Source organism: Schistocerca americana, chromosome 1 (genome assembly GCF_021461395.2).
Source record: "Schistocerca americana isolate TAMUIC-IGC-003095 chromosome 1, iqSchAmer2.1, whole genome shotgun sequence".
NCBI lineage: Eukaryota > Metazoa > Arthropoda > Insecta > Orthoptera > Acrididae > Schistocerca > Schistocerca americana.
Genome location: NC_060119.1, coordinates 171,286,168 through 171,430,346, shown reverse-complemented (window position 1 = coordinate 171,430,346; position 144,179 = coordinate 171,286,168). Strand labels below are relative to the sequence as shown.

General features: G+C 43.3%; 1 protein-coding gene across 1 annotated transcript; it reads left to right on the top strand.

Moving 5' to 3' along the window:
* The first annotated feature begins 24,427 nt into the window (after nucleotides 1-24,427).
* On the top strand, nucleotides 24,428-137,681 carry LOC124613163. Its single transcript, XM_047141832.1, has 12 exons — nucleotides 24,428-24,494; nucleotides 33,373-33,510; nucleotides 66,729-66,853; nucleotides 82,740-82,901; nucleotides 85,266-85,401; nucleotides 102,240-102,434; nucleotides 107,921-108,046; nucleotides 112,387-112,508; nucleotides 119,048-119,191; nucleotides 120,666-120,807; nucleotides 129,252-129,446; nucleotides 137,632-137,681. Exons 1-12 carry the CDS (start codon nucleotides 24,428-24,430, stop codon nucleotides 137,679-137,681), a joined length of 1,602 nt encoding a protein of 533 aa, XP_046997788.1.
* Nucleotides 137,682-144,179: the final 6,498 nt, after the last annotated feature.

Below are 144,179 nucleotides of genomic sequence, written 5' to 3'. Positions count from 1 at the left end.
TGTCACTACGTATGGAGTGAAAGATAGCGGTGACAACGCTATTAAATACGCAGAAACAGAAGTTCGAAAAAAATAACACATCTCAAGAACTTTCTTTTGTACCTTTTTTAAAAGGTGGTGGTTTATTTTATTGTCACTCCTGTCGTTGCGTACGCTTTTAGCTTTGTGTTTATTGGTACTAATTTCATCGTACCTAACAGTTCTGAAACGAATGCCACGATGTAGTTCCTTCATCTTCGGAATCAAATCAAAGTCACAAGGACTTAAGTCCGGGGAGTATGGTGGATGGTACAGTACTTCCCAGTCCAATCGACCGAACAGAGCAGCCACAGCGTAAAGCCAGAGCGTAAAGAGAGCAATGAGAGAAGCATTCAACGAATTCGAACATAAAACATTGGCAAACAATCTAAACAAGAACCCTAAAAAGTTTTGGTCATATGTAAACTCGGTAAGCGGATCTAAATCCCCTATTCAGTCACTCGTTGACCACGATGGCACCGAAACAGAGGACGACCGAAGAAAGGCAGAAATACTGAATTCAGTGTTCCGAAACTGTTTCACTGCGGAAAATCGTAACACGGTCCCTGACTTCAGCTGTCGCACGGACGCCAAAATGGAAAATATTGAAATAAACGATATCGGAATTGAAAAACAACTGCTATCACTTAGTAGCGGAAAAGCATCCGGACCAGACGAGATACCCTTAAGATTCTACAGTGATTATGCTAAAGAACTTGCCCCCTTTCTATCAGCAATTTATCGTAGATCGCTGGAAGAACGTAAAGTACCTAGCGACTGGAAGAAAGCGCAGGTCGTTCCCATTTTCAAGAAGGGTCATAAATCAGATGCGAATAATTATAGGCCTATTTCGCTTACGTCAATCTGTTGTAGAATAATGGAACATGTTTTGTGTTCTCGTATTATGACGTTCTTAGATAATACAAATCTCCTTCATCATAACCAACATGGATTCCGCAAACAGAGATCATGTGAAACTCAGCTCGCCCTATTTGCCCAAGAAATTCACAGTGCCGTAGACACTGGCGAGCAGATTGATGCCGTATTCCTGGACTTCAGGAAGGCATTTGATACGGTTCCGCACTTACGTTTAGTGAAAAAAATACGAGCTTACGGAATATCGGACCAGGTTTGTGATTGGATTCAGGATTTCCTAGAAGAAAGAACACAACATGTTATTCTTAACGGTTCAAAATCTGCAGATGTAGAGGTAATTTCGGGAGTACCGCAGGGAAGCGTGATAGGACCTTTATTGTTTACAATATACATAAATGACTTAGTTGACAACATCGGTAGCTCCGTGAGGCTATTTGCAGATGACACGGTTGTCTACAAGAAAGTAGCAACATTAGAAGACTCGTACGTACTCCAGGAGGACCTGCAGAGGATTAATGCATGGTGCGACAGCTGGCAGCTTTCCCTAAACGTAGATAAATGTAATATAATGCGCATACATAGGGGCAGAAATCCATTCCAGTACGATTATGCCATAGGTGGTAAATCATTGGAAGCGGTAACGACCGTAAAATACTTAGGAGTTACTATCCGGAGCGATCTGAAGTGGAATGATCACATAAAACAAATAGTGGGAAAAGCAGGCGCCAGGTTGAGATTCATAGGAAGAATTCTAAGAAAATGTGACTCATCGACGAAAGAAGTAGCTTACAAAACGCTTGTTCGTCCGATTCTTGAGTATTGCTCATCAGTATGGGACCCTCACCAGGTTGGATTAATAGAAGAGATAGACATGATCCAGCGAAAAGCAGCGCGATTCGTCATGGGGACATTTAGTCAGCGCGAGAGCGTTACGGAGATGCTGAACAAGCTCCAGTGGCGGACACTTCAAGAAAGGCGTTACGCAATACGGAGAGGTTTATTATCGAAATTACGAGAGAGCACATTCCGGGAAGAGATGGGCAACATATTACTACCGCCCACATATATCTCGCGTAATGATCACAACGAAAAGATCCGAGAAATTAGAGCAAATACGGAGACTTACAAGCAGTCGTTCTTCCCACGCACAATTCGTGAATGGAACAGGGAAGGGGGGATCAGATAGTGGTACAATAAGTACCCTCCGCCACACACCGTAAGGTGGCTCGCGGAGTATAGATGTAGATGTAGATGTATGCGCCAGCGCACTGTCGTGCAAAATGATGGGTGGGTTGCACAGAAAGTGTCGCCGCATCTTTCGTAAAGCTGGTCGCAGGTGATGCTCCAAAAACGAACAGTAATACTATGCATTGACGGTTTGCCATGGATGAACGTAATCCGTTAGGATAACACCATCACAGTCGTACACGAGAATCACCATAACTTTCATTATACTGGGGATTTGACGCACTTTCGACTTTCGCGGCCATAATGGCGCTGTTCGTTGGATTGGCGTTTCAGTTTTGGCTCGTACGATGTGACCCATGTCTCAGCCAGTGTTACGATACGGCGTGTGAAAGCCTCTCCTTCGCTCACAGCGCTCGAAGTGCGTCTGAGCAGCGTGGCAACGCAGCCATTTCTGCATTCCCGTCAAGTCATGCGGAACCCATCGTGATGAAATTTTTTGTATGCCCAGGCGTCCTTCAGGATGCGAAGCACAGTCGTATACCCTAATGTGGTTTGATGGGCGAGCTCACGAAACGTATGGCGTCGATCACCGTCCACTAACGCGGCAACAGCATGCACTTCTTCAGAGACGCTAGAACGACCTGGCCGATGCATGTCTGCCACAGTTTGCCGACCTCCGTTGGAGGCTTTTACCCATCGTGCCACTGTTCTGTACAATGCTGATTCCCCACACGCCTCTTGAAGACCTTGATGACACTGCCGTGCTGTACGACCTCCGGCACATTCAGTCTTGATCCAACTCCGTTGTTCCTGTTGCGAAAACATAGTGACACCGTTACGGTAGACCGCTCTCTCACAAGTGATGTGTTTCCTTTGACTGTGCGCACGCCGGTGACGTGGAACGGGCGAATCCATTTGCCCGGAGGTAAGGTAGGTATGTCAACAACGTGTGCTGTCAGCGACAATAGTAGATGCCATTGCGTAGTGTCTCCACAGTAGTGTTGCAACTATTTAAGTTCCAACCTACGTATATTGATTTCCTGTATGCCCTGCACGGAGATGAGCGTTCGCGAAGTGTGGCGGACAAGAACATGTTGCAGGGCCTGTGTTTCTGGTGGGACTCGACTCAACAGACGTTGAGTAATTAGCGACTGAGCTACTGCACCATCGATATCCCTACCGACAACCACGTGAAATAGCAACTTACAACTTGCGACAAGGTAAACTTCAAAGAAGTTCAAATGGCTCTAATCACAGTGGGACTTAACATCTGAGCCGAGCCGGATTAGCCGAGCGGTCTAAGGCGCTGCACTCATGGACTGTACGGCTGGTCGCGGAGGAGGTTCGAGTCCTCCCTCTGGCATGGGTGTGTGTGTTTGTCCTTAGGATAATTTAGGTTAAGTAGTGTGTAAGCTTAGGAACTGATGACCTTAGCAGTTAAGTCCCATAAAGATTTCACACACACTTAACATCTGAGGTCATCAGTCCCCCAGACTTAGAACTTCTTAAAGCTAACCAACCTAAGGACATAACAAACATCCATGCCCGTAGCAGCAGCGCAGTTGGTTAACTTCAGTCTCTATGTATAAGTTAAAATACACCTCAGATTCCTATCTTAACTCATGTAGATAGTATGATATTGTGAAAGAAAAATAATTTTTTTTGAAACACCCAGTAGTACTCCGTGAAAACGTCTCCTTCGAGGAAAATACTTAGTAACAACGGGATAGTAGTACTGTATGTATCGCAGTTTGGCAAAGTTACGTGTGGCGTTAAATAAGTAATGCAACACTTTTTTTTTTCTCTGTCAGTTTCGGTTGAAAAAGTGAAGAAATTATTATGGGACATTGAGAAATATTCCCGCTTCAGTCTCTACAGCGTCAAGAAGTTTCGATAGGTAGCAGCGCTATAAGTATCCTTCAAAATGCCGTCTGTAACGAAGGTGGATTCCAAGCAATCATTACACTTGTTTTGGTGGAAAATCAGAACGTCGCAGGCCGTCGCACACACCTGTGACTCTTGTAGTGCGTTCGTCGCCACAAAAATGCAAACGAACTTCTCCTTCTCTATGGCAACGCGGTGCCCACATAGTCTGCACACTCGAGAGGAGCTCACAGACCTCCAATGGACCGTTCGTCCTCATCCGCCCTACAGTCCCTCCCAGTAAGACAGCGTAAGGCAGCTGCATTCAATCGAGATTATGCTAAAAATAGGGATCTGTAGCCAAAAGAGCGGAATACTGAATGTAACCTCTCTGCTTCCAGAAAAACAGAAAATGTGTTGCATTACTTGATGAACGTCTCTTTGGAGTGTCACATCGTTCAACTATCCTTAGCTAGTGACATGAATAAGTATGAAATGGGACGAATACGTGAAATTAGTAACAGGAAAGGCGAATTAGGAGATTCAGATTTGTTGGAAAGGTTCTGGGAAATTGCGTTACATCTGTAAGTGAAACAGCTTACAAGACGCTAGTGAAAACTGTTTTAAGAGCTCTACTCCGACGATTGAAGACTGTATCAAGTAGGCATGACAACAGGTAATTAACGGACTCAGATACGCGGTTTTAGGATCGTAACTATTTCATAAAACCCATAAAATAGGAAAGCAAGTCACGCGGAGTGGCCGCGCGGTTTGGGGCACCATGTCACGGATTGCGCGGCCCCTCCCGCCGGAGGATCGAGTCCTTCCTCGGGCATGGGTGTTTGTGTTGTTCTTAGCATAAGTTAGTTTAAGCAGTGTGTAAGTCTAGGGACGGATGACTCAACAGTTTGGTCCCTTTGGAATTCACACACATTTGAATTTTAGGGATGCAACTACAATCGGTTAGTAATGGAAATGAACCAGAACCATATGGGACACCTATAAGAGTCTACAAAGATTATACGAAAGAACCTGCTACACTTCTAGCAGCAGTTTATCGTAGCTTGCTGGAGAAAAAAAGAGTACCTAGCGACTGGAAAAAAGCGCAGGTCATTCCCGTTTTCAGGGACAGTAGGACGGACATCAGGGCAGAAGAACACAATCACAGACCCACCGCCAATTTGTTGTAGAATTATGGAACATGTTTTATGCTAAAGAATTATGACGTTTTTAGAGAACGAAAATCTCATCTATGAAAATCAACATTGATTTCGCAAATAGAGATTTTGCGAAACTCAGTTCAGTCTGTTCTTCCATGAGATCCGTAGCACTTTAGACAACTGCACTCAGGTTGATCCGTGTTCCTTGGCTTCAGGAACCATTTGATACTGTCCCACACTGTCGTTTAGTGAAAAAAGAAAAAAAACGTGCATATTGAGTATCGAACCAGATTTGCGACTAGATTCATGCAGAAAGAACTCAATACTTCGCCCTTAACGGAACAAAATCGACAGATGTAAACGTAATTTCGAGAGGACTTCAAGGAAGTTGATAGGAGCGGTACTGTTTACAATGTATATAAATGACCAATTAGAAAGCCCTTTAAGACTGTTTGCAGATGATGCTGTTGTCTATAAGAAAGTAGCAGCGCCAGAAGACAGTATCGACTTGCAGAATAATTTCCAGAGGAGTGATGATTGGTCCGTAACATATTACGCATATATCAGAAAAGAAAACCACTCCTGTAAACTGATGAGAAACTGCTGGAAACAGCATATACCTTAAAATTATCTAGGAGTAACTATCCAGAGAGACCATAAATGGAATGACCATTTAGATAGGACTAATGAATGAGATAGACAAGATCCAACAAAGAGCGACGCGTTTCGTCACGGGATCGTTAGGCCGGCGCGAGAGCGTTACAGAATGATAGAGGAGAGGTACATGGAGAAGAAAAGGAGGGTTATGTTGGGTTAATAGATCTTGGGAAGGCTTTTGACTGTGTCAGATGGGACAAACTGATGGAAATCCTAAGGAAACTTGGAATTGACTGGAGGAATAGACAGCTAATTAGAAATTTGTATTTGAACCAGGGGGCAAGAGTAAGAATAGGAAGTGTGATGAGTAAAGAAATTGAACTGGGAAGAGGTGTACGACAAGGTTGTTGTTTATCACCAACACTGTTCAATATATATTTGGAGGAAATTATTAGTGAAAATTTTGATGGAAGGAGAGGAGTTTATATAGGGGATCGGAGGGTGGAGTGTATAAGATTTGTAGACGACATGGTTGTCATGGCAGAGAGTGCAAGAGAGATGGAACAAATGTTAGATGATCTAAACACAAAATTAGAAGAATATGGAATGAAGATTAACAAGAAGAAAAAGAAAAGTGTGGTAATTGGAGGAAAGGGGAGAAAATGCCATATGAAAATAGGGGGAGAGGAAATAGAGCAAGTGAATAACTTCAATTACTTGGGAAGTGTAATAATGGATGATATGTATTGCTAACCAGAAAGTAGGAAAAGAATTGCAGTGGCAAAAGAAGGATTCAAGAGAAAACAAATTAATTTGTGGACCACTGAACAAAAATGTGAGGAAAAGACTTGCCAAATGTTACATCTGGAGCGTTGCACCGTAAGGTGCGAAGGCCTGGTCATTGAGAAAGGAAGATGAAAGTAGATTGGAGGCACTACAGATGTGGATATGGAGAATAATGGAAAAAGTGAAATGGGAAGACCGAGTAAGGAATGAAGAAGTATTAAGAAGAGTTGGAGAAGAAAGAAACATGCTGAAAGTCATCAGAAAGAGAAAACGGAACTGGTTGGACATTGTTTGAGGGGTGACTGTTTATTGAAGGAAGGAATAGAAGGAATGGTGGAGGGAAAAAGGGGAAGAGGAAAAAGAAGATATCAAATGCTGGACAATATCAAAGGAGGCAAATACTCAGAAATGAAAAGACTGGCTATGGACAGACAAAAGTGGAAGAGGCTTAACCCATGACAAGACCTGCCGTAAGGCAGAATACCATACTACTACTACCACATACTCGTACATCTTGCGAAATGACGACGACGGAAAAATTCTAGAAACTAGAGCTAATGCGGAGGCTTTTTGACAATGATTCGTCCCACCATCATCCACAGTGGAACAGAGTTGGAGGACTCAGTTAGTGGTACAAAAGAGTACCCTCCGCCGCACACCATTAGGTGGATTGCGGACTACTGACGTAGACGTAAATGTAGATACGAAACTGTAAGGGAGATACTTGGGAACTTAAATGGGAATCTTTAGGACAAATCCGACATTGTCCTCGTTGAACCAGGTAAGGAAAATTTGAAAAACGCTGTTTCAGGAATAAACGACATTTAGGGCGAGTGCCCAGAGATATTTTTCTCTTGCTCCATCCGCGAGCGTAGTAGGACAGAAAGCTGCTAACATCGGTACAAAGGATTCTTTGCTCTATACTGTAAAGTGATTAGCAGAGTATACAGGATGATCCAGTTAATCTGTACATCTCAGATACGAGGGGAGTTCAGTAAATAATACAACACATTTTGTTTGTGAAAGCAGGTTGAGTTATTCAGGATTCCAGTACACCACATTATTCCCCACTCTTTTGGCTACAAAATCTATGTTGAGTCCGAAGGCCTTATGGCCACGTTACTGGGAGGGCCTGTTTGCCCACATTGTACCACTCTACTGGTCGATGTCGGAGCCTACATCATGCTGGATCAAAAACCTCCACATCATCCACATACTGATTCCCACTGAGCACATCCTTCATTGGGCCAAACAGATAGAAGTCGGATGTTGCGAGATCCGGGCTGTAGGACGGATGAGGGAAAACAGTCCATTGATGGTTTGTGGGCTTCTCTCGGGTGTGCAGACTTTTATGTGGCCTTGCGTTGCAATGGAGAAAGAGAAGTTAGTTTGCATTTTTGTGGCGACGAATACACTGAAGTCCAATACTGCACGAGTCACAACTGTGTGCGATCGGTCGGCACGCGCGAGAGACGTCCAGCTGTGCAGCGATCACTTCAAATAAGAGCGTCAGCGCGTCCAGCATTGCAGGAGTCACAGCTCTGTACGGCCGGCATGCACGTGGGAGATCGGACGGGTTTGCGCTACCTTGTTGCGATGATGGCAGACCGCTCAGCGACTCACCGTACTTTTGTTCACTGAGAGGTCTCCGTAGACATTCAGCAAGCGCCTGGCATCTGCGATGGTTTTCCACCAAAAGAAATCAATAACAGCCCTCCGCTTACAACGCACCTGTGTTACAGACTCCTCTTTGAAGGCTATTCATAACGCCCGGAATTTCACGAAACTATAGGGGCTGAACTGGGAAAATTACACGATGTCCCACAACAAATGCCGCATCTCTTCAACAGAAATTGGCTGACAAAAATGTGTTGCGTTATTTATTGTGCACCCCTGGTATTTGCGGAACCTTTTAAGATATAGTAATTACATTTGCACCGAGATGAATTGTGAGAAAGTCTCACTAAATGTCGTAGCTATTATTAACTACAGAGATACCGACATCGATCAGCTTTATTCAAAAGCAGCTACAGTACCTTCTGTATCTCCTCTATTAGTCATACGTGACAGGGATCCCAGATAGATGAACAGTACTCATGAATCGGGCAAACAGGCGCCTTATAACCCAATTCTTTCGTGGATGAGTTACATTTCCTTAAGATTCTTCCGATTGATCTGAGTCTGGTGTCTGCTTTTCGCACTGGCTGTTTTATGTGGTCATTCCACTTAAGGTTGCTCTGGATAGTTACGCCTAGATATTTTACGGCAGACGCTGTCTCCAGCTGTTTGTCATCAATAGTGTAGCTGTACAGTAGTGGATTTCTTTTCCTATGTATGCGTAATTTATTATATTTATTTACGTTCAGGGTCAACTGCCAGAGCTTGCACCGTTCATCAATTCTCTGCAGGTAGTTCTGCAAATTCTTACTGTCTTCTGGCGGTGCTCCTTTGGTATAGACAACTGCATCACCTGTGAATAGCCTTAAAGAGCATCCGACGCTATCTGCTAGAGCATTTATATATTTATAAACAGCAACGGTCCTATCACACTTCCCTGTGGTACTCCGGATATCACCTTTACATTTGTCGATTTATTTCCGTTAGGAGCGACGTGTTCTACCTGCAAGGAAGTCTTGAATCCAATTTCAAGTCTGCTCCGATACTACGTTTTCCTTGTTTTGCAAATGCTTTCAAGTTTTGACCTTCACCTTTCTTTCAAGGTTCTGGCGGAACAAGAACGGAACAGTTACCATCGTTAACTGCGAATCACTGTTAGGCACCGCGTCCTTGGCCTTCCAATGTTTCCGCCCAATCCCTTGTAGCCAAGTATTGATTAATATTAGTTTTAAATTAATCTTTTCTCCAGTGTTCCTCTTTTGTAAGTAGACTCTCTAAGCTCCGTGTACCTGGAACGCCGAATCAGCGTACCGAGCGAGGTGGCGCAGTGGTTAGCACACTAGACTCGCATTCGGAAGGACGACGGCTCAATCCCGCGTCCTGCCATCCTGATTTAGGTTTTCCGTGATTTCCCTAAATCGCTCCAGGCAAATGCCGGGATGGTTCCTTTGAAAGGGCACGGCCGACTCCCTTCCCCGTCCTTCCCTAATCCAATGAGACCGATGACCTCGCTGTTTTGTCTCTTCCCCCAAACAATCCAATCCGAATCAGCGTGACGCAGCAATTCCGAGCTTCCAGACAGCAGTCGGTGTATTACTCAAAACAGATAAGGCCTAAGTAATAAATAATGTAATTTCCCCCGAAAGTGATAGTCGGATTTTGGAGAGCGGAACGCCGCTTAATTTATCTCAGTTTAAACTACGATACTTGCAACAGAACTTACTATAGTTCCATTTGAGAAAGCGAAGTTGACACTCATATCTCTGTAATAAATATAGCTGTGAAAAGAGACTATACATCATTTAGTGAGGACTTTTTCAGAATTCATTCGGGTCAAAACAGAATAACGCTGTCTTAAACGGTTCGGCTGCGCGGGGTAGCCGCGCGGTCTCGGGCGCCTTGTCACGGTCCGCGCGGCTCCCCTCGTCGGAGGTTCGAGTCCTCCCTCCGGCTTGGGTGTGTGTGTGTCGTCCTTAGCGTAACTTAGTTTAAGTTAGATTAAGCAGTGCGTAAGCTTAGGGACCGATGACCTCTGCAGTTTGGTCCCATAAGACCTTACCACAAATTTTCAGGTTTTTTTTTCTAAACGGTTCAGGGACAGCTTGCTCAGTCACCCTTTGAGTTGTATGGAGATGCTACTGTAGAAGAACAGCACTTACTGCAAATGTATGAAGCTCCAGCAGATCTGATGGAATTTGAAATGACGTAGGTAAATCGAATGAGCAGGTGGTATCGGTATTGTATTGGTAAACGTAGTGATTGACGGAAATATTAAACTGAATCTGAGCGTATAATCAGTGACATGTCAGATGAATGAACAGGTTTGCGCCCTTGTGAGAAGTTACAGGAAGATGAACCAAGAAAAATTTTCATGAAATACTACGAGTTTCGACGCTTTCGCAGAAAAATCAGGATCAGGGAAGTAACGTCTCAGGGAAATAACTGACGCTATGATCGGTAAATGAATAAAATCCAATTTTGTTTAAGCTGTGCGTACTGGTGTTACTGGAAGTACGTACCGAGTCAAGTAAAGCAAATGTGAAGACCTGAAATATTTGTACCAGATGATAGCTATTAAGCCACAATAGTGAAGCAGTACTAAGTTAGTAATTACAAAGTAATCGGTAACAAGTAATCTGTTATAGATCCGAATATTTCGATGCAGCATAACGTATGAATTATAACAAATGAATTTTTCTATTTCAGTGTTGGTGATTCAGGTTTCTTCCGAGTCCCTCGAATATGAAGGTAATTAAAATACTTTACCTATATTTTCGCTTACAGCTTGCTTTTCCTATGTCAGCATGGATGAATTGTAATGCTGTACTTGCTTTTCCCTCGTTATGACTGTATTTAATGAATATATCTATTGGGCTATGTTATAAAATGGAATCGTATGTTACTTTTATTTAACCTTCCACATATATTTTTAATACTTATTCTTTTCGATACATCCGTCTTACACATTTGTGTAATGCAAATATCAAAACAATTGTTAGGGTATAACACTAGCCTGATGGAAACAGATACCTTAGTGATGTTCATTAACATTGAAGCTATCTGTTATTTGCAATAACAGAAATACAGAAATGCTTCGCACTAACATCACGTATCATCCAATAATGAAACTTCGAAACATTCACTCCATGATTTGGCCCTTGGAACACATTTAACGACGTGTAGCAGAGTACCGAGAAAACAGTAACGCTGAAAACGATTTTGGTGAAAAAACAATTTCGCTTGGAGCATTTGACATTTCCAGTCTTCACTTTTTCGTCTCTTCCTCACATTTTTTATTCGTTTATCATCGATTATAAACTTCCTTAAACTGACGGTAAATTTCTGTATGTTTCAACTTTCGAGCATTCCCAAACGAATAACATCTCCGAGTTCACAGTTGACAAAACTGTGTCACAAGGTCCATCGCCAACAGTTGTAGATTACAGAACAATTGGCGCTAACAGTACTGATCCAAGATGGTGAGAAAACTATTCCATCTTGAATAGAATCCGGATATCAATCTGCATATCTGGAATGCATAATAAATCGTTATTTCCTGGATTATCCTCGTAATATTCACGTTTCAGAACGCGTAACAGGTTCTGCACACCAGCTGAAGCAGATTCTTGCAGTCGTCTTGGCACGCTGTCATCTTACATGTTTGTTAACCAGTTACCTGACCCACCTCCACAGAACAAGTCAGAGACGATACTGCACTACTGGCCATTAAAATTGCTACACTAAGAAGAAATGCAGATGATAAACGGGTACTCATTGGACAAATATATTATACTAGAACTGACATGTGATAACATTTTCACGCACTTTAGGTGCATACATCCTGAGAAATCAGTACCCAGAAAAACCACCTCTGACCGTAATAACGGGCGTGACACGCCTCGGCATTGAGTCAAACGGAGCTTGGATGGCGTGTACAGGTACAGCTATCCATGCAGCTTCAACACGATACCACAGTTCATCAAGAGTAGTGACTGGCGTATTGTGACGAGCCAGTTGCTCGGCCACCATTGACCAGACGTTTTCAATTGGTGAGAGATCTGGAGAATGTGCTGGCCAGGGCAGCACTCGAACATTTTCTATACCCAGAAAGGCCCGTACAGGACATGCAACATGCGGTCGTACATTATCCTGCTGAATGTAGGGTTTCACAGGGATCAAAGGAAGCACGTTGTAGGTGTCGCCGCCGGCGCCAACCTTGTGTGAATGCTGTGAAAAGCTGATCATTTGCATATCACAGCATCTTCTTCCTGTCGGTTAAAATTCGCTTCTGTAGCACGTCGTCTTCGTGGTGTAGCCATTTCAATGGCCAGTAGTGCATATTTGTGCAGTGTCTGTCTGCGCACTGTTAGATCTCTTTTAAATACGTTCTAGACTTGTAATTCGGGTGTTTGTTTCAAAAGTTTGTGCTACAATAATGTTCTAGCATTGTACTCTGATAGATATGGTAGTTTTTGAGAGTTTCAGAGGGAACATTAGGCAACAGCTGACTGAAACCGGGATGAGGAATACAATGGAAGGCCAGTTGGTATCATTGAGATATGAAATAGTGAAGGTAATGGAGGATCAAATAGGTAAAAAGAGAACGCCAAGTAGAAATATTTTGATCATACAGGAGGTATTGAATTTAATTGACGAAAGGAGAAAATGTAAAAAGGCAGGATGTGAAAAGAAGTAGAGACGTGCAAAATGACTACAAAAGAATGGATAGATGACAAATGTAAGGCTGTAAAAACACGGATAAGTAGTATGAAGATAGAGGCCCCCTATAGGAAAATTAAGGAGATGTTTTGAAAAAAGTGAAGCCGCTGTATGAATATTAAGAACACAGATCGCAGGCCAATACTAAACAAAGAAGGGATAGCTGAAAGACAGTGGGAATATAGAGAGGGGCTATAAAAGGATAATTACCTAGCAGAAGGGGAAAACGAAGTAAATGAAGATGAGATGAGATATCTGGTACTGCGAAAAGAATTTGCCAGAACACTGAAAGACCTAACTTGTAACGAGGCCCATGAAGTAGACGACATTCCTCTAGAATTACTGAGATCCTTCAGAGAACCTACACTAAACTAAAACTCCGTCTGACCAGGTCTCAGAAGACTAACGGTTCTGACTGACCGCTGAGTCATCCTCAGCCTATACACGTCAATGGATTTGGATATGGAGGGGCTTGTGGCCAGCACACCACCCTCTCGGCCGTTATCAGTCTTCGTGACTGGAGCCGCTACTTCTCAATCAAATAGTTTCCTCAGTTTGCCTCACAAGGGCTGAGTGCACCCCACTTGCCAACAGCGCTGGCAGACCGGACAGTCACCGGTCCAAGTACGAGTCTAGCCCGACAGCGCTTAACTTCGGTGATCTGACGGGGACCAGTGTTACCACTGCAGCAAGGGTATTGGCCCTTGAGAGAATCAGACATGACAAAACATTTCTACCTGGTGCACAGTGTATACGAGACAGGCGAAATACCCTCAGACTTCAGGAAGAATGTGATAATTTCAATTCCAAAGAAGACAGATGCTGACAGATATGGATCTTGCAGAGCTATCAGTTAATAAGTCTTGAAACGTCCCCTTAGAAAAATTTATACAAGACTGTGCTTAACTGACATACAATATTTTTAGCGCAACGCAATCTGACTTTCAAAAATCCCTACAAAAGAATGGCCCTGACTAACATTAAGCTATAAGTTTCACAAATCACTTACCTCACAAAAATCTTCGCTACTCAAGCTACTGCAATACAGCGAGCGCCACTACTGCCAGCTAAATAAAAGATTCAAACTACTGAAGGCACTAACTACTGATAGGGATAGTTAGCAAAATGAAAGATATTAATAGAGAACAAACAATGTATTTACCTCAATATCATCAAAAGTCATAATATATATAGCAGTTCATCACAAATTACAAAACTCCGCCATCTCTCTCCCCACATCCACCACTGCTGGCGGCTCACCTCCAATTGCGCAACGCTACGCGCTGTTCACATCCAGCTGCCGCTGCCCAACACTACAATGGCGAGTATTACAACAATGCAAAGCAGCCACAGACTGCACACAGCACAGCCAGTGATTTTCATACAGAGGTGGCGTTACCAATAAAAAAACCTAAACAGCCTACTTACAGTCTTTGTTGTAATATAATGACACGAATTATTAAAAAAAAGAACAGAAAAACTGGTTGTAGCTGACCCTGTGCAAAATCAGTTCTTGTAATACTGATCTTACAACTTGGAAGTTACATTGAAGATAGAAAAATCTACATTTTTAGCACTTGTAAAGTTGTACCCATGGTATAGTAATCAAAACGCCCTCGGTTCCGGGTTTGAAACCCGCTACTGCTTACATTTTGCTTAATAATCAGCATTGGCGGCCGACGACTTCCGGCATAAGAAGTCAGCCTCATTCTGCCAACGGCCTTGTCAAAGAGGACGGAGGAGCGGACAGAGGTTCAGGGCGCTCTTTTGTCCTAGGGGTGAGGAACTGCCACTAAAAGCGGAAGGATCAGCAATGACGAACGGCATGAGGATGCAGAAATCAATGGAAAACACCGCATTAAAGACACGGAACGTGTATCCACAGGACGTGTGGCCTGTAACTGAGAAAGTGTCACGATGATCTCTCCATTGGCAAACGATTCCGGAATAGTCCCCCATTCGTATCTCCGGGAGGGGACTGCCAACGGGAAGGTGACCATGAGAAAAAGATTGAGTAATCAACGAAAGGATAACGTTCTACTAGTCGGGGCGTGGAATGTCAGAAGCTTGAACGTGGTAGGGAAACTAGAAAATCTGAAAAGGGATATGCCAGGGGTCAAGCTAGATATAATACGGGTCAGTAAAGTGAAATTGAAATAAGACAAGAATTTCTGGTCAGATGAGTATAGAGTAGTATCAACAGCGGCAGAAAATGGTGTAACAAAAGTAGGATTCGTTATGGATAGGAATTTAGGGCAGAGTGTGTTACTGTGAACAGTTCAGTGATGGGGTTCTTATCAGAATCGACAGCAAACGATTACAGACAACGATAGTTCAGGTATGCATGCCTAAGTCGCAAGCTGAAGATGAACAGCTAGAAAAAGTATATGAGGATATTGAAAGGGTAATACAGTACGTAAAGGGGGATGAAAATCTAATATTCATGGGGGACTGGAATGCAGTTGTAGTGGAAGGAGTAGAAGAAAAGGTTACCGGAGAATATGGGCTTGGAACAGGAAATGGAAGAGCAGAAAGACTAATTGGGTTCTTTAATAAATTTCAGCTAGTAATAGCGAATACTGTGTTCGAGAACCACAAGACGAGGACGTATACTTGGAAAAGGCTTGGTGATACGGAAAAATTTCAGTTAGATTACATCATGGTCAGATAGAGGTTCCGAAAATCAGACACTGAACTGTAAGGTATACCCAGGAGCAGAGATAGGCTCAGATCACAATGTAGTAGTGATAAAGAGTAGGCTGAAGTGTACGAGATTAGTCAGGAAGAATCAACACGCAAAGGAAAGGGACACGGAAGGGTGCTAAGGAATGACGAGATACGCTGGAAGTTCTCTAAGGCTATAGATGCACCAATAAGGAATAACTCAGTAGGCAGTACAGTTGAAGATGAATGGACATCTCTAAAAAGGGCCATTACAGATGTTGGAAAGAAAAATGTAGGTACAAAGAAGGTAACTAAGAAGAAATCATGGGTAACGGTTGAGCCATGAAAGGAGGAAGTACGAAAATGTTCTGGGAAACTCAGGAATACAGAAATACAACCACTGAGGAATGAAATAAATAGGAAGTGAGGGAAGCTAAGACAAAATGGATGCATGAAAAATGTGAAGAAATAGAAAAAGAAATGATTGTCGGAAGGACAGACTCAGCGTATAGGAAAGTCAAAACAACTTTCGGTGACATTAAAAGCAAGTGTGGCAACGTTAAGAGTGCAACGGGAATTCCACTGTTAAATGCAGAGAAGAGAGCGGATAAGTGGAAAGAATGCATTGAAAGCCTCTATGAGGCTCTGATGTGATAGAAGAAGAAACAGGGGTCGGTTTAGAAGAGATAGGGGATCCAGTATAAGAATTTAGGAGAGCTTTGGAGGACTTGAGATCAAATAAGGCAGAAGGAATAGATAGTATTCCATCAGAATTTTTAAAATCATTTGGGGAAATGACACCAAAACGACTATTCATGTTGATGTGTAGTATGTAAGAGTCTGGTGACATACCATCTGACTTTCGGAAAAATGTCATCCATACAATTCCGAAGACTGCAAGAGCTGACAAGTGCGAGAATTACCGCACAATCAGCTTAACAGTTCATGCATCCAAGTTGCTGCCAAGAGGAATATACAGAAGAATGGAAAAGAAACTGGAGGATGTGCTAGGTGACGATCAGTTTTTTGGCTTTAGAAAAGGTAAAGGAACGAGAGAGGCAATTCTGACGTTGTGGTTGATAATAGAAGCAAGACTAAAGAAAACTCAAGACACGTTCATAGTATTTGTGGACATGGAAAAAGCGTTCAACAATGTAAATTGGTGCAAGAAGTTCGAAATTCTGGAAAAAGTAGGGGTAAGCTATAGCGAGGGACGGGTCATATACAATATGTACAACAGCTAAGACGGAATAATAAGAGCGGACGATCAAGAACGAAGTTCTCGTATTAAAAAGGGTATAAGACTATAAGACAAGGATGTAGCCTTTCGCCCCTACTGTTCAATCTGTACATCGAGGAAGCAATGATGGAAATAAAAGAAAGGTTGAGGAATGGAATTAAAATGCAAGGTGAAACGATATCAATGATACGATTCGCTGATGACATTGCCATCCTGAGTGAAAGTGAAGAAGAATTACATGATCTGCTGAAGGGAATGAGCAGTCTAATGAGTACACAGTATGGATTGATAGTAAGTCGAAGAAGGTCGAAGGTAATGAGAAGTAGTAGAAATGAGAACAGTGAGAAACTTAACATCAGGACAGACGGGCACGAAGTAGATGGAGTTAAGGAATTCTGCTACCTGGGCAGTAAAATAACCAGTGATGGACGGAGCAAGGAGGACATCAAAAGTAGACTAGCAATGACAAAAAGGGCATTCCTGGCCAATAGAAGTCTACTATTTGTAATATCAAATATCGGGCTTAATTTGAGGAAGAAATTTCCGAGAATGTACGTCTGGAGTACAGCATTGTATGGTAGTGAAACATGGACTGTGGAAAAACCGGAACAGAAGACAACCGAAGCATTTGAGATGTGGTGCTACAGACGAATGTTGAAAATTAGGTGGACTGATAAGGTAAGGAATGAGGAGGTTCCGCACAGAATCGGAGAGAAAAGGAATATGTGGAAAACACTGATAAGGAGAAGGGACAGGATGACAGGACATCTGTTAAGACATGAGGGAATGATTTCCATGGCACTAGAGGGAGCTGTAGAGGGCAAAAACTGAAGAGGAAGGCAGAAATTGGAATACATGCAGCAAATAATTCAGGACATACGCTGCAAGTGCTACTCTGATATGAAGAGGTTGGCACAGGAGAGGGATTCGTGGCGGGCCGCATCAGACCAGTCGGAAGACTGACGACCCCAAAAAATTTAGAGAAAATTTTTGACAGTGTTGATTGGAATGCATTATATGAAATTCTGAAGGTGTCAGGCATTGAATATAGCAAGCGAAAGATTGTTTGCAACTCACATAGAAGCCAAATCGTAGTAGTAAGTGCTGTACCCAGTGGTAAATGCGTGATCCCACTACCAGATGCGCGGATCAATGGCGTTTACACCGTGAGCAGCACTACAAGCCAGAAACATGTGGCGCAGTGCCGCATATGATCACGTGGCGCTTGGGTGGGCACAGAAAGTGGGCTACCTGTGCAATGGGGCCTAGTGTGAGCCAGCTTGACGGGCGCAGAAAATGTCCCCTTGCCTCATTAAACAATGAGGCAGCGCAGAGCGGCAGCCGGGTGGCGGCGCCGACCAGTATGAATGAAACATTCTTTGTCCACCTTGGGCTGGCCGGTTGGCGACAGGCTGTGCTGACAGAATCTATGCGCACACCCTGCAATTTTTCTCAAACGATTTTACAGAAGCTAATCCGTAAACAAAATTGATTTTCACGTTACTTATAGTTTTATAAGTCAGATTCATGGTGAAGTGCCCAACATTTCGATAATGGTCATACTTAACATAATATTATCATTTAAGTATGACACTGCGCGAAATATGAGAAGTTTGCAACAAGAAATAGAGGTTGCAATGATTTTGTTTGTGGTGCATATTGCACCATGTGTTGCCGCAAATGAAATTTAGCTAAGATACTGAATTTTTCTTTGCTTGGGAGGGAGTCTCCATCTGTCTCCAACCTCAAGAGAATGGAATTTATGTACCATGCTCACTTCCGACTACATGCAGACTAGAGTGAAATAGTCATAACATTCCTCATATATCCTAAACTGTTTGAGATAGTGACACAAGATTTTGGCAAGTGATAGTACACAAAGAGGAGAGTATTTTGCTGTATGGTTAACATACAAAACTTTCTGATCTACAGCGATGTAGCAGAAACTATGCTTTTTTTATTTTGCAGTCCAGTACTGTAATTTTCTAAGAGTCTTCAACAGCTATTAAAAAGAGTATTTGCTAGTATGAAAATGAACATGAAATTTCTTCTCTTATTATATGTGATTGACATTGTGTCAACTGTTGGGGATGACGTAATTTTGTTAATCTTAAAAACCAGGTTCACCAAGATCACTTGTAAATCTGTTTATTGATTACCAGTTTCCACAGATCTGTGCTGTCATCATCATACCTGAAAATTCAATAAAAAAACATTTCAAGTCAAGGTAGCTAATACATATATGACTTCATGTAACTTTACGTTACTGCAAACTAAAACAATGGATTAACCTATTGACCTCTTTGATCTCCTGTTGCTTGTTTAATATGACACTGTTTCAGAAATATGTCGCAATAGATACTGCAAGGCGAGTTTCTCCGAATTATATTGATTTTTGGATAAACGATGTAAAATTAAACGTGTCAAAGAGAAATGTCGTCGTTACTCATAAATGAAGTTGCTTCTTCCAATGAGAATAGGTTAACAATCGAGATAAAAATAACTCGTCAGTTCTATAGCAATTTTGGCGGAATCCCATAACCCATTGTATTTTTAACAGTGACAACTACAATGGAAACTTACCAAAGGATTATCTCTCTGTTCTTCATCTGAGAAACATGGAAATAATTTGCCGCAAATAGTGTGCCAATTTTTTGTTCCTATCCCCATTCAGAGTGAAGTGGTGATCTTCACCTTAATTGTCTTTTGATGTATTAAAAATAGGTTACACACATTTATAACCTATTTTAACTGTAATCAATAGTCGCAAGCAGTTCATAAAGTAATAACTATCATGTTTTTGTAACTCTTTATGCACAGATACACAGGCAATAAATTTGTTATTTCTATTACAACAATGCTGCAGAGTAGAACTAATCTAATAAAACTCTTTCACAACTCTCAAGCTGTGAACACACTGGCAACTTGCAGAACCTTCCTACTATTCGTCAAAGTCAGTATCATTGACGAATTAGAAGCTATATGTAGTAAGAAATTCACTCCCTCACTCTGCACGGGGGTTGAAACAGAAATATGATATGCTAATTGCTGTACTTTTTCGTGTACGAAATATAGCTGGGGTGTAGAAAGAAAATCCTTCGGCAATATGACTGAATACTCTCCTCGTTGTGCGCTAACATTTTCCAAAATCTCTTTTCGTTATCTCGAGTGGTGTGAGAGATATGAGGCATGTTATGAATATTTCACTCTCGCGAGTGTGCTGTCGGATGTGAACTTGCTATAAATTCCGTTTTCTCGAGACCTTCTCCCAAGTCTAAAGAAAAAGTCAATATCTTAGGTAAATTTCATCCGGAACAACGTATGGTCGTGATATCCACCAAACCCAAAATCATAGCGACAAATATTTTTCATTACAATTTTTTTTTTAACTTTCGCCTAGCGTCTTGCTCAACTTCGAATATCACAATAAGTATGACCATTAACGAGATGACGAGCACTTCTCCCTGAAGCTGACATGTTAAGTTGTACGTAAAGTAAAAATCAAATTTTTTTGATGAGTAGTTTCTGTATAACCGTGTGAGAAGGGCTACAGAGACAACGGAGCGCGCATGACCTACCCGTAATAGCGCTGCAGCATTTTTAATAGCAGGCTAATCGGCGTTTCTGTGTCCGCTCGTAGCCGCATCTACACTACTGGCCATTAAAACTGCTACACCATGAAGATGGCGTGCTACAGGCGCGAAATTTAACCGACAGGAAGAAGATGCTGTGATATGCAAATGATTAGCTTTTCAGAGCATTCACACAAGGTTGGCGTCGGTGGCAACACCTACAACGTGCTGACATGAGGAAAGTTTCCAACCGATTTCTCATACACAAACAGCAGTTGACCGCCGTTGCCTGGTGAAACATTGTTGTGAGGCCTCGTGTAAGAAGGAGGAATGCGTACCACCACGCTTCCGACTTTGATAAAGGTCGGATTGTAGCCTATCGAGGTTGCGGTTTATCGTATCGCGACATTTCTGCTCACGTTGGTTGAGATCCAATGACTGTTAGCAGAATATGGATGGAATCGGTGGGTTCAGGAGGGTAGCACGGAACGCCGTGCTGGATCCCAACGGCCTCGTATCACTAGCAGTCGAGATGACAGGCATCTTCTCCGCATGGCTGTAACGGATCGTGCAGCCACGTCTCGATCCCTGAGTCAACAGATGGGGACGTTTGCAAGACAACAACCATCTGCACGAACAGTTCGACGACGTTTGCAGCAGCATGGACTATCAGCTCGGAGACCATGGCTGCGGTTACCCTTGACGCTGCATCACAGACAGGAGCGCCTGCGATGGTGTACTCAACGCCGAACCTGGGTGCACGAATGGCAAGACGTCATTTTTTCGGATGAATCCAGGTTCTGTATACAGCATCATGATGGTCGCATTCGTGTTTGGCGACATCGCGGTGAACGCACATTGGAGGCGTGTATTCGCCATCGCTATACTGGCGCATCACCCGGCGTTATGGTATGGGGTGCCATCGATTACACGTCTCGGTCACTTCTTATTCGCACTGACGGCACTTTGAACAGTGGACGTTACATTTCAGATATGTTACGACCCGTGGCTCTACCTTTCATTCGATCCCTGCGAAACCCTACATTTCAGCAGTATAATGCACGACCGCATGTTGCAGGTCCTGTACGGGCCTTTCTGGATACAGAAAATGTTCGACTGCTGCCCTGGCCAGCACATTCTCCAGATCTCTCACCAATTGAAAACGTCTGGTCAATGGTGGCCGAGCAGCTGGCTCGTCACAATACGCCAGTCACTACTCTTGATTGGTATCGTGTTGAAGCTTCATGGGCAACTGTACCTGTACACGCCATCCAAGCTCTGTTTGACTCAGTGCCCATGCGTATCAAGGCCGTTATTACCGCCAGAGGCGGTTGTTCTGGGTACTGATTTCTCAGGATCTATGCACCAAAATTGCGTGAAAATGTAATCACATGTCAGTTCTAGTATATTCGTCCAATGAATAACCGTTTATCATCTGCATTTCTTCTTGGTGTAGCAATTTTAATGGCCAGTAGTGTAGATGCCCTGGACAGCGCGCCGAGTGCAGGCGCAGATTACAAACTTGTGCCAACGCTCTTAAGCCGCCCTCCCGCGTGACGAGGCAGCTAATTTTGACGTGGACGCGGTAGGGAAAACCGACCTCACCAGAGACAGAGCCGTCGGCACGCGGGAGGAGCTGGTTAATGTGATTCGCGCTCTTCAACGGCCGTCCTCGGTTTTATTTGGCTCGCAAATCACGCAGTTTCCTTACGAAAGTCGACACGCCTAAAGTAGGTGCGTTAACTCTACTAGTGATTGTCGAAGAAAGCGGAGAAAAGCGCGAATGGCTTGAACAGCGAACTGCTGATAGGAACATCAAATATTGCTGTGTAACGATCTGAGATACATGCTAATAGAAGTTATTCGTTAACTGGATTGAATTTTCATCCCATTTTCGGTTTTAAATTGAATGTAATTCAGGTTGGCGACTACCAATACTCTGAAGTAACGTACTTCATCATTATATTTCGCGCCCGAGATTCGTTTGATAATTTCATTCGAATGGGACAGAAGATTTTTTCGGAGCTGCTCGCCATCGCTGAAAAAGATATATAGAAACTACTTCATTTAAATGAGTGTGGAAGTACTTAAATTGCTGAATGACTGAGACCCACAATATCCTAGCGCAACGCAATGAGACTGCTCAAAAAAAAAAAAAAAAAAAAAAAAAAAAAAAAAAAAAAAAAAAAAAAAGATAACCTGACTTAAAATAATTAATTCAAAAGAATGGCCCTGACTAAAGAGAAATCCTAGCAATAACCTATACATTTCATTAAGCACTTACCTCACAAAAATCTTCATTACGCGAAATAATGCAATACAGCGAGCGTCAATATTGCCAGCTAAATAAAAGATTCTAACTACTAAAGCCACTAACTACCAATAGCCATGTGGTTAGCAAGGGAAAGATTTTGTTGCAAACCACATAAGTATTTTTTTTCCTTAATAATGTGACATCCAGTTCAGACAAACATAAATTGTGCTTGACATCTAGTACAAAGGTATCTAATCATGAATAATATTCAATCTCCATGTCGGATACTTCCAGATCGTTAGCCTTCGCTAACAGTTCAGACCTCTACCCTCTATCAATGCTAACTTCTCACATCTAACATCCACCACTGCTGGCTGTTCACCTCCAAGTGCCCAACAATACTTCCATCACTGCTGCCGACTAACTTCCAACTACCCAACACTACTGGCGATTAACTTCCAACAATGAGTCCGACCAGTCACAGAGTCTCTTACAAAGAAAGCGCAGTCAGAGATCCAATGCAAAGCGCTACACAGCGCTGCCAACACAGAAGCAGCCCACTTAACAATATATCGACAACGTAGAAATATGAATCAGTAGATAAAGCCACAGACAGGTATATACATTTTACAGAAAATTTCGCAGTAGCAAGAAGCTGAAGTGTGTGACTTGTGTTTACATTCTGACATAGACCGGCAGTCACTTTAAGATTTCTGGCAACTGGGAAAACGTTCCAGTCGTTGGCCTTCCCAACAAGAATTGCAACAAATACGCTATTTATAATAAATAACAACGACTATTGCAGGTAATACTTGTCTTAAGTTAATAATTAAGACCCAAAATCGTTTACAAAACGAAAGGACAAAAGTTATTTTTGTTGAAATTGATGTGAGCCTGCTACCTTTTGTTTTACAGTTCACAATGCTATCAACTCAGCTACGGCTTCAACATAGCAACTGGGGCTCCGTACATAGCATGGACCGTCAACATTATTATTTGATATTTAATATGCAAATTGTACCAAGAAGACACCCTTTTGACAGATCATCATTGTGCCGCAGCACTGAAACGATATCCTTCCACACGCGCAAGCTGTGACACTAAAATCATCGACAACAGAAAGCCGAGTACCTACAGGTGTATAGTTTTCTGTCATTTTATTGTAACGAATCGTAGATAGAACGATGCGTCTTAGAGATATACTCAATTTGCTGATGCTTTGCAGCAGCTTATGTTCACACCACGTATGGGACGAGAAAGAAAACCCAAAACTCCCGAAATACGTAATTTAGCTCAGTACAATATGGCGGCCCCTATGTTCCGCTTGTGACGTAAAATGGTGTCACAACTCGTTCGCCACGTCCCTCGCCGTGAAGCAAAAATCACACATGCTGCGCTCCGCTCTGCAGTGTGCTGGAATGTGGGGTTCCACCGTGGCCCACGAGAAAGGCAGGCCGTGGCACGTCATGCAGGTCCTACGAGTGCCAGCAGCCATCTCCGCTGGGGAGCGAGTAACTATTTCATGTGAGTTTAATAATTCTAGACTGCATGTTTAAAAGCACGCAAGTTCTCGATAGCACACAGTAAAATTGAGACCTTTAGTAGGTACCTTTCAATTAAATATTGATTTCCCGTGGGCCCTGGAAGGAGCCGAGCGTTCCCAAAGTGTAGCCGACAAGCCCTCTAGTGTGACGTCATAAGTTGATTGCAGGGCCCGTATATCTCGCTGGCCCAGAGTTCCATACTGTGACGTCAGCGGCTCCTCGCCCACATGCGTTTTCACGTGCCGTCAGAGGTCAGCTTTAGCGGAGAACCACTTGCGTGATGTCCTCGATAAATACTGAGACCCTGTCATCCGGCTGCTATTTCAGCAATGGCCAAGGCGACGGACTTGGACCTTGTGAGCTTTATTGTGCCGAACGGATTTTCACATACAATTCGTAATCTACTATTCCTGGACTCAGTTTCTAGACTTGTACTTGTGTTCTGTGTTAAGAGGCTATCGTGTTTAATAAATTAGCGATGTAACACGACTTAGCAATAAGAATAGGGGGATATGAAAGTGAAGCAGTGGTTGAGAAGAGAATGAGGCAGGTTTGTAGTCTCTCTTCGATGTTACTCAGTCTGTACATTGAGTAAGCAGTAAAGGAAACTACAGAGAAATTGTGAAATGGAATAGAAGTTCAGGGAGAAGAAATAAAAACTTTGAGGTTTGCCAAGTATATTATAATTCTGTCAGACGGTAATGGACTTGTTAGAACAACTGAACGGAACGAACAGTGTCTCGAAACAAGGTAGCAACAGATTTAAAGCAGGTGATGCTGGGGAAATTAGATTAGGAAATGAGAGGCTAGAAGTGACAGATGAGTTTTGCTATTTGGACCGCAAAATAACTGATGGCAGCCCCAACAGAGAGGAAATGAGATGCAGGCTGGCTTTAGCAAAAAGAGCACTTCTGAAGAAGAGATGTTTGTAAACATCGAAAATAAACTGAAGTGGTAGGAAGTCTTTTGAAATATTGTGCTGCAGAAGAATGTTGACGATTAGATGCATAGATAGAGAGACTAGTGTGGAGGTACAGAATAGAATTGGGTAGGAAAGAAATATATGACTCAACTTGCCTAAAAGAAGAGGTCGAATGACAGGACGGATCCCCTGGGATGGAGGGAAGCGCAGTAGGTAAAATTTGTATAGGGAGACCAAGGGATGACTACAGTATGCAGTTGCAAATGGATGTATATTGCAGCAGCTGTTCAGAGATGAAGAGACTTGTACAGAATATAGTGGCATGGAGAGCAGCATCGAACCAGTCTCCGGGCTGAAAACCATGGTGCACAACTACAGCACTCGGCAAGAATCGTGCATTAGAAGCTTATGACTAATCATGACTTTACACAAGCGTACTAAGCAGGTGATAAAATGTGAGCTACTTTTTGAAGCGATGATGTGCGAAAAACTGGAGTCTGGCAGCTAGCTGTTTAGCTGCAGAGGTCGGTATTCAGGCACTAAATCAGCTTGAACAAATGTGGGATGGGATATTAAACACAGTCATACTTGGAAGAACAGTCCTAAAATTCATAAAGAGCAGTCAAATTAAAACGAGATAGGTGGAAAAATTAAGTAAACTGTTTATTATTTTAAAAGTTCTCGCCATACATGTTAGTAGATTTATCCCACTGAGAGACAAGACGACCAGTGTCTTCATGGGCAAACGTCGGCGTTTACGTAGGAAACTGTGATCGTACCCAGGAGTGCACCTCTTCGTCCGCCGCAAATTGACGGGCAACAATGACTTTCTTCAGAGCCCTATAAAATGAAAATCGCATGGGGAGAGATCGTGGCTGTATAAAGGATGTCCACGTGAAGTTGAAGCGCCGCATCAAGTTGAAACGCCCAGCAATGTTGACGGACGGCCTCATTCAGCTGAGGGCAATGCCCGCCCACATGTTGGCAAGGTTGTTTCGAGTACACTGCAGAAGTTTCACTGGGAAGCCCTTACACATCCTCCATACAGTCCTGATCTCTCCTCATGGGATGTCCATATTTTTGGAGCTCTGATGAAAGGCATTCGTGTCTTGCGATTTGCTTCGGACGAAGAGGTGCACCTCTGGGCACAATTGTGGCTCCGCAGGCAACCGCAGACACTTTTCCATGTCTCCAACTGAAATAACTGTATTAACAGTTATGCCAACTACTTTTAAAATAATGAACAGTTTACTTACTTTTTTCCATTTATTTCGTTTTCATTTGACTGCCGCTTATAGTTGAAAGACTTTATGGCCGACCTATACCTGACTGGTCGAATAGTAATTTGAGCTTGCTTCTTCAGAATGCGACTATAGTGCCTCAGCTACTGGATCAAGCCTGGACTGGCAGCTCGCTGCAGGAGCGATCGCTTCTGATAAGGAACCAGTGCTGCGAAATTCTGCTGATACGCTGTCTCGAACCAACAACGTTTATGAGGAAAGTGTCTGTAAATTGTTTAAAATTAATACGAGGGCCACTCCAAAAGAAATTCACACTATTTTTTTAAAATTCATATTTTATTCTACATGTTTTAAAGTTTTACAGTGTGTAGATACATCCTTTAGGAACAATTTCTCCACATAATTTCCATGCCTCTCAACTGCCTTACGCCATCTTGGAACCAGCGCCTGTATACCCGCACGGCAAAATTCTGGACCAACCTATTGGAGCCACTGTTTGGCTGCGTGCACAAGGGAGTCATCATCTTCAAACCTTGTCCCACGAAGAGAGTCTTTCAGTTTCCCAAAGAGACAATAGTTACATGGAGCCAGGTCAGGAATGTAAGGCGGGTGTTTCAGTGTTGTCCATCAGGGTTTTGTGATCTCTTCCATGGTTTTTTGACTGACATGTGGCCGTGCATTGTCGTGCTAGAGCAAAACATCCTGTTTTTGCCGATGTGGTCGAACACGACTTAGTCGAGCTTGAAGTTTCTTCAGTGTTGTCACATTTGCATCAGAATTTATGGTGGTTCCACTTGGCATGATGGCCACAAGCAAGAGTCCTTCGGAATCGAAAAACACCATAGCTATAACTTTTCCAGCAGAAGATGTGATTTGAATTTTTTTTCTTGGGTTAATTTGCATGATACCACTCCATTGATTGCCTCTTCGTCTCTGGTGAAAAGTGATGGAGTCATGTTTCATCACCTGTCACAATTCTTCCAAGAAATTCATCTCCACCATTCTCGGTCTGTTCCAAAAGTTGGCTGCATACCGTTTTTCTTGTTTCTTTGTGAGCCCCTGTCAACATCCTGGGAACTCACCTGGTACAAACCTTTTTTAACGCCAACACTTTCAGTATTCTGCAAACACTTCCTTCCCATATCCCAACGTAGCGTGACAATTCGTTCACTGTGACGCGTATGTCAGCAGTCACCAATTCGTTAACTCTCTGCACATTGTCTGGAGTGTGTGCAGTACGAGGCCTGCCGCTACGGGGACAATCCTCAATATTGCCGTGTCCGCTTTCACCACGTAACCTGCTTGCCCACCGAATAACTGTACTGCGATCGACAGCAGCATCTCCATACACCTTTTTCAAACTCTTGTGGATGTTTCCCATTGTCTAGTTTTCACAGCACAGGAATTCTATGACAGCACGTTGCTTCTGACGAACGTCAAGTGTAGCAGCCACCTTGAAGACATGCTGTGACGGCGCCACTCACTGGAACAGGTTGAAGTAAGTTTGAAAACAAGCCGGAAGGATGCATCTACACACTTTAAAACTTTCACACATGCAGAAGGAAAACTGTATTTTTACAAAAATAGTGTGCATTTCTTTTGGAGTGAACCTCGTAGGATATTAACGGCTGTCTCTTGAAAAACAATGCAAAACAACCTGTGACCTGTTCACGGTGGAGCTTAGCACTGTTTACTGTTAACGATTGTAAAACGATGGATCGTTTCGTGTTGTAGGAACTTACGAACATTCATTTAATATATGGGGCAGCAGGATGCACGGCCATGGAAGCCAAATAAATGTACGGGGAAAAATTTTGCAACTAGCGTCATCCTAATTGGAAGATATATGTCGGGGTGGACAGAAACAAAGGAGAGCTATCGATGGATCTCTGCAAAGAATTGTTCGATCAGCAATATTCGAGTGTATTGGATCGTGTGGGTGAACGTTCATTACTAAGCATCAGCCATCCAGCCCGCAAAATGCACATCTCGAACAAACAACGTGTGCAGAAAAGAGGTCCAAATGATTCTGAACCAAGAAGTTTATTGTATCAATTGATATCCAGCGCAGTACGGCAATGCCGAACATCCTACAGTCTATATGGTTTATGGAGGCCGCCTCTTTTCGTGATTGTATTTCAACTCCCTCGTTAACTATAACTGGAATGATGAAACTCCATACGCAATGCTTGTCACGGATGACCAGTAATGGTTTTCTATCTGTTTGTACATTATCAATACGAGCAAAAAAATTAGATTTCAGGTTACTTGAAAGGTGGATATGAAAAACTCATCTCCAGAACGGAAAACGAAAAGCATCAACTAACGAAGTTCAAGAATAATGTACAACAAGCCTTAGGCACGTACAGTATGTGCCAAGCAATGTTGCGAAGGATCTCCATTGAAAATTTAAACCTTGCCAAACCCTCATAAAAAAATAAAAAATAAAAACTGAACGAGGCCAAAATTAGCTAAATGAGAGTTATGCGTGAAGCGTTCAGTGAACCAGAGAGTAAAATTCTATCTATTAAGCTGACGGAAAAGTCTAAGAATTTTTGGCCTTATGTTAAATCAGTAAATGGATCGAAACCATCTGTCCAGACACTCTGTGACCGTAACAGGATCGAAACGGACGATATCCGAGAGAAGGCGGAAATACTAAACGGCCTTTTCCAGAATGGTTTCACTGGAGAATATCGTTATGTGTTTCCATCTCTAAACCGTCGCACGAACGTCAGAAAGATATCGAAACAAGTGGCCACAGGATAGAGAAGCGGCTAAAATCGCTCAAGAAAGGAAAGGCCACTATATCTCACAGGATGCCCATGCGATTCCACCTAGAGGATGCGAAAGAACTTGCTTCTCTTCCAACAGCAGCGTTCCGCAGATTGCTGGAGGAATGAAGCGTTCCTAGCGATTGGAAGAAAAACGTGGATCATATGATTCCAAGAAGAGTAGTCGAACAGACGTATAGGACTGTAGCGCACATCTCTGACGTACGGTCTGCTGTAAAATTTTGAAACATATTCTATACACATTTATTATGACAGATCTGGAGACAGAGAATCTCCCCTATGAGAGTCAACATGGGTTCCGAATATAACGATCGCGTGAAACGCTGCTTGCTGTGAAGGTCCACGAGACCCAGAAAACATGAGACACCGACGCCGAGGTTGATACCGTATGCCTTGACTTCCGGAAGGCGCTTGATACAGCTTCGCACTGCCACCCACTGAACAAAATACGAGCTACGGAATATCAAACCAGCTGTGTGTGTGATACGTGGTATTTACTAGAATTAAGGAAAACATGGAAAGAAGGACCCACCAATATAACTTTCTATTCACACAACATGTTTATTGAACAATATATAAACTGTGTTGTACAGATAATCGAAGCATTTAACCATAAAACTTTCTTTAAGAAAATGAACAAATTTACAGAATTCTCTTGACCTTAAACCTTAAGCTGAATAAGCTTTTAATCTTTGCAAAATAAATCTGAAATGCTGTATTGCAAAACAGCAACAATATGACAGTGATTACAAGACGGCCGGACCTGCAGCCCGCACGTTATCGGGTAAAATAGCGGTGTTTACTACCATGCTGGACACTTATTAAATATCATTCTGCACCACATGAGAACTGTATAAGCACCACTGATGACAAGAGTGATTCAGTTACTCAAAACAAATGACTTAAGTTTTAATTTGAAAGGTGTATGTCGAAAGAAATTAACTGCAACTGAAGGCTGAATTTCTTAATTTCTGAACAATTCACGGTTACTGAAGCGCTGCACTATCTTGAAGATTTATAAAAAAGTATGTCAAGAGGTTCGCACCTGTGCTCAAAGGTTAAACACATTAGCAAACAATATGCCAATGATAAGACTTACTTCAAAGCAACCAACCTCTTAATTTCAGTCGGCAACCAAGGTGCGACTGGACCCCACCCCATCCCTTTTGATAATTGACTAAAGTCCTGGTGGCAGCTGGCTGTTAATATTTTAAAGGTTAAACTGATTGGCTGTTATTAAGACCACTCTGAAGACACGTCTTAAAACATTACTTACGAACACTTATTACCAATTAACTCACTCGGCGGCACCACAAGATCCAGCTAACGTACACCAATAATGACCCGGTCTTTCAAACACAGAATCGAACAGTTTAGTGCAACAGATTGTTCAGTTTATAACTAATGACTGAAAAATGCAATTATAATCAAAGGACACAACCGGTTAATGGCTAAATCTAACCACAAGGTCCTTCTTTTGTTTAACGGCAACCTGTGCGTTAGTACAACTGTTCCGGCTGTATTTGCGACCAAAAGCTGATTAATTAGAACATTAATGATCGGGTACAAACCAGAAAGGAAAGCCAATATAATAGCGGGACAAATTTTCAAACGACGACTAGTGTCTTAGTACAGTACTCCCGCCTATATTTACGACCAAAGACACGACCGATAAAAACTCAGAGGGTCGGGTACAAACCAGTAAATAATAAGGAGGACAGGTAGACAAAACACCACGAGGATTACAGAGAGTTACTCCCCTTTATCAGCAAGCAGTTCCAGGGATCCACGGTGCGTCGCAGCGGTCACTGAGAGGTACCGATGAAAGCCAAATAGAAGAGGGCAGCCAGGCCACGAGCGGTCATCCGACACGAATATTGCCAACCAACCGATGGAATGTCGGCCTGCTGCTTGTAGTCGACGCTGACCCCGGTGAAGTATTCTGGTATGTTCGCTGTGCGCAGGCACTTCTTGCACAGCTCGTGGCTTCGGCTGCTCGGATCTCGTGACCACCTCTTAGCGCGACGGTACCGCCAATCCCCAAACTTCGTACCTCCCTCTCGGGCCAGCGAATCCCGTATACATATCGGCAAGCAAAGACCTTCTAAGGACAGAACTTACAGACACCAACTTTTCCTCACAGATATAGGCAATGGGGTCGCAAGAGGGATAGCCGATACTACACCTGAGACAGTGGCGCCAGACAGTCTACTAACTCAATGGCGCCACCCAATGTGCTTCGATTGGAGAGTTTCGAGCAAACAGAACACAGCTTGTCACTCTCAATGGAGACGAAGCGTCAGACATGAAAGTAAATTCGGGCTTACACCAAGGGACTGACTGCTGAGCAGGAGACCTGAGTTCGAATCCTGGACTTGGTACACTTTTCACAAGGTACACTGCAGTCAGAAACAGTATGAAAAGCTTGTGAAGGTGTTGCAGGGTAAATTGTGCTAAGAAAGAACTCTTAAGAAAAAAAAAAAACGATACGGTGCGACGTTTCCGAGTTAATTAACATTGGAGTTACCCAGTTACGGCTTAGCGCGCGCAAATTCAAGTGGCCCGGCAGATACAATAACGCTGTCAGCCTTTAGCTCGTGTTCGATCCTTACTACCGTCCTACAACCAAATTTTGTATCGCTGTGGGAAAGGAGACGAAGAATTCGTTTGGCGACACCGTCTCTGGCGGGCCTCTTGAAATTGCACGCGTAACTGCCTGATTGGTGAACTTCAATGCTAATTAACTTAGAAACTTCGCAACGTACCAATTTTTTTTGCTGACAATTCTCTCAGCTCAACGTACCCTGCAACATCCTTACAAGCTTTTCAGACTGTTTCTGGACACACTGTATGCAAATGACCTTGTGGATGACGTCGTAAGTGCCATGAGGCTTTGCGCGGACGATGCCGTTGTATACAGAGGAGTTGCAACGCTAGAAAATTATAGTGAAATGCAGGCATATCTGCGGAAGATCGACGCTTGGTGCATGGTGTGACAGTTGACTCTCGACATATACAAATGTAACGTACTGCCCATGAACAGGCAGAATGATGCATCATTGCGGAACAATCGCTGGAAGCAGTCACACTCATAAAATATCTAGGAGTATGCGTACGAAGCGTTTTGAAGTGGAATGACAACATAAAAGTAATCGTAGGTAAGACAGACACCAGATTCAGATACATAGGAAGAATCCTCAGGAAGTGTAGTCAACCTACAAATGATCTAGCTTCAATATCGGTCCAAAACAGAGAGAACTGACAGAGGAGACAGAGAAGATCCAAAGAAGAGCAACGCATTTCGTAACAGGTTCATTTAGAAAGAACGACGGCGTCCCGGAGCTGCTCAGACATCGCCACTAGGAGAGACTGCCAGAGTGGAGTTCTGCATCACGGTGTGGTCTATTGTTAAAATCCCGAGAGCCTACGTTGTTAGAGGGGTCAACCAATTTATGCTTCCTCCTACGTATAACGCGAAAAAATACCATGAACCTAAAATTAGAAAGATTCGAGCTCACATTGAATCTTTCCAGCATTCGCGACTGTAACAGGAAAGGGGGGAAGTGACCGTCACGCAAAGTACCCTCCGCCGCACACCGTAAGGTGGGTTACGTAGCACAGATGTAGATGTAATAGATGTAATGGGATCCTTTTGCTGCCACCCCAGTTGTATGGTACACTGCACACGTTGTTCATTGACAATGTTCTGCCACTACTGTTGGACGCTCTACCTCTTGTTCTCTGCAGGAGGATGAACTTTCAACCTGACGGTACAATATCCACTTTGATATTGATGTCGATGAGCACCTTAATAACAGATGCGCTCACCGCTGAATTATGAAACTCCAGAAAAAAACCTAACAGGAAGATGTTGGTAGGATCCTACCTGCTTTTCTTCTTGTACAACAGTCAACGTGGATATTTGAAAGTGTGTGGCAAAATGTTATTTGCCGTTGTAATACTGAGACAGGAGTGTATTGTTGATATGAGCTTAAGCTGTTGTTATAAGGTGTAAGATGTTTATGATAATAAAAAGGTAATTGACATTTCCGACCATTAATTCATTATTTCTAAATTCTCAGTACAGTATAGTCAACCGTAATTATATATTATTTGGAGCCTAAAGGCTTGCCTTTAGACAGTTGTTCAGAATGTTACATGCTCAGCAGTTTAGAGTGTTGAACCGAAAACAGTATCCATAGCACCAACTCACAGCAGTAAGAAAACCGAAGATTCATTAGAACACGCCTTTGAAACAGTGTTCTCCCAGGCAAAAGTGACTGTGTTGATTGCTAGAGAAGTTTTCTCTTATGCAGGGTGCTGGTCTGGGAATGACGTGGCGACCTCAGGGCTGCCATGGCACGCGTCCATCTACCTGCAGCTAGATGAGGTGCCCGGAGCCTTCCAATACCTGTGTGCTGGAGTCCTCGTCACTGACCGACACCTCCTAACAGGTAAGTGCAGCACTGAGGTTCCTGTCGACACTGAGGACGGAGGCGTGCTGTGGTAGTCCACACAGTTGTGCAAAGTTAGTTTCATATCATTTAAGCACCTATGCCCGAATCTCCCATTTTGTTCTATGCTGAGATGCTATTCCAATACAGTTGCAGAGCATTTGCAACTCCATTCGAGTTTAGGGGGAATACCAAGTGGGCTGTGGCTTGATGGGAGTTTGGATTGAGGGTGCAGGCGTACTAGTGTAGTGCGGGCAGTTGTACAAAACCACTGGCGTAGTTGTTACCGCATCTGCCTGCTGAGAAGCAGACCTTGGTTCGAATCTTGGGCTTCGTACACGTATCCATTTGTCGCGTCAGTCTGCACATATATATCATAGATGTTTCAGTGTGACTACGTAGGCTTTCCCAGCGCAATAAATCTTGAAAGTCTCTTCGGGTTTGCTGCCGGATCCTAAAATCAACTTGACTCGATGTTTCGGCGATCCAACTGGTCGACATCTTCAGGAGAATGCTGCTTCTGCTGCAAATCGACGACCTGTACAGGCCACCGTTCAGTACATGGCGTATGCGCCGCCCATCATGGTTGCTGCCCTCCAAGACAGGGAGTTGGCGCCGCCCTTAGTGGAATACTGCTGGCAACGATACATCACACTCAAGGCCGCACCGAAGAACGTTCAATTTTAATGAGAGATAATACAGGATTCCAGGTCGTGCTAAGAGGAAACCCATTGTCTCTGTTGATTGAATTATCCGCCAACCTAATTTCAATCGCCTCTTTATAGACACTGTTCCAAAAACCGGAAATTTTGGCAACTACCACAGTCTCATCAAATTTCATACTGTATCCCTCATTTAAGCAGTGTTCTGCTACTGCCGATTTTTCCGGTTGTTGTAGCCTGGTATGAGGGCGATGTTCCACACACCTGTCATGAACTGTGCGAATCGAACGGCAAATGTAAGCCTTCCCACACTGACACGAAATTTTGTATACACCGGGTTTCCTAAGTCCCAAATCATCTTTCACAGAGCCGAGCAGTGCCCTAATCTTAGAAGATGGGCGAAACACACTCTTAATGTTAAAATTCCTTAAAATTCGTCCAATCTTAAACGATATGCCTCCAGAATAAGTAAGAAAGACCACCGATCTATGTTCATGTACCTCCAGAGATGGTCCAAACTTCATAGCCCGACGAATCTGCTTCTTCGACCAACTGAATCGCCAAAATATCGAGTCAAGTTGATTTTAGGATCCGACAGCAAACCCGAAGAGACTTTAAAGTCATAAATGTTTTAGATTTGAGAAGGTCTCTGGAACCATATGGATTCATTCTCTGCCGGCCGCGGTGGCCGTGCGGTTCTGGCGCTGCAGTCCGGAACCGCGGGACTGCTACGGTCGCAGGTTCGAATCCTGCCTCGGGCATGGATGTGTGTGATGTCCTTAGGTTAGTTAGGTTTAAGTAGTTCTAAGTTCTAGGGGACTGATGACCTAAGATGTTAAGTCCCATATTGCTCAGAGCCATTTGATTCATTCTCTCGACTCGTTTCTGACATCTGCCGCACCCATCACGTGCCAACATTTCTGTTTTAGGTTAGAGCACCAGTCTATCGAGAATATGGTGAAGATTAGATTAGATGACCCTACTTCCTTCGGATCTAAAATCATATTATCAGCTGAATTCGAATCTAAATGAATCTGGCACATTCCCCACGAAGAATGAACGCTGTAATAAAACAGCAGTTCCCAAAACTTTCTGGTCAGGAAACCCATAAGCAGTTTTACTATGTGAGCTCAAAACCACCAGTTTCACTTTCACCAGTGGAATCAACCCATGTTTCTCTTCCACTGCTGTTCTTTGTCAGACCTCAGCTGGCGATTCATCTGACAGGGACCAGCGTTTGGCATTCCATATCAGCCATCATTTAATTAGACAAGAAAATGAGGAAGTGTTCTGAGTTTAAACACTACCACTGGCCACCAAACTACCCAGACATGAACATTATTGAGCATATCTGGAATGCCATACAATGTGGTGTTCAGAAGAGATCTCCAACCCCTCGAACTCTTACGGATTTTGGACAGCCGTGCAGGATTCATGGTGCCAGTTCACTCGAGCACTACTTCAGACATTAGTCGAGTCCATGCCACGTCGTGTTGCGGCGCTTCCGCTTGCTTACGGGGGTCCTACACGATATTAGACAGGTGTACCTGTTTCTCTGGATCTTCAGTGTAGGATGATACCTTTAACAGTAAATACTGCGTGCATTATGACTAACCATACATACAACAAAAATCGTATGTAGGGAAACCTTAAAATAAAGCACCATCACACAGCAGTGAACACATGCATGTATTCCAGCGAATTTTTATTACGGAATTATAATCTTGAAAAATTAGGTATTAGAAAGACGATTTATAGGAAAATGATGGGTTATCTAAAAACTTGAGAATTTTAGAAATTAAGAAGTAACAATGAAATTAAGCAGAAGACAGAAAGTATCAGATACAGTTAGGAAGAGGAGAATGGTCCTGCGTTCTTTAGACGTTGTTTCAGAATTGATAACAACAGACTTACCAAAAAGAGCTTCCAATTCTTTGCGTGTGTTAAGGGGGTGGTGGGTGAGAGTGATATAAAATCAAATACCTCGGTTGAAGAGGCCAAGAAAAACGTAAGAGAAGAAGAAATAGCATAAAGAGGAAAGTTTAGAGGGAAAGTTTTAAAAGTAAAGGGTTTCTATGGAAAGAAGGAATAGGAAACAAGCACTAGACGTCGGATGAAAGATAAAAGAAACACAACAAACACTGAAGGAATGTTGAAAGAGCGGGAAAGAGCAACGAAATATGATGGATGGCAATTGGAACATCCTGAAGCAAAAATAATGAAAAGGATGTAACCCAAAAACAAAAAGTTATTAAGGGATAAGCGAAGCTACTCCTAAATTCCTATAGGCGAAGAAATAGGCTTCTTATGTAGTGAAACATGTGGAAAGTAATAGGGTATATACAACGACGCAACAGTAACAAAACTGGGCCTCTGATCCATACCACCGAGTTCCAAAACACCGTAACACCGTAATTTGAGGTAAAGAACTTGCAGATCATCTGACCAACAAGGCTGTCAAAAAGTATATCATAGAACTAAAGACACTCTCCCGACTCTCTCCCGACAACTTCTATCGTCATGGAATAGCGAGTGGTGTGCTACAGCTACAACTAACTAGCTACGCACCATGAAAGTTTCTGCATGGATCTCTTCATACAAAACATCCCGTCAGTAATCTACAATTCTCTTTCGGCTGCACGCCGACCACACTAGTCTGACCCATGAACGTTTTCTTAAACAAGACGCTCCATCATACTGCGGATGACGTGTCCCTTTATCAGCGGCGCACGTTTTTAGTAGAGTGAGTCACTTTTACCGCGATAAGGCTGACACTGAAGCTATCTGTCACAATAGGCTCAGTTTCTGCCGATGGCGTCCTAGAGGTGAAACTTACTCGTATTTTACACTTTGTCTGGCAGTGCAGTTTGTATAATCTTAACTGAAGGTCAGATAGGACAGAGGTGGCTGCTCGACTTCCGTTGAAAATTCGGCCCTGTAGCCCCTACGGTTACCCCTGACTGCTCGGTTGGCCTGAATCCATCTTTTAATTCGTTTATCCTCCCACACACCTCATCGTTGTTGTCTAACGGTGTTACGTTATTTACTCCTTACATTTTACTGGCCAGTCTTTTGTAATGATGAGGTCCCATGTTCGGACTCAGAAGGTGTGCCTCTCCCTATTTGATATACTTCGGAGAGCCTTAGGCTGTTTTGAGCTGGCATACGTCCTCCCATGGTGCCGCCCTTACCCTTCTCATCTACTTTTTCCAACCTAGACTAATATATTTACACTACTGGCCATTAAAATTGCTACACCACGAAGATGACGTGCTACAGACGCGAAATTTAACCGACAGGAAGAAGATACTGTGATATCCCGTTGATTAGCTTTTCAGAGCATTCACACAATGCTGCGACACCTACAACGTGCTGACATGAGGAAAGATTCCAACCGATTTCTCATACATAAACAGCAGTTGACCGGCGTTGCCTGGTGAAACGTTGTTGTGATGCCTCGTGTAAGGAGGAGGAATGCGTACCACCACGTTTGCGACTTTGATAAAGGTCGGATTGTAGTCTATCGCGATTGCGGTTTATCATATCACGACATTGCTGCTCGCGTTGGTCGAGATCCAATGACTGTTAGCAGAATATGGAATCGGTGGGTTCAGGAGGGTAATACGGAACGCCGTGCTGGATCCCAACGGCGTCGTATCACTAGCAGTCGAGATGACAGGCATCTTATGTGCATGGCTGTAACGGATCGTGCAGCCACGTCTCGATCCTTGAGTCAACATATGGGGACGTTTGCAAGACAACAACCATCTGCACGAACAGTTAGACGACGTTTGCAGCAGCATGGACTATCAGCTCGGAGAGCATGACTGCGGTTACCCCTGACGCTGCATCACAGAGAGGAGCGCCTGCGGTGGTATACTCATCGACGAACCTGGGTGCACAAATGGCAAAACGTCATTTTTTCGGATGAATCCAGGTTCTGTTTACAGCATCATGATGGTCGCATCCGTGTTGGGCGACATCGCGGTGAAATGGAAGCGTGTATTCGTCATCGCCATACTGGCGTATCACCCAGCTTGATGGTATGGGGTGCAATTGGTTATACGGCTCGATCACCTCTTGTTCGCATTGACGGCACTTTGAACAGTGGACGTTACATTTCAGATGTGTTACGACCCGTGGCTCTACCCTTCCTTCGATCCCAGCGAAACCGTACATTTCAGCAGGATAATGGACGACCTCATGTTGCAGGTCCTGTACAGGCCTTTCTGGATACAGAAAATGTTCGGCTGCTGCCCTGGCCAGCACATTATCCAGATCTCTCAGCAACTGAAAATGTCTGGTCAATGGTGGCCCAGCCGGCCGCGGTGGCCGTGCGGTTCTAGGCGCTGTAGTCCGGAACCGCGGGACTGCTACGGTCGCAGGTTCGAATCCTGCCTCGGGCATGAATGTGTGTGATGTCCTTAGGTTAGTTAGGTTTAAGTAGTTCTAAGTTCTAGGGGACTGATGACCTACGATGTTAAGTCCCATAGTGCTCAGAGCCAGCCAATGGTGGCCCAGCAACTGGCTCGTCACAATATGCCAGTCACTACTCTTGATGAACTGTGGTGTCGTGTTGAAGCTGCATGGGCAGCTGTACCTGTACACGTCATCCAAGCTCTGTTTGACTCAATGCCCAGGCGTATCAAGGCCGTTATTACTCCCAGAGGTGGTTGTTCTGGCTACTGATTTCTCAGGATGTATGCACCCCAATTGCGTGACAATGTAATGACATGTCAGTTCTAGTATAATATATTTGTGCAATGAATACCCGTTTATCATCTGCATTTCTTCTTGGTGTAGAAATTTTAATCGCCAGTAGTGTACATGAACATAGAAATTGTTATTGTAACTAGATTCAGGTCTTCCTTACACATTGAAGTCAACAGGTCGCTCTTACAGGAACAGAATCGCCATATGTAAAGGCAATTTCAGGAGTACCCAAAGGAACTGTGACAGTGCCGTTAGAATTGTATATACACTCAAAGACAAAAAGAGACACAAAACGAAGGAATTATCTGAATGAGACGGAAATTGGTAGATGTGATGTACATGTACAGATAAACAAATGATTACAGTTTCAAAAAAGTTGGGTGATTTATTCAAGAGGACGAGATTCTTAAACTGAGCAAGACAACAAGACGTTGGTCTATTCCTGACCTGTGTGCAAGCACTTACTCAGCTTGGCATTGATTGATGGATTTGCTGTATGTCCTCCTGAGTGATATCGTACCAAATTTTTCAAAATTCCGGACTGGTTGGAGGGCTCTGCCCACAATGCTACAAACTTTCTTGATTGGCCAGCGATCCGGCGAGCTTGCTGGCGAAGGTAGGGTTTGACCAACACGAAGACAAGCAATAACTCTCACCGTGTGCGATTGGGCATCATCTTGCTGAAATATAAGCGCAGAATGGCTTGCCATAAAGGGCAACAAAACGAGGTGTAGAATATAGACGACCATCCTGTGCGTTGTAAGGATGTTGCGAATGACAACCATAGAGGTCTTCCTATGAAAAGAAATGGCTCCCCGGACGATCACTTCTGGTTGTGGGATCGTATGGCTGGTGACTGTCACCTTGGCATTATTCTGCTGTTCGGGTCCAGGGCATCTCCAGACACTTCTTTGGCCTAGAATCTCATTGACTGATGATCTTTCTTCGAAATGAGCCCTAATGTCCAGTGAAGGCTTGTCTGGCGACACCACAGACGGCAGTGGGATACCAACATGACTGCCCCTTCTGTTCCCTTCTTGTCTGAACTGCGGGCCGCCAACGAGGTGCGATGGTCTCAGGTGCCATTTCTTTTTATAGCAGGACCCCTTTGGCTGTCATTCATTGCACCCTTACAACACAGCGGTACGTCGAGCATATTCTGCGATACGTTTTGTACCTCTTCATGGCAAACCATCCTGATCCGTGGCTGGCTCGCGCTGATGCAGTTTTCTCTTTTGGCATATTCTCACCATCGAGTGGCGCCTTATTGATCCCCCAGTTACTACCTGAACGAGTTGCTCACTTGCCTCCGTCAGTGGCTGCAGAAGCGTTTATCGATACTAGTACTGCTGTGCCATCGTTCGTGTGACCGCTATATTTTCCGTGTGGTGGTGTGTGTGAGGGGTCCGTCAGCTGCGACAGGGCAGCGAGGAAGCCTCCGCGGCGTGTGGTCAGGCCGAGGCCGCTGGCGGCGTGCACACGCGGTCGGAATTGTGAGGCACTAGCTGCGAGAGCTGCAGAGTTCGTCGCCCACCGAACCTGGATACTGTTCATTGCCGGTTGTTGCTTCCTGGGCCGTTCCCGCAAGCAGCAACAAATGGTGTGCTGGAGTCGGCGAAATTTGGCAGGCGTCTTCCTGTGTGGTGTTCAACCATTGAAATGATTATAACTTACTAGTGAAGTGCACCAGCGGTATCTTCTGCCTTGTGACCGTTAACGTTCCAGTTACCTGCCCTGGTCGTTAGCGTAGTTTTCCAGCAGTGTGTTTTCCTCGCCGTGTTGACGCTGTCCAGCACGGCGTGTAGTTCGACAGCTTGATGTTTTTTTTTTCTTAGAGGGGTTATTGTGCCTTGACTGTGTTTAGATGCCAATTATTAAAACGTAGTGCTGCTGCGATCTTCGTCCTCACTGATATTTTCGGCTGTCGTGTCGTTGGTCGGGTGGAAGGGAATTGATTAGGTTGTTGGTTGGTTCTTCAGCCGTCCCTAGGTCGTGCTGCCACCCGATTATTTAGTGTTACGCTTGGCTGCCTGTTTTACCTAACCGATTTTCTTTTGTCTCAAGTACTGTGCGAGGCCTTCAGCTGTGTATTAATTTAGTTTGTTTTAATGTTCAGTACGTGGCCTTCAGCCGAACCTTATGTGAAATATTTTCAGCTGTCTGAAGAAAAAAAAAATCATCATTTGAAAATTTTCTCTCTACCTTAATTTATTATCCAGGCCTTAACCCTTGAGTTGTTTTATGTTCAGTATGTGGCCCTCAGCCGAACTTTATGTGAAATATTTTAAGATACGGAGTTCAGCCATCAAAGAAAAAATCATCTGAAATTTCAAAACTTTCCTCTACCTTAATTTGTTATCCAGGCCTTAGGCCTTGAGTTGTTCTATGTTCAGTATATGGCCTTCAGACGAACCGTATGTGAAATAAGATTAGGCCTTCAGCCTACTTCAATTGAAATTTGAAAGGCCCTTGTCTAAAACCTTTTAAAATTTCCTTACTGGAGTTCTTGTTATCCAGGCCTTAAGCACTCAGTTCCTCTGTTTTGCAGCTAAGGCCTTCAGCTGTGTGTATTCCTTAATGCAATTTTAATAACTTGTGTTCTGGCCTTCAGGCGTATTGTTGCATCGTTTCTGAATTCTTTTAAGGTCATGTGTGATTATGTGTTTTTACCACATAAAGTTGTATGCTTGTGCACCTAGCAGCAACTGATTTGGGCCTCTTTCCACAACCTGATTCGCTCTGTCCTGCGAAACCAGATTTCACATGCTGAACTTAAATTTCAGCAAGATAATGCATGCCCACATACTGCAAGAGTTTCTACTATTCTACTACTTGTCTTCGTGCTTGCCAAACCGTAACTTGACCAGCAAGAACATCGAATCTCTTTCTAATTGAGAAAGTTTGGAGCATTATGGGCAAGCCCCTCCAACCAGCTAGGAATTTTTACTATCTAATGTTCCAGTTGGGCAGAATTTGGCACGATATACCTCTGGAATACTTCCAACAAATTTGTCAATCAATGCCAAGCCAAGGATGGACGAACTCTTTACTGACTTCTTCAGTTTCTGAAGCTGTTTCCCTTGAATAAATCATCCAGTGTTTCCGAAACTATAATCATTTGTTTGTCTGTACATGTACATCGCATCTACCAATTTCCGTACGAGTTGGATAATTCCTTCGTGACGCGTCGCTTGTCGTCTTAGAGTACATACAAGGTGTCTCTCCTAAGAATCGTCAGGAGCGTTTTCCCCAGTGTTTCGGAAAGTATTTGCAAATTCGTTTTCGCATTGTGTAGTTGGAGTCAGCCCTAATGAATGCTGCTCACCAAGTATTTACGCCACCCCATATGTTACAGGAAAACATCGGCTTGTTTCCAATTAAAAACAAAATGATTTTTAAAGCGAAATTTTACATGCTCATTCGATAGAGCGGTCCCAAATTAATTTAGTGCGTTATTCATTTTATCGGTATATATTAACAGGCACAGTAAAACACGAAGAATAATCCGTACTAGGGCAGCGACAGTGTCGTCCTGGCCCGTGCTGAGTGCTACCGCCAAGCTGCAGCGCTTCTGCTCAGTCGCTCCTAGAGTACTGATTATTATATTATTCCTGTCTTATTGACCCTGTTAATTCAAATCGAAGAAACAAATATTCCACTACACCAATCTGCGAGCACTCTATCGAATGGCACGTAAAATTCCTCTTTAACAGTAATTTTGTTTGAAATTGGAAACAAACCGTCGCTTTCCGTCGACACTGGGCGTTGTATAAAACATGCGACGAGCCGTATTTGTTTGGGCTGGCCCTAGCTACACATTGCAAGAACGAAATTGCATATGTTTGCGGGGACACCAGAAAAAATGCGCCTGACGAATCTTAGGAGAGACACCTGGTATATATACTATACAGGGTGAATCACCTAAAACTTGCACCGCAAATATTGTGGATATGGAAAGTGCTGTTGATGTGGGGTTTTCACAGAATGAATTGATGGTCAGGGGATCGTACTGTCAGCCGATTAACAGACGGTAATAGTACTTAGAAAGTGTTTTGTGCCAACATACACTTTTTTAAATTGGACAATGCCTGTTGATAGTAATAGACTAAAAGTACGGTAAGTCAGAAACTCAGTGCTGTTTTTGCTGGATTCTAGTGCGAGTCGTTTACGAGACATCGCCGGCCGGAGTGGCCGAGCGGTTCTAGGCGCTTCAGTCTGGAACTGCGCGACTGCTACGGTCTAGGGGACTGATGACCTCAGATGTTAAGTCCCATAGTGCTCAGAGCCATTTCAACTATTTTACGAGATATCGTATTTTGAAAAGTTCCCACACAGACGCTTGTAGAATACCTGTGGTAGCACACACTAAAGAACAAGTGCATACACTTGTCATGTGGATTCTGAGCAGTAACGAGACAACTGACCATCACAGGTTGCGTTCAAATTGACCACTAGCAGTGGGAATACACGCTTCCAGTCTGATATGAAACGACTGCTGCACACATACTAGCATTTCAGCGGAGATGTCCAAGCAGGCTATAGTAATGCGTCGTTGGATATCATCGGGAGTAGTTGGCATGTCCTTTTAGACAGCATCTTTCACCTTTCCCTTCAGAAAAAAGCCTACAAGCGTCAAATCCGGGGAACTGGCCGGCGTCCTATTCGTCCAATCCAACAATTTGGAAGCAAGTTGTGAAGACCTGCTGCAGTACTTCGTGTACTATCAGATGGACAGCAGGTTCCTCCCAGTCTGCAATGGAACATCTAGCATCCGAGGAAGATGGTTTTGTTAGGAGGCTACGTTGCTTGTGCGCGTTCACTGTTCCATCTATGAAAAACGGACCTATGCCACACCGCACATTTTCACTCCATGACCGCTGACGATTGCCCTTACGAAGCCAAGCCGCGCGGTATTAGCCGAGCGATCTAAAAGACGCTGCAGTCATGGATTGCACAGCTGGTCCCGGCGGATGTTCGAGTCGTCCCTCGGGCATGGGTGTGTGTGTTTGTCCTTAGGATAATTTAGGTTAAGTAGTGTGTAAGCTTAGGGACTGATAACCTTAGCAGTTAAGTCCCATAAGATTCCACACACATTTGAACATTTTGAACGAAGCCAACGGGGATTGTCAAACGACCAAAAGTGCATGTTTCGGCGGTTTGCCTGGCCGTGATTGATAAATGTGGCTTCATCACTAAACAAGATACATTATACATCGGGAGTAACCTGTCTTAATGCCCATATACAGAAGTTAACACGATTATCGTTATCGTTTCCACGTAGCTCTTGATGGAGAGTGATGTGATAGACACGGAACTTATGTCGATGGAGAACGTATAGGACATTTGCCTGATGCATGCCACTTCCTCGTGCGATTGAGCGGTAGCTAATGTGCTGATCAACTGCAACAGCAGCAAGACATTAATTTCCTCCTCTTCTCTCGTCACTTGTTACCTTCTGTTATGTTGTCTAGGTGTTACCACCATTCAAGTAACTATTTGAAGAGGTTGATAAATAATTGCCGAGATGGTTGTCGTGCACCATACAAGAATGTACTGCATTATTCCTACTCTCCCCCATACACCACGACCATGTCGCCTCTTTCTGCATAGGTAAATACCATTATCCGCTTACGACCTGATACCTGGACTGTCGCAAGAGTCGCAGTGCACTCAAGGAACACACAAGCACACTGTAAGCGAACATAACAATATTGTTCATAGCAACACACAGGTTGAATGGCACAAACAAGTGCCGGTATGGAAACTTTTCTTAATACGATATCTCGTAAACCACTAGCACTAGAATCCTGCAACAGACACCACTGACATTCTCATTTGTCCTATTTTTAGTTTGTTAATGTCTACATCTACACCTAAAAGTTCATGGCTACTCTGCAAATCACACTTTAATGCCTGGCAGGGGATTCATCGAACCACCTTTACAACAACTCTCTTATTACTCTCTCGAACAGCGCGCGTAAAAGAACGAACACCTATATCTTACCGTGCGATCTCTGATTTCCCTTACTATATTTTGATGATCAGTTCTCCCTAAGCAGGTCGGAGGAAAAAGGTGGTGACTGAAATTTCGTGAGATCCCGTCGCAACGAGAAACGCCATTGTTTTAGTGATGTCCAGCCCATATCCTGTATGAATCCCGTGTCACTTTCTCCCCCATTTCTCGATAACACAAAATGTGCTGTTCTACTCTGAACTTCTCGATGTACTCCGTTAAGCCTATCTGGTAAGGATTCCACACGGGGCAGCAGTACTCCAAAAGAGCACGGACAAGCGCAGCGTACGCAGTCTCTTTAGTAGATCTGTTGCATCTTCTAAGTGTCCTGCCAATAAAAGACAGTCTTTGCTTTCCCTTCCGCACAACATTTTCTATGTGCTATTTCCAATTTAAGTTGTTCGTAATTGTAGTTCGTAGGCATTTTGTTGAATTTACGGCCTTTAGAAGTGATTGATTTATCATGTAACCGAAGATTGACGGATTCCTTTTAGCACTCATGTTTATGACCTCAAAAGTTTCATTATTTGGTGTCAATTGCCAATCTTCGCACCGTAGGAATATCTTAATCGTTTTCCAATTGCTTTTTGATCTTCTGATGACTTTATTAGACGATAAACGCCAGTATCATCCGCAAACAACCAAAGATGGCTGCTCAAATTATCCTCTAAGACGTTTATACAGATAGGGAACAAAAGAGAGCCTATAACACTACCAGAAACGACTTCTGTTTTACTCGATTACTTTCGGTAAGTTACTACAAACTGCGACCTCTCTGACAGGAAATAGCAATACCAGTCACACAACTGCGACAATATTCCATAAAAACGCAATTTGATTACAAGCTGTTTGTGACGTACGGTGTCAAAAGCCTTCCGGAAATCTAGAAATACAGAATCCATTTGAAATGCCTTGCCGGCCGAAGTGGCCGTGCGGTTAAAGGCGCTGCAGTCTGGAACCGCAAGGCCGCTACGGTCGCAGGTTCGAATCCTGCCTCGGGCATGGATGTTTGTGTTGTCCTTAGGTTAGTTAGGTTTAACTAGTTGTAAGTTCTAGGGGACTAATGACCTCAGCAGTTGAGTCCCATAGTGCTCAGAGCCATTTGAACCATTTTTTGAAATGCCTTGTCGATATCAATCAACACTTCGTGTGAGTAGAGAACTACTTGATTTTCACAACCATATTTTCTAAATTAGTGTTGACTATGTGTCAATAGACCATTCTCTTCGAGGTAATTCATAGTGTTCGAACACAATATATATTCCACAATCCTGCTGCATATCGACGCTAATGATATGGGCCTTTAATTTAGCGGATTACTCCTATTGCCTTTCTTGGATATTGATATTACCTGTGTGACTTTCCATTCCTTGTGTACTGATCTGCTTCCAGCGAGCGGTTATATATGTTTGTTAAGTATGGAGATTTTGCGTCAGCATATTCTGAAAGGAACCCAACTGGCATACAGTCTGGACTGGAAGACTTGCTTTTATTAAGTGATTTAAGTTGCTTCCCTATTCAAGGATAACTATTTCTAAGTTACTCACGTTGGTAGTTGTTCTTGATTCGAACCCTAAGACATGTACTTCGTCTTCTTTGGTGAAAGAAATTCGGAAAACCATGTTCAGTATCTCTGCTTTCCTGGCGTTGTCAATAGGCATTGTTCCATTTAAAAAGGTGTGCGTTTGCGCAAAAAATATACTTTCTACATATTATTACAATCTTTTTTCTGGCTAACAATACGAGCCCCTGATTACCAATCAGTTCTGTGAAAACCGTACACGAATAGCTCTTCCCATTTACGCAGTACTTACGGTGTAAGTTTAAGGTGATTCACCCTGTATATAAACTGAAGAGCCAAAGAAACTGGTACACCTGCCTAATATCGCGTAGGGCCCCCCGATCAAACAGAAGTGCCGCAACACGACGTGGCATGAACTCGACTAATGTCTGAAGTAGTGCTGGAGGGAAATGACACCATGAATCCTGCAGGGCTGTCCATAAATCCGTAAGAGTACAACGGGGTGGAGATCTCTTCTAAACAGCACGTTGCCATGCATCCGAGATATTGTCAATAATGTTCATGTCTGGGAAGTTTGGTGTCCAGTGGAAGTGTTTAAACTCAGAAGAGTGTTCCTGGAGCCACTCTGTAGCAATCATGCACGTGTGGCGTGTCGCATTGTCCTGCGGGATTTGTCCAAGTCCGTCGGAATGGTTCAAATGGTTCTGAGCACTATGGGAGTCAACTGCTGAAGTCATCAGTCCCCTAGAACTTAGAACTACTTAAACCTAACTAACCTAAGGACATCACACACATCCATGCCCGAGGCAGGATTCGAGCTTGCGACCCGTCGGAATGCACAATGGGCATGAATGGATGCAGGTGATCAGACAGGATGCTTACGTACGTATCAGGCGTCCCTTATCACTCCAACTGCACACGCCCCACACCATTACAGAGCCTCCATCAGCTTGTACAGTCTCCTACTGACATGAAGGCTCCGTGGATTCTTGAGGTTGTCTCCATACGCGTACACGTCCATCCGCTCGATGCAGTTTGGAAGGAGACCTAATGTCGGAGTTGACGGCCCAGGCGAGGCGTAAAGCTTTGTGTCGTGCAGTCATCAAGGGTACACGAGTGGGCCTTAGGCTCCGAAAGTCCATATCGATGATGTTTCGTTGAATGGTTCGCACGCTGACACTTGTGATGTCCAAGCACTGAAATCTGCAGCAATTAACGGAAGGGTTGCACCTCTGTCACGTTGAACGATTGTTTTCAGTCGTCGTTGGTCCCGTTTTGCAGGATATTTTTCCGGTCGCAGTGATGTCAGAGATTTGATGTTTTACTGGATTCCTGATATTCACGATACACTCGTGAAATAGTCGTACCGGATAAAATCCCCACTTCATCGCTACCTCGGAGCTGCTGTGTCCCATCGCTCACGATGCGGCTGTGTGTAAGATGATAGCAACGCAACAAAACTGTAGGGAACTGTCGGAAGACCTGCAGACGATTTATGATTGGTGCAACGACTGGCAGTTGTCTCGCTCGCACTCTTCTGGCTTCTTTGGGACTTGGTGATCCCGCGCCAGTGTCATCATTTGCCTCCGATTCTTCCTGTTCCACACAGCTTCCTTCCATTCAGTGACACCCAACACTTCACTCTCTGAGGTCACCTCACCTTGTCGCCTGCTACTTGGTTGTACAGAGGGCCTTGAGCCTTCCATCTTCTTGCTGTATACCAAACAGATTATTCTGCCAGGGACCATTAAGACGACATGGCACACCCAAAGTAAACGTCTCGGTTTGCCAATGTTCACTACAGAAGGTTGGTCGGCCAGCTTAACTAATTATCCATTGGATCTCCAAACCAATCTTTGTATTGGTTGGTTAAATGATGACTCAAAGATTTTTCCGTGCAGTTCATTTTCTAAGACTGATAGTTGGTGTCCTCCACTTTTGGTCATGTCCTGTGCTTCCTCTGCATGCAGCAGTACTGACCTGCTGATGATGTTGCTGAGTTTCTGCTTAGTTTTCTGGACAAGAGTTTGGAGGATAGAAGTTTTGTGGCGAAGGATAAACTTTGTTTGCTTTCCGTAGTCTAGTTTGGTATTCTATTTGTCTTCTGTAGCAGTTCTATATATTTAAACCAATGTATTTGAAGTCGAAAGTGTTCTGGAAAGAGTAGCTTCTATGGGAAAGTCATCGCGTAGTTTTGTAGTCGTTATTTGGCTTTGTATATTAATTTATTCTGTCTTTTTTCATTAATTTTCTTCATTTATTTTCATGGTAGTTTCATTTAGATTCTTAAAAAGCGTTTCAGTTTCACCATTGTTATTTTCTACTGAATGTATGTCATTTTTTATTTATTTGTTTATTTATTTATTGTTCCGTGGGACCAAATTAAGGAGAAGTCTCCATGGTCATGGAACGAGTCAATACATGAAATTATAACACGATAGTTTTTTTTTTTGGTCATCAGTCTACTGACTGGTATGATGCGGCCCGCCACGAATTCCTTTCCTGTGCTAACCTCTTCATCTCAGAGTAGCACTTGCAACCTACATCCTCAATTATTTGCTTGGCGTATTCCAATCTCTGTCTTCTTCTACAGTTTTTGCCCTCTACAGCTCTCTCTAGTACCATGAAAGTCATTCCCTCATGTCTTAGCAGATGTCCTATCATCCTGTCCCTTCTCCTTATCAGTGTTTTCCACATATTCCTTTCCTCTCCGATTCTGCATCGAACCTCCTCATTCCTTACCTTATCAGTCCACCTAATTTTCAACATTCGTCTATACCACCACATCTCAAATGCTTCGATTCTCTTCTGTTCCGGTTTTCCCACAGTCCATGTTTCACTACCATACAATGCTGTACTCCAGACGTACATCCTCAGAAATTTCTTCCTCAAATTAAGGCCGGTATTTGATATTAGTAGACTTCTCTTGGCCAGAAATGCCTTTTTTGCCATAGCGAGTCTGCTTTTGATGTCCTCCTTGCTCCGTCCGTCATTGGTTATTTTACTGCCCAGGTAGCAGAATTCCTTAACTTCATTGACTTCGTGACCATCAATCCTGATGTTAAGTTTCTCGCTGTTCTCATTTCTACTGCTTCTCATTACCTTCGTCTTTCTCCGATTTACTCTCAAACCATACTGTGTACTCATTAGACTGTTCATTCCGTTCAGCAGATCATTTAATTCTTCTTCTCTTTCACTCAGGATAGCAATGTCATCAGCGAATCGTATCATTGATATCCTTTCACCTTGTATTTTAATTCCACTCCTGAACCTTTCTTTTATTTCCATCATTGCTTCCTCGATGTACAGATTGAAGAGTAGGGGTGAAAGGCTACAGCCTTGTCTTACACCCTTCTTAATACGAGCACTTCGTTCTTGATGGTCCACTCTTATTCTTCCCTCTTGGTTGTTGTACATATCGTATATGACCCGTCTCTCCCTATAGCTTACCCCTACTTTTTTCAGAATCTCGAACAGCTTGCACCATTTTATATTGTCGAACGCTTTTTCCAGGTCGACAAATCCTATGAAAGTGTCTTGATTTTTCTTTAGCCTTGCTTCCATTATTAGCCGTAACGTCAGAATTGCCTCTCTCGTCCCTTTACTTTTCCTAAAGCCAGACTGATTGTCACCTAGCGCATTCTCAATTTTCTTTTCCTTTCTCCTGTATATTATTCTTGTAAGCAGCTTCGATGCATGAGCTGTTAAGCTGATTGTGCGATAATTCTCGCACTTGTCAGCTCTTGCCGTCTTCGGAATTGTGTGGATGATGCTTTTCCGAAAGTCAGATGGTATGTCGCCAGACTCATATATTCTACACACCAACGTGAATAGTCGTTTTGTTGCCACTTCCCCCAATGATTTTAGAAATTCTGGCGGAATGTTATGTATCCCTTCTGCCTTATTTGACCGTAAGTCCTCCAAAGCTCTTTTAAATTCCGATTCTAATACTGGATCCCCTATCTCTTCTAAATCGACTCCTGTTCCTTCTTCTATCACATCAGACAAATCTTCACCCTCATAGAGGCTTTCAATGTATTCTTTCCACCTATCTGCTCTCTCCTCTGCATTTAACAGTGGAATTCCCGTTGCACTCTTAATGTTACCACCGTTGCTTTTAATGTCCTCAAAGATTGTTTTGACTTTCTTGTATGCTGAGTCTGTCCTTCCGACAATCATATCTTTTCCGATGTCTTCACATTTTTCCTGCAGCCATTTCGTCTTAGCTTCCCCGCACTTCCTATTTATTTCATTCCTGAGCGACTTGTATTTCTGTATTCCTGATTTTTCCGGAACATGTTTGTACTTCCTCCTTTCATCAATCAACTGAAGTACACTCCTGGAAATGGAAAAAAGAACACATTGACACCGGTGTGTCAGACCCACCATACTTGCTCCAGACACTGCGAGAGGGCTGTACAAGCAATGATCACACGCACGGCACAGCGGACACACCAGGAACCGCGGTGTTGGCCGTCGAATGGCGCTAGCTGCACAGCATTTGTGCACCGCCGCCGTCAGTGTCAGCCAGTTTGCCGTGGCATACGGAGCTCCATCGCAGTCTTCAACACTGGTAGCATGCCGCGACAGCGTGGACGTGAACCGTATGTGCAGTTGACGGACTTTGAGAGAGGGCGTATAGTGGGCATGCGGGAGGCCGGGTGGACGTACCGCCGAATTGCTCAACACGTGGGGCGTGAGGTCTCCACAGTACATCGATGTTGTCGCCAGTGGTCGGCGGAAGGTGCACGTGCCCGTCGACCTGGGACCGGACCGCAGCGACGCACGGATGCACGCCAAGACCGTAGGATCCTACGCAGTGCCGTAGGGGACCGCACCGCCACTTCCCAGCAAATTAGGGACACTGTTGCTCCTGGGGTATCAGCGTGGACCATTCGCAACCGTCTCCTTGAAGCTGGGCTACGGTCCCGCACACCGTTAGGCCGTCTTCCGCTCACGCCCCAACATCGTGCAGCCCGCCTCCAGTGGTGTCGCGACAGGTGTGAATGGAGGGACGAATGGAGACGTGTCGTCTTCAGCGATGAGAGTCGCTTCTGCCTTGGTGCCAATGATGGTCGTATGCGTGTTTGGCGCCGTGCAGGTGAGCGCCACAATCAGGACTGCATACGACCGAGGCACACAGGGCCAACACCCGGCATCATGGTGTGGGGAGCGATCTCCTACACTGGCCGTACACCACTGGTGATCGTCGAGGGGACACTGAATAGTGCACGGTACATCCAAACCGTCATCGAACCCATCGTTCTACCATTCCTAGACCGGCAAGGGAACTTGCTGTTCCAACAGGACAATGCACGTCCGCATGTATCCCGTGCCACCCAACGTGCTCTAGAAGGTGTAAGTCAACTACCCTGGCCAGCAAGATCTCCGGATCTGTCCCCCATTGAGCATGTTTGGGACTGGATGAAGCGTCGTCTCACGCGGTCTGCACGTCCAGCACGAACGCTGGTCCAACTGAGGCGCCAGGTGGAAATGGCATGGCAAGCCGTTCCACAGGACTACATCCAGCATCTCTACGATCGTCTCCATGGGAGAATAACAACCTGCATTGCTGCGAAAGGTGGATATACACTGTACTAGTGCCGACATTGTGCATGCTCTGTTGCCTGTGTCTATGTGCCTGTGGTTCTGTCAGTGTGATCATGTGATGTATCTGACCCCAGGAATGTGTCAATAAAGTTTCCCCTTCCTGGGACAATGAATTCACGGTGTTCTTATTTCAATTTCCAGGAGTGTATTTCTTCTGTTATCCATGGTTTCTTCGCAGCTCCCTTCTTTGTACCTATGTTTTCCTTCCCAACTTCTGTGATGGCCCTTTTTAGAGATGTCCATTCCTCTTCAACTGTACTGCCTACTGCGCTATTCCTTATTGCTGTATCTTTAGCGTTACAGAACTTCAAACGTATCTCGTCATTGCTTAGTACTTCCGTATCCAACTTCTTTGCGTATTGATTCTTCCTGACTGATGTCTTGAACTTCAGCCTACTCTTCATCACTACTATATTGTGATCTGAGTCTGTATCTGCTCCTGGGTACGCCTTACAGTCCAGTATCTGATATCGGAATCTCTGTCTGACCATGATGTAATCTAATTGAAATCTTCCCGTATCTCCAGGCCTTTTCCAAGTATACCTCCTCCTCTTGTGTTTCTTGAACAGGGTATTCGCTATTACTAGCTGAAACTTGTTACAGAACTCAATTAGTCTTTCTCCTCTTTCATTCCTTGTCCCAAGCCCATATTCTCCTGCAACCTTTTCTTCTACTCCTTCCCCTACAACTGCATTCCAGTCGCCCATGACTATTAGATTTTCATCCCCCTTTACATACTGCATTACCCTTTCAATATCCTCATACTTTTTCTCTATCTGTTCATCTTCAGCTTGCGACGTCGGCATGTATACCTGAACTATCGTTGTCGATTCTGATTAGAACAACCCGGTCACTGAACTGTTCACAGTAACACACCCTCTGCCCTACCTTCCTATTCATAACGAATCCTACACCTGTTATACCATTTTATGCTGCTGTTGATATTACCCGATACTCATCTGACCAGAAATCCTTGTCTTCCTTCCACTTCACTTCACTGACCCCTACTATATCTAGATTGAGCCTTTGCATTTCCCTTTTCAGATTTTCTAGTTTCCCTACCACGTTCAAGCTTCTGACATTCCACGCCCCGACTCGTAGAACGTTATCCTTTCGTTGATTATTCAATATTTTTCTCATGGTAACCTCCCCCTTGGCAGTCCCCTCCTGGAGATCCGAATGGGGGACTATTCCGGAATCTTTTGCCAATGGAGAGATCATCATGACACTTCTTCAATTACAGGCCACATGTCCTGTGGATACACGTTACGTGTCTTTAATGCAGTGGTTTCCATTGCATTCTGCATCTTCATGTCGTTGATCATTGCTGATTCTTCCACCTTTAGGGGCAATTTCCCACCCCTAGGACAAGAGAGTGCCCTGTGAAACGTCCCCTTTGAACAATTATACAAGACTGTCCTTAAACTGACACACAATATTTTGTTAGCGCAACGCAATCTGACTTTCAAAATTCCCTACAAAAGAATGGCCCTGACTAACATTAAACTATACCTTTCACAAATCACTTACCTCACAAAAATCTTCGCTGCTCAAGCTACTGCAATACAGCGAGCGTCACTACTGCCAGCTAAATAAAAGATTCAAACTATGGAAGGCACTAACTACTGATAGGGATAGTTAGCAAATGAAAGATATTAATAGAGAACAAACAATGTATTTACCTTGATATCATCATATATAAATATAGCAGTTCATGACAAATTACAAATCTCCGCCATCTCTCTCCCCACATCCACCACTGCTGGCGGCTCACCTCCAACTGCGCAACGCTACGCGCTGTTCACAGCCAGCTGCCTAGCACTACAATGGCGAGTATTACAACAATGCAAAGCAGCCACAGACTGCACACAGCACAGCCAGTGATTTTCATACAGAGGTGGCGTTGCCAATAAAAAAACCTAAACAGCCTACTTACATAGCCCCCATGCTCCCCACAAAAAATTTTACAAATTGGATTGGGCAGTGGCCAATACAGATTTGAAAAATTTTTTTCATAATTACAATAACAAAGAAATCAAATGCACACACTTATTGATACAATGTTGGTCAAAAGCTAAAATTGTCTCACAGTCCATAAAGACAGTCCTAATCGTACATAACAGGAGAATAGCAGTGTTTTTCTCAAAGTCTGAGCAGTAAAAGAAAATGCACACGGAAGTAGTGGATTTCCATGCAGTCTTGAAGAAGTAGTGTTGTCCTTCCAATGGAAAGACAGTGCTGACTCTCGACATGCAGACAGGTAATGGGCCACAACAGAGCAAACCCACAGCAGAGTCAGTCGAAATTTTGAAGAGTATTGGTAGGTAGGTCATCACAGAGCAGACCCACTGTAGTCCTGGTAGAGATTACGGTATTGGTGGGCCACCAGAGGTGCAGACCCACTGCAGTCCTTGTAGAAATAATGGCATGGTGGGTCATCATAGATGCAGACCCACTGTAGTCCTTGTAGAGATAATGGTACTGGTGGGTCATCAAAGATGCAGACCCACTGTAGTCCTTGGAGAGATAGCCAGCAGCCATCTGTTGTGACTGTGCAGGTGCACAATCACCGTTGAAGAGTCTTGCAGATAATATAGCAAGTCCATAAACCACCACTTGTGCACCCACAAAGTTTTTGAAATTGTCCTTAGAACCAGCAATGCTGTTATCCAGTCCCTTGCTGAATCATTAACACACGTGCAAACACTATCAGTCCCTACTTCTCACATATTGTCCATATACTATGACCAACAGAAACGTGTGCAGTGAAATGTAACTAACAAGTTAATAATATCATGAACTGGTGACAATTACAATTTTATAACATAAGAATACAATAATAAAGGTACAAAACACATCATTAAAAACATAATAATACAGATAACGTTTGTAGTAATAGGGGCTTTACAAAAGAATAGAAATAAACATATACATCAGTGTTACAGGAATTATGACATAAGTAAATACATAAAAGATCAGAATAACTTTTGAAACATCAACTTTACACATGAGCATTAAAACAAAACAGAATTAATAATGTCTAACATCTTTACAAAGTAAATAACATATTATTAACGCAAATTATATTTGAGGATAACAGTATTCCTCATCATAGTTCATGTAGCTGAGTATGAGAAAAATTCTACAACAAAAGTCTGATGAGGTAAACATATAAAGACAGGAAGAACATATATACACAAGGGTACCCAAACACATAGTGGGATAACACAAAAGGAAAGGACAGGGTTTGTTTCATTGCAGTATTTTGCAAACAAAACTTTCTTTGCTTCTTGGAGATCTCCCTTCATTCATCATTATTCCCAAAAGTCCTATCTAAGCCTGCCTTCTGTATTTCGTTCACATCCTCTGTCAAAAATAGTTTTTCTCTCTGCTTTCTGTATTCTGTTCACATCCTCTGTCAATAATAGTTTTTCTCCACTGTACAGTATCCTTTTTATTTTGCCAGACCATTTTCTGATAGCTTCTCAATGCATTTCTTATAAATTTATAATAGTTAGTTTCTTATATAGTCTCCTCTTAAGCTAACTTAAATCTACTGAGCTCAGATACTAAACTAAGGGACGAGGCAATGCAGCAGCACATAACAAATTAACACAAACAGCAATGCAAAAAAATGGAAAATTGCAAAGCAAGCTACAGTAAATATAAATTACCAAGCAATGCAACATTACAACTAACATGAGCCAATGTACAGTAGCAAGAAAAATAAGTCAGTAGTAAAACTAGCTTAACAGAGTAACACAATTTAAAATTCAGTAGCACTATGCCTGGCAAACAGCAGCAGCAAATATAAAAAATATAAAACTTATATCTATACATGACAAAGCTCAAGCAGAAAAAATATTACAGTAAAAACAACAATGCAGATAAGGGAAATGTATATTCACATCTTAATATCTATGTAATTAAAGTGGTGCACCACAACAACTGATTGTAAAAAGAAATATTACCATGTACTTGAAAAGAAAATTATGTGTTACTGTTACTAGTTCCTTCTTATTGTTCTTTCCTTTCCAAGTGCTCCTTTTTTAAAGAATGTGGATCATAAAATAATTATTTAATAGATCTGTTGACAGAAAGTGTTCACATTAGCAAATGCATTTTATTTTATAAAAGCAATGCTGCAACACAGCTGGAAACCAGATATCAAGTGAAATAAGCAACTACGAAAAGCAAAGCATAAAAATATCATTCAATAGTCATGTGGCATTTCGTAAGTCAGTAGCTCTCAACTCTCATAGAAAGACACTTGTCATAATCAGGTGTGCAGATGTACGAATATTTCCCATCATTTCATAAGCATTGCAGTAATTAGCACAAAGTACGAGTAATCATATATTTTCAGGTAATGAGCGTGTAATATTTGCGATGCTTTCTACAAAGGAATGTCAATAGCAAGGTTAATGGAAGTAATGAGGGTGTCGCATTTGCAATATTTTCTCTAAAGGAATGCCAATGGCGAGGATAAAGGCCTGCCTTTTTTCTTTTTTTTTCTACCTGTGCTTCCGGAAAGGCACACCCTAATGGCTTGTTCTCCAGGTGTTTGACACAGCTGCGTGCCCACGACGCATTACGTGCAGGTGGTCACTTAACTTTCTTACGGAAATATTTACGACACCAGTTTCCGCTACAGTGACAGACTCACATAAAAATATTTCACAGGTCAAGAATTAGCGTTGCAAATCTGTAGAAAGAAAATCCTATGAATATAACGTTGTCCAAAAAATTTTCGCCGGCATTGTGATACATTCACGCATTTACACACATTTCATAACTCTTAAAGTACGATTCTTGGTTTCCAACATCCTTTTTCACAAGTCAAGAGTCCCTACCCACTACTCATTACTCCTTACCTTATTACACATATACGTATCCATCGACACTCGTCAATATTTCATCATTATAAATATGAAGCATAATCAAATAACTCATATAGCCTCAGCCTATTAATCGTAAACATACCTCAGCAGCATAATATACATCGTCGTCGTAAAAATAACATCATAACACCTCAGTCAAATCTCAAAATCGTCGTAGCTTCCTCCAATAATTAAAAAAATTCTCTGCTCATGTCAAAAGTGTCATCTGCCTCAAACGTACTTTAAAAATCATGATCCCATACCAAATATATCATTCAAAGCTCTCATAGTATCACAATGGTTCCAAAAAAATATGAACAGTTCACTAAGTACAGACAAAATACAATTTCGTAAGTGTGAAGTTATCCAACGGTATAATTACGTAAACATCTGTCACTGATGTAGTAAAAAAAAGTTTATCTCTCAGTTACATGATCAGAAAGCTGTGTAATTTGTGTGTTAGAGAAATATGGTACCGATGTGTAAAGTTGTATAAGCAAATACCATATTAGCTAGGGTTCCTTGTGGTTGCCAAACACATGGTACACAAAGTAGGCGTATACCCCCCTGAGGATTAATGTAATTATACCCTCAGGTGTTACAGATTACAGCAATAGAATGAAATATATCACGGAAAACTTTCTTTGTAATTCAAAAATCTTGAAAAATAAATGGCTTAAGTACAAAATCTCTCAAATGCGTGTCCTGTAGCGCTAAATGTGCGTCTTGCTGTAAGATAATTCTGTGGAAGTGTCGTACTTATCGTCCTCCGAAAGCCAAGTTCTGCAGAAGTCAATGTACTTACCTCATGATAAACAAAAGTGAAATGCTTTATGTATAGATATCTTAGTTATTACGCTTATTGCCGTGATGAAGAAAGTACTGTGCTGTAACGTATTGTTGTGCTACGGAAAAGACAATCTCATTGTTGCTGTACCACAAAAGTTACTACTAAAATATGTTTTACTTTCCAGAAGAATTCAGAAAACTGTGCAGATATAAAACAGATACACCGCAAAAGCAACATTGTAAATTGTCACTCATTAGTAGCGTCGTGATAAAAATCGTGTAGCTGTCACATAAACTAACCACTGTGCCATCTGGTATCTCTCAGAAAGCACTTTAAATTCAGAATGTATTTTCAAATAAACCAAAATGTTGCATTAAAATCTCATTAGCAGTACTGGTAAATGTTCTAAGTATGTAAGCCTTATAGTCGTTACGTAATCGTGCAACAAACAAGCAAGAATGTACACACACAATAACACTGTGACGTCTGTTCACTATAACAATGCATTCGTCATTTCTGTTTAAGTAAGTTCTCTTGGTTCTTGATTGGATATTTAACTTCAAACATTGTTGTATGTTAACAGATTCTAAGTCTGACAAAGCATATTAGTAATGTGAAGCGAAAAATTTTATGGCAAAGACAAAGTTAAAAAGCAGATTATCTTTCAATAATCGGTTTTACATGTGAAATGTGGTACAATCTTTTACTCTTCAAAGTACTCAGAATTTCAGCTTGAACGCAATTATCATGCAGTATACGTCGGTAAAGAATACTGGAATTTTTCACAGGGTTAGCGTCAATGTTATTTTTCTCTGAGCCAGCCGGCGCACGTGGGTGCCTGCGGCGCGAGTCATTGTCTGTCTCTTTGTTGGCGCGCCTTGTTATTGGGATTAGGAGACCTAACTTCTACAAATTCGCCTTGCCGAGAGGGCCCAGCTCCGTTAGAATCCCGCCAGTTCTGATGAAATTCACGTCTGTCGTTTTGTCGGTAGTTTACATAGTTTCTTGTTTGTCGGTCATGTGGTGGAGAATTTCTCCCTGAACCGTAACTCTGCGCCGAACTGTTGCCTCTGAAGTTATTCTGCCTCCCTTGATAATACTTGTTTTGGTTCCCATATTGTCTGTTTCTCTGATTGTCTCTGTGATAGTCATTACCACGGAGAGGTGATCTTTCCCTGTAGTTATTACTACTCTGCCAACGGTTGTCATACGGGTGGTGTCTGTTTTGGTCACGATTTGTGTTGTGATAATAGCCTTGTCGCGTCCAGTTATCATTTCTGTCGTCACGGAATTGTGACGGATGTGACCTGTAGTGATTGTTTTCCTGTTTTCGCATCCCGCGACGGTATGTGTCAATTTCCAGTGCTTGTAACAGTCCCTGAAATGCTTCAATGTCGTCTTTGCAACGTCCTGCTAAAATAATATGTCGTAAATGTTCAGGCAATTTGAGTAAGCAAATGCGGATGAGTTCTGAGGGGCTGTATGGGTTTGTCAGGTACTGATTCTTGTGCAACATGTCTTCAAAATATTTCATAAGACTGGAAAATTCAGATTGTTCGAAACGTTTCATCATTATGATGCTTTGTTTTACTCGGTCTTGTGTGGCCTGAGACCAATATGCTGAGAGGAAGGCATGGTAAAACTCTCCTTCACTGTGGCAATCGTGAATGACCGACCGCATTCTTACAGCTGGTTCATTCTCTAAGTAGCCACACATAAATTCTAATCTGTGCTCTAATGACCAGTTGGGAGGAAAACAATGAGAGAATTGATGGAGCCATGCTTGTGGATGAATGTCGTTGCCAGAATTCTTAAATGTTTTGAATTTACGTGTAGTAATGAACAGCTTATAGTCAAAGTCATCATGCCGGCGAGTCGCATATCGGTCATTGTTACGTCGTTTCGGCGGTTCCATTTCAAAATTCGGTGCACCTTGCCAATTTCTTTCATAACTTCCGAAGTGTCCTGTGTTATTATTTTGTGGTTGTTCCGCATTTCTAAGTCCCTCTTCCCGTATTGGAGCGCGAGTGGCCTCTGAAATACGTAATTCTTGTATTACCTGAGTCAGCTGATCTTGTACTTCCCGGATTTCTCTTTGGTGTTGCGTATTAATTTGATTCTGATTTTGTTTGAATTTCCTAATTTGTTCGCACTCTTCTGTGTCATTAAAGACTACCGGTTTTGTGTCGTTCAGATTATCATCTACCTTCGTAGATAAGTTAGTGAACTGATCCGAAAGTTCGGCTACTTTCTCAGATAGTGAACACATTTCCTCAATGTGTTTTTCTGAACCAAGTTTCAGAGTGTCCATTTGTGTTGAAATCGAATCTACTGTGTTCTTTAAGTTTTCCTGAGTTTTTGCAAGTTGCGTAACCGAATCGGTAGATGCAACTGAGTCAAATTTAGCTTGCAAGGTCTCATGATTTTCATGAACAATAATTTGCAGTTCTTTTATGGCTGCTTCGTGATTCTGTAATGCCTTTTCATGCCGCGAAAAAATAGGTTGAAAATGCTCACAAATTTGAGTTTTTACGTCATTACAGACTTTTTGACATTTCGATTCAATGTTATGTAACTCAGTAGTTAAATCTTCACGCGTTTGTTCAAGAGTTTGTTCCAATGAGTCTAACTTTTGAAGCTGTTGCTGTGTTTGTCTCTGATTTTGTTCCAGTGTGTCTAACTGTTGCTGTGTTTGTCTCTGATTTTGTTCCATTGTGTCTAACTTTTTAAGATTTTGTTCCACTGTGTCTAACTGTTGCTGTGTTTGTCTCTGGTGTTGTTCCATTGTGTCTAACTTTTCAAGCTTTTGTCCCATTTGTTGCATTAATTGTAATAACAATGCACTGGTGTCTGAAACATGTTCCTCAGTGCTTTTCGGCAGTGAAGTTGCACCGACAACACTCACATTTTGACAAGCGGAAAATGTGTCTTGACTCATTTGAGAAAACGGTGAGAACCCAAAACCTGAGTCTGCAGTATTTGCAATATTGTGTTCTGTCATTCCCGATTCCTGAGGCGAGCTGTTTCCGACCAATCGATCGATAACGCTTCCCTGTTCACTACCTGTTTCACTGTCTACACCATTGTTTGCCGCCCGCTCCATTTCCCTATGCGCAATTACCAAATTACTACTTTGAACATTAGTTAATTCATTACTCTGCGGCGCTAACACACTGCTTTCGTCTTCACTGTCATTTCTCAGTTTACTTTGGAGCCTAGTATTACGTTTTTCACACGCCATAATTGTCACAACATTTCACACGATAACACAGAAAAGCACAATTTGAAGAGCAAAATAAAATAACATAGCAATGGAAATAATGTCTACTTAATTGCCAGCGCAGCTGCGAAATACTTGGTGCAAATCTACATGCATGCCACAACTGTTTTACTGTACAACAATGAAAAACTACAACTACAAAGGAAATTCTCTCTATGATTACGCGCTATCAATAAACAAAATCTACACTAATTACACAAACTACAAGAAAAAAAATCAGAAGATTCCAGTGAGGTATCCTCGGCTAAGGGTCGACATATGAAACGTCCCCTTTGAACAATTATACATGACTGTCCTTAAACTGACACACAATATTTTGTTAGCGCAACGCAATCTGACTTTCAAAATTCCCTACAAAAGAATGGCCCTGACTAACATTAAACTATACCTTTCACAAATCACTTACCTCACAAAAATCTTCGCTGCTCAAGCTACTGCAATACAGCGAGCGCCACTACTGCCAGCTAAATAAAAGATTCAAACTATGGAAGGCACTAACTACTGATAGGGATAGTTAGCAAATGAAAGATATTAATAGAGAACAAACAATGTATTTACCTTGATATCATCATATATAAATATAGCAGTTCATGACAAATTACAAATCTCCGCCATCTCTCTCCCCACATCCACCACTGCTGGCGGCTCACCTCCAACTGCGCAACGCTACGCGCTGTTCACAGCCAGCTGCCTAACACTACAATGGCGAGTATTACAACAATGCAAAGCAGCCACAGACTGCACACAGCACAGCCAGTGATTTTCATACAGAGGTGGCGTTGCCAATAAAAAAACCTAAACAGCCTACTTACACCTGAACCTCTATCCGCTCCTCCGCCCTCTTTGACAAGGCCGTTGGCAGAATGAGGCTGACTTCTTATGCCGGAAGTCTTCGGCCGCCAATGCTGATTATTTATCAAAATTTAGGCAGTGGCGGGGATCGAACCCGGGACCGAAGACGTTTTGATTACGAATCAGACGCTACCCCTAGACCACGGGTACGATAATAGAAACAGATAAAATGAAATATAAGTAACGAATTCAGGCAACAAGTCGTAAGTTTAAATAAAGAAAATCAACAATGTAACACTGGAATTTATTAAAAAAACCAAAAACCCACCTCAATTGCGTAAAAAGCACCTAGTGTTAACCCAGGTTTCGGCGTAGATAACTACACCTTCTTCAGAACAACAATAAAACCCACAAGTGCCTAAGAAGACCTTTGTCAATGATTAAAAGAACACCATAGCTATACATTTATAAACGAAAAAGAAAACGAAACACAAACAGTACATATGTACAAAGTCAAAACCACTACTTAACTTAATAGTGTACGCTCCACCTCACACGCCGGCCGGAGTGGCCGAGCGGTTAAAGGCGCTACAGTCTGGAACCGCACTGCTGCTACGGTCGCAGGTTCGAATCCTGCCTCGGGCATGGATGTGTGTGATGTCCTTAGGTTAGTTAGGTTTAAGTAGTTCTAAGTTCAAGGGGACTGATGACCATAGCAGTTAAGTCCCATAGTGCTCAGAGCCATTTGAACCACCTCACACCGGCCTATGTTCGATGGGCCATGACCCGCCGTAAACTGCAGCTACAGATGGTCGCTCATTTACAAGCCCGACCCGCTACCTATGCACATGCGTAAGACAAGGGCAGTTACATGACTGCGCATACGCATACGAATACGAGAAAGTTTATACATGGGTCGGGGCTAAATAGCATAAGCAACCGCACACGGTTGCTTATGCTAGGAAAGAAACATATATGAAGCTACCTATGACAACAGGAGGAACTCTTAAAAACTATACCTAAAGCCAGTAGTTATCCTGGGGGGAGGGGGGGGGGCTGAGGGGACGTAATCTAAAGACGTCGTGGTAATAAAGATATAGGGATAAAACGTGAGGTGTTCAACGGGCTAAAATCACCTTCGTCGTAAAAGGAAAATGAGGATAAAAAGAAATAAGATGAACGGCTTGACCAACTGCGCTCGCCAATCAGCGCACGCATGTGAAAATCCCCAGATCATCAGATTTACAAGTATGAACAACAAATTAAAGGTGCGAAACCTTCAAAAAAATTTCTGTTTCTTAGTAGGAGTTGGTCGTTAAGGACATTGTCTTTAGCATGTTGCAGATGCTTAAAGATCTGCATTTGTTCCAAAACATCCAGTTTTAAGCCCTTAACCTCGGCATGAAGTATCTCGATATTAACTAAAGGGCTCGGGGCATGAGTCGTTTGCACAAGGTGTTCCGCATAAGTAGAGCCCTTAGTACCGTCACCGCTTCTAGTAGGAATATGCTCTTTATACCTGAGACCCAGAGCTCGTCCCGTTTGCCCGATGTAAAATTTTGGACAATCCCCGCATGTAATTTTATATACTCCTGATTGGGAAAGTTTATCGCTCTTATTCTGCAAGGAGTGGATTAAATTCCTATGTAAACCATTATTAGTAGAATAGGCGACTCTGAAATTATGGGCTCTGAGTAAACGCCCCAATTTGTAACTTATATTTCCTATGTAAGGGACAGATGTAGTTGCCACTTGTTTGTCATCTAACGCATTCCCTAGGGTGGAAGACGTAATATTACTTTTATTTATTTTCTTGTTATACATCTGTCTTACCAACTGAGGCCTATAGCCATTATTTATAGCAAAATTCTCAAGTGTGACCAGTTCAGTTTCTACCGCATCTGGTGCAAGAGGGATAGCTGTAACTCGATGAATATTAGAATGAAAAAAGGCCATCTTATGGGCGTATGGATGGGCCGAGTCTGCAGGTATAATATTGTCGGAAAACGTATTTTTTTAAAGAGTTCCTCCTGTTGTCATAGGTAGCTTCATATATGTTTCTTTCCTAGAATAAGCAACCGTATGTGGTTATTTTTAGGTTTCATCTCCTATTTAGCTCGTCACTTATTCTATCCATTCCATTTTTTGATACACGTTGATCCACGGTTGAGAATATATGGGCTATTTAGCCCCGACCCATGTATAAACTTTCCCGTATTCGTATGCGCATACGCATTCAAGTAACGTCCCTTGTCTTGCGCATGTGCATAGGTAGCGGGTCGGGCTTGTAAGTGAGCGACCATTTGTAGCTGCAGTTTATGGCGGGTCATGGCCCATCGAACATAGGCCGGTGTGAGGTGGAGCGTACACTATTAAGTTAAGTAGTGGTTTTGACTTTGTACATATGTACTGTTTGTGTTTCGTTTTCTTTTTCGTTTATAAATGTATAGCTATGGTGGTCTTTTAATCATTGACAAAGGTCTTCTTAGGCACTTGTGGGTTTTATTGTTGTTCTGAAGAAGGTGTAGTTATCTACGCCGAAACCTGGGTTAACACTAGATGCTTTTTACGTAATCGAGGCGGGTTTTTAGTTTTTCAATATATTAACCAACGATTGCTGACGCGCTGCGATGTTGAAGGTTCTTACACTGGAATTTGCTTAATTTTTCAGCTCTTCCAGGAGCTCCTCGACAGAGTAGAAGGAGTGAGCCATGAGGAAACTCTTTAGTTTGGACTTAAAAGTGTTTGAGCTACTGCTAATATTTTTGAGTTCTTATGGTAGGTTATTGAAAATGGATGCAGCAGAATACTGCACTCCTTTCTGCACAAGAGTCAAGGAAGTGCATTCCACATGCAGATTTGATTTCTGCCTAGTTTTAACTGAGTGAAAGCTGCTAACTCTTGGGAATAAGCTAATATTGCTAACAACAAACGACATTAAAGAAATTATATACTGTGAGGGCAATGTCAGAATTCCCAGACTATTGAATAGGGGTCGACACGAGGTTCTCGAACTTACACCACATATAGCTCGAACAGCCCGTTTTTGAGCCAAAAATATCCTTTTTGAATCAGAAGAATTACCTCAAAAATAATACCATACGACATAAGGGTATGAAAACATGCGAAGTAGACTACTTTTCGTGTTGAACTGTCACTTATTTCATATACAGCTCTAATGGTAAATAAAGCAGCATTTAGTTTCTGAACAAGATCCCAAACATGGGCTTTCCACTACAGCTTACTATCTATCCGAACGCCTAGGAACTTGAACTGTTCAGTCTCGCTTATAATATGCCCATTCTGTCTGATCAAAATATCGGTTCTTGTTGAATTGTGAGTTAGAAACTGTAAAAACTGAGTCTTGCTGTGATTTAGCATCAAATTATTTTCAATAAGCCAAGAACTTATTTCATGAACTACATTATTTGATACTGTTTCAATATTACCCACAAGATCCTTCACTACCAAGCTGATATCATCAACAAACAGAAATATTTTTGAATCACCTGTAATACTAGAAGGCATATCATTTATATAAATAAGAAACAGCAGTGGCTCCAGCACCGACCCTTGGGACTGAACATCACTACCACTCTCAGTATTGCGGAGAATTACCTTCTGCTTTCTGTTCTTAAAGTAAGAGGCGAACCAATTGTAAGCTACTCCCTTTACTCCATAATGGTCCAACTTCTGGAGTAATATTTTGTGGTCAACACAGTCAAAATCCTTCGTTAAATCAAAGAAAACACCTAGCCTTTTTCTTAGGCCAGTATATTTAGTTGTTTATCTGAGATATTTTCTTTCGTTGCCCATGTGTTACCAGATTGGCTTCTCTTACTAATTTTTCCACGTAACGTTAAAGAAAAGTTGGGATAAAACATCAACTAGCAGTTGACACTAAACTGAAATAAAATTGGCGAATAAATCCTCTATTGGTGGCAAATACTTAGGAGTAACCAATTGGAGCGACATAAAGTTTAATGACCTCTTGAAACAAACTGTTGGAAAAGTAGATGCGACACAGCTATTCATAAGAAGAATCTTAAGGAAATATAATTCACCCACGAAAGAAGTGGCATACATAGCACGTGTTCAACGTATTCTTGAGTATTACTCGTAAGTCTGGGACCCTTACCAGGTTGGATTAATACAAGGGACTGACAAGACACAACGAAGAGCGGCGTGTTTCTTCACGGAATCGTTTAGTCGGCGCGAGACCGTTACGGAGATCCTGAATAAAATCTAGCGGCAAACGCTACATGAGAGACTTACTGCATCATGGAGAAGTTCACTATTGAAACTCTGCGTGATTACATTCCAGAAAGAGTCGAGCAATATATTACTTCCTCCCACAACGTTTTCGAGAAAATTCGAGGAGTTAGAGCTAATGCGGAGGTTTACCGACCACCACTCTTCCCAAGCGTCATTCGGGAATGGTACAGGGTGGTGGTGGTGGTTAGTGTTTAACGTCCCGTCGACAGCGAGGTCATTAGAGACGGAGCGCAAGCTCGGGTTAGGGAAGGATTGGGAAGGAAATCGGCCGTGCCCTTTCAAAGGAACCATCCCGGCACTTGCCTGAAACAATGTAGGGAAATCAGGGAATGGTACAGAGGAGGGGAATCAGATGGTGGTAGCATAATTACCTTCCAACACATACTGTAAAGTTGCTTTCGATCTACACGTGTAGATGTTTGGCTGTCCATCTCGTTCCTCTTAGAAATACTGATTTGACACTCTCAGCATGGAGGGAATAACGAACTAGTGGGCTGATCCCTTAAACCCATGGGTTCTTTTCATCTGTACCGCCTTATTTAGCACTTTTCACCTCAAAGAAGTCATGTGCAATTGTTAATAGAACTTGTTTTGGAGAGAGAGTGGAGGAGCTGTGTCCTAGACTGACAGCAGCAGCAACAGTGTGGAGAGTGTGCGTGCCGCAGTATGGGTGTGTTACAGACATGTCCGGACTGGAAGGCGAGGCCCCCGACTACGAGCGCAGGCCGCCGTCCCAGCTGTTCGTCGTGCTGGGCGCTGCCACGGCCAACTGGGATCCCGATGCACCTGGTGCTGTCATAAGCAAGGTAAACCACTTTGCCCTGTTATATGGGTGAAACTTACGTAGGGACTTCCGGTAACACGACCTTGGTTCCCTGCCAGGCCACTGGGAGCGCTGCAAGCTAATCAGTCCTCCATCGCCACGCGGAGTAGCCTTGCGGTTTAGGGTGTCTTGTCACGGTTCGTGCTGCTCCCCCCCCCCCCCCCACCCCCCCGTCGGAGATTCGGAGATTCGAGTCCTCCCTCGCGCATGGGTGTGCGTGTGTTGTCCTTAGTGTAAGTTAGTAAGTTAGTTTAAGTTAGATTAAGTAGTGCATAAATCTAGGGACTGATGACCTCAGCAGTTTGGTCCCATAGTCCTTCCCAAAAATTTCCAAATTTCCAGAAGCTGGTTTCATTCCACTGTGTTCTATCTGCGATCTACTTGTGTGTATTGCACTCTTTGAACTCCATTGCACATACGATACTCATATTATGCTTCCATCTGCAATACTGGGTGGGGTAATTAATTCAATATTGGCTTTTGTTTCACATAAAAAGAAGCTAGTTTTGTCGCATGATCTTCTGTGGACTTATGTATATTTGATACTGCTAACGACACGTGTGTGAACTGCTCGGTTTAAAAGAATTGTAAATATATTGCTTGTATTTTACTTCATTTTTGTTAGCATCTGTGTTGTGAACTTTTCCATATTTAATGGAGAACTCTATGCTAGCAGTTTTTCACAGAATTGGTATTCATCTTTATTACATCTTGTGACGGAAAAACTATGTAATTTTATTTTTAATGGCTTTGCTTCTTGCCACTGAGTGCCATGCATTTCACAACGGCTTGCAGAGAATGGATATAGAGGTAGATAAGTATGTTCGTAGTCTTAGCGACTAGAACATTCTTCCTTGCAAATGATAAAAATGTAACTGTAGTTATGCAAATGTATCCATACATTATTAACAAACACTACAAAGAATACATTTTAGCAGAAATCCGTGTACTAAAATCACCCTCTTCAAGGAAAATTTTGGAGTCCCTCATTAAATCCGAGAAGGTACGAAAAAACAGATGCAAAAAGAAGGGTACGGAGAGTAGGAGCAACATACTATACATTTAAATCGGGCTGTTCACAGACGGATTCACAAGTACTAACAAATAGACATGAGTCCACATGCGACGAGACAGTTTCTGTTTCGTAGGAAACAAAAAAGGATATCATGTATCCCATTCAATATTACGGATCTGAGCAAAAATTAAGCAGAATACGAGCAACATATTTACAATGTAATTCAAAGAGTGCAATACTCACAGGAAAACCGTAATCAGGAACACAATACAATGAAGCCAGGTTCTGTGTCATGTCAGATGATTTTTTAGGTTCTGACATAGTTAAAGCAAAATTATTTCCAGTTGATAATAGCTACATGGCCGATATTCAAAACTGGGTTTTACAAATAAATAATTTACTGTGAAAATGCAAATATGATGTCTTTTTAAAAAAGTTACGTGACTTTTAACCCCAACTAAGAGAAGTTAATCTTAGTTTTTGATCGAGTCTTCTAGAATACGCAGACTAACAAAAACGCGAGCCGGCCGCGGTGGTCTAGCGGTTCTGGCGCTGCAGTCCGGAACCGCGGGACTGCTACGGTCGCAGGTTCGAATCCTGCCTCGGGCATGGGTGTGTGTGTGATGTCCTTAGGTTAGTTAGGTTTAAGTAGTTCTAAGTTCTAGGGGACTTATGACCTAAGATGTTGAGTCCCATAGTGCTCAGAGCCATTTGAACCATTTTTTGAACAAAAACGCCAATTTTCCTGTTTTCGAAGTTCACTGCCAGGCCACTAAGAGCGCTGCAATCTTTCTCTGCTTCCTTATCCTAACAAGGACCTTGCGCTTCTCATAATCTGGTGTTCTGTGCTTACACCAGTAGCATGGATGGGAAATCAACAGCTCGCTGATCGTTAACCGGTTCATAGAGAGCCGATTAATTTGTAAGTGGTTTTTAATGCGATCTCCAGAAAATTATCGTAAACGATGAACTATTAAATTGAATATCGGCGGTTTGTTCTACGTGAAAAAAAAATGTTGTGGAAGGCATCTCTAAAATTGCACTGAACTGTCGCATGGCGATAGATATGTGGCATATCGGAAGTATGCAGTTTAGTAGTTAGCTGTAGACGACAGTTGCTGTCCGTAACGTTGTCATTTGGTCTTATACGCTTTGATTCTCACAGCAATATGTGTGTGTTATTTGCGTGCAGTCTGAATAGTACAAATGTATATCATGTTACTCGTGCCCTTAATGACAGCCACCGACTCTACTACCATCAGGAATGACACAGTCGTAGATGGAAATTGTTATTTTATTTTTAAACTCATCTTATGCTGCATAATAGCACGAAAGCCAAAACCGCAACAACGCATTAAGAACTCTTTGTTATATCCTAGCCAGTAATGCCACCCGAGCCCGCTGCCAAAAAAGGTTGGCAGCATCAAAGTCCGGACGCCGTCCGCATAAGCAGCGCCAGCGAGACAGGAAATCGCCGCAAGTCTGCGCGCGCCACCGCTGGCTTCTGGCTTCTTAAGCGCTGGAGTCGCGAGCGCTAGGACAGTTCTGTATTCGCCGCTCAGTTGTATACTCGCCACCGAATTGTGTACTTGCTAGTCAGTTGTGTGTTCATCGCAGCAGAGTTGTTGTTTGTCGTCAGCCGACGCTGACCTAGCCGCTCCGACTCGAACTAGACAGATCTCTGTAGACACGGAGTTCACTACTGTGTTGCTGTATCTTCGTTAATAAAGCTAAGTACCGACTTTTATTTAATCAGAGTGTTTGGGTTTTCATCTTTCTGTTCACTGTTCCAGCGGACCGGTCGGCCCGCTATTAAAAGTGTGGCTGTGACTTCGTAAGCCGTTTCTACAGCGAATTGCTTGTCGCTACGAACACCGCCACAAAACTCTTACAGCTAGAAGTGAAAATTATGTCATGTGAAGAATTTAAAAAGGCTGTGGACCCGCATTACAAAAACTTAAAATAACTTTTTTTCTGTTTTATCAGCTAATCGTCGTATAAAGCCACAGGCACTGATTTCTTATTTTATTTTAACTTGGGATATTGAAAATTTTGGTGCCAAACTGGCATTCGAACTCGGATCTCTTCTTTCGCAGGATTTGTCCCTCCCACAACGATTTAGGTCCACTGTTTTAGCCAAATTTGCTAACTTCTCTAGGTGTCTCTCAAAAGTACACTGCATACGTATTCTGGTCCGGCACAAAAATTTTCATCATTTCATTTCAAGTTGAAACTTGCATAAATCTCTCTCATGGGCTAGCGATAACTACAGGTGCTAGGTTTGAAACCAGGTCCAGAAACCAACATTTCGTCATGTCGTTTAACGTTCAAACATGTGCACGGCTAATTGTTAGTGGCTACATTAAATATCTCTGCTAGCTAACAAAGGCGATATATGACTTTCGAATTGCACATAGATCCACGTGTCCTCATGACCACAGAGAAATTAGTAATGTTACTTTGTAGCGCCTTATCGATGGAAAAGCTGACATATGCCCGAACAGGAAAAGACGGGACAAAATACCTCTTTCAAAATCGCTCTCACAAGGTGCTGAAAAAAGCCGGTTAATGAAAAATTATTGATGTTGAGGCACATGGCACGGTTACACGTGGTCTTCTACGTTTTTAATTCATTACTTGGTTTGTGTAAAACCGCTCACTAACCGAATGACGATTAACGAGCGGCCGGAAGACTTTTTAAAGGCAGAACTACTTCGAATTAGCACAGAAACTCGGGAGTCCAGATACGTGTACTCATGCGACTATCTTATTCACAAAAAATTGGTTTTGACTGAGAATATTGAACGTTCCACATGATAGTTTATTGTATGTCTCAGATACTTCAGTTGATTCTAATCGATTGGTAACATGTTTCAAATGTCACTTATTCTAATAAATTTCGGTTTACCGGCCTTAAGGACTGTCTTACCTCTAATAATGCATTCCCTGGTATTTGAAATATTGTGGTACTAATTTACAACTGGAACGATCGCAATTCCGAACAGTTCTCCAAGGTGATCTCTTGTGGTATCAATTTTTTATAGACACACGACTGTACGGCCAAGTACTTAGAGGCAACGGCAGAACTTTTCGTTATCATGGGCTGCACAAAAATCTTGCGGTCCGCATTTCAGGTCGTTCGGGTATATCTAAGGTTTGGTAGCGTTCTGCCGTTATCCACCATGCTTTACGAGACTCCAATACGAAGTCAGGCTTTATCATACGGAGTAAGGAGCTCACTCTTTAGTGGGACGGCGGAACTCTGATTTTGAATTCAAAATCTCAGATTTTTGGGTCACTGGTTGTGAATGTTCATCCAGGTAATGTTGATATTCCAGGTTCTATGAACTACAGCAAGACCACACCTTCTTCCTGACTTATGTTAACCTGCAGATTCTGGTTTTTTTAATTTATTTTTTAATATGTTTGCTTTCAGTCGCGTGTATTACACAATTGCAACGATTTTTGTTAATACTCTTTGCATGAAAAAAATTTGCCAAGAATCCCTCTGGTCACGTACTTAAAACGCGGTGGGAGAGTCTTCTCTCAACCATTCTAACTCGCTGTCTCACAACGAGAAATTAGCATACGATCTGTGCGAGATACAGCACATGCGCATTCTGACCACTATGGTCATGTCTGCTAGTTGATCAGCCGTTACGTTTGAGACGCTCCTCTTAGGAATTATTCATGTCTTGACACGGCACCCCCCCCCCCCCCCCCCCACCCGCCAACTTCAACGTCTTGGGCGGCGCGGGTTAGGAGATACGGTATCTGCTGCCCCCGAAATTGACCTAGAGATGTACACGATCTATAGGCAGAACCTTCAATGAAATCCGCAAATATAAGTTAGTGTTTTGGTTAGCAAAAAGTTTTGTTTTTAACTGAATCAAACTGTCGCTCCCTTATATGTCAGACAACTTTAAAACTTCTATAACTCATACTACGTTCTGTCCTGTCATAAGCTTCAGCGAAGGAATGGAAGAGTTTGTAAAGTGGAATGGGTTGTGTCTTATCTTTGGCTACGTTATGAAGAAAAGAGAGACAATGTTCTCTGATATGAATGCATTAGGTCTATCCACATCGTTAGCAATATAAGACCACGGAGAGAAACGGCTTTTCTAAAGGAGATCTCTGTACCTAGAAAGAAGATACAGAAAAGTTCAAAATCGTGAGGAGAGTCGCAGTTATTCCGCAAGATGTCGGAAAACTCGCGCGATATCTGTTGGCCGATAAGGAGAAAGTTAGAATCGCGTTAGTTGCAACAATCGTTTCATTCAGGTTTCTGAATTTGTGAGGTCATGAGACAGTCACTGGAAGCTTCGTAACACTATTTGATGAGAGGCAAAACCGTATACCCCAACTGAAGATCTGGCTAAAGCGCCGAGACACTTGCCAGGTGTACAAAACCAAATACTCGAAATTATGGCTCACATGTGACAAGAACTCGCCAGTTAAAATTTTTTCTATATTGTGGAATTATGGCAGATTCAAAGATGAACGTAGTTAGCCAGGAGCAGTTCACACTTTCAGTGTGTTGCGTCAACCCAGAGACGCACGAGGAAAAAGAATATTTTCTGGGCTTATACTGTCCGCTGGACTCCAGGACACAAACGCTGCCAAGAAATACATCCTTTAAAGGTTATCACTAGGAACTGAGTTTCTACGCGCCCATTGTTTTGGTGGTGCAGCCAGTACGTCTGGGCAGAACAAGTGTGCGAAGTAAATCCTCCTACGACCAGCCGAAGAGTTGGTATATCCACTGCAATAATCATTGTTTGGATCTCCTAATGTGCTACGTCAGGGTAATTGTAAAAGACAGCTCAATAATATATCTGGAATCCACATACACGAAAAACATGTACTTTGTGGAGTGCTAACATCTGGCGTCGACGAGACGAATCCAAATCAGAAAGTTCAACGGCTTATATCAATGTGTCTAACTTGATGAGCTGTAAGGATAAAATCTTTGAAACATTTCAGGGAAAACTGTGACTGGGTCCAGAAAAGAGTTACAGATGTTTTGAATGCACACAGTTCCGTTAGAGACGAAAGACAGTCAGACCCGTGGAGCTAAGCGAATTGGCTCGAGTGGTTTGAGACTTCTTTTTACAAGACTCTAAATGTCTCTCGTCATACCTGAAGTGAACATAATACGCTATGCTAAACGGTGTATGTAAATGTGTGAGTTCAACCAAGTGATCGTCTACCCTTTCTTTGGGTATAATCATTTTTACGGTATCTTCTGTATTTAGAGTATTTTTATTTGTTTTCCCCTTCCTATGTCATCTGCAATATACTATATCGTTTGTCCTTCATAGAAGTAAGCACTAGCAGCCCTTAGCAGCCACCTGGGCACACAAACGAACATCCCAGCACCGACGTAACAATCTCTCTCTCTCTCTGTCTGTCTCTCTCTTTCTCTCCTGCGTTCCAACTTCACTGAATGTCTTTCCTCAAGTTTCTCATATATATATATATATATATATATATATATATATATATATATATATATATATATATATATATAGGGCTATTACAAGTGATTGAAGCGATTTCATAAATTCACTGTAGCTCCATTCATTGACATATGGTCACGACACACTACAGATACGTAGAAAAACTCATAAAGTTTTGTTCGGCTGAAGCTGCACTTCAGGTTTCTGCCGCCAGAGCGCTCGAGAGCGCAGTGAGACAAAATAGCGACAGGAGCCGAGAAAGCGTATGCCGTGCTTGAAATGCACTCACATCAGTCACTCATAACAGTGCAACGACACTTCAGGACGAAGTTCAACAAAGATCCACCAACTGCTAACTCCATTCGGCGATGGTACGCGCAGTTTAAAGCTTCTGGATGCCTCTGTAAGGGAGAAATCAACGGGTCGGCCTGCAGTGAGCGAAGAAACGGTTGAACACGTGCGGGGAAGTTTCACGCGTAGCCCGTGGAAGTCGACGAATAAAGCAAGCAGGGAGCTAAACGTACCACAGCCGACGGTTTGGAAAATCTTACGGAAAAGGCTAAAGCAGAAGCCTTACCGTTTACAATTGCTACAAGCCCTGACACCCGATGACAAAGTCAAACGCTTTGAATTTTCGGCGTGGTTGCAACAGCTCATGTAAGAGGATGCGTTCAGTGCGAAACTTGTTTTCAGTGATGAAGCAACATTTTTTCTTAATGGTGAAGTGAACAGACACAATGTGTGAATCTGGGCGGTAGAGAATCCTCACGCATTCGTGCAGCAAATTCGCAATTCACCAAAAGTTAACGTGTTTTGTGCAATCTCACGGTTTAAATTTTACGGCCCCTTTTTCTTCTGCGAAAAAAACGTTACAGGACACGTGTATCTGGACATGCTGGAAAATTGGCTCATGCCACAACTGGAGACCGACAGCGCCGACTTCATCTTTCAACAGGATGGTGCTCCACCGCACTTCCATCATGATGTTCGGCATTTCTTAAACAGGAGATTGGAAAACCGATGGATCGGTCGTGGTGGAGATCATGATCAGCAATTCATGTCATGGCCTCCACGCTCTCCCGACTTAACCCCATGCGATTTCTTTCTGTGGGGTTATGTGAAAGATTCAGTGTTTAAACCTCCTCTACCAAGAAACCTGCCAGAACGGCGAGCTCGCATCAACGATGCTTTCGAACTCATTGATGGGGACATGCTGCGCCGAGTGTGGGAGGAACTTGATTATCGGCTTGATGTCTGCCGAATCACTAAAGGGGCACATATCGAACATTTGTGAATGCCTAAAAAAACTTTTTGAGTTTTTGTATGTGTGTGCAAAGCATTGTGAAAATATCTCAAATAATAAAGTTATTGTACAGCTGTGAAATCGCGTCAATCATTTGTAATAACCCTGTATATATATATATATATATATATATATATATATATATATATATATATATATATATATATATATATATATGCGTGTCTTTATGATGAATAGCGCAAATTTACACAATGTAATGTCTTTGACCATGGCACCAATCCAAGTGAAGGTTAATTTTTTTCGACATGTAAAATACTGCAGTACCGTACTGACAAATTCCATTGAACATGGCATCACTTTTGCACAATTTAGGTGAAGCTTATGTATTTCTTCGAAATGGAAATGCTGTAGCGTTCGCAAATATCACTGAACGCGATGTCAATTCAGCCGAAGGTTACATTTTTTTCCATATGCAATTATTGCGTATTTTTTGAACGTGGCACCATTTTTCAAGTGAGGATTACATAATTTGCAGGTATACCGTGATTGGCTGTTTCATTTCAATTGTAGTTAAAACAGTACGTTGTGATTGGTTGGAGAGGAAAGGAGTGGGGAGGTGGAGCAAGGAGGGGAAGGAGCATGCTGACATTATTGAAAAGAAGTGTGGCTTGTCATGTGATGATGTCGATGATGGTGATGATATCATAGATAAGGGACGTAGGTCGTGTCATCGTGGGTTTTTCCTGGAATGTAGCTTACCACCACCAATGCTTGCTCTTTTGAAGGATATTTAAGTGTGAAGTGGAACAGATTGCCCATGGATATACTTCTAAGCTGTAAAGTATCCTCTCATGGAAGACAACTGCCGGCCGAAGTGGCCGTGCGGTTAAAGGCGCTACAGTCTGGAACCGCAAGACCGCTACGGTCGCAGGTTCGAATCCTGCCTCGGGCATGGATGTTTGTGATGTCCTTAGGTTAGTTAGGTTTAACTAGTTCTAAGTTCTAGGGGACTAATGACCTCAGCAGTTGAGTCCCATAGTACTCAGAGCCATTTTTGAAGACAACTTGCTTCCGAGTGTGGTGGGGTTAAAGAACTGTCTCGGCAAATTATTCACTTAATTTTTCTGGTTATCACAGTTTCGGTATCGCTGGCATTCTCTGCGAGAATCCACTGTGACGAGTTAAAACTTAGCCCACATCAACAATGACCAAGTCGAGACTAATCCAGTTACACCTTTTACATTGAAACATCCCCTTAGAAAAATTATGAATTACTGTGCTGGTAAACTTCTTACGTTATTTGATTTTGAAACAGCTCAGCAAAACTGAGCGTACTCAGACATTTCTCTCTTTACTTACTCTGATCAACACTAAACTGACACACAATATTCTTAGCGCACCGCAATCTGACTTTCAAAAATCCCTACAAAAGAATGGCCCTGACTAACATTGACCTATACCTTTCACAAATCACTTACCTCACAAAAATCTTCGTTACTCAAGCTACTGCAATACAGCGAGCGCCACTACTGCCAGCTAAATAAAAGATTCAAACTACTGAAGGCACTAACTACTGATAGGCATATAGTTAGCAAATGAAAGATTTTGATAGAGAACGAACAATGTATGTACCTTAATAGTGTTCAAAAGTCATAATATATATGTATAATTTGTGACATCCAGTTTGGCAAATTTCCTTTTTCTGACGGACACACGTCCAGCTCGTCCGATCATCAAAACTCTGCCATCTCTCTCCCCACATCCACCACTGCTGGCGGCTCACCTCCAACCGAACAACGCTAAGCGCTGTTCACATCCAACTGCCCAACACTACAATAGCGAATATTACAACAATGCCAACCAGTCACAGACTGCACACAGCACAGTCAGCGATTTTCATACAGAATGGTACGTGGCATTACCAACATAAAAACCTAAACAGCCTACTTACAACATGTTTATCAAGCCAAGCCAAGGATAGTGGCATGAAAAAATTTGTTTCCCAAATTGTAGAAAGAAAAGCTACGATCGGATAAAGTATGTAAAAGTTTTGGTGTTTAAAAAGAGACAAAACAAATTCCTTCTTTTTTTTCAAAGAAATTTTGATTTTTTTCATAGTGTTTCTAAAATAGTAATAATAACGGTAATAATTATAAGAGGTTTATCAATGGTCAAGCGTTATTGCAAACTATAATAAATATGAAATGTTCTTTGTAAATAGTCTCAGAAGAATGTATATCCAGCTATGAGACGTCTTTAAAAAAATCGAGGGAACGAAATTGTTTCTAAGAAGCAGGAAATAAAAATTTGAATCACATCTAAGACTTTTAATATTAATAAATTGTTTCTTTTCGTGAACAACATACCACTGACTGTCTAAAGCCTTCCTTCACTCTCAATATACGTACATACATTTATGACAAAAATTGGTGAAGCACCCAGCAGAGGAGGAGGAAACTTCACGGACTGGAAGGGTATGTGACTACAAAATCGAGTCAAGAACCTGGCAGTATGGGCCCACTTTTTAATATGAGGCTGCAGCCACTCTTGCCTAGACTCATGGACTGGTTCGATTAGGATGGGTTCATAAAGCCAATGTGTCCTCTCCTGAGGCAAGATGGTCCACAAGTGTTGTAACTGGTCCTTGATATCCTGAAGACTGGCACTGGGATAGAGTTGATGTCCGAGATGGTCCCACACATGTTCTATCAGGGACAGATCTGAGGATCTCACTGACCACGGGAGTTTCTCAATATTTCGCAGACAGTGGGTAGGGACACGTATTGTTGAAAAATGGCACCGTCAATTATGAGGTAACGCATGAGGACGCAGGGTGTCCGTGTCGTACCGTTGTGCCTCCAGAGTTCCCTCAATCTCTACCAGCCCCGAACTGAAGTCATACCGAGTGGCTTCCCACAACGTGACGACAGTAGTAACACTGCAATTTTTGGAAGAATGGGACTTCTGCCCTCGTCGCCATCACACTCGCCGACGACCGTCATCCGATGTAGTGCAGAACCGTAGTCAATCGTTGAACAGAATGCGATGCCATTCGTGATCAGCCTATACTTCACAGTCACAGCACGACTCCCAATACAGCTGTTTCCCTTGTGATGATAACAACAACCCACGCATCGGATGGCAATTCCCCAGTCCGGCTGCTGCTACTCGTCTTCTACCAATGGCGCAGGATGACAGTGTGTTGCAGGTGGGTTACCACTTGTTCTTGGATATCGGCACATATATCAGGATGTTAACATGTGGTTCGTACACAATACGGCAATCCTTTCTTGTGACTGTGATTAGATTAGGTTAGATTCAGTTTTCGTTCCATAGACCAAAAAATGAGGTGATTCTCGTGGGTGTGGAACATGTCATAAAGTATGACATAAAAACGTAAAACATTTGAATATAATACTTACTACCCTGATCATTTCTCAGGAGATAGTCGAAAATAAGTTAATACAATGCAGTAAACTGGGGCAGCTAATATTTACAGAATTAACACACTGTCAGAATGAAACATTGTTATGCGTTATTAATAAACTAGCTGACCCGGCGAACTCTGTTCCGCCTTAATCTCTGGTCTGATCATGACTTTGTAGTCATTATTTGGCATGCGCTCTAAAGCACCCCTGAACTGCCTGACCAACGCATGATGTTCATGAAGTAGTTGCTGCAAATCTTGAAGAGTTGCTCTTTTCATTGCTGCATTGATCTCTTGACGTCGATCAAGTTGTTCTTCCAAGTTGCCCATGAAGTATATGAGTAAAAATTTATGCTGTGCATCTTCGAGAGGTAGCAATGATCGAATTCGATGGTGAATCTCTCCTTGTATCTACAAAGTAAAATATTACTTATTTATAAACACTTTTTTTAGAGTTAGCAAATACGTACGAATAAGTATAGTAAGTTATTCTTCTACTTCATTGTGTGCAAGTACAAAAATAAATAAATAAATACCTTGAATGTCGGATTAAATCCTCGTTCTTCGATACTGTCTGCCCCAAATGAGGTCATTTGGAAACAACCATTGTATTTTTGGGTGTTTGCAAAAAAAAAATGACGTGATTCGGGTGTTTCGCCACAAAGCAATGAACGCAATGGCTCAGGTGGCGGAGTCAATAATGGCAGTTTCACTTTCCCACTAAGGCAGCACAATCCGTGCGTTTCCCCGGAAAACTTCAATGCGCCACAATACTCGCAAATAACGTCCATCGGCCCAATGCAAACGCAAGGATGCAAGCAGTAATCAGTGCTGCAATCTTATCAAAACGCATAACGCAAATCGATTCAAATCATCACGTGATAAATCTCTTCTTGTGCGTCGAAAATTATCTACATGTTGATCTCTGTTGTTGGCTCGACGATTTCGCATTGCCGACCGAGCCGTTTCATGGGCTGCCTCACTTTGCTCTTGTGATTGATAAGCACGATGTCGAGCCATACTAACGCGGCGCTCTTCACGGGCAATTTGTTGTTCTTCTTCAGTCCTTTCATTCGCAATGTTTTGTATCCTTCTTGCATCACGGCTTTGTCGAGAAATATTCGATCGCCTTGGTCGCGGCATTGTTAATGGTGATTCAAAGAAAATACAAATTATTTCTTTAAATTTTTAATTAATGATCTATACTGATACTTAACCACAGACGTTTAGCTGTCATTTCCGTTTTGCTATTCCATGTTAGATGTGTTTTTGTTATACCACGTTTTATGGTGACGTTTAGCCGGCATTTGCTTTTTGTTATTCCATGAAAGATGCGTTTTTGTTATACCACGTTTTATAGCGGTCGAACGGGATAAAAAGTATCCTATGTCCGTCTCCTGGTTCTAAGATACCTCTCCATCAATTGTCAGCCAAATCGGTCCAGACGTTCTTGAGTTATAAATAGTGTAACTAACACGACTTTCTTTTATATATATAGATGATCTATACTGATACTTAACCACAGACGTTTAGCTGTCATTTCCGTTTTGCTATTCCATGTCAGATGTGTTTTTGTTATACCACGTTTTATGGTGACGTTTAGCCGGCATTTGCTTTTTGTTATTCCATGAAAGATGCGTTTTTGTTATACCACGTTTTATAGCGGTCGAACGGGATAAAAAGTATCCTATGTCCGTCTCCTGGTTCTAAGATACCTCTCCATCAATTTTCAGCCAAATCGGTCCAGACGTTCTTGAGTTATAAATAGTGTAACTAACACGACTTTCTTTTATATATATAGATACTGAATATGCACTCGCACAAAACCACATAAAACAATCGAGACATAGACAATAGCTTATCAAGAAAAATCATAGACAACCTATGAAAAGACATTTATACTTTTGTTAACCTGTAGAATAAATCTTTAATTAATTTAGTAAATAATTTACACAAATTAATGTCTAAAACAAACAAATATAACAGTACCTACCTGAACTTTCGAGACATTTTACACAAAATAAATTTCTGAACGCACACATAAATAGTTGTTTATTTGACAGGATTGGACAACAAATGTTGGACATGTAATAAACAAATGAGCATTTATTGAAATGATTAAGTATTCATTACACATTTCTGAACGCACGCGTAATATTTTTCAATCTTTTTTTTAAAAAAATACACATAATAGTTTATTCATCAATTTTAAATAGTTCATGAACGCATGCATAAATGTCAATCATTACTTGCAGATTTTGACAAAAAAATTTGACAGCTCCGAAACTAAAGAACTTTTAGGGAAAATAACGCATTTTTCAAGTATTCGTCAATTTTTCATTATTTTTAAGATGTATTCTGCTATTCGGCGCGGAGACAAATCCAACAAATCAAAAACCATGAAAATTTTTATTCGTCAATTTTTCATTATTTTTAAGATGTATTCTGCTATTCGGGGCGGAGGCAAATCCAACAAATCAAAAACCACGAAAATTGGTCCAGCAGATCTCGAGTTATAAGTGTTGTAACAAACCCGACTTTGTTTTATATATATAATAGATTTATGATACGCAAAATACCAAATATTGAGCGTTGTGACCAAGTGTTGTGAAAACTGAAATCTAACAGATGTTTTTACTTAAGCTGTCTGACAGTCTCTGTTAAGATATTCATCTATGAAGTAGGGAGTTGCCTATCAAAAAGTCTTTCAAACTCTGTTTAAACCGTGCTTTATCTAAAACCAAGTTTTTAATGGTTGCTGGCAATTTATTAAAAATGTGTGTTCCTTAATATTGGATCCATTTTTGGACCAAGGTAAGTCGTTTTAGGCCGTTATGTAGATTCTTCTTATTCCTAGTATTGATACTGTGTACTGAGCTATTGGTTGGAAATGGAGAAGTATTACTTGCAACAAATTTCATTAAGGAATAAATATACTGAGAAGCAGTGGTTGGAATACAAAGTTCCTTGAACAGGTTTCTAAAATATGTTCTCGAATTTACACCACAAATGATTCTTATCGCACGCCTTTGAACCCTAAAAACTTTTGCTCGTTTTGATGAGTTGCCCCAGAATATAGACCCATACGACTTAATAGAATGAAAGTAAGCAAAGTATGCCCACCCGGTTGGCCGTGCGGTCTAACACACGGCTTTCCGGGCGGGAAGGAGCGCCTGGTCCCCGGCACGAATCCGTCCGGCGCATTTGTGTCGAGGTCCGGTGAACCGACCAGTCTGTGGATGGTTTTTAGGCGTTTTTCCATCTGCCTCGGCGAATGCGGGCTGGTTCTCCTTATTCCGCCTCAGTTACACTATGTCGGCGATTGCTGCGCAAACAAGTTCTCCACGTACGCGTACACCACCATTACTCTACCACGCAAACATAGGGGTTACACTCGTCTGGTGTGAGACGTTCCATGGGGGGTCCATCGGGGGCCGAACCGCACAATAACCCTGGGTTCGGTGTGGGGCGGCGGAGGGGTGAAGTGGACTGTCGTAGTCGTCGTGGGGTTGTGGACCACTGCGGCTGCGGCTGGGACAGAGCCTCTCTGTCGTTTCTAGGTCCCCGGTTAATATACAATAAATACAATACAAGCAAAGTATGCAAGTTTTTTTATATTTATATCTCCTACAAATGACATCATTCTCACGGCAAATACAGACTTGCTTAGGCGTTTAAGCAATTCTGTGGTATGCCCTTCCCAACAAAATTTATTATCAAGTTGTAATCCCAGAAATTTAACACTGTCAACCTCTTCGATCTGCATGTCTTCATATGTTATACTCATGTTGGAAAGAAACGTCTTACAGGTTCTGAACTGCATATACGGGGTCTTCTCAAAGTTTAATGACAAAGAATTAGCTTTAAAACACATATTAATGTAAGTGAAAATTTGATTAGCAGCTATTTCTAAATCTGTACTTGACTTGCTACTTATTGCAATGTTTGTATCATCTGCAAACAAAACAAACTTAACATCCGGCAATGTAACAGATGAGAGGTCATTAATGAACACAAGAAAAAGCAATGGACCCAAAAAGGAACCTTGAGGAACACCACATGTAATTAATTCCCAGTCAGATGAAGACTGACTGCTTACTGCACAGGTATTTCTCAACGACACCCTTTGTTTCCTGTTAGATAGATGAGACTCAAACCATTTCGGAGCATTGCCGGTGACACCATAATACTCTAATTTACTTAGGAGAATGTAGTCGACTGGAACCTTGATGATGAGCGTGTCTGCCACCACATTCCCATGCAGTTCATCACCAGGCCACTGTGTCCCATTCCAAGGGTCCACAGATCTGAATATTGAACCAGCTGGATGAATGGAGACATACAGTGAGGCCCGTTTCAAACCCTGTTAGGTGTTCATCCTGTGTTTCAAATGAGTATGTGCCATCTCTGCGTCCTTCATAGTGAATTTTTTTGCTCCTTATAAGTTATACCATATCACCTCTCGTAACTAACAACACTATATACGAACAAGGCTGATGCTCTTGGTGGTCATTCTACCTATCACGGAGAATTGCAACTCTAAAGATTTACATACTCACCAACAGTGAGTATATGCACCAAGTGAATTTACATTGAGATCGGATCATGTCTTCTGGGTTGTTCACTTTTTTTGTCATTCTGTCAACAATTAGATAATAAGTTTGCTTGTCCCACACTACAAAAATTGTCTTATTTGTCTGACAGGTGTCCCGTGTCCTGGTGGACGACGCGTACTCTTCAGTCTACGCCGCCTACGAGCACAGTCTGGCCGTGGTGGAGATGGAGGTGCCGCTGGCCCTTACGGACTCTGTGCGGCCAATCTGCGTCGACAGCGGCGCCCAACCGCAGCACGGGGACATTTCATATGTATGTACGCCACGCCGTGTCATTCTCACCTTCCACTGATTTCTACAGGGTGTCCAAGGAGGAACGGCTAGTATTTACGGATCTTCGTCATACACTGCAAGCTACCTAGGGTCGTGCAGCAGCGCATACTTCTGATACCACTAACTGATCCTCCCTACCTTGTTCCAACCGAGCGAGATGGCGCATTGGCTAGCACACTGGACTCGGGTTCGGGAGAACGACGTTTCAAACTCGCGTCCGGCCATCCAGATTTAGGTTTTCCGTGATTTCCCGAAATCGCTTCAGGCAAATGCCGGGATGGTTCCTTTGAAAGGGCACGGCCGATTTCCTTTCCTAATCGGAGCATGTACTCCGTCTCTAATGACCTCGTTGTCGACGGGACGTTAAACGCTAATCTCCTCCCTTGTTCCACTCGGGAAAGATGCGTGGGAAGAATGAATGTCAGTAAGCATCTCTATTGGAACTTCCTGGCGGATTAAAACTGTGTGTCGGGCCGAGACTCGAACTCGGGATCTTTGCCTTTCGCGGGCAAGAACTCTACCAACTGAGCCACCCAAGTACGACTCACGCCCCGTCCTCACAGCTTTAATTCCGCCAGTACCTCGTCTCCTACCTTCCAAACTTCGCAGAAGCTCTCCTGCATACCTTGCAGAACTAGCACTCGTGGAATAAAGGATATTGCGGAGACATGGCTTAGCCACAGCCTAGGGGATGTTTCCAGAATGAAATTTTCACTCTGCAGCGGAGTGTGCGCTGATATGAAACTTCCTGGCAGATTGTGTGTCGGGCCGAGACTCGAACTCGAGACCTTTGCCTTTCGCGGGCAAGTGCTCTACCAACTGAGTTCTGAAGGTATGCATGAGAGCCTCTGCGAAGTTTGAAAGGTAAGAGAGGAGATACTGGCGGAATTAAAGCTGTGAGGACGGGGCGTGAGTCGTGCTTGGGTAGCTCAGTTGGTAGAGCACTTGCCCGCGAAAGGCAAAGATCCCGAGTTCGAGTCTCGGCCTGGCACACAGTTTTAATCTGCCAGGAAGTTTCATATCAGCGCCCACTCCGCTGCAGAGTGAAAATTTCCTTCTGGAAACACCTGTATTGGCTCTAACTTTTCGAATTTTCTCGTCATGGTCATTTCTCGAGATATGTGTGAGAGGAAATAATATGTAGTAACCCTCTCCATGGTGCACGACTCCTGTCTTGTAACGTCTGCTAATGGAGTTCGTTGATCATCTGTGGAACGCTCTCGCGCCGCCTAAACGATTCCGTGACGAAACGGGTAGCTCTTCGTTCGATCTTCTCTATCTCTTCTATCGGTCCTATCTAGTAAGAATCAATATTGATGAACAGTACTCAAGAATCGTTCGAACAAGCGCCTTACAAACCACTTCCTTCATGGATGAATTATATTTCCTTAAGATTCTTCCTATGAATCTCAGTCCGACATCTGCTTCTCCTACTATTTGTTTTATGTGGTCATCCCACTTAGGGTCGCTCTGTACAGTTACTCCTACATATTTTACTGTACATACTGTTTCCTGCAGTTTATCATCAATGGTATTGCTGGACAGTAGTGGATTCTTTACCTATGTATGCGCAGTATGTTACACTTATTTACATTCAGGTTCAACTGCCAGAGCCTGTCGTTCATCACTCCACTTCAGGTTATCCTGCGAATCAGCACCGTCTTCTGGCGTTGCTACTTTCTTATTAGACAACAAGCACCGACTGCGAATAGATTTAAAGAGCTTCTGACGGTTTTTACTAGATTATTTTTATACACTGTAAACAGTAACGGTTCTATTACATTTCCTTGGTGACTCCGGAATTACATTTACATCTGTCGATTTTATTCCGTTAAGAGCGACGTGTTGACGTCGATCTGCAAGGAAGTCTTGAATCCTGTCGCAGGTCTGCTCCGATACTCCGTAAGCTCGTATTTTTTTGATTAAACGGCAATGCGGGACGGTGTCAAATGCCTACCCGAACTCAAGCAGCACGGCACCAACCTGAGCGCCGTTGCTCATGGAGGAGTTTGCGGAATACACGTCGATTTTTATAGCGGAAATTTTCATTCTCCAAAAACATCATAATTCTTAAGCATAAAAAATGTTACTTATTTCTAGAAAAAATTCACGTAAACGATATAGGCCTAATTATTGTGTGTATATGTCCTACGGCTGTTTTTTCAACAGTCGCTAAGTACTCTCATTGCTCCAGCGACTGTGAAAAAATATGTCAACTACTAAACGTCTACTTTGATATTACGACTTGAACCACAGAATAACTCCTTCATTATTTTAAGTCTTATATCATGTTTTATTTCTAAATTCAAATCGATTTCTGCAGTGAAATACTGTTTTGTTTCAGATGGTCGCTCCAGATTCGAACAAAAATCTCACTCTGAAACTGCAGAGGTTAAAACACATCAGCCGAGAGGACTGCATCGGCGACTCGATATATGCACGGGTACCTGAACACAAATTCTGCGCTGACAGCTCAGATGGTGAGATACTTGTAGCTCCTGTGTGTTCAACATGATCCTCAAAGCTACTCCTTTCATCCTTTTCTTCCCCGCAAGATTCGTTTACTCACTTTTGACTCAATTAGTGAAGAAAGAAGACTTGTGCACTAAGGTGACAAAAGACATGGGATACCTCATAATATCGTGTCGGGCTTCCTTTTTCCCGGCTTAGCGCAGCAGCTCGACGTGGCGTGGACTCAAGTCACTGGAAGTCCCCCGTTGAAATACTGAGCCATTCTGCCCCTATAGTCATCCATAATTGCAAAAGAGTTGCCGGTGCAGGGTTTTGTCCACGAACGGACATCTCGATTATGTCCAATGTCGGGCATATGGGTGACCAAATCATTCGCTCATGCTATCCAGAATGTTCTTTAAACTATGTGTGAAGATGGTATCTGTTCTTTCGGTCATGTATATCAACGCCTGTCGACAGCTTCGGGTCTTGATTTAATTATCATTTCATTCTAAGAGAGCTGCAAGGTCACCGATGGTATCTGTTCTTTCGGACATGTCCGAAAGAACAGATACCATCTTCATATATAGTTAAGGCTAACCGTCCATTGACCTTCTCCTTCTGTGCTGGATGCGCACGCATTGCCCGAACTCTTACGGGACTTGGTAAGATTGTCTGTCGCGAGTAATGAGTGTAATGGACAGGGCCACTAAGAATGCAGTGTGTGAAAGTTGGGAATGTGGGTCTCACGGGTAGTGTGCAAGGGATAAATCCCTGCAGTCGCACTGTCCTCTGTGCCCTCGGTGGCTCAGATCGATGTATCAACGCCCGTCAACAGCTTAGGGTCTTGATTTAATTATAATTTCGTTCTTCAAACTAATTACGAACAATTGTGGCCCGGTAATGTGGTGCATCGTCACCCATAAATATACCATCGTCATTTGGGAACTCGAAGTGTGTGAGTGGATGCAATGGTCTCCAAGTAGCAGAACATAATAATTTCCAGTTAATGATCGATTCAGTTGGACCAGCGGGCCTAGTGCTTTCCATGTGAACACAACCAACACTATTATGGAGCCACCACCAGCTAGCAGTGTCTTGTTGACAACTTGGACCCATGGTTTCGTGGGATCTGCGCCACATTCGAATCCTACCATCAGATCTTACCAGTCGTGTAGCGTTCAAATGGTTCAAATGGCTCTAAGCACTATGGGACTTAGCATCTGAGGTCATCAGTCTCCTAGAATTAGAACTACTTAAACCTAACTGACCTAAGAACACCACACACATCCATGCCCGAGGCAGGGTTCGAACCTGCGACCGTAGCAGCAGCGCGGTTCCGGTCTGAAGCGCCTAGAACTGCTCGGCCACAGCGGGCGGCAGTCGTGTAGGGTCCAACTTACATGGTGAAGAGCCCAGGAGAGGCGCTGCAGACCATGTCGTGCTGTTAGCAAAGGCAATCGCGTCGGTCGTTTGCGGCGTAGCCCACTGACACCAAATTTCGCCGCCCAGTCCTAACGGATACATTTGTCGTACTTCCCACATTGATTTCTACGTTTATTCACACAGTGTTGCTTGTCTGTTAGCACTGACGACTCTACACAAATGCTGCTTCTCCTGGTCGTTAAGCGAAGGCCGTCGGCCACTGCGTAGTCCGTAGTGAGATGTAAGACCTGAAATTTGGTATTCTCGGCACACGCTTGACACTATGGATCTCGGAATACTGAATTCCCTAACGATTGTCAAAACTGATTGTCCCATGCATTTAGCTATAACTACCATTCCGCGATCAAAGTCTGTTAATTACCATCGTGCGTCATAATCACGTCTGAAACCCTTTCATATGAATCACCTAAGTACAAATGACAGCTCTGCTAAGCAATGCCCAATTATACCTCGCGTACAAGATAGTACCTCCATCTGTATATGTGCATATCACTGTCCCATGACCTTTTTTCTTACAGAAAATAGACCCACATGTCGACAGAGCAAGTTCTTCACTTTCATTACACGTGCTCAATATAGGCACCGTTCATGATGCAGCAGACGTCAATATCTGCGTGTAATTTATTAACACTGAGGACATGAGTTGTCTGGGAATGTGTGACAGACGCCCGTTTTGGGAATCTGTTAATTAAGTTACCTATCTGGAGGTACATACTATTTCCGCGCAACAATACAGCGTTGATAATTTGTCTACATGTTCTAAGACGTCTGGCCCGTACTGTAACTACAGCATGCCGCTCATTATGAATCAAAAGAGAGATACGCAGTCCACTGATATGTGTTAATGTCTTTTGTAAGTCTTGTAGTTTTCCTGCAGCCGTCTTCTGAAACACAGGAGGTTCTGAAACGGGATACCTGAATGTTAAGCGCGCCTGGCGCCTTGACAAGCTGTCTGTACTTAGTCTGTTTGTTATTTCATTATGCCTCAGCTACAGGTAGCCTCTGCAAAAGGAGGAGCTGTTTTGTTTGTGTACTCAGCTTTGAAAAGCCTGCATTAGTCCCACTATTCCCTATAAATGTCTGTGTGAGTGAAGTCCAACATTAGAGTTTTTGAAAATACAATCAGTTAGGTAAGAACTCACAGAGATGGGGGTTTGTATTACCAACCTAACTTAGTACATGGAAATCATAGAAACCAGAGAGTTTTTCGGTCAGTGAGAGGGCGATAGTCAGGCCAACACACCACAGAAACGCGGTTGGTGTTCATCTGCTGCTAATGGTAACATCCCCCACCACTGGTCGCAGAGTGGGTGGTCTGATAAAACGGCACTTTATGCCATTCTGCTTTTTCCGCTGGAATCCTTAAGTACTGGCCACTTCTATTAGCGCTTCACTGGTGGTTGGACAAAGGCTTTGCCGCTACTTAAATTTTTAGATGATGATTAATTTCATTTATTTCAGCCGCGATTTTTAGGCAAGAGTTTCGTAATCCATTTATTTGCTTATTTCACATCGCATAATTTCGCGTGTTCTATGTGTGCTGGAAAAGATACATTTGGTTCTGACAGCAGGGCCACTTATAAAGTTCAAATAACCTTAACGTATCGGTTGATAGTGGGATTACATTATTGGGTATTGCTTATGTTGATTTGTGATACGTGATTTTCGAATATCTTGATGTGGTACTGTTTGGCTGTTAACTTCCCCATGGGCTTGAAAGTTAGTTGCTATAGTTAAATGATGATGATCAAACCGTACTTCATAAAGCATAGAGCCAAACTAACATGCATATGTGCAATTATTTTCTATACTTTTCCCATTTCTGAATTTACTGGAGGATGTGTAAGTTTTGTCAAGAACCCACATCGAGCTTCTGAAAATGCTCAAATTGCAGATCGTAAACATAGAAACCAACAAATACCTACATGTGAGTTGAATTTCTTTAAGTTCCCCCATTACTGAATTTAATGGAGATAGTGCAAATCTGGGTCTTTAGCCCACCAAGTGTCTTGAGTCCCACCATTTCAGATCCGTGTGCCCAGTCACTATTTAAGACGTATTATACTAAGTAAGGATGATGTCCCATACTCCAGTAGTGTAGGGGACGATGCGGGAGACCCGCACCGCCGTACTAGGCAAGATCCTAGTGGAGGTGGTATGCCATTGCCTTCCTCCGACCATAGTGGGGATGAATGATGATGATGAAGACGACACAACAACACCCAGTCATCTCGAGGCAGGGAATCGAACCCGGGACCCCATGCACAGGAAGTGAGAACGCTACCACATGACCACGAGCTGCGGACATACTGAGTAAAATGACTATTTATATTTATGCAGGAAAAAATCTTCCAATTGCTAATTGACGTATTTTTGTCCACTTTTTGCGCGTTTATTGTGGAGACACCTTCCAATGATGTGTATCCCTGATGCTCTTATTTGTTCTCTGGTGATTCAAATAAGAATAAATTGTGGAGTAAATGTAGCCGGGATTCTGCGTGTGGTTTTAATGCTCTTCGATCTTCCTATTAAATAGCTTCCCATTTCCTGCAACCAGGGTGTGATAGTTTATCAGTCCTCAATTGTTTTTTCTAATTACTTTGCCCAAGTGCTTATGACGAGACCATTCACAAAAAGTTTGACTACAGAGTTTAAATGTCTATTGAACAACATACCTCTCAATACTGTAAATGTATGAAGGTGATATATAGAAACGTGCTTTTGTCATAAGTATATTGAATAAATTCATATTGTGATTATCTAACCTTTCTCTGTTCAAAATGTACCCCAAGTTGCAGCACCTTCGCTTCCTAATCCGGCCCCTATGATGCCTCCAAAGTGTTTATGTGCGCAGTATGTATTTGAGATTCTGAAACTGAGAAACAGCCAATGATTAAGGACCAGTTCAGTGAATTTAAGTCATGTACCATCCTTAACGTCCCCTTCCTCTTCCTCCACACGCATATTGTAGAATAAGTAACTTTCATGCGAGTTATCCGTCGTGTGTAATAATAGTAAAATAACTTTAACTGTTGAGCCTGTTCTCTAACTTGAACATAATTAATTTGATGGGCATGCAGGGTTATGAATGTGACGTAGACGGATGCAAATGCAATCCAAGACGATCCCACAGGTCTGGATAGTGTCTCCATAAATAACCGCTAACAAAGAGAGCATCTTAATGACAGCAAATATAGACACCACAAACATACCCCTTTTCACTATTTATCAATAATATATATGAAGCTGAACTCTTAGATTCCTCCCTGTCCACATCCTCAAATATTGTGACATATTCGGAAAACAGCTGCCAAATATTTGTGACAAGAAAGAATATAGATATTGTTGCTGGCTACTTCACTGACACCAGTTTCATTTTTCGCCCTGCTTGTGTTTTCATAAGCAAATAAGAAGACTGTCTGAAAAGTAGTAATTTTATTGCTGATAGAACCAACGCTGAGCCTCCAGCTCCGATTTTTCATTCTTCCAGTTGTGCAGTGCATGTGCGGTATGGTACATCCACTCGAGACTGCCAGACTTTAGCGCCGTCTACAGGCACCGAGCCAAAAGTGCAGATAATTCAAATGTCTACAGCTGAGCAGCTGAGGCAGAAAGACAAGCATTGACACAGCTCTTTAGTTTATACTTAATGCTTGTGTCCTATTGTCTATACTGCAAAAGATCCATGACAGTAAGAGTGGACTTGTCGCAGTTATTTTCCACTTTGGGCACGACAAATTCGTAAGGCTACTTAATTTCATGTTTCTGTGGCAACATCTCAGTGTCGCCGCAGTTCTAGGCGATTATGGCTTTTAGAGGTTCGGGAACGATTTGCACGGTTGAAAGCCGGCTACAGCACTACTAGTGGTCAAGCTTCTTTCATCGTAGGGAATATAAGTGAACCAAAGAGAAAGAGTATACATACACTCCTGGAAATGGAAAAAAGAACACATTGACACCGGTGTATCAGACCCACCATACTTGCTCCGGACACTGCGAGAGGGCTGTACAAGCAATGATCACACGCACGGCACAGCGGACACACCAGGAACCGCTGTGTTGGCCGTCGAATGGCGCTAGCTGCGCAGCATTTGTGCACCGCCGCCGTCAGTGTCAGCCAGTTTGCCGTGGCATACGGAGCTCCATCGCAGTCTTTAACACTGGTAGCATGCCGCGACAGCGTGGACGTGAACCGTATGTGCAGTTGACAGACTTTGAGCGAGGGCGTATAGTGGGCATGCGGGAGGCCGGGTGGACGTACCGCCGAATTGCTCAACACGTGGAGCGTGAGGTCTCCACAGTACATCGATGTTGTCGCCAGTGGTCGGTGGAAGGTGCACGTGCCCGTCGACGTGGGACCGGACCGCAGCGACGCACGGATGCACGCCAAGACCGTAGGATCCTACGCAGTGCCGTAGGGGACCGCACTGCCACTTCCCAGCAAATTAGGGACACTGTTGCTCCTGGGGTATCGGCGAGGACCATTCGCAACCGTCTCCATGAAGCTGGGCTACGGTCCCGCACACCGTTAGGCCGTCTTCCGCTCACGCCCCAACATCGTGCAGCCCGCCTCCAGTGGTGTTGCGACAGGCGTGAATGGAGGGACGAATGGAGACGTGTCGTCTTCAGCGATGAGAGTCGCTTCTGCCTTGGTGCCAATGATGGTCGTATGCGTGTTTGGCGCCGTGCAGGTGAGCGCCACAATCAGGACTGCATACGACTGAGGCACACAGGGTCAACACCCGGCATCATGGTGTGGGGAGCGATCTCCTACACTGGCCGTACACCACTGGTGATCGTCGAGGGGACACTGAATAGTGCACGGTACATCCAAACCGTCATCGAACCCATCGTTCTACCATTCCTAGACCGGCAAGGGAACTTGCTGTTCCAACAGGACAATGCACGTCCGCATGTATCCCGTGCCACCCAACGTGCTCTAGAAGGTGTAAGTCAACTACCCTGGCCAGCAAGATCTCCGGATCTGTCCCCCATTGAGCACGTTTGGGACTGGATGAAGCGTCGTCTCACGCGGTCTGCACGTCCAGCACGAACGCTGGTCCAACTGAGGCGCCAGGTGGAAATGGCATGGCAAGCCGTTCCATAGGACTACATCCAGCATCTCTACGATAGTCTCCATGGGAGAATAGCAGCCTGCATTGCTGCGAAAGGTGGATATACACTGTACTAGTGCCGACATTGTGCATGCTCTGTTGCCTGTGTCTATGTGCCTGTGGTTCTGTCAGTGTGATCATGTGATGTATCTGACACCAGGAATGTGTCAATAAAGTTTCCCCTTCCTGGGTCAATGAATTCACGGTGTTCTTATTTCAATTTCCAGGAGTGTAGATAGAGTGTGGCAAGTCATTTAGCGGCCGTGTGGTGCCACGCTGTATTGTTACTCGCCATATTTTCGGAAGTAATTGTGTACGAGTGATTAAAATGAAAAAGTACCATCGGGAGCAACGGGAGTTCAGCTGAAATCGGAAATCGGTCAGGTGACGTACATCTCCCGCTGTGTGGCACGATCCTTGTCGTGACCACCAAATTTTCAATAGCGTTGTTAAGGATTAGATCGTAGCTAAATGTCTGTGACATGCAGGACTATAAATATGATTGCCGCTTGTTTCATTCGCAGCAACTCAAGCTGAACTCTTAGATTCTTCCCTGTCCACACCCGCGGATATTGTGACATATTCGGAAAACAGCTGTCAAATATTTGTGACAAAAAAGAATATAGATGTTGTTGCTGGCTACTTCACTGACACCAGTTTCATTTTTCGCTTTTTGATCACACTGAAAACACAAGATCGAAGAAACTCATGTTCTTCTATGTAAATAACACCTAATTTTACAAAAAATGGTTCAAATGGCTCTGAGCGCTTTTGGACTTAACATATATGGTCATCAGTCCCCTAGAACTTAGAACTACTTAAACCTAACTAACCTAAGGACATCACACACATCCATGCCCGAGGCAGAATTCGAACCTGCGACCGTAGCTGTCGCACGGTTCCGGACTGAGCGCCTTAACCGCGAGACCACTGCGGCCGGCCCTAATTTTACAGCAAATTCTTCTGTTACATGAGAAAGATAGTCAGAATGTATAACAAACGGAAAAATGAAAAAAAAATTACATGTACCAGGAAGCGAAAGTACTTCGACTCCGCAACTGCACGTCTCTAATCACATGAGCACAATGATCGAACGCTTGTTCATCTTCGAATCTTCCGGGAACTTTTGCAGCTAACGTGTCTTTAACTGACATCCCAAAAACTTCACTCTAGGTATGAGTTATAATAATTAACTAAGCATGATGTCGTAACGTGCAAGTTGTAATACATAAGCAACGAAATACGAAGAATCCTCTCAAAAGTAGCGAACATGACCAAGTTCCGATTTCAGACGAACGGCTTTCTCATATCGGTCACTCGTCATTTTGTGGTAGCTTTGAAAGTAGGATAGTACAGTGTACGGACTTATAAGACAGCAAACTGCCGAATTGCTTTCGAAATCATGTCTAACGTTTGCCCAGCGTATAACTGCTCACAAAAGGCAACAAAACTTCATACAAATGGACCTTATTAAAAATATCTGTGAGTGATTTTGTACATTTGTGTTATACACCAGCGTAGAAACTTTAAAGTGTTTAACTTTACGTGAGTATTTGAATTTACTATTTTCCCCGAGGCGTTGTAATGTCCTTACGCACTGACATACACCATGCCTTTTTGTTTTGCCTTCCGAAAACACGGCAGAGAGTTGTCCAGTTTGCTTCATTTTGGTAGCGGTGTTGCCCCTCTATTATATTGTAAATTGAACGGCCAAAGAAACTGGTATAGGCACACGTGTTCAAAAACAGGCAGAATACGGCGTTGCGGTCGGCAACGCCAATATAAGACAGCATGTGTCTGGGGCAGTTGTTAGATCCGTCACTGATGCTACAATGGTAGATTATCAAGATTTAAGTGAGTTTGAACGTGGTGCTATAGCCGGCGCACGAGCGATGGGACACAGCATCTACGAGGTATTGACGAAGTGGGGCTTTTCCCATACGATCATTTCACGAGCATACCGTGAATACCAGGAATCCGGTAAAACATCAAATCTGTGACATCGCTGCGGACGGAAAAAGATCCTGCAAGAATGGGACCAACGACAACTGAAGACAATCGTTCAACGTGACAGAAGTGCAACACTTCTGCAAATTTCTGCAGATTTCAATACTGGACCATCAACAGGTGTCAGCGTGCGAACCATTCAATGAAACATCATTGATATGGGCCTTCGTAGCCGAAGGCCCGCTTATGTACCCTTGTGGCTGCATGATATTAAGCATTACGCCACACATGGGCCCGTCAACACCGACACTGGGTTGTTGATAACTGGAGACATGTTGCCTGGTCGGACAAGTCTCATTTGAAATTATATCGAGCGGATGGACGTGCACAAGTATGGAGACGATCTTATGAATCCATGGACTCTGCATGTCACCAGGGGACTGTTCAAGCTGGTGGAGGCTCTGTAATGGTCTGGGGCGTGTCCAGTTGGAGTGATACGTCTAGATACGACTCTGACAGGTGACACGTATGTAAGCATCCTGTAACTTGCACCCATTCATGTCCACTGTGCATTCCGACGGACTTGGGCAATTCCGGCAGGACTTTGCGATACACCACTCGTCCATAATTACTACAGAGTGGCTCCAGCAACACTCTTCTGAGTTTAAACCCTTCCGCTGGTCACCAAACTCCCCAGACATGAGCATTATTGAGCATATGTGGGAAGCCTTGCAACGCACTGTTCAGAGGAGATCTCTGCCCCCTCGTACTCTTACGGACTGATGGAGAGCCGTGCAGGATTCATGGTGTCATTTCCCTCCAGCACCACTTCAGACAGTAATCGAGCCCATGGCATGTTGTATTTCGGCACTTATGCGTGCTCGCGGGGACCCTGCTCGATATTAGGCAGGTGTACCAGTTTATTTGGCTCTTCAGTGTCGCTCTCTGAGATAGACCTGGGCTCTGCTAGTTCCGAAGAGTATGCAGGAGTGCCTCGGTGAAGTTTGGAAAGTAGACTGCTCAGCTAGGAAACCTGTCCTGCGTGAAAATCAAAGGAATGTGTCCAAGTCACAACCCAGTAATCCAGTTCCATAAGCTTCTAAAACAGTAACTTCATAATTTTGAATGCAATGGTGAAGTAGCAACGTTCTGAGACAGTGTTCAGTCCGTAAATTCGTTAAACAGAATGGAACCACTGCACTAATCGATTTGTGATGTCTTGATTGCAGAGAGATTGAGCACATTTTTGTTACTTGATTTTAACAAAGCTCGTCGTAAAGCGTTGTCGTTCTGAAGAATGCTTGAGAGTCAGCGCTTAAGAGGCATTGCCTCCTTTGCTCTCAAGTGAGGGGGGCGCATATGACTTTTCCAAGAAAAATCAGTGTACCGGCTTCACTGAATATGACATATAATATACGTAGGGCCTTCAGAAAGTAAGTTTAACGTGTCTTCCTACGAAAAGACCATTGTGGAACAATAGTGGCGTATTTTTATATGTGGACTCAGTTCTGCAGCGGTATGGTTGACAGGTGCATCATGGTGTGGGAGTGAAATGGCGCGGCATCTGGTACGCGGGACAGTACGATCCTTGTGGGCAAAACGTTTAAATTTCCACACAGATCCTCCATGAAATTCTGGCGCTATATGGACCAAATGCGATATCGCGTCCAGCCATAGTGAAATGGTGCCGAGAACTTGACAAGGCCACACAGATGTGGATGCTGCTGAAAGTTCAGATCTTGCACCGCACGATTTCCTTCTTTTTGGCAAGCTGGAAGAACGTCTGGGGGGGGGGGGGAGGTGGGAGTGGGGGGGGGGGAGACGTTCCAGCGATGAGGACGTTTATATTCTCGAATGTCTCCGTGATCAAAGAAGAGGGTTTCTGTCATCGAGGATTTGAGCGATCGGTAGAACGTTCCGATCGCTGTATACAGACTCCTGGTAAATGTGTTGAAAAATAGTTTCATGTATCTGTGTCACTTTGAAGTGTGGTGCGGCATTCAATAAAAGTTACTTGGCATGCCTTGACTGTATCTGAGTTTTTGAAGTCTTCCGAATTCGAACACTCAGTGAGAAGGTACTGCTCTCCCTGCGTATCTAGTAGTCAGGCCCACTATATATGTAATGTAGCAAGTGAACTTCGTATTATTAATGGCACAAACGACCAAGGACTGTAGTGTGTTCTTTTAATCATAACGTCACTGACAACCAGTCACATCGGTGGTTATGCTTTAAGAATCTGATCTTATAATTGTAATATGATTTACATTGTTTTAAATTTGCGCAACTGAATTTTCTCTCTGACAAACTTTCAGTATTACACAGTTAATTAACATTACCGCTGCACCGACTCAGAATCTATCCAGATCACAGTGCAATTTACTCACGTACTCTGTCATACTATTATCCTTTGTGTAACTACTGCAAATAATCGGGATTCTGACGGAAAAGAAACAGGTGATAGGCTATCAGAAGGAAAGTGGCTGGCGTCTACTAATTTACGATGGCCACCATACTGTATCGCTGATTCAAATTAATTCTTGGAGTTCCTGTTAAAAAAATCTCTTACAATATACAACTTTACCCAGCAGGCATGATACTTCGTTAACATTACAAATTCCTATGATATCGGAAAAGCCTACTCTATGTGCACTGTTGTGGACAGAATCAGGATGTCCACTACTAGATTGACGCACTTCTGCTCGCCCATAAGATTCAACCACAGAATCACTGAAATACTGATCAACTGTTTAACATGAAATCGTTTTAACTCAATATCTGGTTTGTGAATCCACTGAGAACACTCTTACAAGTAACCGAAAATAAATCTAAAAAAAAAAAAGATCAAACACGGAATCATGGAAATACCAATAACTGCCTAATACGAAATCGCTTTGATTCAGTATCTGGTTTGCAAACCCACTTAAAATTAAAGGGAATAAACCTGGAAAAAATGAATATCTCTTTCACAGAAACGAAACACACCAAAATTATTCATTTAACTATCACTCCCGTTTCCCGCAGTTAAAATTTTAACCCAATGTCACAGATCGCATGCCTATTGTTGTAATGATCATGGCAACATCTTTTGTGCACCATTTTTCCTCTTGTGCTAATATTATTCACCATCATATACCATGAGCAAGTTAGTTTCACAACCTAGTAATACTTTTTCATATTTGAAACATGCAACTCTTCCTATCAAATCTATCTTAAACTCTGGAACATTCAAGCTCATTTACCGGTGCAAAGCAACCCATGTGGAGCCACTGCCAATTAACTAATAACTCACCTTTATTCTCTCTCGGAGTACCAAAACTCAAAAGAACTTCACACGAAACATTACTAAATTAAATTATCATTGCCACACGAAGTATTTCTACAGGCATGGGTGTTAGCCCGTTGTGCCTTCACCACGTGTGTGGTGTAGACAAACCCTTTTTACTTACCATTTCAACAAGATATTTTAACCAACCAAAATTATTTAAGTAGGAAGTGATTACTGACCCAATTTAGTCGAGCACTTCTATTCTCCTTTGCAGAAAGAAATTTAATTAACAAAAATGATTTAATTAAAAAAATTATTACAGAGTAAAATTTAGTGAAGTATTTCTGTTCTCCTTCGAAGCAAGAAATTTTAACTGCTCAAAATGATTTAAGTAAGAAATGATTACTGCTTCAAATTTGGTCAAGGATTTCTTTTCTCCTTTGTCTGTACAGCGTCCTGAGACAAAGCCTGTGCCGCAGTTCGCTCACCAGGTGGAAGTGCTTGATTTAATCGAAAACTGCACACAGAATACTTAAATATTCTCAACATAAAATTAACACAACATTCCATTCACTACTTTCAAATTTCTTTCGTTTTACTACTGGCAGGCAAGGGGCTACTCGAAGATAACTAGCGACTCTACCTGTCTCTTCCATGTGGACGACAGAGTCACACATCATCCATTCAAAACAAAACATAGAACATTACGAATATGGACAAACAGATCTACTGTACTAGAAAGTGCACATACAGAAAAAAAATAAAATTGCCATTCTTTCATACTTCGGCTACCGGCAACTGTGTATTGGATAAATACTCGTACATCGAATAAAATCGTATTCTGAAGGGGCGAAGAACCAAGTAGACATGTGACGGGTGACACTGTATCCTTTCAACAATGTCAACGTCTGTCTGCTTCATTCGTCAGATAACAGCCTCAACTTTTTCCTCATCGTCTCCTATGAGAGAACTGTAGACAACCGGAGGGAGCACACTAGTGAGCAGCTTCGATTTACTTGCTAGTTAACCGAATTCGCTAACTGGCAGTACTCCAGTCTAATGGCTGCCCTTTCCATTTACTCCGATGTTGGAAATGAAGATGGCATGGGTAAAACATAGAAGTTCTGTACATGGTGTCACTATTATCTAACAAGAGCCAGCAGCTTGAAAATGTGCATGGCTGCGAAATTAGTTAACAGCGAAAAATTATGAAATGAAGGATTTATTTCTAAAATAAGAACAGCCCGTGCAGGACAATGACTTCCCTGAAGAATAAGTCTCGACTTGTCTGAGACCTTGCTAATCATATGTATACATCTTCACATAGTGACTAACCCCCTCCCCCCTCCCGGATGATGAACTTCGCCGTGACATATACCCTTCCTTCCAACTATAACCTGGCCTTGTCCCCCCCCCCCAGGGTCCCCTTTTTCCTCTCCCCACCTTCTCCCAGAGCGGATTTTCCTCCTTCCCCCCCCCCTCCCCCCTGAGACCCTGCAACCCATCCTTGCCTCTTTCCCTCCCACGTCCCTCCCTACCTGGCCCTCTTCGGCGCGCCCCCGCCCATCGCCCCCCCTCTCTTCCCCTCCCTCCCTTCTTCCGTTCTCCCTCATCTCCTTGCACCTGGCAGATCCTCCGTTTTGATCATTGTCAGTGTGCCACGTCAGTGCTGTGTTTACTGCTGTTTCTCCTGTGCGTGGAAAGGTGTGATTTTAATCCTGCGCTGGCCTTGTACCTAGTGTTACTGTCAGTGTTTGTTATGTGCTACGCCATCTGTCGATACTTTTATGCTCCAGTCATTCTGCACGTTGTGTTCTTTTAATTGTCCCAGTGTGTGGTTTTTTTGTGTGCGCTATGTTTTACGGTTTTTATCTCCATTTTACAGTCGCTCCTTTTTTGTCTATTGTCTTCCACGATGTTCCCCCTTTTTTACATCTATGTTCACCATGTTTTCTCCTTTGTTGTTTTTAAATGTTTTCTATTGTTTGTTCGATGTCTTCTATTGTTTGTTCTATGTCTTTCGGCTGAAGAGCAGCGCATATCCTGCTGCCAGCCCGCCCTGATGGGAAATTGAAATACAATAAAGAAAAACAAAAAGTGACTAACCATAAGTACACAAATTAACACAGTTTCCCCTTCCACAGCCCTAGCATCACATGCATGTAGCCCCCTTCCCAGCCCTGCTTCCTCCCTCTACGTCACTGTGTCAGACTTTAACGGCAAATTGTTCAGCTGATGTGCAATAACCCGGTAAATTTTGCTGCTTTTTTTAAGTGTTGGGTCCAGGCTTCGACAGGCTGGAAGTGAACTATGTGTGCGCCCCACTTCTCTTCAACATTTATACCAACGACCAGCCATTGACCCCAGGCACAAGGAGATTCTTATATGCAGATGACCTAGCCCTTGCTAAGCAGAGCTCATGCTTTGAAAGAGTGGAAAGAAACCTGACAACAGCACTTAGAACACTGTCAAGCTACTACAATCGGAACCAACTCAGACCAAACCCTTCAAAGAAACAAGTGTGTGCCTTTAAGGAACAGTGAAGAAAATCGTGAGCTACATATTGCATGGTCAGACATCCAACTCCAGCATCATCACGCACCTAAATACTTGGGAGTCACTCTCGACAGAACTCTGACATTCAAAACTCACTGCAAGAACACCAAAATGAAAATCTCAGCTCAAAACAACCTAATTCGCAAACTAGCGGGGACACTGTGGGGATCACATCCACAAACTATTCGCTGTTGTGGAATGGCACTGTGCTTTTCTACTGCTGAATGTGCTTCTCCAGTCTGATACAGGTCGTCTCATGCCAGACAAGTAGACATTGCTCTCAACGAAACCTGCAGGTTGATCACAGGTTGCTTAAGACCTACCTCAACTGATAAGGTCTACTGCCTGGCTGGAATAGCGCCACCATGGGTACGCAGAACAGTGGCTGCCAACAAGGCGAGACTGAAAGTGGAACAGGACAGCGCCCATCCACTGCACGGACATAATCCACCACAGCAACGGCTGAGATCGCGAAAGAGCTTCCTGAGAACATCCGAGAAGCTGACCATTTCACCAGAGAAGGCAAGGCTGGAGTTATGGAAAAAGTCGACGCCTCACCTGCAGACGCCAGAAGCTGAAGAACTACCACCTGGACACAACGAGAGCTGGCTGGTGTGCAAATCTTTAAACAAATTACGATCAGGAGTTGGACGATCCAGAGACAACCTGGAGAGATGGGGCTTCGTAACAGAAGATACGTCCTGTGGTTGTGGACAAGAGCAAGCCACAAGCCACATGCTCCAGTGCCTTTTGTGCCCTACACCCCGCACGAAGATTGATCTTCTGCAAGCCACTCCAAGTGCCTTGGACGTTGCATAGTACTGGGCACAAGTAATATAAATACAATTTGTATATACAGGGTGTTACAAAAAGGTGCGGCCAAACTTTCAGGAAACATTCCTCACACACAAATAAAGAAAATATGTTATGTGGACATGTGTCCGGAAACGCTTAATTTCCATGTTAGAGCTCATTTTAGTTTTGTCAGTATGTACTGTACTTCCTCGATTCACCACCAGTTGGCCCAATTGAAGGAAGGTAATGTTGACTTCGGTGCTTGTGTTGACATGCGATTCATTGCTCTACAGTACTAGCATCAAGCACATCAGTACGTAGGATCAACAGGTTAGTGTTCATCACGAACGTGGTTTTGCAGTCAGTGCAATGTTTACAAATGCGGAGTTGGCAGATGCCCATTTTATGTATGGATTAGCACGGGGCAATAGCCGTGGCGCGGTACGTTTGTATCGAGACAGATTTCCAGAACGAAGGTGTCCCGACAGGAAGACGTTCGAAGCAATTGATCGGCGTCTCAGGGAGCACGGAACATTCCAGCCTATGACTCGCGACTGGGGAAGACCTAGAACGACGAAGACACCTGCAATGGACGAGGCAATTCTTCGTGCAGTTACCGATAACCCTAATGTCAGCGTGAGAGAAGTTGTTGCTGCACAAGGTAACGTTGACCACGTCACTGTATGGAGAGTGCTACGGGAGAACCAGTTGTTTCCGTACCATGTACAGCGTGTGCAGGCACTATCAGCAGCTGATTGGCCTTCACGGGTACACTTCTGCGAATAGTTCATCCAACAATGTGTCAATCCTCATTTCAGTGCAAATGCTGTCTTTACGGATGAGGCTTCATTCCAACGTGATCAAATTGTAAATTTTCACAATCAACATGTGTGGGCTGACGAGAATCCGCACGCAATTGTGCAATCACGCCATCAACACAGATTTCCTGTGAACGTTTGGGCAGGCATTGTTGGTGACGTCTTGATTGGGCCCCATGTTCTTCCACCTACGCTCAATGGAGCACGTTATCACGATTTCATACGGGATACTCTACCTGTACTCTACATGTGCCTTTACAAGTACGACACAACATGTGGTTCATGCACGATGGAGCTCCTGCACATTTCAGTAGAAGTGTTCGTACGCTTCTCAACAACAGATTCGATGACCGATGGATTGGTACAGGCGGACCAATTCCATGGCCTCCACGCTCTCCTGACCTCAACCCTCTTGACTTTCATTTATGAGGGCATTTGAAAGCTCTTGTCTACGCAACCCCGGTACCAAATGTAGAGACTCTTCGTGCTCGTATTGTGGACGGCTGTGATACAATACGCCATTCTCCAGGGCTGCATCAGCGCATCAGGGATTCCGTGCGACGGAGGGTGGATGCATGTATCCTCGCTAACGGAGGACATTTTGAACATTTCCTGTAACAAAGTGCTTGAAGTCACGCTGGTACGTTCTGTTGCTGTGTGCTTCCATTCCATGATTAATGTGATTTGAAGAAAAGTAATAAAATGAGCTGTAACATGGAAAGTAAGCGTTTCCGGACACATGTTCACATAACATATTTTCTTTCTTTGTGTGTGAGGAATGTTTCCTGAAAGTTTGGCCGTACCTTTTTGTAACACCCGGTATATATGTACATATTTATTGATGTGTATGGCTACTGTAAATTTGTATGTTTCTAATTCGAGAATAAAGTGCGAGTGAGTGGGGCGAATACCGCTGGTTGCAGAGCCGGTGTGCCAGCACGCGAGGGGCAGCGGCTTGGTGTGGCGCGCCGCCGACGGCCGCTGGCTGCTGGGGGGCGTGGCCAGCGTGAACACGGCGCACCGCGACTGGGACCAGCCCGGCCGCTGCGTCGCCGGACGGCACGTCTTCAGCGACGTCGGCAGCCAACTGCCGCTGCTGCGCCGCCTGCTGCTCTCCTGTGAGTTGCCTCTAGCGTCAGCGCCGGGCGCCTGCGCTATGCCGCTCTCTTAGCGGTTGTAGAAATCTGTCCTTCGAAGATAAGTTGTGCCTCGCGCGTTCCTACGTTTCTCCGGAAGCTAAAGTGATCTTCCCCAAGATCGTGTGTTAGAAGCGACCCTCGAAGAAGATCACTTTAGCTTCCGGAGAAATGCAGAAACACGAGAGGCAAAACTGATCACACGGCTTATCTCTGGAGGTACACGGATCAAAGGCAGTCTTACATATACACCGAGGCGGCAAAAGTCATGGCATACCTCCTAATATCGTGTCCGATCTTCTTTTGCTCGTCGCAGTGCAGCTACTCGACCTGACGTGGACTCATGTCTCTGGAAGTCCACTGCAGAAATATTGTACCATGCTGAAACTTTCTGGCAGATTACAACTGTGTGCTGGACCGAGATTGGAACTCGAGAAGTCCACTGCAGAAATATTGTACCATGCTGAAACTTTCTGGCAGATTACAACTGTGTGCTGGACCGAGACTGGAACTCGAGAAGTCCACTGCAGAAATATTGTACCGTGCTGAAACTTTCTGGCAGATTACAACTGTGTGCTGGGCCGAGACTGGAACTCGAGAAGTCCACTGCAGAAATATTGTACCATGCTGAAACTTTCTGGCAGGTTACAACTGTGTGCTGGACCGAGACTGGAACTCGAGAAGTCCACTGCAGAAATATTGTACCATGCTGAAACTTTCTGGCAGATTACAACTGTGTGCTGGACCGAGACTGGAACTCGAGAAGTCCACTGCAGAAATATTGTACCATGCTGAAACTTTCTGGCAGGTTACAACTGTGTGCTGGGCCGAGACTGGAACTCGAGAAGTCCACTGCAGAAATATTGTACCGTGCTGAAACTTTCTGGCAGATTACAACTGTGTGCTGGACCGAGACTGGAACTCGAGAAGTCCACTGCAGAAATATTGTACCATGCTGAAACTTTCTGGCAGGTTACAACTGTGTGCTGGACCGAGACTGGAACTCGAGAAGTCCACTGCAGAAATATTGTACCACGCTGAAACTTTCTGGCAGATTACAACTGTGTGCTGGACCGAGACTGGAACTCGAGACCTTTGCCTTTCGCGGGCAAGTGCTCTACCAACTGAGCTACCCAAGCACGACTCACGCCCCGACCTCACAACTTCACTTCTCACAGTACCTCGTCTCCTACCATGCTGCCTCTATAGCCCTCCATAATTACAAAAGTGTTGCTGGTCCAGGATTTTGTACACAAACTGATCTCTCGATTATGTCCCATAAATGTTCGATGGAATTCATGTCGGGCAATCTACTTGTCCAAATCATCCACTCGAATTATCCAGAATGTTCTTCAAACCAACTGCTAACAATTGAGGCCTGGTGATCTGACACATTGTCATCCATCAAAAGTCCATCGTTGCTTGGGAATATGAAGCCCTTGAATGGCTGAAAACAGTCTCCAAGTAGCCGAACTTAAGCATTTCCAGTCAGTGATCGATGCAGTTGGACCAGCGGTCCCAGTGCTTTCCACGTGAATACAGCCCACACCATTATGGAGCCACCACCAGCTTGCACAGTGCCATGTTGACAACTTGGTCCATGGCTTTGTAGGGTCTGCGCCAAACTCGAAACCTACCAACTGAAATCGGGACTCATCTGACCAGGTCACGGTTTACCAGTCGCCTAGAGGGTCCAACCGATGTGGTCACGAGCCCTGGAGTGGCGCTGCAGGCGATGTCGTGCTGTTGGCAAAGGCACTCGCTTGGGTCGTCTGCTGGCATAGCCCATTAATCCGTAATTTTGCAGTACTGTCGTAACGGAATTGTTCGTTGTATGTTCCACATTGATTTATGCGATTATTTCACGCAGTGTTGCTTGTCTGTTAGCACTGACTACTGCTGCACTCAGTCATTAAGTGAAGGCCGTCGGCACTGCTTTGTCCATGGTGAGAGGTAATACCTGAAATTTGGTATTCTCAGCAAACCCTTGACACTGTGGAATATTGTATTCCCTAACGATTTCCGAAATGGAATCGCCAATGCATCTAGCTCCAACTACTATCTGACGTTTAAAAACTGTTAATTCCCACCTTACGGCCATAATCACATCGGCCACCTTTTTATATGAATCACCTGAGTAAAAAATGACAGCTCCGCAAGAAAACATGCCATTTATACATTATGTACGCGATACTTGTGCCGTCTGTATATGTGCAGATCGCCATCCCATGACTTTTGTCGCATTGGATATCATTTGTAAATTTACATTAATTTTATGAAAGTGTTTCCCGGAATACACTCTTTGAAATACCAAACGTCTTTCGTTCTTTCTTTATTTTGCTTGTGCCTGTTTTCCTGCAGAGACGCAGGGTTGGCATGGTTAATCGGATGTGGCAATGTTAGTTGAAGGGGAAGCCGGATCCCCTTCCTGCCCCCACCCCATACCCCTAGGGAAGGAATTAGTGTACCCCAACTGTTTGCGACTAGTATAATCCATGGAATAGTGCGAAAGTGTTCAAATGTCTGCGAACCATGTAACTGAGGCGGAACGTGGGGACCAGCCCGGTATTCACCTAGGGGGATGTGGAAAACCGCCTAAAAACCACATCCAGGCTGGCTGGCATACTGGCCCTTTTCGTTAATCCGCTGGGCGGATTCGATCCGGGGCCGGCGCGCCTACCCAAGTCCAGGAAGCAGTGCGTAGCCATCTCGGCTAACCTGGCGGGTCTTTGAAATACCGAACGTAGCAGGTGTAAATACTTATACGGAAACCAATCTGCAGTTATAAGACTCGAAGGACACGAGAAGCAAGCAATAGTTTCAGAAGGAAGTAAGACAGGATTGTGACCTCTACTAGGTGATATTTAATCTCTACATTGGGCAGGCAGTGAAGGAAACCAAGAAGAAATTTCGAGAGGGAGTCACGTTTCAGTGAGAGAAAATAAAAACTTTGAGGTTTACCAACGACATTATAATTCTGTCAGAAACAGCAAAGGATTTGGAAGAGGCATAGAACTAAACGAATAGTGTATTGAAAAGAAAATGTAAGATTAGAAAGGTAGAACAAGGGTAATGCAATTTTGTTGAATTAAGTCAGATGATGCTGAGGGAATTACATCAGGAAATGAGACACCAAAATAGTAGATGAGATTTGCATTTTGGTCAGTAAAGTAAGTAATGATGGGGGAAGTATAGTAGATATAAAGTGCAGGCTGACAATAGCAGGAAAAGAGGTTTTAAAAAAAGAGAAATTTCTGAATAGATTTGTATGAAGTGTAGCCTTGTACGAAACAGAAAATTAGATGGGCAGATTAAATAACAAATTAGGAGATGTAGAATAGAATTGGGGAAAAAATAAATGTATGGAGCAGCTTTACTAAAATAAGGGGTTGGTTGATGGTAGTTGAGGTATCAAGGAATAGTCAGTTTAGTAATGGAAGGAAAAGTGGATGGAAAAACGTGTAGGAATTTATTTTGCATGTGGAAATGGATGTACGCTGTTGCAATAATTTTTCAGAGATGAAGAGGCTTGCACAGAGCAGATATCAGAGCTGTATCAAACGACACTCCGGACTAAAGACGCGCTATTCGTTACGGTAAAAGCACATTGAGAGGATTAGTCAGATCATTGGGGATCAAATCACGAACAGAATCCAATTATAGTTGCGGCGAACCAGTACGTAACGAAGAGAGTAGACATAAAGACATGGGCCTTCGCGTTCACAAATTGTTCCTGGACATTCACGAGAGGATGAAACAGCAGTATTTGCACCCAGGAAGAAGCATGATGCATTTCATAATGAGACCTGAGCCATATGCTGCCTACTTTCATAAAATAGACAGAAGACAATACGCCAGATGTGAATGACGAGATTTCGCGACTCCACATCATCTTGTGTTTCAGTGTCCCCTAAACAGTGGTATTCTTTGTCTGTCTTTCTTTCGCTTACGCCTTAGTCCCGCAGCGATCGCAGGGTCGGCCTGTTTACAACGGATTTGGCAAAGTTAGTTTCTAGGGGTGGCCGGATGCCCTTCCTGCCGCCACCCCGTACCCCCCGGGACGGAATCAGTGTACCCCAACTGTCTGCGTCCAGTGTAAATCGTGAAATAGTGCGAACGGGTTTCAAATGTCTGCGACTCGTATAACTGAGGTGGAATGTGGGGATCAGCCTGGTATTCACCTAGGGAGATGTGGAAATTCGCCTAAAAACCAAATCCAGGCTGGCCAGCACACCGGCTCTCGTCGTTAATCCACCGGGCGGATTCGATCCGGGGCCGGCGCGCCTACCCGAGTCCAGGAAGCAGCGCGTTAGCGCTCTCGGCTACCCTGGCGGGTTAGTGGTAGTCTTTGTCTATATACACATAAATACTCCGCAAATCAAATACAGTGCATCGCTGAGGAACATTTAGCAATATTATTGATATTCTTTCCGGTTCAATTCGCGTAATAAGCTAGGGAAAAAATTCCGTCTGTATGTCTTTGTACATACCTAGTTGCCCACATCATATCCTTACGACCTCTGCGCTAGACTGGTAGGAAACCAACCACACTGCCACCCGTCATAAACAACAGGGAGTGATGGTGCGGGGGGTGCGATTTCTTTTCATAGCACGACCCCTGAGGTTGTCATCTGCGGCACCCCAACAGTTGAGGCATCAAGGAATAGTCAGTTTAATAATGGAAGGAAAAATCGATGGAAAAACCTGTACAAATTTATTTTGCATGTGGAAATAAATGTAGGCTGTTCAGTAACTTTTCAGAGATGAAGAATCTTGCCCAGAGCAGACTAGCGCGAAGAGAATGTTCTACGCCCCTTTTGTTGCACTTTCTGGCATGCCACCCTGGGCTTACACTACAGCAGTCCTGCCAAACCCTACCTTGGTCAATAGCATCGCCGGATCTGTCACCAGTTGAGAACGTTTGGAGCATTATGGGCAGGGCCCTCCGACCAGCTCTGAATTTGATGATCTAACGCGCCAATTGGACAGAATTTGCTGCGACACCCCTCAGCAATTCTGCCAGCCAGTGCCAAACCGAATAATTCCGTGCCTAAGGCCAGAGGTGGACGCATTATTGACTTGCTCAATTTGTGAAACTCTTTCAGTTGTTCTGAAATTGTAATCATTTGTTTGTCTGTACGTGTACATCACATATACCAATTTCCACCCCTTTCGGATAATTCCTTCGTGGTGCGTAACTGTTTCTATTTCAGATCGTATTTCCATGTACCTAATAAGGTATCAAACTGTTCCTATCATTCCATAGTGCACTGTCTCTCGATGTCACTGATTCGACCGACATACTGAACGATAGTGTATAGTGTACCAGTAACCGCTCCTCCCTTCTTCCCCCCTGCGCCGAATTCTTTAAAACTCGAACTTCCTTATCCCTCGCTTGAAACAGCTTCATACGTCTGACTGCTTGCACGTGTAGACATGAGCACGGTCTGAGCTCGTTTTGTCCACAGCGTGCTTCAGCGGGCGGCCCTCGACGGCGCCGTGGCACGCGCAGCTCTACCTGCGCACCAAGGAGCGCCGCGGGCACGAGTACGCATGCGCAGCTGCCCTGCTCACTCATCGTTACCTTCTCACCGGTAAGATTCATTCATTCATTCATTCATTCATCATTCCCGTAGACCCCATTTAGAAGGACAGTGTTGGAGGATGTGGAACGAGACAAGAAAGAGATTAACAAAAGTTCAGAAAATCAGAGAGGCTTAATCCATACTGTTAAAAAAATACTCTGTCACTATAGTGCTTAATAGTATTCACGGTGATGGCGTCTAAATTTCATCGTACGAAACCTTCTACTTAAAAAAAAATTGCTTCCGTTTTTTTTTTTTTCAGCTGCAGTTTATCTGCCATTTGTACTGGTATCTACTTGATTACAATGGTGTTTTTCAAAGAAAATATTTTCACATCTGTAAATACTGGGTCCTATTTATAGTATCTTATTACTTGCCGTACAGCTTTATAACAACGACTGCTGCTTGCCATGTAGCTAACAGAACTTTTCAATCCCTGAATCTAGACATTCAGATAATTGGCACAAAGAGTTCCTAGTGAGGTATATAATTAAGTATCCTTTGAATTGGTAGAGATCTCAACTTCGTCCTTTATGTTAAATGAGGGCTGACTGATATCTTAACACCAGAATACGTAACCCCATTCTGAACTCTTTACGAGGATGCAAAAATCATACACTACTGGCCATTAAAATTGCTACACCACGAAGATGACGTGCTACAGACGCGAAATTTAACCGACAGGAAGAAGATGCTGTGATATGCAAATGATTAGCTTTTCAGAGTATTCACACAAGGTTGGCGCCGGTGGCGACATCTACAACGCGCTGACATGAGGAACGTTTCCAACCGATTTCTCATACACAAACAGAAGTGAAACGTCGTTGTGATGCCGCGTGTAAGGAGGAGAAATGCGTACCATCACGCTTCTGACTTTGATAAAGATCGGATTGTAGCCTATCGCGATTGCAGTTTACCGTATCGCGACATTGCTGCTCGCGTTGGTCGAGATCCAATGACTCTTAGCAGAATATGGAATCGATGGGTTCAGGAGGGTAATACGGAACGACGTGCTGGATCCCAACGGACTCGTATCACTAGCAGTCGAGATGACACGCATCTTATCCGCATGGCTGTAACGGATCGTGCAGCCACGTCTCGATCCCTGAGTCATCAGATGGGGACGTTTGCAAGACAACAACCATCTGCATGAACCGTTCGACAACGTTTGCAGCAGCATGGACTATCAGCTCGGAGACCATGGCTGCGGTTACCCTTGACGCTGCAGCACAGACAGGAGCGCCTGCGATGGTGTACTCAACGACGAACCTGGGTACACGATTGGCAAAACGTCATTTTTTCGGATGAATCCAGGTTCTGTTTACAGCATCGTGATGGTCGCATCCGTGTTTGGCGACATCACGGTAAACGAACATTCGAAGCGTGTATTCGTCGTCGCCATAAAGGAGTATCACCCGGCGTGATGGTATGGGGTGCCTTTGGTTATACGTCTCGGTCACCTCTTGTTCGCATTGACGGCACTTTGAACAGTAGACGTTACATTTCAGTTGTGTTACGACACGTGGCTCTACCCTTCATTCGATCCCTGCGAAACCTTATATTTGAGCAGGATAATGCACGACCGCATGTTGCAGGTCCTGTACGGCCCTTTCTGGAAACAGAAAATGTTCGACTGCTGCCCTGGCCAGCACATTCTCTATATCTGTCACCAACTGAAAACGTCTGGTCAATGGTGGCCGAGCAACTGGCTCGTCACAATACGCCAGTCACTACCCTTGATGAACTGTGGTATCGTGTTAAAGCTCCATGGTCAGCTGTACCTGTACACGCCATCCAAGCTCTGTTTGGCTCAGTGCCCAGGCGTATCAAGGCCGTTATTACTGCCAGAGGTGGTTGTTCTGGGTACTGATTTCTCAGGATCTATGCACCCAATTTGCGTGAAAATGTAATCACATGTCAGTTCTAGAATAATATATTTGTCCAATGAATACCCGTTTATCATCTGTATTTCTTCATGGTGTAGCAATTTTAATGGCCAGTAGTGTAATTGTGTATATCACACTTCAACAAAAAATGATTCAATTTGACTTAGAACATAAAACTGCCCTAAAACATATCATAACGTAATTTTTAACGTTTCAAACAGTTGCGATTTTGATTTAAACGTAGTTTATTATTCTTTTTATTTTTGTTCTGATTATTAACGTTCAAACAGAGGATACATTAATCGTGCGACAGGTAGTACACTATTTTCTAAAAGTCACATGATCCTTTTTCAGTCGTAGCACTGTAACTGCATTACGGAATCTCTTTCGCATGAGACGTAGAGATAGCATATATTTTTATTCACTTTTATTTTGAAGTTTTCTTCCTCTTCTTCGAGTACGATTCCTAAGTGAATCGTGTATGGGTGTTACGAAATAATTTTTTCACAGTTGTCATTTTTAGTTTCACCTTGACATTGCCTTTCCGGGGTATTTCTTGAAATTTCGTCGAAACGCAGAAATTTCGCAACTCATTAGTGTCTCATTTTACGTTGGCAGATCCTTGTCTTTCGTCGATTTTTTGCCGTTGTTTTCACTTGCTTTCTTTCCCGTTGTTCCCACTTTGTAGGTGCGTCTGCGATGCGCCTTTTATCATTCTGGGCATAAGTTCATTTATTTTTTACCGTGTACCTCATTTGTCTATGAATGACTTAAATGCCTCTTCCCTGCGTTTTGGAAAACACCTGAAAATAAAAAAGTACCAAGTGCAGCGAGTGTATAGTGATAATAATGATGACGATGATGATAATAATAATACACTCCTGGAAATTGAAATAAGAACACCGTGAATTCATTGTCCCAGGAAGGGGAAACTTTATTGACACATTCCTGGGGTCAGATACATCACATGATCACACTGACAGAACCACAGGCACATAGACTCAGGCAACAGAGCATGCACAATGTCGGCACTAGTACAGTGTATATCCACCTTTCGCAGCAATGCAGGCTGCTATTCTCCCATGGAGACGATCGTAGAGATGCTGGATGTAGTCCTGTGGAACGGCTTGCCATGCCATTTCCACCTGGCGCCTCAGTTGGACCAGGGTTCGTGCTGGACGTGCAGACCGCGTGAGACGACGCTTCATCCAGTCCCAAACATGCTCAATGGGGGACAGATCCGGAGATCTTGCTGGCCAGGGTAGTTGACTTACACCTTCTAGAGCACGTTGGGTGGCACGGGATACATGCGGACGTGCATTGTCCTGTTGGAACAGCAAGTTCCCTTGCCGGTCTAGGAATGGTAGAACGATGGGTTCGATGACGGTTTGGATGTACCGTGCACTATTCAGTGTCCCCTCGACGATCACCAGTGGTGTACGGCCAGTGTAGGAGATCGCTCCCCACACCATGATGCCGGGTGTTGGCCCTGTGTGCCTCGGTCGTATGCAGTCCTGATTGTGGCGCTCACCTGCACGGCGCCAAACACGCATACGACCATCATTGGCACCAAGGCAGAAGCGACTCTCATCGCTGAAGACGACACGTCTCCATTCGTCCCTCCATTCACGCCTGTCGCGACACCACTGGAGGCGGGCTGCACGATGTTGGGGCGTGAGCGGAAGACGGCCTAACGGTGTGTGGGACCGTAGCCCAGCTTCATGGAGACGGTTGCGAATGGTCCTCGCCGATACCCCAGGAGCAACAGTGTCCCTAATTTGCTGGGAAGTGGCGGTGCGGTCCCCTACGGCACTGCGTAGGATCCTACGGTCTTGGCGTGCATCCGTGCGTCGCTGCGGTCCGGTCCCAGGTCGACGGGCACGTGCACCTTCTGCCGACCACTGGCGACAACATCGATGTACTGTGGAGACCTCACGCCCCACGTGTTGAGCAATTCGGCGGTACGTCCACCCGGCCTCCCGCATGCCCACTATACGCCCTCGCACAAAGTCCGTCAACTGCACATACGGTTCACGTCCACGTTGTCGCGGCATGCTACCAGTGTTAAAGACTGCGATGGAGCTCCGTATGCCACGGCAAACTGGCTGACACTGACGGCGGCGGTGCACAAATGCTGCGCAGCTAGTGCCATTCGACGGCCAACACCGCGGTTCCTGGTGTGTCCGCTGTGCCGTGCGTGTGATCATTGCTTGTACAGCCCTCTCGCAGTGTCCGGAGCAAGTATGGTGGGTCTGACACACCGGTGTCAATGTGTTCTTTTTTCCATTTCCAGGAGTGTAGTTTCACTATCCACATCGGAAAAATTCTGCAATATCACGTGCACACAGTGGTTGAGAAGGATTTGTCGCTTCCGTAACTTTAAAAATTATCCCGCTTTTTTGAAAATATATTCACATTTTTGGTGATTTCTAAAATCATCGTTTGATACATTCTACGTTTCAGACGGCAGCTGTTTTAAAGGGAGAACTGCCAACAATTCGACTGACGCCTCGGGGTTCGTCGTGGCTCTGGGGAAGAAGGTGAAGAGCCTACAGGCGAGAGAGACAGGCTCTCAGATTCTAAAGGTATGACGCACAACATCGGAAATCGAAAGGTGTCAAGCAATTAATGTAATTTGTAATTTGTAGTTAAACGAATGGCATTTCTCTAAGTATTCTTTAGTCACAATGCAGCCTGATTCACGACCCCTGAATAAAATTAACTAACTTGGATCTTTTACAAGATTCTTTAGCATTCGTGGCCACTTGTTGAAATCTTGCCTTTTGGCTTTCGTCTCGGACTCTTCAGCAGACGTTCGCTTAATCATTTGTCTGTTTCGCCAGCATGAATGGCTGCCATCTAAAGGTGTTGAAATAAAAGAATTCCGTATTTTGACAGGTGGTAGTATGGACAAAGTTTACTGGGAATTTTTATTGTTTTGGTCCATACTATCAAAATACGGAATACTATCTTTTTAACACCCTTGTTTGTTAGTAAACGGCTAAAATCGCCCGGTAGCAGTTGTAGGCTGCCTATATAATGGCCAGGGACAACTAAAAATTAGTTACCAGTATTTCGTTTAATTACTGACCAATTTAAAGAAAATTAAAATGTTGTCATAATCTGCTCATTACGGTGTATAATCTCACCTTAAAGATTTACACAATACGTCAGCTATTAATGTTAGAAACTGAGTATGTCTTCAGCCAGCATAGCTCACGGCGCTGATGCTTCCACAAAATATTGAAATAAAAAAAAGTTTATCGCTTGCTAAATTTTCGCTTTGCAATGCCAGTCGCTCATGCTGGGGCAGCGTCGGAAAAATCATTAAATAGACGTTGGTTGTATCGTTTGTTTTGACAGAGTCTGACGCAAGAAGTTGCAGGTCAGCCTGAAAATTATGCTGTTTTGAAACAGGTAAGGAACACTGCAATAGCGAATATAGTGCTCTGTAGACAGCCGATCGTTGATGAATGGTCATATCATTACGTAAACATTAGCTAAATAAACCCCAGCACCGCAACCATCTTATTACGTTCTGATTTGATTCATGGCTGTAATTTTCAGCAACTATAGTATTATTTTTTCAGGTTAAATTTTAGTCATCAGTTGCAAATAAATTTTAGTACGCTTTACCGGTTTGTACAGTTTAATCTGCCATCCTCAGACGCTTAGTTTAGCAGACAGCTAACGCATTCTGCATAGCACGATAACGCCATGGTATGTACAGAAATTTACATATTGTATGGGATTGTTTTAAACACTGTTTGACAATTTACAGTAACTGAATGACATCTAAGTATCTGTTAAGCTAGCAGCAAGGAACATTCCTCGTTTCTAGCGCAACAGATACCGCGTAGATGTCATTCAGTTATTTTAAATTGTCAAACAGTGTTTAAAATAAATAGTGTTTAAAATAATCATACACAATATGTAAATTTCTGTACATACTATGGCATTATCTTTCTGTGAAGAATATATTGACTGTCAGTTAAATTAAGATGAATTAAATTGTCGAAACCCGTAAAGCATAATAAAATTTATTTGCAACTGATGATTGAAATTTGTCCTGAAAAATTTATTACGGTCTATTATCTGTCATATTTAGTATGGTGGAGGTTCGATGCTTAAGCGAGTAAAAGCACTAAGACACTTCTTACGGGGTTCGGTTGAAGGCTTAAATGATTTACGTTCTCTTACATTTCTCAGGGAGACTTTTCATAAAACTAATATGGCCGTTACAGTCAGTGACGTATTTAGATATACTTGAACATGTAGAGACATCCATCCAACCTGCTGTCTGAAAAGTCAGATTACCTGTTATCATTTGGACTGTACAAAGAGGCGACGGGAGGACGACGGGTTCCACAGAGCGTCTTCTCCGGACACTTCCTCCAGATGACGTCGCTGTTGCAAATCATGATAGCCACACTCCATTCTCTAATCAAAATCGTATTGAATATATCGCCAGAGGTGATGTACTTCTCTTTGCAGAATCAGAGGTCGTTTCAGTCCTCTATTAAGACGATTCCAGGTCGATTGTTAATAACTTTTGTAAAAAAAGACGCAGTTTTCGGTTATCTTGCATTTACATACTAATTGTCATCTCGCTCTGAAACTTTATCATTCTGTGGCCCTGTTCTTCCATACCTATTCTGATTAGTCTTTTCTTTAACCAGAATATTCTTTAAATTTGATCTATAAAATTTTATCGGTTAGTGATTGTCAAGTTATATTAATTTCATTTGTTATTCGCTCGCAGAGTATTTAATTGACAGAAGCCTGTATAATACATCGGACGGCCAGTGTTCCACAGAATACAAACAATCTTAAGCTTAAGATATTTGGGAAAGAACCATATAATATTTGATAACTAGACATGTGGTGACCATCTTTAGCTTGTCATATCATACAGTAATTAGTGGCAATACCAAGAAGCGATATAAAGTGAGACGAAAACGTACAATCAGTATTAGCGAAAGTGAACGGAAGATTTAGATTTGTTGGAAGAGTTTCGTCAATGTGGGTTGTATCTTTAAAGGAACACGCATGCAAGACACTAGCGCGACCAGTTCTACCTTAACAGGTAGGCGTGACATCAGACGTCATTGAATAGAGACACATTCTACTAGAATCTTAACAGATCGGTTCAGTCCATATGAGATTGCAACGGGAACATTCGGGGAACTGAAATCGTAAATTTGATAATAAATATGACGTATTCTCCCGAAATACTGTTAGATAAATTTATAGAACCTGTAAATTAAGAAGACTGCGCGGCCATTCGGCTAAGAACATCGTATGTCTCACGTAGTCATCACGAGATTAAGATAAAATACACACATCAAAAAAAGTTTTGCATCACCTCGGTTCCGAGAGTTCCAGAACCTGTACAGAAAATTGGTATAGAGATCAACATAAACATCATTTTATTGCTCATGAAAACCACACATTGCATGTTGTACCACCATACAGCGAGACCTTCAGAGGTGTTGGTCCACACACCAGTACCTCTAATACCCAGTACCACGTGCTATTGCGCTGATGCATGGCTGTATTCGTCGTGGCATACTATCCACAAGTTCAAGGCACTGCTGGTCCAGATTGTCCGACTCCTCAACGGCGGTTCGGTGTAGATCCCTCAGGATGGTTGGTGGGTCACGTCGTCTATAAGCAGCCCTTTTCAATCTATCCCAGGCATGTTCCATAGGGTTCATGTCTGGGTAACATGCTGGCTACTCTAGTTGAGCGATGTCGTTATCCTGAAAGAAGTCATTCACAAGACGTGCACGATAGGGTCGCGAATTGTCGTCCACGAAGATGACGAATGTTGGATGTATTCCAATCTGTGCGTTCCTCTACAGTTATTGCTCTCTACAGCTCCCTCTAGTATCATGAGTGATTCCTGATGTCTTAACAGATGTCTTATCATCCTGTCCCTTCTACTTGTCGGTGTTTACCACATATTACTCCCTCTCCGATTCTGCACAGAAGCTCCTTATTCCTTACCTTATCAGCGTCCGCCTGTAGCACCACATTTCAAATGTTTCGATTCTCTTCTGTTCCGGTTTTCCCACAGCCCATGTTTCACTACCATACAATGCTGTGCTCCAGACGTATATTCTCAGAAATTTCTTCCTCAAAATAAGGACTATATTTGATAATAGTCTGCATGTATTGTGGAGGAACGGAAGTCCATTCTTCCTCAAGAGCCGAAACCACAGAAGATAGTGGGGTTGGACGCTCGAGCCTTGAGCGAAGTCAACGTTCTAATACATCCCAAATATGTCAGATTCAGGAATGTTATTGTCCACGAATCATTGCCTCAGTGATGCTGCTTTATGACCGGATGTGCTGTCATGCTGATACCCTCATCTCCAAATTTTTCTACGGTACACACAATGCTGTTCACATCGCTCCGCATTTAGCGTTTTCGTAAGCACAATAAGGGGACCTCACCCTAACCACGGAAAACACCCCCATACCGTAATACCACCTCATCAGTACTGCACTGTCGTCACCACGCATGACAGCAGGTAATATTCTCCAGACATTCACCACACCGTAGCCCTTCAATCGGATTTTCACAGATTCATCACTGATTCATCATATCTCTAGTTTCCAGTAAACCACTGTCGAGCGACGTCTCTCTTTACAGCATCTCAAGCGTCGCACAGTACTGACTACAGAAATGTGTAGCTTACCAGGAGCTGCTCTGCCATTGCACCCTGTTGTCAATAACTCCCTACACACAGTCATAGTGCTAGGTGGACTACTGGCAGCACTTTGGAACTCACGAGTTAGTCCTTCTGCTGATTTCATGCACCTTTTTACATGCTCCCTCCGCTGTGCTCGACGGTCCCTGTCCGTCAGTTTATGATAGCTGTGGCTATTCCCTCTTGTTTCCATCCCACAATGACAATAGTGGGCTTGAACAGTTTTAAACGAATTGAAATATCCCTGACGTGTTTGTTACTTTGGTGACGTCCAATGACTCGTTCACGTTGGAAGCCACTGAGCTCGCCTGACAGACTCATCTTCCTGTTACTGCCTCTCTACTGACAACTCAGTACTCTCCGTCTACTTTTATATTGACGGGTCTGCCTCTCGTGACATGTACTGGTCCATTCAGCATTACACACGGGTTTCAGGATACACTTGATCAGACAGTGTGTATGCAAATGCAGGTATTTTCATTTTACAAAAGAACGTCTTCAAGCTTCCAGCACTGTATTCAGTAGTGTGAATCGCATGGTGGCGCCCATTTCCAACGACGTTTATTACTTACCTAGCCATTTTTCCCGTATATTTACAGTGTTACATTTACACTTACACAATTATGCTTTCGGCTTCAATGTGCCATTATCAAGTGTTTTCTGAAAGCAGGTTAGACATAACAGATGATATTACTGTGTAACAATCCATATTTGTAATGCTTACTTACAAGTGTTATAAATTGCCTAAGATGGCGTACTGTCGTATTAGAATATACTATTAGACACATTATCTAAGAGTCGATATTTCTGGCAAAGCCTTCTGCTTTCTTTCATTACTTATTCACATTTTTACTAAAAAAAAGTCATCCACTACACATTTTTATTCTTATTCCTTTGTTAGTTACCCTTTTGTCCCCCGCCAAGGCCCACACCCCACTATAATAGCTTCTTGTTCATTTCATTAGTCATTTTATAACCCCCCCCCCCCCCCCATCCATCCTTCTACACCCCCCCCCCCCCTCTTACGCTTTAATGCCACATGCCTACAATCTTATAGTATTCTAGACCTTCTGTTTCTTCTCAGTTGTTTATTACCTTTCTAAGAAGTAATTACGATCAATAACGTTACATTTGTCTTTGTTGTTAAGAAATAGGAATCAACGCACTTTGGGCTTTCATATGTGGTAGCTGATTGAGTTGTTAACATTACTATGTCATCTTTACGTCATATAAATAAGATGTCACTACTATAACATGTAAATAAGATTTATAGCACCAAGCTTACAGCCATATGTATCAATACCACAGTGCACTCACGTTTGTAATTGTATCTCATCAACCATTAACAAATACTACGATATCTCCACTTTCTATATATCATGTTAAATTTAAAAGTGTTGTTTAACATGAAATTTTTTGATTCTTTTATTTGCTTGAATGCTTTTATGTACATTACATGTTTCACATACCTGTGTTATTTGTACTTATTCCTAAGTAATGTTCCAACACATATAACAGGATTTACATGTCTGATGATACATACAACATAAATATCGCTTCAACCTCACTGGTTAATTAATGAGTCAGTAGAATAAGTAATTGCACTGTACTGTATTAAGTCTGAATTGAGGCAAAATTACACAACTTAGAGTTGACCATGTGTTAATTTCACGTACAAAACTGTTTATTTAACTACTAAAATGTACTCTAAACAACATCAATGACTAGCTGGACTTTTATATTTATGGATGTAGCGAATATTATCGAAAGGTTTGTTACTGTTTATGGTTATGAGCAGGCAACTTCATTGTATACTAAGGTAAACAGGTACTGCAAAGATGTAACAACCACCAAAGAAAATAAATTGTTCCTAGCCTTTCCTGTCCTACCGGACACTGAGTCCAAGGACGAAAAAAATATAAAAAGGTCACCTGCTTGTAACAGGAATTTCTTTCATCAAAACAATTTGAATGGTGTACTCAGTAATGAAACAAAGCAGTAGGCTCTGCCAGAAATATCGACTTTTAGACAATGTTTCTAATAGTGTATTTTAATACTACAGTATGTTACCTTAGGCAATTTATAACACTTGTGAGTAAGCATTACAAATATGGATTGTTATACGGTTATATCACTTGTTATGTATTTCACTGTTATTTTCTAACCTGCTTTCAGAAAACACTTGATAATGGCACTTGGAAGCCGAAATCATGATTGTGTAAGTGTAAATGTAACACTGTAAATAAACAACAGTCTAATGGCGGCACTGACTTTAAAGAAATAATTTATGTCTGTCGCCCCGGATTATGAAAAAATTATTTTCCCTGAAGGTTATGTTATCTTTATAGCACCCTGTACGAAGACTAAACCTGTAATGTTAGAAAATGTAAAGCACCTCGTGCCGACAGGTCTCGCGCGTCGTGTTACAAGAGGGGGGACGCGGCCTGGCGATCGTGGAACTGGAGGTACCGGCGGTTCTGGGAGACAGCGCGGCAGCCGTGTGTCTCAACACGGCGAGCCAGCGGCCGCTAGCTGACGGAGTGCCTGCCGTGGTAAGCTCTCTCTCTTTCTCTCGCACGCACGCACGCACACACACACACACACACACACACACACACACACAGAAACCATCATTCTTCCCTCTAGCCTACAATGAAAATCATCAATACTCTTTGTAGCATGCCATTTCCTCACCAGCCCTTTGTGCTCGTCATCTCATTACTTTGTAAGCTAGGACCTATTTCAGATACCCAGAGGAAGGAAGCCGCTGTTCCGGAAAGAATGGGCCGATTTTCCTTTTTTGGGGAGGGGGGTGGGGGGTGGGGGGGCGGGGGCGGGGGTGCGTCATCACTCCTCTGAGTGGATTACTGCGGCCCGCGACGAAATCCTCTCCTTTGCCAATCTCTTCATCTCAGAGCAGCACCTGTAACCAAAGTTTATTACTTTTTAGATGTACGCCAATCTCTATCTTCCCTCGGAGTCTGTACCTGCACCTCCCTCTTGCATCATAAAAATTATTCTCTTATGTCTTAACACATGTCCTGTCATTCTGTCCCTTTTTCTTGTCAGTGTTCTCCATAGGCTCTTTTCGTCGCTGATTCTTGGGGCACCTACTCATTCCTTGTATTAGTATACCACCTCATCCTCGACATAGTTCTACGCAGCAGATTTGAATCGCTTCGATTCTCCTATTCTCTTCTCCTGTTTTCCTACACGCCGTGATTCATTGCCATGCAATGCTGTGCTCCAAGCGCACATTCCCAGAAATTTCTTTCTCAAACTAAGCTTGATGCTTGATATTAGCATACTTCTTCAGACCGTGAATGTTTTCTTTGCTTGTGCTACTATGCTTTTTATGCCCTCCTAATCAACGTGTAGGTAAGGGGGTAAGCTCGAAAGGAAACTTTTTTATCGTCCCTTACGTATGAGCAGTTCTGTGTCAAATCTTTTCTGTTCCTACTTAATTAACCTAAAATTAAAGATTACACTATGTCAGCGATTGCTGATCAAACACTTTATCCATGTACGCGTACACCACAATTACTCTACCACGCAAACATTGGGGTTACACTCGTCTGCTGCGAGACGTTCCCGGTAGGGGGTGGGGGGTGGGGAGGTAGGGGGGGGGGGCAGGTAGGGGGGGTGTCCACTGGGGGCAGAACCGCACAATAACCCTGGGTTCAGTGTGGGATGGCGGTGGGGTGGGTGGACTGCTGTAGTCTTTTGTGGGATTGTGTACCACTGTGGGCTATGGCAGGGACGAAGCCTCTTCGTCGTTTCTAGGTCCCTGGTTCAATAGAATACGAAATTAAGGGCAAAGAGAAAGACTCCATTTGTTCTGTACTATACACGCGCTGCAGATTTTTGGGCTGCCAAATAATGTTCACCAATATGTTCTACGACGATTAGACTCCTTCAGAAACTTGAAGAAATAAGCAAGGAGAAAGCTTTTCTAGTGAGTAGTAATGCATGTAAGACTGTGCTAATGTGACACCCATGCGAGTTAAACATTTCTGTCACTTATAGGTGGCGACTTTCAGCCCTACAGAAAACTCTGCACTGAAGCTGCTGTACGTGAACGTCGTAGATTCCGACAAGTGTCTAGTCGAAAAGCCAGACTTCAAGACATTCTTATCAGATGCCAAATTTTGCGCCACCGACAAGAAAGGTAAGTCTATACAGTCAATTATGGCAGCGAATTAAAAAAAGCGTGAGAGTAATAATTCTAAATTAACTGCAAAGACGGCGCCTTATCACCAGCTCCACCTCTCTAACCCAAGTCTTGCAATGACCAACGCGACGGCGCTACTGTGTGCAGCCTCGATAACAGCGCTGTCTGTTATGATTATTAGAAACGTAAGTAACAAGGAGTTAGTAGGAGTACCTTTTCATAAATACATTAGCAGCCTTCAAACATCTATCAACGCTAAAAGTGAGCGCGCTTGCGTGAACAGCCGATCGAGGTGGTGCGTTGGTGAGAAGCTGACGTCTTTCGTAATGGATGAGATGTGCGTCAGTCAACAGATCTAGCATATGCTGCTTGGACGACAAAGCAGACGGCTGAATGTTGATTTGGTACAGTAAACTGCTGCAAAAATTGTTATGGAGGGTGATGAAAAAAGTATTCCAATTGGTGAGAGGTGGTAGTATGGACGAAAACAAAACAAAAAGAAATCCAGAAAACTTTGGACTCCGAAGTGCACGGTTTAACAGGTATTAGCGCACGTCCGTCTTCGCTACTGTGAAACACATTTTTTTTTTCTTCTCCCGGCTCGTTGTTATTACGAACGACCTACAGAGTGCAGTAAACAAATGAGGACACATTCCTTTGTTATTCTCCATAGATACAGCATGCAGCGGTGTTACTATAAACCGTATTTACAGTTCTCGGTGAGTGAAACGCAAACATTAGTTCTCATGGAACCAGTTCGTGTTTTGATAAGATTGTTAAACGCTTTTAAAAGTAAAGTAAATCAGTCATCAATCAGAACTTTGGGTTGACCACATCAGTCCTTTACAAGGCATGGTCCTTTTGAAGGTGGTATGCCGCTAGCTTCCTCCGACCTCTGAACTGACTCTCATTTGTTTACAGCTTTCTATAGGTCGTGAGCTATGCCAGACGTGATCCTCTGGAATGGTCTGGCAAATGGAACCAATGTAACAGCAAGCAGATTAACAATCTTATCAAAACACGAACTGGTTCCATTAGAACTAATGTTAGCGCTGCACTCTCCGGGAACTGTAAATACAGTTTATAGTAACACCGCTTTATGTGTGTGTGTGTGTGTGTGTGTGTGTGTGTGTGTGTGTGTGTGTGTGTGTATAGCCGCGCCGGGTAGACACACGGTCTGAGGCGCCTTGTCACGATCCGTGCGGCTCTCCCCGTAGGAGGTTCGAGTCCTTCCTCGGGCATGGGTTTGTGTGTTGTCCATAGTGCAAGTTAGTTTAAGTTGGATTAAGTAGCGAGTAGGCACAGAGGCCGATGGCCTCAGCAGTTTGGCCCGATACGACCTTATCACAGATTTTCAAAATACCAAAAGAAATTTTGCATTCCCTCGGTTCCGAGAGTTCCGGAACCGGTACAGAAAATTGGAATAGAGATCAACATAAACATCATTTCCACCCGTTTTATTGCTCATGAAAACCACACATTGCATCTTCTACCACCATACAGCCAGACCTTCAGTGATGGTGGTCCAGTTTGCTGTAAACACGAGTACCTCAATACCCAGTAGCATGTCCTCTTGCACTGATGCATGCCTGTATTCGTCGTGGCATGCTATCCACAAGTTCATCAAGGCACTGTTGGTCCAGATTGTCCCACTCCCCAACGGCGATTCGGCGTAGATCCCTCAGAGTGCTTGGTGGGTCACGTCGTCCGTAACAGCCCTTTTCAATCCATCCCAAGCGTGTTCGATAGGGTTCATGTCTGGAGAACATGCTGGTCACTCTGAAGGAAATTTACAAGATGTGCACGATGGAGGCGCGAATTGTCGTCCATGAAGAGGAATGCCTCGGCATTATGCTATCGATATGGTTGCACTATTGATCGGAGGATGGCATTCACGTGTCGTACAGCCGTTACGGCACCTTCCATGACCACCAGCGACGTACGACGGCCCCACATAATACCACCCCATAACAGCAGGGAACGTCCACCTTGCTGCACTCGCTGGACAGTGTGTCTAAGGCTTTCAGCCTGACCGAGTTGCCTCCGACGATTGTCTGGTTGAAGGCATAGACAACACTCATCAGTGAAGAGAACGTGATGCAAATCCTGAGCGGTGCATTCCGCAAGTTGTTGCGTCCATCCGTACCGCGCAGCATGGTGTCGTGGCTGCAAAGATGGACCTCGCCATGGACGTCGGGAGTGAAGTTGCGCATCATGCAGCCTATTGCGCACAGTTTGAGTCGTAACACGATGTGCTGTGGTGCCCGAAAAGCACTATTCAATATGGCGGCATTGCTGTCAGGGTTCCTCCGAGCCATAATCCGTAGGTAGCGGTCATCCACTGCAGTAGTAGCCCTTGGGCGGCCTGATCGATACATGTCATCGACAGTTCCTGTCTCTCTGTATCTCCTCCATGTCCCAGCAACATCGCTTTGGTCTACTCCGAGACTTCTGGGCACTTCCCTTGTTGAGAACCCTCCTGGCACAAAGTAACAATGCGGACGCTATCTAACCGCGGTATTGACGGTCTAGGCATGGTTGCACTACAAACAACACGAGCCGTGTACCTCCTTCCTGGTGGAATGACTGGACCTGATCGGCTGTCGGACCCCCTCCATCTAATAGACATTGCTCATGCATCGCTGTTTACATCTTTGGGCAGGTTTAGTGATATCTCTGAACAGTCAAAGGGACTGTGTCTGTGATACAATATCCACAGTCAACGTCTATCTTCAGGAGTTTTGGGAACCGGGGCGATGCAAAACTTTTTTTGATGTGTGAATACATAACCTATTAATGTGTATGTTGTTGAATGTAATGAGAATGTGGGTTTTTATTATTTAATTTTGGTTTCATTGCAAAGATATGCGAAGGCACGAATTGTTCTTATATTTTACTGACACAAAAATGTAGTGTGGGATCCTGTCGAAGTTACTTAGATAAATCCGTGCTCAAAAACAGTTAATCATTATAGGCTATATACACACATACAAAACATATTTCATTATTTTCAATACGTAAGGACCTACGTGTGATTTAATTTCGTCTTAGTGCAGCCCAATTCTGTGTCCTATTGCACGTAACATAAATCGCCCGCATAAATCGTTAAAATAAAATCGTTAAAATAAATCGTTAAAATATCAGTTTCCTATAGATCATAAATGAAATAAACGTTATCGCCGATCTCCAGCGTCGCATGTGGAAAGAACAAGATAATAATTATGATAATTTGAAATTGCCGCTTAATGGCGGCCAATTGTCGCCGTCCAGCAATGTTCAGCTTGCTGTCGGCGCGGCATCTGAAATTCTTTTAAAAATGATGGGACAAGCAAACGGGATATGTGGTGCAGGTTACAGTTAAAATTAACAACAGCAATACTTTGGATAAATATTGGAGCTGATTGCTCAAATAATAAAACATGGCCGGCCGGTGTGGCCAAGCGGTTCTAGGCGCTACAGTCTCGAACCGCGCGACCGCTACGGTCGCAGGTTCGAATCCTGCCTTGGGCATGGGTGTGTGTGATGTCCTTAGGTTATTTAGGTTTAAGTAGTTCTAAGTTCTAGGGGACTGATGATCTGAGAAGTTAAGTCCCATAGTGTTCAGAGCCATTTGAACCATTTTTTTTAATAAACCATGTACACACCATATTATGTAGATGCGCTTTTTGTCTCACGCCGGTACCAAAAAGAACAAAGATAGTAATAATACTTTTGTTACAGATAATAGATTTCTTTAAATCGCATTATTACTTGAATTTCAGTTGAGTTTCTTTTACATATGACAAATATAATTGCTTAATATCGTGGAAAAATGTTTAATAATTAATAGTTCTCCTAATCTGGTTCATGAGACGTCATAGTCGTTCCTCATAGGAAAAAGCTTGCAGTAGCGACTATGAACAAGTATTATAGGTCCTAATGCATTCATTTTAGTCATGTTTATTGCACTTTATTATCTTATTTTGGTCAAAACCTACCATCTCTCAAAATATCGAATACCTTTTTTTGACGTCCCGTATTTCTGCAGCTCATCCATCTGATTGGGTCTGCGGCAGTTCCTGTTACACAGTCTCATACGACATTTGGTTCTTACTGCGTAGCTCGCAAAACTGTTATACATGGTATTTGACATCACTGCTTTCAACTCATCCGGCAGGTGAAATCAGTTTTTACCTTGACCAAGCAGGGTGGCACATCATATTTGCATAAAGAATAAATCGGCTGTTTCAAGTTTCCGCGGTTCCCCTACATCGAAGAAGATGAATGCCGGGATGGTTCCTTTGAAACGGACGCGTTTTATTTCCCTCTCCACTCTTCGCTAAATTCGAGTTTGTACCCCGTCTCTGACTGCCTCCTCACTGACAGAACGTTAAACCGTAAACGGCTGCATCTTCCTTCAAATCACTACAGTAGGAAGAAAGATGAGGGGCTTACTCCTCGTCGACGTCTACGTCGTGCTCATTAGGGACGGAGCACAATCTCAGATTGAGCTAGGTGGTTCCTTAAATCGGCTATGTCCGGGCATTTCTGTTAAAGGTCGTATGGAAATCACTGCAGATCTGAATCTGAATGGGAACGTCCCTCCTCCCGAATGAGAGTCTGGAGCCTTACCATTGCGCCACCTCACTCGGCAAATTACTTCGGATAACATTATTTCTACAACAAAGAGAACTGTTTTTGAGACGAGAAAGAGAAGCATACGTTCAATTCAGAGGGTCACTAAATTTGCTCATCTTTAGGACATTTGTAGTACCAGGTTTTGAAGTAAAAAACGTTAACTCTAGTACTATGCGCCTCTCAAGCATTTTCGAAAAATCGAGGTTCAAAGTTTTTTTTCCGAACTGCTGAATACCACACGAGAACGACAACCGTCGAGCGGCAGCGTTAGCGCAACCTGATACATCTATCCTCACACTGGACGAGGCAAATAAACGCTGATGTGGACACGCACGTGAAATCCAACCTCATGAGACACAGAGCCGTCGGCACACGGGAAGGGCTGGTTAACGCTGTGTGTGCTCTCAGATTTCCACAGCGGTAGATGTCCGCAAACCACACAGAATGTTTACAAAAATGGACGCACGTATAATTCCTACGTAAGCCGTATTAAAAGCCGGCCTCGGTGGCCGTGCGGTTCTAGGCGCTCCAGTCCGGAACCACGCGACTGCTACGGTCGCAGGTTCGAATCCTGCCTCGGGCATGGATGTGTGTGATGTCCTTAGGTTAGTTAGGTTTAGGTAGTTCTAAGTTCTAGGGGACTGATGACCACAGCAGTTGAGTCCCATAGTGCTCAGAGCCATTTGAACCGCATTAAAACATACTTTTCCTTCTTTGTCCTTTGGAGAAAAGATAACCACTTGTATGAATATCAGGAGCTCAGATGGAAGCCCAGTTCTAAGCAAAGAAGGAAAAGCAGAAAGCTGGAAGGAGCATACAGGGTGTTACAAAAAGGTACGGCCAAACTTTCAGGAAACATTCCTCACACACAAATAAAGAAAAGGTGTTATGTGGATATGTGTCCGGAAACGCTTAATTTCCATGTTAGAGCTCATTTTAGTTTCGTCCACCTACGCTCAATGGAGCACGTTATCATGATTTCATAAGGGATACTCTACCTGTGCTGCTAGAATATGTGCCTTTACAAGTACGACACAACATGTGGTTCATGCGCGATGGAGCTCCTGCACATTTCAGTCGAAGTGTTCGTACGCTTCTCAACAACAGATTCGGTGACCGATGGATTGGTAGAGGCGGACCAATTCCATGGCCTCCACGCTCTCCTGACCACAACCCTCTTGACTTTCATTTATGGGAGCATATGAAAGCTCTTGTCTACGCAACCCCGGTACCAAATGTAGAGACTCTTCGTGCTCGTATTGTGGACGGCTGAGATACAATACGCCATTCTCCAGGGCTACATCAGCGCATCAGGGATTCCATGCGACGGAGGGTGGATGCATGTATCCTCGCTAACGGAGGACATTTTGAACATTTCCTGTAACACAGTGTTTGAAGTCACTCTGGTACGTTCTGTTGCTGTATGTTTCAATTCCATGATTAATTTGACTTGAAGAGAAGTAATAAAATTAGCTCTAACATGGAAAGTAAGCGTTTCCGGACACATGTCCTCATAACATATTTTCTTTCTTTGTGTGTGAGGAATGTTTCCTGAAAGTTTGGCCGTACCTTTTTGTAACACCCTGTATAGAGGGTCTATACAAGGGCGATGTACTTGAGGGCAATGTTATGGAAATGGAAGAGGATTAGATGAAGATGAAATGGGAGATATGATATTGCGTGAAGAGTTTGACAGAGCACAGAAAGACCTGAGTCGAAACAAGGACCCCGGAGTAGACAACATTCCATTAGAACTAATGACAGCCTTGGGAGAGCCAGTCCTGACAAAACTCTACCATCTGGTGAGCAAGATGTATGAGACAGGCGAAATACCCTCAGACTTCAAGAAGAATATAATAATCCCAATCCCAAAGAAAGCAGGTGTTGACAGATGTGAAAATTACCGAACTGTCAGTTTAATAAGTCACAGCTGCAAAGTACTAACGTGAATTCTTTACAGACGAGTGTAAAAACTGATAGTAGCCGACCTCGGGGAAGATCAGTTTGGATTTCGTAGAAATGTTGGATCACGTGAGGCACCACCGACCCCGCGACTTACCTTAGAAGATAGGTTAAGGAAAGGCAGACCTACGTGTCTTGCAATAGTAGACTTAGAGAAAGCTTTTGACAAGGTTGAGTGGTTGACTCTCTTTCAAATTCTGAAGGTGGCAGGGGTCAAATACTGGGAACGAAAGGCTAATTACAATTTGTGCAAGAACCAGGTGGCAGTTGTAAGAATCGAGGGGCATGAAAGGGAAGCAGCGGTTGGGAAGAGAGTGAGACAGGGTTGTAGCCTATCCCCGATGTTATTCAATATGTATATTGAGCAAGCAGTAAAGGAAACAAAAGAAAAATTTTGAGTAGGAATTAAAATCCACGAATAAGAAAAAATACTTTGAGGTTTGCTGATGACATTGTAATTCTGTCAGAGACAGCAAGGTACCTGAAAAAGCATTGAACGGAATGAACAGTGTCTTCAAAGGCAGATATGAGAAGAACATCAACAAAAGCAAATCGAGGATAATGGAATGTCGTCTAATTAAATCAGGTGATGCTATGGGAATTAGATTAGGAAACGAGACACTTAAAGTAATAGATGAGTTCTGATATTTGGGGAGCAAAATAACTGATGATTATCGAAGTAGAGAGGATATAAAATGTAGACTAGCAATGAAAAGAAAAGCGTTTCTGAAGAAGAGAAATTTGTTAACATGGAATATAGATTTCAGTGTCAGGAAGTCTTTTCTAAAAGTATTTGTATGGAGTGTAGCCATGCGTGGACGTGAAACATGGACTATCAATATTTTAGACAAGAAGAGAATAGAAGCTTTCGAAATGTGATGCTACAGAAGAATGCTGAAGATTACATGGGTAGATCACGTAACTAATGAGGAGGTACTGAACAGAATCGGGGAGAAGAGGAATTTGTGGCACAACTTGACTAGAAGAAGGGATCGGTAGTAGGACACGTTCTGCGGCATCAAGGGATGACCAATTTAGTGATGGAGGGAAGCGTGGAGAGTAAAAATCATAGAGGGAGACCAAGAGATGAATACACTAAGCAGATTCAGAAGGATGTAGGTTGCAGTAGTTACTCGGATATGAAGAAGCTTGCACAGGATAGACTAGCATGGAGAGCTGCATCAAACCAGTCTATGGACTGAAGACTACAACAACAACAAATTCGTGTCCGTATTGGTGTGAAGTTGCGCCGCGTTAAACATGCTTCCAACAATGTACTCTTTAATGGCATTACTTTTGGAGCATCAATAGAAAGCAGTTGTGAACTCTGTTCGTGGAATGGGCCGGGGTTGCCTGCCTCCATACCTGCTATGTTGCAGATTGCTTCGTGTCGGTACCAAAGGTGATAGAATTCATAACCGGTCAGGATGTTACGACGTTCGTTTGTTACTGCACTGCAAAGATACGCTTATAGAGTTTTTGAAATGTAACCTTTACCAGCACCTTCTGCCGTGACTGAAGAACCATCGTATGAGTATTTGACGAAAGATCAGGAGAAAAAGATAGTCTTCTGCCCTAGTCAGTCGTGCTCACGCCCCTGCTCGATAGCTGGTGCTCTTTTAGGGTAAGTAACACGTTCAGAGAACTTTGAATCGCAGTTTCTAGGCAACTCTCGAGAACCACATCGCACTAGAGCAGAATTTGTGACATCTAAGTATGTACTAGAACCCTGCGAAGGGTGAGGAGTATCGATGACCCGCTGGGCGTATGCTTTTCTTGTAAGGATATTATGTGGCAGCGGGACTTATTTCTCGAAGGCGCAGCCTGTGGTGACAGCTTTGCCGCGTGCCTCCTTGTTGCAGCTGCTGTGTGCCAAGGCAACGAGGGTTCGGCCATGCTGACTCGGGCCCCGGACCGCGGCGCCTGGTGGACGCTGAGGGGCGTCTTGGCGCCGACGCCACGGCCTCCCAGTAGCGACGACGCCTGCCCCAAGGGCAACGCCCTCTTCACCTCGGTGGACCACTCGCTGCGCTGGATCCTCGATACCCTACAACGCCGTAAACACACTCTCACCAATATCTTCTATACTTGCTGTTATTTCCACAAGATTCAATATTGGGTCCTCTTCTGTCTTTCATATATGTTCATGATCTTCGATGTACTACACATCAAACAGAATTAGCTGTTTCTTCAGACGAAACAAATATTATAATCAGTTCCAAAAGACATATAACAAAAGATGAAATTTCAAATAACGATTATTAGCCGATTTTCTGTATATGTCTTTTCTCTTAATTTTAAGAAAAAATAGTATATGAAATTCTGCACTTGAAACGGTACAACACATACGATAATTTTTCAAGCATGAAGAAGAGTTGCTAAGCGAGTTCGAAGCTTAAAAAGATTGTTGTGCATATTGATGAGAGTTTAAATTAGAAAAATATGCAGTATAGAGACTCTTAAACAATTCCGTTTAATAAGTTCCGAATTCTGTTGTTTTCTTTCCACTTCGCATTATTGTTTTTGGGATCTCATCTCTAAGAAAGTAAGAATGTCTTCATTGTACAAAAGCGTGCAATAACAATAATCCCTGTTACTCACCCACGCCGGCTGGGTTGGCCGAGCGGTTTTAGGCGCTACAGTCTGGAACCGCTTGACCGCTACGGTTGCAGGTTCGAATCCTGCCTCGGGCATGGATGTGTGTGATGTCCTTAGGTTAGTTAGGTTTAAGTAGTTCTAAGTTCTAGGGGACTGATGACCTCAGAAGTTAAGTCCCATAGCGCTTAGAGCCATTTGAACCATTTTGCTCACCCACAACCGAATTGTACACAACTGCTTGAGGAGTTAGGTGTTTTAAACGCAGTATAATAGTACGTACAGCCAGTGCCGTGCAGAAGTGATAACACCGGTTCCCGTCAGACCACCGAAGTTAAGTGCTGTCGGACTTGGCTAGCACTTGTGTGGGTGACTGTACGGTCTGCCAAGCGCTGTTCGCAAGATGGGTGTACTCAGGACTTGTTAGGCCAATTGAGGAACTACTTGATGGCAAGTAGGGGCTCCGTCCATGAAAACTGACAGCAGCCGCGAAAGTCTCGTGCTGCCCACATGCCCCTCCGTATCCGCATCCAGTGAAGCCTAGCGTCTGAGGACGATACGGCGGTCGATCGGTACCACCGGGCCTTCCGAGGCCTGTTCAGACGTAGTTAGTTTTTAAAATAGAACATACTTCCCATCGTGGATTTGTTGCAAATAATTCACTAGAATACAGAATGAATAATGACACCATAATTACAATACTAGAAGAAATATGATCTCTATTACTCTTCATTAAAATTAACTTCAACTAAGAAAGTTTGAATAATATAGGTACCAGTAACTCAGTAACTCAACAACATTAAATGCCTGCAGATATCGAAGATAAATTTCGAACAAGCATAAAAATGTCTTTCTGGGCAACTCTCAGTATAATTTTTATTTAGAGAGTAGTAGCTCATCTTGTGCAAAACTATTACATATTTATTTACATTGTTAAACTGAATATTGCTTTCTATTAATTACCGATTCTGTTAATATTTCGTGAATTGAATTGTTCCACTTCATTATGATATATCGTGCAAAGTGACCCATGGGACATGTAAAAGATTAACTTACTAGAACAATTACTGACGATGTCTCTGGTTACACTTGCACACAGCGTTTTAGTAATACTGGAAATCGTATAGGTCCGTTGCAATTTCCTCACCAGCTGGAGTAATTAGTGTTTTCTAAAGAAAAACTACCCCAAATTTAGGATGTGCTAACAGGAAGTACTACTAAATGTTTTCCAACTCAATGATACCTTCTTTACAATTCACATCTGTTAGTCCAACAACTAACTTAGACTACCGACCGACGTTCCCATGAGTAAGACACTGGACTCGCTTTCGGGAGGACGATGGTTGAGATCCCGGTAAGGAAATCCAAATTTAGTTGTTCCGTTGTCTCTCTAAATCATTTAAGACGAATGTCAAGAAGGTTCCTTAGGAAAGTATCATCCGAATTCGTTGTTCATTTTTCACCAGTCCGAGCGCGTGTTCAGTCTCTAATGACCTAGTCGTCGACGACACCTTAAAGCAAATATTTCTTCCTTCCCTCAACAAAGCTAAAAGGCTGTGACACCACTTTGACTTTATTAGAGGATTAAGCTACAAATTATTATAAAAGAATCTGCCTCCAGAGTTTTTGCGCGTCCCCTGGAGGCGAGTGAGCCGGACATTATTCATAATTATTCCCGTTGTTCAGGAATGATTTTGGGCCACGATAATTTCAAGGCAACGTCTTTCAAACTGTAACAAGACGGTGGTGACCGTTCAGGCTTCTTGGTTGAAAGAAGAACTCCAAGAGTGGAGGGATACATTCCTGGGATATAATTGGCGGTCAGGACCAGGCAAGGACTGGCATCCTAACAGATCTGGAGTGTTACCTCGGAATTCACTGGTCCGATAGACATAGATTTATGCAGAAACAGCCATTTAAGGAGGAACAGGAAATAATTCCTACCTTGGAAAGCTGATGTTTCCTTGCTGGGATCGCGATTTTTTTAAAGTAGGACACAGCAGGGTCACTCAGCCTCACTTTTGTCGGTGTCTTGCATCAGTCAGTACATAACGTCCACATCCGTCACAGAGGAGCTCGTGGACAGCACCCAGCCACCGTCGGCAAAACACGACGGGATGCTATGGCCCATTGGGCAGATAATGCACCATTGTGCTCCATTGTTGCTTCCCTCTAGCTCGCCCATCCCAACCTTACAGGGGTCTTCTTGATTATGTTTTGTAATTTTTATTTTAATTGATGCTTGATAATGCGTGAATTTGATACTTAACACTAGTGTACTCTTTCTTCCAGATTTCAGTAATTAATATCTATTTTCTATTGTTTTTAAACCTTGAATGCAGAATACATCGCACTGTTGATGTTGTTGTTGTTGTGGTGGTCTTGAGTCCAGAGACTGGTTTGATGCAGCTCTCCATTCTGCTCTATCCTGTGCAAACTTCTTCATCTCCCAGTACCTACTGCAACCTACATCCTTCTGAATCTGTTTAGTGTATTCATCCCTTGCTCTCCCTCTACGATTTTTACCCTCCACTCTGCCCTCCAATACTAAATTGATAATCCCTTGATGCCTCAGAATATGTCCTACCAAGCGATCCCTTCTTATGGTCAAGTTGTGCCACAAATTTCTCTTCTCCGCAATTCTATTCAATACCTCCTCATTAATTACGTGATCTACCCATCTAATCTTCAGCATTCTTCTGTAGCACTACATTTCGAAAGCTTCTATTCTCTTCGTGTCTAAGCTATTTATTGTCCACGTTTCACTTCCATACAAGGTTACACTCCATACAAATACTTTCAGAAATGACTTCCTGACACTTAAATGTATACTCGATGTTAAGAAATTTCTTTTCTTCAGAAACGCTTTCCTTGCCATTGCCAGTCTACGTTTTATATCCTCTCTACTTCGACCATCATCAGTTATTTTGCTCCCCAAATAGCAAAACTCATTTACTACTTTAAGCCTCTCATTTCTTAATCTAGTTCCCTCTGCATCACCCGATTTAATTTGTCTACATTTCATTATCCTCGTTTTGCTTTTGTTGATGCTCATCTTATATCCTCCTTTCAAGAGACTGTCCATTGCGTTCACCTGCTCTTCCAGGTCCTTTGCTGTCTCTGACGGAATTACAATGTCATCGGCGAACCTCAAAGTTTTTATTTCTTCTCCATGGATTTTAATTCCTACATGGCACCAAGGAGTAGAAATTAGGCTCTTCTCATTGTTTTGTTGTGGTACTGCCGTTTCTGTTCAACTACAATATGTTACAAAACGATACCGAAAATCTTCCAGGAGTTGTAGAGTGTCGTAAGGAACAAATTGAGGATAGGGACTCGTGCCCAGCAACGTCATCCAACGACGCTACAGAGTTAGGGCAGCCCTTCGGCAGCAAACGTGACTCTGCATTCTGAGGGTCCACAGGCGGAACGTCTCGCAATGTTGTTTGTTATTCAGTGATTGCGACTGACAGCCACGATCGCCAGCGGAGAAGGTGGAGATAGCTGCTGCGCAGACAGGCGCATGTTCTGTTGCGTCGGCGGATGACGGTTTCAGACTCAGGTTTCCATCTGCAGTTTCTTTTTCTCCTGGAACCCTCTAAAATCATTGTTTTCGGTATATAGGAGAAAAATAAACTGTGAACGGAAACACTTGATCGAAACCATCAACCACCAAGGCAACAGAGCGCCGCATTCTTAGAAGAGAAGACCTGTCTACGCAGCAGTTAGCTCCATGATCCTCACTGGCGATCATGGCAATCAGTCGTGATCACTGAATAACGAACAATGCTGAGAGGCGTTCCGCCAATGGTCCGTCAGCATACAAAGTCACTTTTACTACCTAAGGGATGGTACAAAGTCACTTTTGCTGCCTGAAGGGTGTGAAGGGTGGCCTAGCCGCAGGTGCCGATGTCTATAACTTCGACACTCGGTAGCATCGATGGATGACATTTCTGGACACTGGTTCCCATTCTCAATCTGTTCCTCACGACACTCTACAACACCTTCTAGTTTGTAGGTATCGTTTTGTAACACTATGTATACACTGAGGTGACAAATGTCACGGGATACCTAACATCGGGCGGAACTCCTTCTGCCTGGTGTGGTGCGGCAGCATGTCGTGGCATGGACTAAAGTCGTTGGAAGTGCCCTGCAGAAATACTGAACCATGCTGCTTCGATAGCAGTCCATAGTTGTGAAAGTGCTGCTGGTACAGGATTTTATATACGAACTGACCACTCGATGTCCAATAAATTTCGTTGGGACCTGCCGGGCGATCTGAGTGGCCAAATCATTCGCTCGAATTGTCCAGAATTGTTAACGAACAATTGGGACTCGGTGAAATGACATCGTTTTTGTGGAACATGAATTCCATGAATGGCTGCGAATGGTCTATAAGTTGCTGAACATAACCATTTCCAGTCAATGATCGGTAAAGTAGGACCAGAGGACGCAGCCCATTCCATGTAAACACAGCCTACACCACTGTGCAGCCACCACCAGCTAGCACAGTGCCTTGTTCACAACTTGGGTCCATGGTTTCGTAGGGTCTCCGCCATACTCGAACCATGCCATCAGGTCTGGAATCGTCTGACTAGGTCACGGTTTTCCAGTCGCCTAGGGTCCAACCATTATGGGCACCAGTCCAGAAGAGGCGCTGCAGGTGATGTGCTGCTAGCAAAGGCACTCGCGTCAATCGTCTCCTACCATAGCGCATTAACGCCAAATTTCGCTCACTGTCCTAACGGATACATTCTTCATACGTCTCTCATTGACTTCCGTGATTATTTCACGCAGTTTTGCTTGTCTGTTAGCACTGACACTTCTACGCAAACGCCGCTGCTCTCGGTCGTTTAGTGAAGGCTGTCAGCCATGTGCTGTCCATGGTGATAGGGAATTCCTGAAAATTTGTACTCTTGTCACACTCTTGACACTATTCATGTCGGAATATTGGATTCCATAGCTCCAACCGGCATTCCGCGTTCAGAGTCTGATAATTCCCGTGGTGCGGTCGTAATCATGCCGGACACTTTTTCACATGGATCACATGAGTACAAATGACAGTTCCGCCAATGCACTGCTTTTTTATACCTTCTGTACGGGAAACTACCACCATCAGTATACGTTCATACCGCTATCCCATGACTTTTGCCACCTCAGTGTATATCCCCATCCTTATCTTCGACTAAACAATGTTCTAAGTGACTGCTACATTCGCACCTGCAAGTAGATTGAGTCACATGCTATCAAGGCCACACGCTATGGAATTATCTTTATTGGGTTCTTCTTGTTGGCAGAAGTGCAACATCACAAGGCTAGCCTATAATGTGTAACAGAAGGAACAAAGAGTACCAAAATTATCCCTCCCTCCTCCTCCTCTCTGTTCTATTCGTATAGACGGTAAAGAATATTGTCGGTACACTCTTTACACACCCGAATTTCTCCACTTTCATCGTGATGGTCAATGCGTGAGGTAAAGCGAGAGTAAGCCAATCTGCGTCTTGGAACGGCAATCGAATTTTGGGACAGAGCCAGTCCTCGATGACATCGCTTTCTCGTGTCTTCACCCATCATAGTTCGCCGAGTATTTTAGTAGCGCCCTCAGACTGACCAAACAGACCAGTGAGGAATTTTCTTTTAATATTCTCCATATCTTTTAGTAAACATCCAGACTGACAATAGTCGAGTGGTAACATTCCACAGCAACTACATAATGATTCGACTATAAACAACACATCTCTTTGATGCTGATGTATTATTTTTCCGGACAAGTGCCGTTTCATATACATACAAAGTTAGAATACTGATTCATATACCCTTCTTACCATCCAGATTTAAGTTTTCCGTGGTTTCCGTAAAACACTTCAGGTAAATGCAGGGATGGTTCCTTTGGACAGGACCTGAAAGCTTACATGTTATGACTAGGACCTAAACTATTTATTTCACCTATATTTCCAATCCGAGTTTGTGCTCCGTCTCCAAAGACTTCGACGTCGACGAGACTTTAAAATCTCATTTTTCTTCCATCCTATTCTACAGCGAAATTTTCCGAGTCTAAACCACTACGATAAAGAACCCCTAGGCCATCCACTGCAACATACGTAGACCATTTGTTACTGTATCACCTTTATACGAGAGTGACAGTTGGTCGTAGCCCGTTTGGTGCAGTATTTAAATGTCAAATATTCGCCCAAAGAGAAGGATTCAAGATTTCATATTCACATCTAGGAAGACCAGTCGAAAGCTTCTTGAGAAAAATGTCTCATGCCTGGGCAGAAGAGTTAAAGAAAAAAGGAATGGAGGTAAGTGTTATAAAAACGAAAACTGCAATTATAGACAACAGGAAAGAAACGCATACACTACAACTGAATGGCAGCAATTAGAACAGGTTTGTAATTTTAGGTACTTAGTTTCAACCATCAGTGCAGATACGAAGATGGAAGTATAAATTGGGTTGAGTTGGGTTGGGTTGTTTTGGGGAAGGAGACCAGACAGCGAGGTCATCGGTCTCATCGGATTAGGGAAGGATAGGGAAGGAAGTCGGCCGTGCCCTTTCAGAGGAACCATCCCGGCATTTGCCTGGAGTGATTTAGGGAAATCACGGAAAACCGAAATCAGGATGGCCGGACGCGGGATTGAACCGTCGTCTTCCCGATTGCGAGTTCAGTGTCTAACCACTGCGCCACCTCGCTCGGTCTATAAATTGGGAAAAGAGTCATGCGCGTAAGCTGTCTGTTTAATGCAGTCAAAGAGAAGTTGCTCAACAATGTAGAGATATGCAGGGACATGACAGCTGCACGTAGATCTACCTAAATCCTGACACTGAACTTTTGCTGCGAATCAGGTAGTGAGGAAGCAAACAAAATGTCAGATACTAGCAGCTCAAATTGAATACCTCCCCAGGGATAGGATCCGAAAGTCGGTGATTCTGAAAAATGAAAATGCGAAGTCGTCGGAGAAGATTATGCAAGAGCAACTATGGAAGTGGTTTTGACTTGTACAATGAGTGCCGGAAGATCGCCTGCCACTGATAAAGAAGGGGGTAAGGACGCAGTGCTAAAAAGCTAGGGTGTGGGAGAGTAGGGTGGAAATACTGCTCGTGATGGGGAGGCAGCAAGCGCGACTGCAGACAGGATGAGGTAGGTATCACTCATATCCATTACATTACGAAGTAGATGAGGACCGGATTAAGAGCATGCGCGAGTGTAAAGTGTGTACCTGTGTATCCCTATTATCTGAGTTGCAATCGAATTTGGTCAGATATTTTAACAATTTCAAGGAAAATTGGATATTCATCTGTAAATAAGTTACACATCAGTACCGAACAAACACTGCGCATTTCGTTAAAACGGACAGTAAACACGAGCCGGCTTGTATCACACCCCGACGATTTCTTTACAGCAGTTCTAATTGCAATCGAGTTCTTCAAGTTTTCACATTTCAGAAAGTTTCAGCATGCTAGATGGGAGAAAGGAGATATCTTCATGCGAATCAGTGATAACTAAGATCGAATATCGTAGCGAGTAAGGTACATTCAGGCTGTTTTGGTGATCTTTTGTTAGCACAATTTAGTTGGAACTGTTGTTTTATGAATTTCTTTCCAGTATCATTCGGATGGTAGATTGATGTTCTCGTTTACTGTTGCAGTTTCCGTTCCACGATCCTTGCTGAAACCTGAAGGAGTCAGAGGTACGTAATATGTCGTATTGCATCTATATCTGGCCACTGTAAGATGTTGCATAAGCTTCAGCGCAGTATTAGACGGTCTGACAGCACAGACTGCCTTCCTTCCGCATCGTCTTCTTACTGTGGGTTTCGTTGAACCTCTGTGTTTATCGTTACTTTTCTTTTCCTTGTCACCAGCCCAGGAACTCTTGAAGGCTAGACATATTTGGTTGAATTTGCCAGCCGGCCGCGGTGGTCTAGCGGTTCTAGGCGCGCAGTCCGGAACCGCGCGACTGCTACGGTCGCAGGTTCGAATCCTGCCTCGGGCATGGATGTGTGTGATGTCCTTAGGTTAGTTAGGTTTAGGTAGTTCTAAGTTCTAGAGGACTGATGACCACAGATGTTAAGTCCCATAGTGCTCAGAACCATTTGAACCATTTGAATTTGCCGATTTGCTGTATATCACAGAACGACAGTGTTGAAGGTTCAAAAAGAGTTTAGATCGTGTACAATTTAAAAAAAATTCATATCCATTTCTGCTCTGTCCTACAAGGAACTGTACTTTCGTTCAGTATGTTTGTTCATTTCAGCATCAAAAAGAGAACTGCAGGGAGCGAGTGCATTCTGTCCTATCAAACAAAAGCTGCTATTCCGTTTACAGTGATAAGCCAAAACCTTATGACCACTGCCCGCCGCCACGTTGCTGCTTGGTGGCTTTGTGGGCACGTGACGCGGTAACGAAACTGTGTAAGTGGAGCGGACACGGACGGCGGATCACCGTAGCGAAGCTGTCGGCTGCAAATGGGGAAAAACATCGACATAAACGACTTTGACAAAGGGGAGATTATTACTACGCAGAGGGGACTGATGACCTCAGAAGTTTAGTCCCATAGTGCTCAGAGCCATTACCACGCAAAGCTTGTGAACGATTATATCAAAAACGGCGATACTGATCGAATGTTCACGTGCAACTACTGCAGTGAATATGTACGGAAAGAGCTAGAAGGACATTGAAATTACCACCAGGCGCTAAATGGTTGGATGTCTACGATTCTTTACAGTACTTGGGGTTCGGAGGCTCTTCTGCTCAGTAAATTAGGATAGATGGTGATCTATATCATCTGTGCCAAAAGAGCACACTACTGGTGCACGCATAAGTGTTTCGTAGCACACCGTTCATCCTACACTGTTGTATATGGAGCTCTGCAGCAGATCACCGCTTCGTGTTCACAAGTTGACCTAACGAGATCGTCAGTTACGATTGCAGTGGGCACGGGACCATCGGGATTCGACCGTCGATCAATGGAAACTTGTCGGCTCTTCGAGTGAATCACATTTTTGTTACACTAGGTCGATGGTGGTCCCCCCCCCCCCCCCCCCCCATGAACCATGGACCTTGCTGTTGGTGGGGAGGCTTGCGTGCCTCAGCGATATAGATAGCCGTACCGTAGGTGCAACCACAACGGAGGGGTATCTGTTGAGAGGCCAGACAAACGTGTGGTTCCTGAAGAGGGGCAGCAGCCTTTTCAGTAGTTGCAGGGGCAACAGTCTGGATGCTTGACTGATCTGGCCTTGTAACACTAACCAAAATGGCCTTGCTGTTCTGGTACTGCGAACGGCTGAAAGCAGGGGGAAACTACGGCCGTAATTTTTCCCGAGGGCATGCAGCTTTACTGTATGGTTAAATGATGATGGCGTCCTCTTGGGTAAAATATTCCGGAGGTAAAATAGTCCCCCATTCGGATCTCCGGGCGGGGACTACTCACGAGGAAATCGTTATCAGGAGAAAGAAAACTGGCGTTCTGCGGATCGGAGCGTGGACTGTCAGATCCCTTAATCGGGCAGGTAGGTTAGAAAACTTAAAAAGGGAAATGGATAGGTTAAAGTTAGACATAGTGGGAATTAGTGAAGTTCGGTGGCAGGAGGAACAAGACTTTTGGTCAGGTGAATACAGGGTTATAAATACAAAATCAAATAGGGGTAATGCAGGAGTAGGTTTAATAATGAACAAAATAATAGTACTGCGGGTAAGCTACTACAAACAGCATACTCAAAGGCATTATTGGGGCCAAGAAAAACACGAAGCCCACACCTACAACAGTAGTACAAGTTTATATGCCAACTAGCTCTGCAGATGATGAAGAAATTGATGAAATGTATGATGAGATAAAAGAAATTATTCAGGTAGTGAAGGGAGACGAAAATTTTATAGTCATGGGTGACTGGAATTCGAGAGTACGAAAAGGGAGAGAAGGAAACATAGTAGGTGAATATGGATTGGGGGAAAGAAATGAAAGAGGAAGCTGTCTGGTAGAATTCTGCACAGAGCATAACTTAATCATAGCTAACACTTGGTTCAAGAATCATAATACAAGGTTGTACCCATGGAAGAATCCTGGAAACACTAGAAGGTATCAGATAGATTATATAATGGTAAGACAGAGATTTAGGAACCAGGTATTAAATTGTAAGACATTTCCAGGAGCAGATGTGGACTCTGACCACAATCTATTGGTTATGAACTGTAGATTAAAACCGAAGAAACTGCAAAAAGGTGGGAATTTAAGGAGATGGGACCTGGACAAACTGATTAAACCAGAGGTTCTACAGAGTTTCCGGGAGAGCATAAGGGCACAATTGTCACAAATGGGGAAAAGAAATACAGTAGAAGAAGAATGCGTAGCCCTGAGGGATGAAGTAGTGAAGGCAGCAGAGGATCAAGTAGGTAAAAAGACGAGGGCTAGTAGAAATCCTTGGGCAACAGAAGAAATACTGAATATAATTGATGAAAGGAGAAAATATGAAAATGCAGTAAATGAAGCAGGCAAAAAGGAATACAAACATCTCAAAAATGAGATCGACAGGAAGTGCAAAATGGCTAAGCAGGGATGGTTAGAGGACAAATGTAAGGATATCGAGGCTTATCTCACTAGGGATTAGATAGATACTGCCTACAGGAAAATTAGAGAGACCTTTGGAGAAAAGAGAACCACTTGTATGAATATCAAGAGCTCAGATGGAAACCCAGTTCTAAGCAAAGAAGGGAAAGCAGAAAGGAGGAAGGAGTATATAGAGGGTCTATACAAGGGCGACGTACTTGAGGACAATATTATGGAAATGGAAGAGGATGTAGATGAAGACGAAATGGGAGATACAATACTGCGTGAAGAGTTTGACAGAGCACTGAAAGACCTGAGTCGAAACGAGGGCCCGGGAGTAGACAACATTCCATTAGAACTAATGACGGCCTTGGGAGAGCCAGTCCTGACAAAACTCTACCATCTGGTGAGCAAGATGAGACAGGTGAAATACCCTCAGACTTCAAGAAGAATATAATAATTCCAATCCCAAAGAAAGCAGGTGTTGACAGATGTGAAAATTACCGAACAATCAGTTTAATAAGCCACAGCTGCAAAATACTAACGCGAATTCTTCACAGACGAATGGAAAAACTAGTAGAAGCCGACCTTGGGGAATATCAGTTTGGATTCCGTAGAAATGTTGGAACACGTGAGGCAATACTGACCTTACGAATTATTTTAGAAGAAAGATTAAGGAAAGGCAAATCTACGTTTCTAGCATTTGTAGACTTAGAAAAAGCATTTGACAATGTTGACTGGAAAACTGTCTTTCAAATTCTAAAGGTGGCAGGGGTAAAATACAGGGAGCGAAAGGCTATTTACAACTTGTACAGAAACCAGATGGCAGTTATAAGAGTCGAGGGACTCTTTCACAGTTACAGTATTTACTCGACACCCCCGGGATAACAAGGCCGTCCAGCAGTGTTAGTGACGTCACACTAAGCGGCCCATAGCCGACGCAGCAGTCCACAGACACCTCCGTACAGACGCGCCTGGTGCTAACGATCTTCTGTCCGTCATACAGAAAGGAGCGGACTATAATTCGAAACAAAGACCAAATTATATATATTCTTGTAAACAGCATAAAGGTTCATAACGAAATACCGATTACATATACGGGCAGGAATAAGATTAATCGATTGAGGAACTTTGCCACTATTTCATAATTGTCAGAACACTATTTAGCTTTAAAACTCGCATACAGGTGGTGACAAATGCCAACTGACAGCAGGACTTACCATTTTCAAGCTATTACACTGAAAGTAAATTATCTTAAACACTGTCATACATAGCAAAACCCTCACAACTTTCGTTTACAATAAGGTAACAAGAGTTCGCTTTATCTCATAAAACACATGACTATTGTGAATTTACTCATATGTTCATGGTGACAGCTCTTTTCAAGAATTTTTACAAGTGTATCCCCAGTAATAAAGAATGGAAACAAAAGATAGATATCAAATATTCTCCTTTTAACATAGACATCACTGAACACAAGATTCTGTCTTGCACTGTGATACTAAGGGACTGCTCTTTCCTTTAAGAAAAGCCTGACAATTTGAAGTTCACTCTGCTATTGAAGATACACTTCTTGAAACAATATTAAAAATGTTATGAAAGGTAAGGAAATGAAAAACAACCAAGTGCATTACATGTAAGAATGTGAGCAAAAGGCTGAGGCTCCCTTTACTTACCATTTTCAATCTCTCTACACCTTTTCCACGTAGAAATCACCAACTGCAAGTCTCATATTGCTGTCTATTACTAACAAAGTGCTTTTCTATTTAGAAAACCTGACAATTTGATGTTCATTCTGGTACTGAAGATAAACACTTTTCAGAGGAGTTCTAGAACCTATTCCTGCCCGTATATGTAATCGGTATTTCGTTATGAACCTTTATGCTGTTTACAAGAATATATATAATTTGGTCTTTGTTTCGAATTATAGTCCGCTCCTTTCTGTATGACGGACAGAAGATCGTTAGCATCAGGCACGTCTGTACGGAGGTGTCCGTGGACTGCTGCGTCGGCTATGGGCCGCTTAGTGTGACGTCACTAACACTGCTGGACGGCCTTGTTATCCCGGGGGTGTCGATTTACTGGCCTTCAAACATTAACCATAGGTTACTAAACCGTTGTAAAATTTACGACTGCAGGTCGTACCAATTCACGGTTCCCGCCGGTCTGGTGTTATTGGTATAGGATGTGAAACAGGACATTCCGTACTTTTTGTCCACCTGATATACCACTGGAGACTTCAGAACTGTAATTACCCAGTGGATAAACTATAAGAGACGTGATTTTCTCCCGGCGTATACACTGTTCATAAAACACACTCTGCTAGCAGTTTTGCCTTGAAGAGGCAGGATGTGCTTCTGTAGAAATGTCGGCGGTTGTCGATGCGACTTAACTGAAGTACAAAACGCGGTCAGTTCTTTTCTGGAAAAAATCGTCACAGGTAACAAGACGTGGTATTATCAATACCAACCTACCACAAAACAATAAAGTGCAGAAATTCACGTGAATAGTCAACGCTCTGAGACTTAATCGACATTCAAGCCTATTCAAGCGTTCTACTCAAGTGGTTCGGGACGGGGAGGGGGGGGGGGGGGGCGGGGGGACCACTTAGAATACCTGAAGCATTACAACCACCAACTTAACTTTTCTCTACTTTTTATTAATCCAGCGTCGAAATTTTTTAAACTGACAAGATTATAACAATTCCTTGAGGAACAGTCCAGTCGGCAGGTACCCCATATGGGGGTGGGCGGGGGGAACGAGGAGAAGAGGTAAGGTAACCTATTAGGGACAGTCATATGAAAAAAGAGACAAATGGAAGAAAGTAAGTAAATTGTTGATTACTTCAAAAGTAATCACCATAACTATTAATACATTTATTCCACTGTGAGACAAGACGATTGCCAACGGAACCATGATTGTACCCAGACGTCACCTCTTTGTCAGATGCAAATCGATGGCCACGAATGAATTTCTGCAGGGCTCCCAAATATGGAAGTCGCTTGGGGAGAAATTGAGACTGTTTGGGTGGTGTGTAAGGGCTTCCCAGCGAAATTTCTGTGACGCAGTTGAAGCAACCTTGGCAACATGTGGGCGGGCATTATGCTGCGAAGGAATGATGCTGTTCGGCAACATTCCTGGCTCGCTTCAATTTTTGCAAGTATCCACGTGGGTACCTCCGCTCCCCTATCTCTCTTAGATTATTGGAAGCGTTCATTCTGATATAAGAAGCGAACTCTGGGATGCCCTAATGTGCAATAACTGACGGTGGATGCCTTCTACCTAAAGCGATAACGAGTAAGACCACTACAGCCACGACTGAGTCGATGCTCAAGATCTGTGTAGACTTTCAGCAAAAATACTTTGGACGTAATGCCATAGGAGTTTCTGATGGGTATCCTAGTGACTTCTGTTACCAAAGCAGCAGTATTTGCTGCACTCGTCCATAAAATACTCTTCTCCTTAAGAAGAACCCTTTATAGTGTCAAGAATTTTTCTTTTTATCAGACGATAACAACAACAGGAACTTCATTAAAACCCTGAACACTGAAATAAAGATTCTGATTATGATAGTGTTACCATCACAGACGAAGACGCAGATATCGTGACATTGCTGATAGCCTCCTCTCAAAGTCATGTCTATTTCCAGAA

What these genes read in the sequence shown, in the direction of transcription:
- LOC124613163 (XM_047141832.1), top strand. Translation starts at nt 24,428, where the DNA reads ATGGCCAAGGCGACGGACTTGGACCTTGTGAGCTTTATTGTGCCGAAC. An exon ending in TCATCGTTACCTTCTCACCG is followed by an intron (nt 108,047 to 112,386) that starts GTAAGATTCATT and finishes TCTACGTTTCAG; the next exon opens with ACGGCAGCTGTTTTAAAGGG. An exon ending in TTGCGCCACCGACAAGAAAG is followed by an intron (nt 120,808 to 129,251) that starts GTAAGTCTATAC and finishes TCCTTGTTGCAG; the next exon opens with CTGCTGTGTGCCAAGGCAAC.